Source organism: Daphnia pulicaria, chromosome 2 (assembly GCF_021234035.1).
Source record: "Daphnia pulicaria isolate SC F1-1A chromosome 2, SC_F0-13Bv2, whole genome shotgun sequence".
Classification (NCBI taxonomy): Eukaryota; Metazoa; Arthropoda; class Branchiopoda; order Diplostraca; family Daphniidae; genus Daphnia; species Daphnia pulicaria.
The window spans coordinates 5,732,076-5,871,894 of record NC_060914.1 but is presented as its reverse complement, the minus strand read 5'-3'; the positions used below and the strand labels follow the sequence as shown (position 1 = coordinate 5,871,894).

Sequence of the window (139,819 nt, the reverse complement as noted above, 5' to 3'; positions counted from 1 at the left end):
GCTGCTGTGAGGTCCGCCATGATGTTCATTGGGCTGGTGATGAAAGCTTTGTATCCTGGGTTTGTAGACGATTGATATCTGTAGCTATTCTCGTCGATATAACGAAAGGAGATGGGCCAGTGTTGTTCCATTTGAATGATAGTGGCTTCCGCCAATTTCCAGGTGTCGTTGCGATACACATAATGTTTACCGTTGAAATTGACGTTATGGTCTGACCAGTAGCACGCTTGGTAAGTCGTGAGCTCCCGTCCATTTTAGGATATCGTAAAATTTTCATACTTGGGCTGAGGGTCGCAAGTAGTTGTTTCGGTCGTGAAAGTGATCTGTTCAGCGCGGCATTCTTTCATTAGCACAGTCATACCTTTGGCCTGGATGGTAAAACAGGTAGGTAATCCAAGAATACTGGCAGCTAACCAGCCGTCGTATTGTGCTGCTGCTATTGCCAACGAATGTTTAATCCGTGTGATTTGACAATTCATGTCATGGGCAGCGCGAAGGATCTCATTTTCGTGGTCGATCGTTTTATCTTTAAGGTACTGGACATGAGATTGAAGTAGCTTAAGGAGAGTTGTTCTTTTGGCTTCATTATAGCTGTAATAGTCGTCCCGGATTTTGATGTATTCGAGCTCTTCCTTTGTCGGTGTTGTTGCTGTCCGGTTGAGGATAAGGTCTGATGTTTTTTTCCGTCGCTTCCAAGCTTTAGAATGACGATGAACAAATGTTTATCACCAGCTACTGCAAAAGTATTGTTTGTAGAATCGCAAGACAGTGTTATACAGCGGTCGGTGTGCGTGATGTGATACGCTAACTGGTTAGAATCATCTTCCAGTTTGAAGGCTGTCGTCTTAGATGTCTGAGTGATCGTAGCTTTCCCCTGAATGAGGAGCCTTGGTGTATGTGCAATGCGATCAGCATCGCCCACATCCCAAATCAAAGTCATGTGGTTGTGTGTGTGGACACCATCTGTGATGTTAGCCTGCCCTAATGGGGTGTCGATCAGGTCTTTTTCTTCTTGGATAAGGACAATTTCTTCCACAATGCAGTTCAGCACTAGTGTCGAGATTGTGCGCATCCATGCGCCGTCCTGTGATGGCTCAGGTACATATAGCCTTTTGCCGTCGGCAAATTTCATCGGGATTTCTTCGCACCGTTTTCTCTGAGCCATGATTTTGCATTCCGCTTTTGATGTGTTGACAGCACGTTTGTCGGGAACGACAATTTGTTGTAGAAAGAGAGTTGTAGATGTATGGTTGATTTTTTCCCACCGTCTGCATACATAGCCGCGCACTTTTAATCCGTCTTTTCTATCAGTCCAGATAGCGTAATCGGCGTTGCATTGTGTAGGTCGTCGAATTGGTTGACAATGGTCATCGTCGATGCGTAGATGTTCTTGCCGGATTGGATTTTTACAGTTACAAACTGTAGTCTCGAAGGCAGACGCGCACACGGAAAGCAGTAGTAGAATATAGATAGTCATCTTTACTTTAATTTCTGTACAGAAAGAATCGGTAGAAATAAATTTACTGGGGAAAAATGAAAAGGTTTTGTTGTGGAGAAAGTCAGAAGTGACTACACGTTTGATGGTAGAAGATGGCGCTGTTTAATTGGTGGGGGTTGGCCCCGCCAGAACGACGCGTCTCTTCAATCTTGAGATGTGGTAGCCTTTTTTTTATATTGATTTTATAGTTTATAATGGAGTCTTCTCAGCAGCACGCTCTAGAGCTCGCTCTGAAGTTTTTCTATATCCCGGACGACATTCATCTTAGCCTAAACGATAGGCTTCGATTTAATTGGCTGCCTCAATAACCGTTGGGCAGCTGGCAGTTTCTTGTGTTGACGGAGTATAGGCCTTGAGAAGGCGGTTTTGTTTCTCCAACTTTAAGTGAGCGTTTAATGTGTAAGTGCTCCTCTTTTTTATTTAATTTTTTTATGTTAAATTTAAACGGCTGTATGGTTATAATTTGTTAGGCAGTACCCTGGTTACGCGAGGTATCATGATGTTTTCGATATTCCGTCGGCTCGCTTTTTGTGGTATTGCGAGTCAGGAATAGATGTTTTCTTTCCTGAGGGCATTTCTTTCGACGTTGAGGAACTGGAGTTTCCCGATATGGGTCGACTCCACATTGGTGATTGAAGGCCGTCGAACGAAATCTGGCGTTAATTTTGTTTTATGTTGTATTATGGTGGTTGTTTGAATACAATGCCTTTTTCCATTTTTGTTTCGTTGTATCAAATACGAAAAAGCCGTGTACATTACTACTTCTTGGCAGAGAGTAGTAGTAGCTGAAGAAAAAGCTAAGCCTGAATGGGCGTGGTTTTCATTTGGAGCCAAAAAAAATTGTCTGCCGCGGGGTAGAAAGGCGATTATAGAAAGGAATTTTCGAGGCTGTTGTTTCAGTGTCTGCAAGTGACACAGTAGCACAGAGGGAGAATTAGCCATAGGCCATGTTGGAAAATGAAAGTATTTTTGGATGTTTTGAAAACAATCTGTGAACGTTTGCTTGTACAGTACCCATCAAACTATTAGGTACACCCTCCTATTTTCAGTGCATTCTTATGGCACTACGTGTCCTAGAAAAAATGCAATAACTCTTGAACCGCTTGGGCTAGATTTTTTTTCTTTTGACCCTGAGTAGATCTAATGATGATCTACATTTTTTCTACACATGAAGTTGTCTTAGGATTAACCCCCACGGCGCTACGGTATCGTTCAGTTTATTAGGTACACCCGTTTTCCCCCCATATGCGCCGTGTTAAATACGGCGTTTTCAAAAATTTACAAAAAATACTAAAAATCAAGCTAAAATCTTTTTCTTTGTGCCAAAAGATGCAGAATTCTTCACTCTATACGAATATAAAGAATGATTTACAATAAAACCAACTCAGAGAACCCTTCCCTATACCTCAAAGTTTTCCACTTCAAAATTTGTCGAAATTTCTAATGCCTATGGGGGCGACAGTGCAAGTGTGTAGTGAAAAGTACAAATTTTGAAGTGGAAAACTTTAGGGTATAGGGAAGGGTTCTCTGAGTTGGTTTTATTGTAATACATAAAAAATTTCAGACACAGCCTTATCTTAAGTCGCAGAGCATGTTGAGGGTTGCACATTTTGAGAATATTTTTTCTTTTTATCTTAGCATTTCTTTAAAAAACTTAAACCTTAGCGTAAAGCAATTATCAAGTTTACTTCAAGATTTGAAAAAAACATTTTTTGAAAATTCTTCCCATTTTCATTGTTGGAGCTTGGATACGTTGCTTAAAAAGTCGGTAAATTTTTAATGTGTAGATATTCACAAATGGCCTCCGGCGGTAAAATTTGCAGGGTAGAGGTTTTGTTATATTGACTCCGGCGGTAAATTTGCAGGATAGAGGATATTAACGCTTTGCCTCCGGCGGTAAATTAGTAGTGTAGAATTTTTCACGCATTGCTTCCGACTGTTTTTTTTTCAATATGTATATTCTTTAATTTTACTGTTAAGTTTTGTGTAAAAATTTCAGTCATGGCTAACAAAAGCATCCGTAAAAAAAAATTTATCCTTATAAAAAGTAAGACTATAACTGAAATTGAACCATGGATCTCTTTATTACGAAGCCAGTGCTATAACCATTATGCTATTACAGATTACAATTTTTATCATTTAAAAAATATATATATTGTTTTGCGTCAACGCCGTGTTTTTTACGTGAAAAATTTTCTATCACGATATATCGTCGGTTCCGCATCTTGGCTGCGCGTACCCATCCCCTGAAACGCCGTTATTCACGATTAACGATGTAGGCGGAAGTGGGCTTGAACCACCATACTTGACATCTTATAGCCAGAGCCATAGCCACTACACCGTCAGCTGCTAAAATTGTGTAACCTTTGCTAGATTCAATTGGCCTCCGGCGGTAAATTTGTAGGGTAGAGATGTTCACGCATTGCCTGACATAGGATATTCACGCACGATTGAATTAAACGGACGCGACAACGAATACGATTGCGGTCACGGGGCAGACGAGTAGCGCACGATCGTTCATTATTTTAGTGCTTATTGCGGGTCCGTCCGTTATTTTAGCGCTAAGCGAAATCCGTCATCTGTTTTAAGCGGCTCGCACAGCAATAAACAGTTTCGTTGAATATTTTGTGCTAGATCTAGCACTAATCTAAGCGTGCGTGGCGATAATGATTGAATTTTGTTTAACTTTTGTGAATTGCGCTAGACGTAGCGCAATTAAGTTCATTGATAGCATTTACGGAACGAGGAGAACCAGCTAAAATAAATATTTTCAGCGAAAAATCGATAAGTCAAATATTTCGTGCTAGATCTAGCGCTATGTAAGCGCGCTTGTCGAAAATGATTTAATTGAGATTAACGCACGCGCGATGCGCTAAATTCTGTGCAATACATTTCACATATAATTTACGAAACGCTTAGCCCCACTTAACGCACATCGCATTTAAGTAAAATGAACGGGCGCACTTCTCGTAAATTTTGGCTTGAAATTAATGGCGCTAAATTTTGCGCATCTTGCAGACGCATACACATAGGCTAAAAGAGCGCCTGTAATTTGATCTATTGGCCTGTATAGAAATGTACAGTCACGCGCATGTCTATTTTTAGCGATTATTGCGGGCCGGTTCGCCATTTTAGCGCTAAGTACCGCCTGTCTACTGTTTTGGGCGGCTCGCTCTAAACAAATAATTAATTTAATAATATCGCGCTAGATCTATAGCGCTACTAAGCGCGCATTGCGCTAATTTTTTTCTTCTTAATAACTTACGTGCGATTAAAAAAATTTTGTGCGCTACTTAACGTGCATCACACTAAACGAGCTCTCTCATCAATTTTCATATGAAATTTATCCCGCTAATATTTTAACCATAAAATTCACTTGCTGGCGACGACACGTACACAGATTAGTCCGATTATGGGTTTCACGACGGTCGATCTGTCCCGGTTGATCGGCTACCCGTCGTTGACGGCTTTTCTTTACGGCCGAGAGACCTCGCTACTCAATAAATAAAACAAATTATAATTTAAAACCAAAATTTGCGAGAAGCGCGCTTGTTGAATTTACTTAAATGCGATTTGCGTTAGCCTTAAGTAGCGCAGAATATTTAATTTAGCGCTTGCGCGTTTCGCTAATAAAATAATGAAAATAACCGCGCTAAATTTCGCTTATCGTGCACAAGTTTATCACAAGTAAATGACAAGCGCAATGCGAGCTTACATCGCGCAAGATCCAGTCTAGATCTAGCGCGAAATATTTGACTAATCTATATTTCGCGCTAAATATTTTTTTACCTGGATATCCGGGTTTCGTAAATTATATAATGAACTTGATAGCGCTACGTCTAGCGCATCCCGCAAAAGTTAAGCACAAATAAATCATTAGCGCCATGAGCGCTAAGAAAGATAGCCCTAATTCTTGCTCGAAATAATTGACTTCGTTATTTTTCGTGCAGTGAGCCGCCAAGAACGGGATGGGCGACGATTACGCTTAAATAACGGACGTTATGATGAATGCGTGTGCTACTCGTCTGACCGCTGTCGCCACAATCGTTTTCCTTGTCTCGTCTGTTTAATAAATTTTAGTGCGATGCGCGTTAGGTAGCTTAATAACATATTTATTTAATCGCTTTCGCGTTTCGTAATAAATCTGACGAAATGGATTTTCGATAAAGTATAGCGCATCCGGCATCGCGTGCTATAGTGAAGCGCAAGTAAATTATTAGAAGCCTACTACGCGTTTAAAAGTGTATGCTGTTATTTCCGCTTTGCCAGCAGCCTGAAATAGCGGACAGGCGACACACGAATTATTTGACTTTTTTAGCGCTAATGTCCGTTTCTGAGCGAAGAACCACCTGTCTATACTGTTTTAGGCGGCTCACTTCGCGCAAATAATTAATTCAAGAATATCGTGCTAGATCTAGCTCATAAGCGCGCATTGCAGTAATGATCTGGATAACTTGCTTGGAATAAGCTAAATAGCGCACGATAAATATCATCATAAAATTTAAGAAACGAGCAAGTGCTAAAAATAATATTTTACCCTTAAATTCCGTGCTGGCCAGACTAGTGAGACTACCGCTTGCTTGCAACGACACACATGTGGTTCATGTAGTCGCAAAGGGGCAGTACTGCAATCCCGGAATTAAACGGCGAAATATTACCGCAATAAATTTCAGCCCAAACTTTGCGGGATGTGCTTCCGTTGTATTTACTTTAATTCGATGCGCGTTAAGTAGCTATATGAATTAATTTTTTTAATAGAATTGAATTTTTTCTTTAATATTATGATAAAATTCATGGCGAAGAATAATAAATAACAATAAATAGCAAATTGTGCGTAAGTTAATCTTAATTAAATCATAAGCGTCATGCACGCTTATTAGCGAGAAATCTAGCGCGAAATATTTAACGTAATTATTTTCATGGAGCGAGCTTCTGAAACAGTGGACAGGCGACGCTTAGCGATAAAGTAACGTGTGATGCTCAAAATTTGGCGGAATTTATTTCAGCCGGAAATTTGCCAGAAGTGCGACAGTTAAATTTAGCTTACTTGATTATGATGCGCGGTAAGCAGCGTTAAATATTTATTTCAGTGCTTGCGCGTTTCATAAATAATAGGATGAAATAAATTAGAATAAATTTTGCGCAACGTGCGCAAGTTAATCAAAAAAACATTAGCACAATTCGCGCTTACATAGCACTAGATCTAGCATGAATTAGCCTATTTGTTTTCGTAATTTTTCGAGCTAAAGATTTATTATAGCGGTTTATCTTCGTTTCATAAATTATACTATATTAAACTTGATTGCGATTAATTTATCGCATCCCTCAAAAGTTAAGGAAAAATTAATCGTTATTAGCGCCATGCTCGCTTAGATAGCAATATAGATCTAGCGCGAAATATTTGACTTTGTTTTTTTTTGTTCACTGAGCAGACGGGCGGCACTTAGCGCTAAAATAATGGATGGCCGGATCCGTGATAAGCACTAAAATAATGGACAAGCGTTCGGTACTCGTCCGACAAGTCACCGCAATCGTTTTTCTTGTCGCGCCCATAATAATATTTGATACAATGCGCGTTTATTAGCGCAAACTATTTATTTCAGCGCTTGTGCGTTTCGTAAATTTACGAATTTAGCGCTTCGTTCGCAAGTTAAGTACAAATAAATTATTAGAGCAATTGACTTGATTGCGATGCGCGTTATGTTTGTATGATATGTAGCGCTAAATATTTATTTTAGCGCTTATAACGCTCTTTTATAATATGATGGAATTAATTGCGCGTAATTTAGATCATCGCGCGAAAGATAATTTCAATTTATTTTTTAGCGCCATGCGCGCTTAATGTATAGCGCTAGATCTAAAACGAATATATATATCTAAAACAACTTTCAGCATTCATAAATTTTCTCATAAATAAAATATATCTAAAATAAATCTGGCTGGATATAAAATATATCGCACATATGTAATCTTCGCGTTTACCTTTCGCTTAGTAGCGCTATATATAATAGTCCCTTGTCTATAAAGCGCAAAGGGCTAAAATGGGGAGGAGTTTGTTTGTGTTTCTGTCTGTTTGTTTGTCTGTAGGTGTGAGCGCACGCTGTGATTGGCCGAGCTTACCACCGGAGGCAATACGTCATCACATTTATCTTACAAGGATACCGCCGGAGGCTATGTCGCTCTACACTGCGAATTTACCGCCGGAGGTCGTGCGGGATTTCTCTACCCTACAAATTTACCGCCGGAGGCCAAGCGTGAATATCCTATGTCAGGCAATGCGTGAACATCTCTACCCTACAAATTTACCGCCGGAGGCCAATTGGATCTAGCAAAGGTTACACAATTTTAGCAGCTGACGGTGTAGTGGCTATGGCTCTGGCTATAAGATGTCAAGTATGGTGGTTCAAGCCCACTCCCGTTTACATCGTTTATCGTGAATAACGGCGTGTCAGGGGATGGATACGTGCAGCCAAGGTGCGGTCCCGACGATATATCGTGATAGAAAATTTTTCACGCAAAAAACACGGCGTTGACGCAAAACAATATATATATTTTTCAAATAGTCCAATTTAATCTGAAATAACATAATGGTTACAGCACTGGCGTGGTAATGAAGAGATTCATGGTTCGATTGATATGATAGCCTTTTTTTTATAAGGATAAATTTTTTTTACGGATGCTTTTGTTAGCCAAGACTCAGACAAGTCAAAATTTGGCGAAAAAAAAAAATTTTACACAAAACTAAACAGTAAAATTAAAGAATATACATATTGAAAAAAAAAAAACAGCCGGAAGCAATGCGTGAAAAATTCTACACTATTAATTTACCGCCGGAGGCAAAACGTTAATATCCTCTATCCTGCAAATTTACCGCCGGAGTCAATATAACACAACCTCTACCCTGCAAATTTACCACCGGAGGCCATGTGTGAATATCTACACATTGAAAATTTACCGACTTTTTAAGCAGCGTATCCAAACTCCTACAATAAAAATGGGAAGAATTTTCAAAAAATGTTTTTTTCAAATCTTGAAGTAAACTTGATAATTGCTTACTTTAAGGTTTAAGTTTTTTAAAGAAATGCTAAGATAAAAAGAAAAAAATTCTCAAAATGTGCAACCCTCAACATATGCACTGCGACTTAAGATAAGGCTGTGTCTGAAATTTTTTATGTCACCCATACCATTAAAACAGAAATTTTTTTAGAAAATTATGAAAGGGAATATAAACGTTTGGACGTTTATGCTGTGAATTGAAAAGGGATAAAATAAATGTATAACAAATATAAGGAGGCAATGTAATAAAAATAAGGAAAACTTAAGACATGTCTTTGTCTGAAATTTTTTATGTCACCCATACCATTAAAACAGAATTTTTTTTATAAAATTATGAAAGGGAATATAAACGTTTGGACGTTTATGCTGTGAATTGAAAAGGGATAAAATAAATGTATAACAAATATAAGGAGGCAATGTAATAAAAATAAGGAAAACTTAAGACATGTCTTTGTCTGTTACATGAAAAAGTTTCAGACAAAGCCTTGTCTTAAGTTGGAGAGGACATGTTGGCCTATTTGACCAAAAGGTCAAGAAGAAAAAGGTTTTCACTTTCCCCTTTTCTCTATTGGCTTCTCCTTCCTTCTCTCAATGACATCTCCTCCTTCATTTGCAATTTCCTTTTTTCCTTATCGCCTTCTTGTTCATTCTTTGGAGGCTTTTACCGCTTTGTACTTTCCCTTTCTTTCACTGGCGTTTCTCCATTCTTTACTGGAGGTTTTACTTTTTTTAATTGATTTATTATTTTTATAATTTTATAATTTTTATATGTTGTTTTCTATTTATTTTCTCTATTTGTTTATTTATTTTTATGTTTATTTTTATGTATTTTTTAAAATTTTATTTCTTCATGGGTTTTGTTTTTAAGAGAAAAGAGGAAATTAAGTTATAACGAAGAATTTAAGGTGAAAAAATTACAGTGTTAACGTTACAACTGTTGGGACGATAAAATAAATGGGACGAAAATTAAGTAGACGAAGACGAGACAAATAAAATACTTGCGTTTTAAATTAAGACAAGAAACAAAAATTAAACGGAGACGAGAAAAATTTTGACGCAAAAGACAAAACGAGACAATAAAAAAGTATAACTGAAAAAGATTTTTAACTAAGACGAAAAAGTTATTTAAAAAAATAAATAAAGACAAGAAAATGCTTCGCAAGATTTAAAGACGAGAAAAAAAATGTATCGAAGACGAGAAAATTAATGGGAGACGAAAAAAAGAAAATTGCAATGAATATAAGAATCACACAACATTGAGAACGGATTTCAAAATGAACCTGTCATTCAATCCCCCAAAAAATTGGGCCCAGAGTAGATGACGTTACTCTGTGTAAGGCAGGCTAAAATCAAGTGGAGGGGTGGGTGGTTCGGTGGTGACGTAAAACTCTTCGATGTAAATGTAAAGTAACACACACAATAATGTCATTAAACAATCCCCACCCCACCTTTAAAAGCAATTCTTCCAGGGTGGTCTGTATGCCACGTCGGACATACTGGGTTGTGGAGCGGGCCAGTGGTGGCTGTCTGATCGAGTGCGAAATGATTTGAAAGTCCGTCTCAGGCTCTTCCATAACTCTCATTAAACTGAGTGCCAACAAAAAGGGTGAGTCGGGTCTTCTCTCCTGCACACGGCCCATTTCCAGTTCAACTGTCGCACTTCCCGATGAACGACCGCTGAAACGACTTTCTGGGTCGTCGTCGTCGGTTCGCTCGTCTCCCAAGTTATTTGAAGCCCAGTAAAACGATGAATCTCGCGTACCTGGCCCTTCTGTTTCACTTGTTTCTTGGCAGTCAGTGTCTGAACTGTCATATTGCGGAACTAGAGAATCACTTTAACTAGAGTGGTTGTTAGTACTGTCCGATCCCGTTGTCTTCGGCGACTCGTTCTGCTTCCGTACAATCGCCCACATGTAATGTGGCGAATTTAGCAATTTTCTGACATCTTGTCTAAAGTAAACAAAACTCGGGTTGGAATTGATGTGTCCATCCATTTTTGCGAGTCACGCATGGAGCACACCACTTCTTCCCACATCCCATGAAATGGGGTGTTAGACCGCATACGTCTGTCGAACTCACGTTGTGCTTGTGGTGAAGACATTTCACGAAAATTAATTGAACTTTTTCGTTTACTCTGTCCTGCTGGACGTAAGAAAAAGGATTGGGCTGTTAGCTAAAAACGTTTGCTCTTTTAAGCTTTTTTACCAACGCGGATCGAAATGGGAAATGGTGTATGTTGACCCCCTAATTTTTCTCAAAAATTGTTGTCTAGATCTGCTTCCCACCCGTGGGACAAAACTCAAATCAAGATTTGTTTTCTTTTTCCTTTTTGTTTTTACGAGTTTGCGAGTCTGTGTTTTTTCCGATATCCTGCATTTCCAAATTTATGTATTTTATTTGTTTATTTTATTTTTGTAATTTTTTGTTTTATCTATTTTTTTTTGAACACGGTTGTGTTGTGTAAGAAAAAGTTGACAAGGCTGCAAGGCTGACAGAAGTGTCATGACCAGTATTGCAGTTGGCAAAAAAAAAGGATAAGAATTAAATCTTCCTATTTTTCATCTATCAACCTTTTTGGGACCTTTGTAACCCTTCTATTTCTTTCTATTCCGAGCTGGGGTAGCGGGGGAGGCTCCTAACTAACTTCTTTGTCTAGCGGAAGGCTGTTCACAGCTGGTGGTTAATCACTATCAATTTGATCCCATCCATGAAATGGAACAAGAAGCTCCGCGTCTTCGTCGACAGTTGCAGGGTTGTTATTTCCCGCTTCTGGTGTTGCCGGTCTGTTATCGGCTTCTTGCACAACCCCATCAGCTTGTTCTTCCCTTTTGGATGGAGCTGGTGACGTTGGGAAAACAGTGGCGTCTTCGAGCTCAGGACAAAATTCGTCCCGCCATATCATGGAGTCGTTAAGCGGCCGAGACTGTTTACATGGACTTTTTTTGGAGACAAAAGAGTTTTTCGTTATGTCTACTGTTTCGTTATTGTATACTTTAGACACTCTGAATGGTCCACGATATTTAGAAATGAATTTCTTATTTTCTTCCTTCGTACGGACTTTTAAATCGAGTAGGACTCTGTCGCCCACCTGATAACGCAACGCCGTCGCGCGTTAATTGTATTGCTCCCTTTGTTGTTCTCTAGATTTCGAATTTTCTTCCTTAGTACGTTGGAAAGCGATACTAAGAGATTTCATCCGAAGACTGACAAAGTCTGAAGCAGGAAATTTAGATCGAGGGATTACGCCTAGTAAATTATGGATCGGAACGTTGGGATCGCGACCGTATAGTAAAAAGAAAGGAGTATCTTGAGTTGATGAGTGAACGGACGAATGATATGCGAAACAAACGTCGCCCAACATATCTTCCCAGTCTCCGTATGGCTGTCGATCAGCTCCTTTCGTAATAGCATCGTAAGTGTTCTATTGAATTGTTCTGTTTCCCCATTTGTAGCTGGATGATAGGACGTTGCTAGCTTTTGTTTTATTCCCAACGATTTGCATAACCGTTGGAAAATTCTTGATGTGAAATTTACCCCTCTGTCCGACACGATGGCTTTTGGTGTTCCATGTCGTCGCACGATCATTTCAATAAATGCATCGGCCGTTGTGATAGCTGTTTGATCCGGAAGGGCTCTAACTTCTACGTATTTTGAAAAATAATCTGTCACGACCATAATGTATTTGTTTCCGTGGCTGGATGGTGGTTTAACTGGCCCCATAAAATCCATTCCGACTACATCAAAAGTCGCTTTAGCTAACTCCAGGGGGTGTAAAAAGGCTCGAAAGGTCGATTTTGTGTTTTTAAAACACCTTTGGCACACCCTACAGTATTCTTTAATGTCTTCTCTCATAGTAGGCCAGTAGTAGTTATATCTTACTCGCAGATACGTCCTATAGTACGCGAGATGGCCAGACATAGGGTCATCATGTAGGTGCTTCATAACTAAGGGGCGGAGGGCGATCGGTAGGACTACCTGTATTAGGATTCGATGCTGCCTCCTTTTCTTTGTTGGGATTTCTTTTCGGCATAGTACCCCTTCTATAACCGCGTAAAGTGTAATTTCTTTGGCCCAAACGGGATATTCTTTTGTGTTTTGTTCGGTGAGTACTCCTTAGTCTAGAAAATTTCTAATGTGTATACATAAAGAGTCTTGAGCCTGCTGTACGCATATTTCTTTCAGTTCGTCGCTTGCGTGGACTGTAGCGATTTTAAGACGTGAAAGGCAGTCTGTATTTTGATGAATTCTTCTTGGTTTGTACTGAATATTATAATTAAGGCTACCAAGTTCAACTGCCCATCTTGCATGTCTACTATTTGTATCTTTAAAGGTTTTGAGCCACTGTAAAGGGGCATGGTCGCTAAGCACTGTAAAAGGACGGTCAAGCAAGTAGTATTTGAAATGTTTATTAGCCTCTACTACCGCCAGAGCTTCTTTTTCGATGGTAGGATAATTCATTTCTGATTTGTGAAGCTGTCTACTGAAATAGGAAATTACGACTTCCTTTCCTTCATGGACCTGTGATAAAACAGCCCCAATGCCATAGTTACAGGCATCTGTAAATAAAAGAAAATGTTTGTGAAAATATGGATAAGCCAAAATTGGTTTTGAAATTAAACAAGTCCTGAGGTATTCAAACGCAACTTGGTCTTCCTGTGCCCAGATAAAAGCTGCTTGCATAGCAACCTTTTGTGTTTTGCCTGTCAGGGGCTTTGCTACCTTGCCGAAATTTTGAATAAATCTTCGGTAATACCCCGCTAGACCGAGAAAAGATCTGACTTCATCGACCAATTTTGGGACTGGATAATCTTTGATCTTCTCTATTTTAGCTGGGTCTGGTGCTATTCCTTCCGATGTAATAATATGCCATAAATAGTTTACTTCCATTTGGAAGAACTGGCATTTTTTAAATTTTAGTTTTAGTTGTGCTTTCTGTATCAATGTAAAAACTTCCGCGATATCTTTCAGATTATCTTCAACCGTTTTCGAGTAAATAATTACGTCATCCAAATAAACCAACGCTTTCTTCCCCAAGACGTCTCTTAGGACCAAATTCATGGTCCGTTGGAATATGGCGGGAGCATTGCAAAGTTCCATAGCCATTCGTTTAAACTGATCTAAGTTATTTTCTACTATAAAAGCTGTTTTTTCTTTTGATTCCTCATCTAGTTCGAACTGCTAGTATCCTGACTCCATATCTAAGGTCGTAAAGTATTTCGCGCCACATAATTTATCTAGAGTTTCATCAATCCGTGGTAATGGATAAGAATCGTTTAACGTTATATCATTCAATCTTCTAAAATCAATACAGAGTCTTAATGTTCCGTCTTTCTTTAATACTAATACGACTGGGGCCGCCCAAGGAGACGTAGAGTATTCTATAATACCCTGCTCCAGCAATGACTGGAGTTGGCGTTATAATTCCTCCTCGTACTTCCTCGCCGTGCGAAAGGGTCGTAGTCTGATAGGGCCTTTTCCCTGAGTGTTTATATGATGTTTGATAACACTCGTGCAACCTAGTCGGTCGCCTTTTAAAAACAGTTGTGAGTGCTCAGTAAGCAGTTTCTCATCCCTGGACGAAACCGTTCGTCAATTGATGCAACAGCGAGTTCGATTGAAGCCTCACCTAGGGTCAAGACAGTCTCCTTCACCGGTGTCTAGATCTTGGGCTATTTCTTCCCTGACCGCGCCAACTATCTGGCAACCCATCTTGATTGTACCTAAGGTACAACCTTTTTGTAATACGATCTCTCTTTTGCTAGCATTCTTCACGAGTACATGATAAATTCCGTCGCCACGCGTTACATTATAACTTTCTTCAATAACTAATTAATTCGGCAGATTTCCCTGTCTCCGGGCATCTAAAATTACCGAGTTCGGCGATACTCTCGCCGGACTAAAAATGAACGGAAATACCGCAAGAAGGGAATACCCGGCTCCACTTATGGTAGTTTCAACAAAACGAGCAGTGAAAGGGGGAATAGACTCCCTCCCTACAACCTTCATTTCCTTGTCTCCCTGATAAGATGGCTGCGTAGTCCCTTCTTGACCAGCAATAAAAATCGCCTTTGTTTTACCGCATAAAACAAATGCGTGCTTTAGAATAGCGTCTATCCCAAATATGCACATTTCCGTTATACCATTTGTAACAATAAATTCGTGTTCCAAAACTTTATTTCCGTATGTAATCCGTTACGTGACTTTCCCTAAATTACCTAACCTTTTATTCTGAACATAAAATAACGCTACTGAGGGCTCTGCGCTGGCCAGCTGCATATTCGGTGGTAGTGACCTATACACATTCTCGTGTAGTAGACTTCTCACTGCACCCGTATCAAACAGTGCTTCCGTTTCTTTCCCATTTATCCGTATCATTACTCGTGCGGCTGTGCTATTTTCAACATGTCCTCTCCGACTTAAGACAAGTCTTTGTCTAAAACTTTTTCATGTAACAGACAAAGACATGTCTTAAGTTTTCCTTATTTTTATTACATTGCCTCCTTATATTTGTTATACATTTATTTTATCCCTTTTCAATTCACAGCATAAACGTCCAAACGTTTATATTCCCTTTCATAATTTTCTAAAAAAAAAAACCTTCGAGTCATCACACTCAAGTGGAACAGGCTACGGCCATCCTACTACGGTTCTGTTTTAATGGTATGGGTGCCATAAAAAATTTCAGACAAAGACATGTCTTAAGTTTTCCTTATTTTTATTACATTGCCTCCTTATATTTGTTATACATTTATTTTATCCCTTTTCAATTCACAGCATAAACGTCCAAACGTTTATATTCCCTTTCATAATTTTCTAAAAAAATTTCTGTTTTAATGGTATGGGTGACATAAAAATTTCAGACAAAGACATGTCTTAAGTTTTCCTTATTTTTATTACATTGCCTCCTTATATTTGTTATACATTTATTTTATCCCTTTTCAATTCACAGCATAAACGTCCAAACGTTTATATTTCCTTTCATAATTTTCTAAAAAATGTTATGTTTTAATGGTATGGGTGACATAAAAAATTTCAGACACAGCCTTATCTTAAGTCGCAGAGCATATGTTGAGGGTTGAACATTTTGAGAATTTTTTTTCTTTTTAACTTAGCATTTCTTTAAAAAAATTAAACCTTAGCGTAAAGCAATTATCAAGTTTACTTCAAATCCAAGAATCTTTCATTTAAAAAATACTTCAGACAAAGCAACGTCTTAAGATTTTATCTATTTTTACGAAAGCGCTATTACCATGTAATTTTGGGGATTATGCAAATTTTTAATAACTTAGAATTTTTAATTAAATGCGATTCCTTATGAAGATTTGCATTTAATTTAAAAAAATCTAAATTAATTCAAAATAGTAAGGAAGTAGAAAAAATAATGTGGCTTAACAAGGAAAATCTTTGTTTATTTGTAATTTAAGTTTTATTTAATAAAGAATAACACAACTTATTTCTTTTTTAGTAAAGCAATCTTTATTGTTGATTTTTTTAAAGCCAAAAAAGAAATTTAAAAAATTCAGACAAAGCATTTTTAGAAGAATTAACATATACCCTTCCCCCACACACAGATGATCACGAAAAACGATATTGTTGAAAGTTGGACTTGAACCACTTTCCTTTTAGTCACATAGCCAGAGCTATAGCCATTATACCGACAGCAGTTACCCTAGTGCAACCTTTTCATAATTGCAATGTCCTCCGGCGGTAAATTTGGTTTTCACGCATAGCCTCCGGCGGTTTGCACGACAGAGGTTCACGCATGGCCTCCGGCGGTATATTTGCAGGATAGAGAAATCCCGTACACACCTTTAAATGACCTTGACATGGCAAGTCTCTGTAAAAATCAAAACGAGGGAAGCTATTGTGGAAAGTGGAATTTAGACCTAAGGTGGAAAAGTTGTAGTCACAACCGCCAGATGTCACCAGTCGTTAAGCAATTATTTTAGCAGTTTTTCATTTTTTACGGGAGTACTAATTAAGTAAATGTTTTTTTTTTTCTGGTCGCACCGCATATTTTTAGTCTAATTGTTAAGACGAAAAAGTCCGAAATCTGTCGTAAAACGCCCGAGTTATGGAGTGTTACAGACAGACAGACAGACAAAGTGACATGGTTTTATTTTGCCCTTCAGGCTCGCAAAAAAAACGAGCCGGAGGCCATGCCGGAGGCCATGCGTGAACCTCTGTCGTGCAAACCGCCGGAGGCTATGCGTGAAAACCAAATTTACCGCCGGAGGACATTGCAATTATGAAAAGGTTGCACTAGGGTAACTGCTGTCGGTATAATGGCTATAGTTCTGGCTATGTGACTAAAAGGAAAGTGGTTCAAGTCCAACTTTCAACAATATCGTTTTTCGTGATCATCTGTGTGTGGGGGAAGGGTATATGTTAATTCTTCTAAAAATGCTTTGTCTGAATTTTTTAAATTTCTTTTTTGGCTTTAAAAAAATCAACAATAAAGATTGCTTTACTAAAAAAGAAATAAGTTGTGTTATTCTTTATTAAATAAAACTTAAATTACAAATAAACAAAGATTTTCCTTGTTAAGCCACATTATTTTTTCTACTTCCTTACTATTTTGAATTAATTTAGATTTTTTTAAATTAAATGCAAATCTTCATAAGGAATCGCATTTAATTAAAAATTCTAAGTTATTAAAAATTTGCATAATCCCCAAAATTACATGGTAATAGCGCTTTCGTAAAAATAGATAAAATCTTAAGACGTTGCTTTGTCTGAAGTATTTTTTAAATGAAAGATTCTTGGATTTGAAGTAAACTTGATAATTGCTTTACGCTAAGGTTTAATTTTTTTAAAGAAATGCTAAGTTAAAAAGAAAAAAAATTCTCAAAATGTTCAACCCTCAACATATGCTCTGCGACTTAAGATAAGGCTGTGTCTGAAATTTTTTATGTCACCCATACCATTAAAACATAACATTTTTTAGAAAATTATGAAAGGAAATATAAACGTTTGGACGTTTATGCTGTGAATTGAAAAGGGATAAAATAAATGTATAACAAATATAAGGAGGCAATGTAATAAAAATAAGGAAAACTTAAGACATGTCTTTGTCTGAAATTTTTATGTCACCCATACCATTAAAACAGAAATTTTTTTAGAAAATTATGAAAGGGAATATAAACGTTTGGACGTTTATGCTGTGAATTGAAAAGGGATAAAATAAATGTATAACAAATATAAGGAGGCAATGTAATAAAAATAAGAAAAACTTAAGACATGTCTTTGTCTGAAATTTTTTATGTCACCCATACCATTAAAACAGAACCGTAGTAGGATGGCCGTAGCCTGTTCCACTTGAGTGTGATGACTCGAAGGTTTTTTTTTTAGAAAATTATGAAAGGGAATATAAACGTTTGGACGTTTATGCTGTGAATTGAAAAGGGATAAAATAAATGTATAACAAATATAAGGAGGCAATGTAATAAAAATAAGGAAAACTTAAGACATGTCTTTGTCTGAAATTTTTATGTCACCCATACCATTAAAACAGAAATTTTTTTAGAAAATTATGAAAGGGAATATAAACGTTTGGACGTTTATGCTGTGAATTGAAAAGGGATAAAATAAATGTATAACAAATATAAGGAGGCAATGTAATAAAAATAAGGAAAACTTAAGACATGTCTTTGTCTGAAATTTTTTATGTCACCCATACCATTAAAACAGAATTTTTTTTAGAAAATTATGAAAGGGAATATAAACGTTTGGACGTTTATGCTGTGAATTGAAAAGGGATAAAATAAATGTATAACAAATATAAGGAGGCAATGTAATAAAAATAAGGAAAACTTAAGACATGTCTTTGTCTGAAATTTTTATGTCACCCATACCATTAAAACAGAAATTTTTTTAGAAAATTATGAAAGGGAATATAAACGTTTGGACGTTTATGCTGTGAATTGAAAAGGGATAAAATAAATGTATAACAAATATAAGGAGGCAATGTAATAAAAATAAGGAAAACTTAAGACATGTCTTTGTCTGAAATTTTTTATGTCACACATACCATTAAAACAGAATTTTTTTTAGAAAATTATGAAAGGGAATATAAACTTTTGGACGTTTATGCTGTGAATTGAAAAGGGATAAAATAAATGTATAACAAATATAAGGAGGCAATGTAATAAAAATAAGGAAAACTTAAGACATGTCTTTGTCTGTTACATGAAAAAGTTTCAGACAAAGACTTGTCTTAAGTCGGAGAGGACATGTTGGCTATTTTTCAACTGCGTCACATAAGCTACTTGCTGGGGTTTTAATATTTCTGAGGCATCCCTACCAACTGACCCAAAGCCGCAGTTGGTGTCTAAGCGTTTCCCTGCCTCAAACCAGGGCCAGATATATTAGCCCCTTTATTTGGACAGGTAGTCGAGCGGTGACCGGCCGTTCCACAGGTATAAAAAGTCAACATTCTTTGTCTTTCATCTGCAACGGCAGGCACCTGAGGATGTACTACTTCGCGTTGCCAACATTCACTCTGATAATGTCCCTTGTAACCACATAGATAACAAGTTATTGATTAAAGTGGAGGCCTAGGCTGAGAACGGTAGTCCTGTGTCGATTGAATCGGGCGTAGTTGAGCTGGGGGCCTGAACTGATTTTGGAACGCCGGATAAGCTTGTCTTGGTTGATAATAGGGCCCTGATTGCCGTGGCTGATAAAATGGACCTTGTGGCCGTTGCTGGTAAAAGGTATTTTGTGGCCGTTGTTGATAAACAGCAGGCTAGAGCTAAGTCGACTGCTCTATGGTAGGCGCTAACTGTGCTCTTGTATTTCACTGTAATGGCGGTAGCTGTGCTGTTCTTAAAAGATTTGATAGAGCGACGGGTACTTGTTGGTTGATATCACCTACAACTACCGGCGGGCCAATGATTTCAGTTGTTTGTAAGTTCATACGAGACCCTGTTGTGATTGCCTTGATAGTCTCGTTTTGTTTTTCGATGGCTGTCCAAATGAGTTGCGAATCAGACGACGCTTTCGCCGATGTGATTGCATTAACAAATTCTTTCTTGCTACCTTCCTCTTTTCTGCTTCCAATCGGTATATTTGTCCGTTTCCCGCACAAGCTCTTTGTTATCTTTAAATTCCTTATAACGTACTTTATTCTTAAGTTTGAGATCGAGTCCCGACAGAAATTTTTGTCTCAACATTTGCTTCTTCTGCTTTCGTTGGCTGTTTATTCTTGGGATACCTGTGCTCGAAAATATTTTTCAATCTGAATCCATATGCTATTATATTTTCTCCTGGCTGACGTTTTATCTCTTCTAATTGAGCCTGAAAATAATCCTGATTCTCGTTCCCGTGTAATCTTTCATGCAATAATTTTTTAATCTCCTGATTCTCCTTTGTTACTCTATCTAGAATATTCTGCAGCATGTCATGAGCTGGTCCCGTCAGCTTAGTTATCAACATGTTCACTGTTTCGTCATTGGTCCAATTAGACATGGCTACGATGTTATCAAATAACTTAATCCATCTATGAAAACGAAGAGTAGTCGGCCCACCAATAAAACTAGGTAGTTGTAAAAGCATCGTGAGTGCACGATTTCCTTTCTGCAAATCGTGTAAATCACCCAGAGCCATTACATTAGCGATGGTCGACAAATTGAGAGGGGAATCCATGGCTACTGAACTAGATCCTGGGATAGGGCTTGAGCAAGTTGATCTAATGACACTTGTAGGCGTCTTAGGCTCGCTTCAATTCTGATCAATTCTTGCCTTTGCACGCAACGTTTTTCCTGGACTCGCTTCTCCTGATTGTTTATTGTTCCAACCTGATGCTGAAATAGAGTCCCAGCGATTGACAAGGGCAACGATCGAGGTATTGAGGGGAGGAGGTCCTCTAGGTTGCGACGGGTTGTCCCGAAGCTGTTAAGAAAGAGGGCTGGGGTTCCCCGTGAGGTAGTCGCCCCTTTCGTAACCTTTTCTTGTATATCTGCCAATTCCTTTCTATTTCCGGATTTCCTTCCCAGCGTATACGGTCTATTGATATCTGGGCTATCGGCCGGTTCGTTTCGGACGCTTGGACCGGATTGGGCGTCGGTGTTGACACGGATTCTTCCGGAAATATTTGTCGTACGAGACGGTAATTCGGTGGAGATGGGAATGTAAACGGAGTTACTTTCCGTGCCGGGAGTACCAGAATCGTTACCGGAATCGGCAACTGAGGTCGAGGGATGTCTATGGGCGGGGATGGCGGTGGTGAAGTCAATACCAACGGTAACGGGGGCGGCTCTATCGCTAATAGTCTGTGCGCAATGAGACGTAGGTCTATTAAGCAAGAGGTATCTCCACCGAAATGGGCGCTGGAAGGTCCGGGTTCTTCTCGGTGCACCTCAGTAGACGGAGGGTGAGCGAATGTACAGCCACTGATACCCCTCCAAGCGTCAACAGTTCGCGAATAAAGACGATTGTCTTTGGAATCCGGATTGTAAATTGCTTTCCGTGATTCTTATAGAGGCTCTGTGTCAGCTCGATGGAGAGTTGGTGGAGGAGCCCGAGAAGTGTTTTCTCGCGGGAAAATGTGTCGTTGAAGCTGATAAAATGGAATTCCGCCTTCCTGTTGTTCACAAATTGGACAAACGATTCGCTTCCGCCAGGTAAAATATTATCGCAATGTCCTCCTAAATCTTGTTGCTTGTATAAAAAATTCAAATTTGCTAGGAACCGCTTCAGTAGCTCTTGCGTACTGGGCGTTAATAAAGTCTTGTCGTAATATGGAAACGTAGTGATAGCTAGGGTTTTCCCCGTTGCCAGACGGACACGGCTGGGAATTATAGGGTATAATTGGGATAGTAGAAAGGGAGATGCGAGTACCAGCTTCATCTGAGCTACCAACGATTTGTACTCCGGATGCTGTGTTTCCTTCTTTGTTATTTGATAACTCGCTAACCGCAATTTTCAATTCCCACAAGATTGTCCGGAATGCTGTCGTCGGAGACAATTTGTATTCGCGTGGATGTTCTAGAACGGAAGCTCCGACCTCCTCGCACGCCTGGCTCAGTAAATAATTGATTCTCTGTTTTCTTGGTCGATTCATCTGGTTTGTTTAAGATTGAGACGACTTCTTTTCCAAGTTTTGTGTCTGATTCGTAACTATCGGAATTGGAAGAAGTTTCTGTCAAACACTCTTCTCCCCGAGCAAAAATCAGAGAAAGGGGCGGTCGATCAGCAGGGCTGGTTGTTAAATAGTGATGGGTCGAGACCGGTAGGAAGTTATGCAACAGGATTTTCAGTTAAAACTTTGGGAGAATCTGCCTCAGAGGATGCAGGTGACGAAGGGGTGCGTTGGAGAATACTAAGAGTCTTTGCAAGAAGAGAGGGACTTCTATAAATAACCGCCTTTGCGCGTTCCCACCTCGAAGGTTTCTTAATGCTAGGAGAAGATTTGGGGATCCCAATATCAAGTAACTTTCTATTTTGAACGAAGGAACGAACGAGTAGAATAACGATGGGGGATAACCTTACGCAAAAGAGACAATTTAGATTTACGAACAGGAAATGGGGGAAACTTTCCCTTTTTTTGAAATATCGGAGTTAGAATTACACCAAACTGGCAAAGATTTTTCTAAATCAACTGTTTTAAGACTAATACTTTTATTCATTAACATTGTGAGTGCATTCCAACGCCGCTGCCACCAGATGTAAGAGACTACACGGCGTGTGTATCTTGTCTCTTACGGGAATGAATATTCGAGATAATGCGTTTGCTCACAATGTAACGTTTTATTGTGTATAGTCGGAAACTACAATTGATAGGAAAGGATATGAAGGAGAAGAATAATAAACGAGGAGACAATACCTTTACTCGGATGTAGTTAGTTGGAATCGGCGTTACGGCACAATACAACACAGCTTAAATACGAATACAAGATAGTTTTCAATACCAAATACAACTAGAGCCGGGTCGCTTTAGGAACACCCGGTCACTTGAACTAAGAAGAGGATCTGGCCCTGAGAGAAGAATATCGCACCCTTTTATATGAAAAGAGTTAGGTTGCGACACGAATAGAAAACGATAACAAAAGTATTCCATGGAAAACCCACCCCCAGGTCAGTTGACAGGTGTGCGATGCGTCACTATAGCCGTAGGCCTAGTGACGCACACGCAGTTCTGTTACAATAATCTAATGAAATCGATAAAGATTTAAGTTTAGGTTAATTTTGGAATTAAAGTTTTGTAATAGAAATAATAATTGGAACAAAACTCACCCACTGTCGTCTTTTTCAATTTTCAAAATAACATTTTCAACATACATGCGCCTCTCACTTAACTCGTTAAGCAAAATTTTAGCAGGTTCATATTTATCCAATTTCGATGGACACATTGGACAAATAGAACTGCAGCAATGCTTTTGTCAATTTCATCAATTATGAACTTTCTATCCTATAATTGCAATACATAAATAAATATTGTAATCATTTTAAAACAACAATTTAAAGGAATAAAAATTTGTGCATTACTAGCTCTGTAGAGATGTTATCACTAATGCCATTGTGTAACCTGGAATACAAAGCATCGTAGAGCTCCAACTTTTTCATCAGACTTCTTTGTGTCTGCAATAGATATAAAAAGATCAATGTTACACCACACGTCAAACACAACACTTTAGTGTAAATAAACGTAAACATTCAAGAAAATTCCAGAATCGACACAATGTCAATTTTAAACCAAAAAATTGACATTGACCGGACAAGTTTCGTTAAACAACCTGATAAGACAGTGGTGAAATTTCTAAATCATCTGCTTCCATGTTTGTGTTTGCGGACACCAAAAAAATAATCTCTTTCACAAAATGTTGCGTGTAAAGTAAAAAAAAAAGAGTCAAACTTTTCACTCAGGCTGCACAAAGCTTTCGAATATCAAAAACCCGTCACAACAACAGAAGACTATTAAAAGTGTAACGATGCCAAATGGAATAAAACAAATCTGTGATGTTCCTAGAACTTATATCGAGGAACTTTTCACTGCACAAAAATACTAATTACAAATATTGAACTTGAGAAAATACTGATAAGAGTACATTTATTTATTTTCCAAAACTGATACACTCGTCGTAACTAAGAAAATAAATGAAGAACAGAGAAAGGAAATGAATGAAACTTTTTCTTGGTTGAGATTTGTTTATGATATTAATTGCCAATCCTTTTCGAAACTTTATCGAAAGCAACCATTTCCGCCTATTTGAAAAAGTATAATTTGAATTATTTCACCACGTAACAATTAAAATTATATCACCTTTGCATCATTAGTTTTCTTGTGAATGGTAGTGAAATGAGACATTAGCATCACACAACTAGTATTGTTGATTCGACAGCCTTTAGCCCATATCTTTATGAAAGCTTCAGCAACCGATCGTTTTACGCCAAGCTCCATAAACACAGTTTTGTTTCTCTTTTTGGTTACTTCACTTTGGATGTGATTACTGAACCGCATTGTGAGCAGAAGTCACCTAAAACTGGAAAAACTTGGCCTTGTCACTGACACTGTAGAATCTTAAGACGCAAGTCGGCGTCTTAGACCAAATTATAATTAATTAATAAGATAACTATAATTTGAATATTTCACAATATTACTGGTGAATTTGCGACATTTCCGTTTTGACGTGAAGAAACAACAACAGACTGATGCGTTGCATTAGAGGAGAGATTTAGATTTGTTGCCTTTGACGATGACTAGACGGCAACGTACTTGTAGACTTAGAAGATACAGCATGGAAAACGGGAATCACCTATAAATTGAAGGACCATTTCAATTATTACATCATTTAATTTAAATGTTTTATGAAAAAAACTTACTGGCGCAAAAGTGTTTTGATAGGGCATTGTTACGCACGCAGAAACTTTTCCAGGACATTTCTTGGAGGTTTTAAGAATGGCGAGAATGATATTACGTCGTTTTTCTAACGACCCAACAAAAGTTCCATTGACCAAGAGGATGTCAGATTCTGCAAACTGGTGTTTGTTGCAGCATCTAGCGCTGACCGCTAGATGTCGTGCCACCTAGAGTGGGCATATCCCCGCTATGCAGAGCCCCAATACAGCAGTCTTAGACACGCACTTGTCTTTATAACAGTGTTCACTCTGCTCATTGATGTAGCTCAATAGCTTCTTCAGATCTTGATGAAGAGCAATTTTGACACGCTCATGTCCGGAAACGTCAAGCTCAAACCACTTGACTTCCCTTCCATCAATAAAGGCAGCCAATCTAATTTGAAAAAATATGATAATTTGCTTGCTTTCAATCCATGATGCATCATCAATTTGTGATATTCAATACTTTCTTCCCTTTCGATAACAAAATTACATTTTTCACATGAATACTTTTTGGGTGAATGTTGAATTTTTTCATGACTCGATCTCGATGCAGTGGTCGCTAACTTTGAGTTGCACCTAGGATATCTACACATTAGTTGAGCAACTTTTGTTTCCGGTATTGAAAAGTGAACAATTTCTTTGTCCATCCAAATAACTCTATTACTGAAGCCAGCGTCCTGTTTTCAGAAATCGACTTTTCTTCATAAAAGGAAATACAGGCTTCAACTGACAGTAAATCATCTTCGTCTTCGTTAAAAGATAATACTGATGAATTATCTCCTTCCATAAAAACTCTAAATTATAAAAAGTAAACATTACAATGTATTTTTATTAACAAAATATATTGCTTGATGGAATTGAAATGAAAAAAAAGATTTTACCCACTATCTTCCTTTCCGTCTGCAGAAATGATTTTGGTTGAATTAAGTGAGATTCTCTTTTCAAGAAGCTTATTCAACAACAATGATGCCGGAACATGTTTCAGTAATTTTCGAGGAAACATTGGATAAGCTAGAAGATTTACTGTTACAATATGCTTGTCTAATTCAATCATGTACATTTCTTTATCCTATAATTGAAATAAAACATAAGAAATATAAATGATTAAGTAATTAATATTTTAATTTGTCAATAGTTATGCTTAACCTGTTCTGTGGCGAAATTGTCATTTTTCTCAGCTTTAAACCAAGCATGGACCAAGGAGAACTTATCCAACTTTTTTACAGTAGTTCCCTGAGACTAACACACGGTCTTCCGTTAATTTTGCAGCAACCTTCCCATTTCTTTACGAAGGCTTCGCTAACTTTTCGATGAACAGCCAACTCGACAAATGTGGTATCTTGTTTCCTTTGAATGTGCAGCACGGGTCCACATTGACTACAAAAATCAGCAAGATGAGTAAATGTGACAGTATAGCTGAGACTGTACAATCGTATGACAGAAGTCACAGTCTAAAATCAAAATTATAATAAGATTAAGTGTTAATTATAATTTTTCAATTTCTACATTACAGCAATGTTAGGAACAATCCTGTTTTGCTGTTGAAGTGGCGTCTGTGAAACTTTAACGGGTATTTTCTTGTTGATAACACCAAAACGGTTATTGGGATCCGCTAACGGTGATTTCACATTTTCAACTTGACGAACTGTAGACTGTACTGCCTACAAATTTAAAGAGTGCAACCTTTAAGGGATACTTTGAGGAATCTCGTTCCATTGCTTGAACTATGTTAGCCCGCTTTTCTATGGGTCCAAAAACAACTCCGTTGGCAGCTATAATGTCGCTTTCTTCGAATTGATGGACACTAACTGCATTGACAAAACTTAAAAGCTTTGTCATGTCTCTATGAATTGCAATGAGACAACGCTCATGACCATCAATGTCGAGAACAACTTCCCTCAGTTCTCTTTCGTCAATTAGAGCAACCATACTGTGATGGAAATATTTGTTAAAGTCGAACAATTAATAAATATTGAAAACCAAATACCGTTCTTTGCTTGATAATTTTGGAATACTCGATCTGTTTAATGTTCGGCGACTTTTTTGAGGTCAAATGGACAGTTTTCATCAATGCAAATTGCTTCATTAGTAATGGAACTTGGGAAAAATGAAATATTTATATTTCTATGAAAAAATAAATATAAAAAATTCAATTACGTTTCTTTTAAGTTGTGAGTCGAGGACAATTGGTCATGTAAAGTGTTTTCAAGATATCCCGAGTTATCTAAAAAAGATTGATCATCAGAACCCAAAAAAGGTTGCCAATCGTCCCAATCGGTGATGCTGTTGGGAAAAAATTGATTACTTTAAGAAAACAATTAACAGGTGAATAACACTAGTCTTTGTTGGTTGCATTTAATGTAGAAACGTCAAACACAGAATCGTTATTTGGTAAAGAACATTCAACGACATCGTCAGTCACGACACTAAATACAAAATCTTTACTATTTGGAATAAAATAGCAAATAAAATATTTGTAATACCCAGCATCGTTAGTTGTCGAAATTGAATCAATGATTCCAATGTTGGATTCGTCATTATGTGTGATCTTAGTTTCAGATTTCAACACTTCAACATCTCTGTGAAATGAAAATGTTTGTTATTTAACGAAAAATAGCAAATAACATAAATAACAAATAACCGTGATAATGTGTTGGCTTTCAATCCATGATGCATCCGCAACTTGCGGCTTTCAATACTTTCTTTCCTTTCGGCAACAAAATTACATTTTCCACATGTAAATGTTTTTTGTGAATGTTGATTTCTTTCATGACTCAATCTTGATGAAATGTTCGCTAACTTTAAGTTGCACCTAGGATGTCTACAAATAAGTTGAGTAACTTTTGTTTCCGCGATTGAAAAGTGAACAATTTCTTCGTTTCCTTCTAATTCCATTGATTGAAAGGCAATGGAATTATCCATTATTGTTTTTTTTAAATAAAAGATATTTTCTGAATTGGCCATTTTTGTCGAGCTCAATTTATTTGCAAATCATTGTGAGCTTTAGAATAAAACAATTGCTTAATCTCTAAAGAAGTTTCCTAAAGTAAAAAAATAATAGTTAAATCATTAGTTTTGTTAATGACGATTAATACAGAATTAGAATTACAAGTAATTCGAATCATACCTGCCATTTTTTCCCAATGAAATCATTTAGTTCTTTAAAATTTGTGTTTGTAGTATCAAGCGCCATAAATATATTTTTTAGTAAACAAAGCGATTGGTAGACCAGCTAAGGTTTCCATATCTTTCAATTGTTGGTTCAACTCATGTAGCTTTACAAATTCACTTTTCCAACCATCAATATCCAACTTCACAATACCAGACTTGTTAATTTAAAAAATGAAACATGGAAACTAATTAGAATTACACGTATTTGAATTAACAAATAGAATAGGCACACATACTTTGCCACTTTTGCTTTAAAAAAAACCATTTAGCTTGCGTTTAAGCTCAATAACACAAGTAGAATAATATTTTGAGTGCTTCTCCTAGCACAAAAATTTAATGCAACTTCACAATGGTGAATTATCTTAAGTTTACCTGTTAGCAGCTTTTCGTGACTTAGAACAACCACAAAATCCACTATGATGTCTATATATGTCTGTATCAATTGTTAATCGTTGTCACCAGTTCAATGGTCACGGGGTAGAATTTAAGTAACTAAAATCTTTCCTTTGACATCAGTTGTTTTACAAAATGGCGAAACCAGTCGAAACCAAAAAGAAAAAGGGAACTACAGTACTTGAAAAATTAAAGGATGAAGTAATTTACAATGAGATTCTCAACGTGATGAAGGGTAATAATTGGCATTGAAATGTGTTGAATTAAGATAACATTTGATTAATTTAACATTACATTAAACAACTTAAAATGTAAACGTGAATTATTTTTCTCTTCAAATGACTTATCAATATATGAACTCCAACCGCTTCCTAACGATCTGCACTTTGGCACTGCTATGGTAGAAACCATGAGATATTTTATGGAGGCTGATTTCTATGATTTACCAGCAGGCTTGAAGTGCTCAAATTGCTATGGTTCTTGTTCAAGAACAATAAACCTGAACGGGAATTATCCGGAAACTTCATATTGACTGTTCAACGTCAATCACAAAGCACAAAAATGTCTGCAGAAGCCTTGCAACTACTACATGAATTCATCAAAACAACAGAGTAAGAAATATATTTAATAATTAAATTTAGCAGTAATGTAATAATTCAATTTCCTATGCTAGAATTTTAAAATTTTAATAATCTTTATTCTTATTAAAATTTTTAAAACATTTTCGGTTAACCAAATGTAGAACAATGCCTAATTCAGTGGGATATGTGAAATTCGTCATGCTCCTATTCGTTCAATTGGTAGCGGCCTAGCAAGTTATCGCGATATGATTGGAACATTAACGGACCAAAATGGAACACAATATTCGGCATTTAGCGACATTATCTACATGGTAAATGCTGTGATTCGGAACAATTTCGATAAGATTACAATTGTAGCATCGAAAATGTCTTCGATCACTTGTAAACCAGCTAATTTGGTAATCATTTAAAGTTAGAATTATATTTCCCAGAATTAATTTTAAATTTTAAAAAATCTAGATTGAATTACTAGAAGACTTAAAAAAAGATTCAACATACCCTCCACTGATATTTCTTTCAACATATGTAGTTTCGAAACTAAAGATGGATAGAATTCTTACACACCTTACTCCATCTCCGGAGAAGACATGTTGAAAGTTTTTTAAACCAAGCAGGTTATAATTAATAAAAATTTTAATTAGTTGCTAATTAAAATTTGTTATACATTTAATAGAATTTGCAGTGGATTTCCGAGCTCAAATGAACTGCTTTGCGAGGACATTTGTTTATGGTTTGGAAGTTGGGAGAAATTGCACAAAAATATTGGAGCAATTTCTAACAACAGAAGAAGTAATTGGAATCCAGAAAAAGATTTTAATTATTAATCAAGATGACGAGGTGGAGGAACTCAACGATGAAGACTGAAGACTATATGAAATAATCGTTACAGTTTTCATTTTTCGCTTAACATAGCAACAATACATGTCCCCGATATTACTGGGCTTTCCAATATATTCTGCCATTATTATTATTTTTTATACTTATAAGTCTCATTTTACAAAACAAGTACGCGTTTTCCAGACATCATGGAAATGATTCATTGTCATGATTTTTCTGCCCACAGAACGACCTATTTTAAGGCTGGATGCTGAAGATGTCAAAGAGATAGAAAAGCTCAAAAAGAGTGATTGAAATAATGATGACGAATATCTAGATGAGGTCTGAAATGCTATTTTTCTGCCTACAGAACGACCTATTTTAAGGCTGGATGCTGAAGATGTCAAAGAGATAGAAAAGCTAAAAAAGGATGATTGAAATAATGATGACGAATATCGGGTGTGAATTTCTATTTTGTTTTTAATGCTTCCTTTCGTGAAGCTTCCTTTCGTGAATTGCTATTTTGTTTTTTTTTCGCTTCGTGAAGTGGCATGAAGCCCCAGCAATCCGTCGCGTTCATTTCCGTGTTGATCGAATAAGCAGGGCGGCAACGTCCAGGTGTCTGTACAACAAAGCATTATGCAAAGGGATGAGTCCGCCTTTATCATCAACTACGGGATCATATAGTCTTGTTCGTCATCATATCTGCAATAATCAAATCAAATAAAAACTTTCTTTCCTTTTTGTTTACTCTCAATATTCGTTTGGTCAAAATTCATCATTAAACATCCATCTCATTTCAATCATTATTCCACATCATCATCACTCAAATCGGTTTAAAATCGAATCAATTTATCATGTTCCAGTTTTTCCTTTGAACCAACTATTTTCTTCCGCACATCAAATCTAAAAAAAAAAATATTAACTTAAGAAATCTTCTTTGTCATTAAAATTTGTCTTACTGATTATCGATGATTGGTTCATGAACCAAAAGCTTGCATAGGCTTTCCAATTGGGGTGATAACTATCTATGGCTGATGGAAGTTCATTCCACAAAACTAGGAAATCAGTTATCAGACGGACAGTAACCCAATAGGTTGTTGTATGGAATTGGTTGTTGAATTCAATTTAAGTAAGTCTGAGACATTCTCGAATTTCTGATCTGACATTGAAATAACATTAGTCGTAATAAATATCATTATAAAAATTATTCTCTTACTTGGGCAACGTAATTGGTTATAACCAGAAGCTGTGATTCCACTTCAAAAGACGAAATGGATGCACCAAAATATGTGCAGCAACAAGAGATGGACGAAATATTGCAAATTCGAAAATTGAAAAGAGAAATTGAAAAAATCAACAAGAGACAATGAGAAAAATGGTTTGTCAGAAATCTTAGGTGGAACAGAAAAAGGATCCCTAACTCTCTCCCAAACTATAAGTTAACTCAGCTAGTAAAAATCATGTCATCTCAACACCGTAAAATTTGCGTTCATTTTAAAAACCCGCTCAACGGTGAACAACAGAGTAGGACCATGATTTTGCCCACATTGACCAACGAGCTAGATTTAGAGTTTTTAAATAATGTAATGCTGAAATATTTCAATAGTGAGGGGGTCACAAACTTAATTTTTGAGGACTTTAGTGTTTATATCGTTGATCCTTATATCCCTTCTTTAGTGCTTTGGCTGACAAAAGAAGACGTGTTCAATCACCTTGACGTTTTTACTGTTGTAGTGAAAAAGTCTGGTAAGTTCTAAGGTGCCCCTGTTAGTTGTCTTATCTAGCTTATACAGTGTAACTAAGTCATTAATATTCCTATATACAAGATATTGTGAACACTGTGCTGCCCGCCACGACGGCCACGGAAGGGTTGAATAATCCGTCCCCCATTGAAACGGTGACAACCGTGACGTCAGCCCAAATTTGGCTTATCCTAATTTTACACTTTTACCACCATGTAGGTTTCTAATTTTCATTGCTCCGACAACTTACTTATTGAGATTTAATTGTTATTGTGTCTCTCTTCTAGCTACAGCTGAAGAAGAATCGAACGTCGTAACACAATTGAGAAATCGAATTCACGTGACGACTTGGTTGTCACTCTCCCAAATTTAGTCTACAATTGTCAAGAGACGAAAAATGGCTAAGGAGTGGCTCCGTTTATCACGAGTTTGTGAGACTTCACGCGGTAACTTACAATTTCTTAGCAAGTGATGGCCTTGGTAAAGGCGAAAAAAGAAGGTCTTAGATTGTTATATCAAAATGATTGTCACTGAGTATCTTCAAATCAAGGAGGATATTACAGCTGAAAACCCGAGTGGTTATGTAAGTTTTATTTTATTTCATTTGTAATGCGTTGCTTATACTAAATTAAATGTATGTTTTCAGAGATGCCTCAAGGATAAAATTTACAATTTTGCAAGAAACATGCGTAGTTACTGAAGTAGAAAAGAAAAGCGGTTCGAGAATACCATAGTGCCGACGGCTGGTTCTCCTCGGCAAAGTGTGAAAAGACGAAGAGAGTGTAGCAGTTCAAGGCCGGTTAGTGATGCTGATTTTGAAAAGAGAAGATTTATAGTTCAGGCGAATCTCACATCATTAATGAATAGGATCGTGTTTCTTATTCCTCATTACGCAACTTTCGATTTGGTAAGAAAGGTCTATTTAATTTAAAATTATGTGCTGTTTTGAAAACTAATGAAACCGTTTCGCCATCAGGTTGTTGCCGAGTTTTTGATGATGCCAGTAATGAAAAACTATGATTAAGGTGGCTTTAGCACGCTCTTTAACAAGCTGGTGATTACTTTCAAGAAATACTTGAACAAAACTCATTCGACTGTACCCCACTACACGGAACAATTTTCAACCCTTGATGTCTTAAAAGCTATAAACAAAGAGGCTTCCACAGGCAGCCCAAGTACAACTCGCTCTTTACAAAAAACAGGTTACACATTTTGTTTCTCTACACTCACAACTTAATTTTTACACTTTTATTGTGACGACATAAATGTGCACTGAGTTGCTGGTTGTCATATGTACTGTAACAGTTATGTTCCTTTATAGGTGGGCGATATTATAGAAAGTGCAGGGCCTGAACCAGTTAAGGCAGACATTCCGCAATCCCCGAGGTGTGACGTTTTTTTCTCTTAAAATGAAAAACTGCATTCCATTCTCATATATGGAAGTGGTGGTTACAAATTTGCTGTTAAGAACGTGGACAAGGAGTCCAAGATATTTTTCTCTATACTTGCAGTTCACTATGTTTTTGATTTGATTTACCCGATCCCTTACGGTTTGCTGCAAGTGTTGGATACGTACCTACTTCGACGGTTTGATCCACGAGCACCGATGGACAACGTCAGCAATCAGCCGCTTAAGAAAAAAACAGCAATCCCCGGTAAAAAGGGGAATAAGACAACGTCTACGGTTGGGAGATTCATTGACAAGTTTAACATGCATTTAAAACCTAGTGAAATTCATTTGGACTCCACTGACTCTGTAAACGATGCTACTACTGACGATTTAATTGTGTATACTTTAGTGTTTTGCTGTTTTCTGTGTGCACAATAAATAAATGCAACACAAACAAATTTACGGTTAACTGAATTCAGTTTTTTATTAAGTGAAATAATTTCTCGGTACGCTACGGTGCGTACTGAAATGTAAATATGCGTTTCAATGGTTAAAGCATTCGATGGGTACTGAAAATTAAAGACTGTACACTATAGTTATTTAAGTACCCAATTGTCACTGAAAAATAAATATGGATAATGAACAATTTTTTTTAACTAAGCATGCAATGCGTACTGGAAATCAAATAGGGAATTTTAGTTTAAAGTCCAATATTTTTAAGCACCGACAAAATGTTAAGTATGCATAGCATGCTGAATAACTTTTGGAAAGTACTTTTATTTTAAGCATGCAAAATACGATAAGCACCCAGTTTTTCAAGCACTCATTTTTATTTTAAGCACCTTGTTACTTTTAAGCATTCTTTGCCGTGTGAATTTTCAGTAACTTTACGCCGCTGTGTGACGATTAGCCATGATATAATACGAAAAGAAAAAAAAAATAATAGTATACTGGAGTCCATAAGGACTGCAGTATATTTTATAATTGTGTAATCTACAAAGATTTCCGAAATAAAGCTAATGGTTAGTCAAAACTGTCTAATACAAAAGATCTTTCCCAGAGAATTCGTAAAACTGTTGATCATCGGACGTCAGCACCTCATATAGTTGTTCCCCTTTTTCAAGCATGCATTCAAAAACGGAATACCATTCGTCTGTACCAGATTGGCAATTTTCGGTGATAATTCGAAAAGCTGATTTTTCATTTTCGCTGATGGTCTGAGGTGCGGTAATAACTGTGAAGCAGGAACGCACACTTCTGTTTTCATCAGAAGATGACAAAAATTGGTTTACAGCATGATTAAGTAGGGTAGATTTACCGTTCCGTCGTGTTTGCAGTTGAAAAATATTTCCGAAATAGCAATTCAAACTTTCTTTCTCCATTTCACTTTGGTCACAGAACTCAAACTGTCTCTCCACAAACAAATGCAGATATTTGAAGAATTGGTTCCAGGATTCTTCTCCTTTGATTCGTGGAATAACAGGTGAAAGGAAAAAAATATTGGAAACTCCTAAAGAGACTATGATAACCGCCAAGAGATTCATGGACCTGTTAACTTTAGCTTTGTTACTTAACACGTCAAACACCAGTTGGAGAGTTTTCATGAAGTAGTAAATGCCTTCTGGCGAAGAATTCATTGTGTAATTTTTACAATGTTCCAAAATGAAAAGTGAAGTGTCGATTTCCCGAATTCGCTTTGTTTCTTGATCCGAGGGATTTTCTTCCTGTGTCAAACACTTATATGTATGTATGTCGTATTTCAGAAGATTTTTTAAATGGAACCTGTATAGTTCGTGGGGTTCAGGAATTATTTGCTCAAAGATTCGCATACATTAAAGTAAAGCTTGAACTACCAGGCAGTGATATCCGTTCAGTAATAAGTCAACTTCCATTTCGTTCAATTCATCGAGCGTGTTCACTTCAGTGGCATCTCCAATGGCGTGTCTTGCAGCTTTAGACAGAATTAATGGAATTTTAGGAATTGTGGGAATATCAGCTGCTGCTTGAGAGGAGAGGAGTCTCAAAGCTACTCTCCAGTACTGCAATCCGCGTCTTCCTTCGCAATACGAAGCTCTTGCAAATAAAAGTGGATTCGGTGTTCGTGATCCTTTAAAGATGAAGGCGGCACCCATCAGTTCATTTTCCACGAATCATTCATCATTCACTCATTTTGCTATTAGACATTATTGAATGCAGAATAAAATCTAACCACGATTGATTGTCATATTCCACATCAACGAAGTAATCTATGAGCTTGTAAATTGAAATGTGATTGACTAAATCACTGATGATTGACATTGACTCTTCTTCAAGAAGTTGCGAAACAGCAAGCCTTATTTTCTCCGAATATTCTTCCGCTGGGTCGTCTGCAGAGCACTCAGCATACATTTGATTTAATTCTTTAAATTGTTTCGTAATTAACGTTTTAGTCATCGCTACAAAATCCCTTGCCACAAGAAAACTCTTTTTTTTGTAAAGCGACTAGTAGAGGTGTTTGGTTTTGCTGGTTCCATGTGCTTAAATCGCCAGTCGCTGCGCTGATGGCATTTTCTTGTAAATTTCTTCGATGTCATTGACGGAGCCTCCACAAATTTTGTCCAAACTATTCTGTTGATTGCTATTAGTTGAAGACATCCTTCATAAAAAAGGAACGAATGATCTATGTGTGAGAAAAAAAAACTGTCGTTAGCATTGATCATCAATTTTGTTTAGGCCTATTATGCGCAATTTACAATATGCGACTATTTATATACAGTATATTGAAAAATGATCGAGTTCGCTGAAAATAAAAGAGGCCTAGTTAAAAGTTAAATTCAATGTAATTGCTCCACGTTAGACAAAAAATTTGCCAAAAACTATATTGATTACAAATTTTGAAACTCAATAATAAATATGACCGAAATGATTGTTTCATTTGCCGGAGGTTATATGAGAGCTGCTAAATTACCAGAATCCCACAATTGTTAAAGATACGAAAGGGATAATTTATTTTCGTAAAATATTAGCCTATATAGCGCTTAATATAATTGAAAATAATATATATGAGTGATAAAACGGATGGTCTAAAGATAGCGATAAGATAAATATTTCATCTCTCGGCTCACACACACACACACATTTCCGCCTGAACGGTAATTTTTTTTGATACGGTGTCAAAAAGTGAAAAGACGCGCACCATTTTCTTTTCAATAGGTTACATATTGAATAAATTAAGAAAGTGAAACAATCATTGTTGGCGAAAGCAATCGTTATCGTCACAAGAATCGTCACAAGAGTGTGTGTGTGTCGCCTATAGGCGACATCACATAGCCTACCAAGATAGCCTACATGCCAACCCCCCCCCCCCCCAAAAAAAAGGCCGACAGCAGAAAGAAATGCCGACAAAAAAAATGAACAACAGATCCTAAAGTAAACGAAAATAACATGGATCCAAATGATGGGATTTTTACGCCTTTAGCCTACCGAGCTAAATACGATACACCTTGATATTACCTATCTATTAGGCCCCACCGCTTATTTTAGTTCGAGATTTTACGGATTACGCCACTATTTATTGCTGGTTTATAATTATGTCATGTAATCTTTTACTTTATTTCAACAACACTTTTCTCGCAGCCGTTTTGCACGATCTCTTACGCATATCGACAAAACTAAATTACATGAAGCTCATAACAAGTGTTGAATTGTTACGACAAGGGAGAATTGTATTGCATTTTATTGTTTTGATTGTAAAAGGGCAGAAGATCTCGGAAACCGAGTGAGGCGCAGTGTATTAACGAGTATTAGATGTGAGGATGAGAGTTTGACGTTGGTAGAAAATTGATACAGTGACATTACAAAATATTTACAGATGATGGGGAAACTGGGCCTTGTTGACTAAGCTGGTTCAGGCGGATTATAAACCTAGAGATCCTGAGCACTGTTTGGTGGTTGCACCTGGCCGGCATGGTTGAACCTTCTAGATCATCAGTCGATGATCTCCGGTAAAGCTGCGACCATATTCAGGGACTAGGGTGCAGTCCCCAGTTCAGTCCATATTAGCTAAAAAGGGGAAGAGAACGGAATTTGAAGGAGACGATTGTTCAAGGGGGTTGCGAGGCAGTTTTTTCTTCTCAACGACTACTGCTCTGATCTGTACTCGCGAGTAGAGGTGTGGCGCGCCAATTTACAGCTGGCCCATGACTGACAGGTCTCTGAGACCATACATCACAGCATCGCGAGCTGGTGCTTTATACTCTAGTGGTGGAGTTCTCTAGTGGTAGGGGGGGATTTAAGACGATTGGTTCTTTTAAGAAAAATGACTAGTGTGTTCCAAAGGAGTGCATGTTTAGGAAAGTCGGACAGGGGTGGGGGCCAAGTTATTTTTAGGTCTTCAGCAGCATTTATGAGAGGACGTCTGTAAAAAGAGTGGACAGGGCAGAAGAGAATATAGTGGGACACTGATTCGACTAGGGAACCGCAACTGCATGCCGGAGAAGGCAAAAAACCAAAGCGATGTTGGTGCTGATTGAGAAGGCAGTGCCCTGTGATAATTTGTGTGGTGAGCGCATTTGACTTGAGTTTGAGCAGGGCGTGGGAAGAGTGAACGTTTGGGAAAAATTCACGAGTTGACACGCCCGTTTTGAAGTTAGCCCATTCCCTGTTCCAGTTGGCTACAAGGTGGGATTTTATCAGGCCTTTTGGATGCAGTGGAGATTTCTTGGAGAAATCGGACACATTACTTGATGACTTAGACCAAAAGAGAGCCAGCAAGATGGTTGGTGATGCTGGGTTGGCAGCAAGAAAAAAAATAGATCTTAGAGCCCACTGTGGCGATTCTGGCAAAGTTGTCAAGTTCGGCTTCAGTGAGTCTTGAGCCTGAGGCATATGTGAAGAAACAATTTGTTAGGTAGATTTCAAAAGAACTGAAAAGCGAAGTAGTTCGTTCGACTATCTCAAGGGCCTTTGAGAGTGGAAAGCAGGCTTTCTGGCGATGAGAGGCCGCGGAGGAGAGGGAAGAGCTGACGATTTCTCTTATGCCAGAGTGGTCGAGGGTGACAACCCCAAAACCAGCGGAAGTGGTGGGCCTGCATGAAAAGTTTCAGAGTTCCTTGACAGCAAGGATCCAGTGATAACAGGGTTGGAGGAAGGACTGTGACACGAGATGATAACATCCAGGGAGAATGCAGGGCTAGTCGGGCACGAGAGACAGGTTCAAATTTTTGTGAATAGTTGAGAAAGGGAAAGTAATGAGGCTATAGCTGCGCGGGATGACGGAGCGAATGAGAGATCGATTGAACTAGATAGGAGGCGATGAGCAGCAATCTCTATTACGCGAAGATCCAGCGGGAGAAGGTTAGAGATGTTAATAATTGATCTGTGGGAGCGGTTTTGAAAGCACAGGAAATCATACGTGCGACTGAGCGTTGAAGTGATCTTAATTTTTTTGTCCAGCTTTCTTTTTGACGATGGAAATCCTAACAGAGCAGCCGTATGTGACTATAGGTTCAACAACGGAAGAGTATAAGAAGCGCAGCCGACTAGGGTCCTTCTTAAAGCACTGACGCACGCAGCCATTGATTGCTCAGAGAGCACGTCTGGCCGACACACACTTTGCGTCCAGATGGCCACGCCAATTTAGTTTGGCGTCCAGCAAGAAGCCGAGGAATGATACTTCCAGCGAGGGGATGATTTTGACTCCATTAATGACGAGAAAAATGTGGTTAAGAGGAGAGAGCTTGCGTGTGAAAAGGAAAAAGACCGTTTTGATAGCATTGAGGAAGAGTTTCCTGCATTTAACCATGTTTCGACGACGTTGCATACGAGCTAAAGATTACGGGTAGTGATGGCCGGATCTTTATGTGAACTTGTCACGGTAGTTTCGTCGGCATATGCCACGAATATGACTGGAAACGGGAAAACTGTTCTAAGTAGGTCGTTAACCAACAAGTTCTATAAAAAAGGGGAAAGGACTCCTCCCTGTGGGAATCCTATACGAACCGTTTTCACGTAGGGCTCATTTCCTATAGAGAAGACAGCTTTTCTGTTCGAGAGGAAGCTGGACACAATTTTCGTTAGGTAGGCTGGGCATGATCGTTTGCTTAGGGCTGCTATGATTGCCGGATGCCAGGCTGAATCGGAGGCACTCTTAATGTCGAGGAAAGCTTTTTTTCCAAAAAGGCAGATTCGATGAAAGATGTAAAAGAGTGAGTGGCCGTTTCAGTTGAGTGGCTCTCCCTGAACCCGTGTTGGTTCTGACTGAGCCATTCTAAATTCTAAGTGGATAGAGCGGGAGATTAAGGTGTGAGAGGGCCAAGGTTCGATGCTGGAAAAAGTCGAATCTTTTTTCGCTCGTTTATATTTTCTTTGTTTCATCATCCATTTGACGTTCATTTTCGGACGCCAAACGGAGTACCAGTTTGAACTTCCTTTGTCGATTGGAGAGGAAATTTTGACGTCCAAAACAATAAAAAATGACGTCTGGCTTGGATGTCCAGCCCAAACGAAGCGGACGACTTTGAAACGTCCTATGGACGTACGTGTGCTAGTAGGGTCAAATTCCCAATCTGATATCACGGGTGTTAGCACAGAATCAACAAATTATGTTGCCGATTTCGCCTGCTCTTCAATAAAATTGTGCAATTCATCGGAAGGCGGTTCAGTTGGAAAGAAGTGGTTCTCGCAAGCTTCCAAGATGGTCCCTGGATCGGATGTGAGAGCCCCGTTGATCGATAGACTGTGTGGCAGTGAAATGGATTTGGATTTGCCAGTGAAGGACTCTAGGGCCTTAAACGAATCGCCCGTTGTCACCTTGGCTCGAAAAGTAGCCCACGATTTGCATTTGGCAGCACGGAGAGCACGCTGGTAAGTGAATTTGCTGCGCTTGTATAACAGCGCGCTTTGTGCAGTTTGTTATTTGAACCACGCCTTGTAGTAGGAGCGGGTTTTGGAGCGTAAGGAGCGGAGTTCTTCGGACCATCAAGACATCTTTTTGACAGTACATGGGCGAGGGAGATTTGTTTTAGACGCATGGGTGCAATTGGCAAGATGGCGGAGGAGATGGTCGCGATGAGTTCTTCTACAGCAGAGGTTTTGAGAAGGGGAGAGCGAGGAAGAAGACATAGTGAATGATAGAGTTTGGCTCTATGTTGAACAGAGAAATCGCGCGCTTATGAGGAGGCTACAACCCGGCGTGGGTGGATTGAGGGGGGGGGGAAGAACGGGCCAAAAAATTAATTCAGTTTTCAATCCCCTAATGCGAAGCTCAATATGACGCATGAAAATGAAGACTGTTGTTCAGCTTGTGAAGCTCTTCATTTCAGAGTTTTCTGCGTCTTCCTAGCTTAACCCGTTCTCTAGTTATCCTCCTTCAAAGTACCCTACTTTGCATGGAGCACTATAGAGTGTTCCCAAACTTAGATATCCATTTTAAACCTACCCTCCCCTTGATAGGAAAAATCTGAAAAAATCAGCTTAATGCTACTCATTATGGCTACGGCCAAAAAAAATTTCGTTGCGACCCGACAAAAATTGGATTTTTGTGAACGGCAACAAAAAACGCATTTCCTCATAAGATTCTCTTGCGCGCGCTCACGCGTTACCAAACTTCGGGTAGGTACTGTACTATAAATTGTTTCTCCATCTGGAGTAGCTTGATTGAGTTGAGCTCCCGAATCAATCATTGCCTGTAAAATAGTACTCGTTTCATACACAGAAGAGTTATCCCATTCGCTCTTTTCGGCAAAAATGTGGAGTGCAGTTTTTCCATTAATGTCAATGATGGTAGGATCAGCTCCGTATTCAAGAAACTGATTGATAGTTGTTATGCGGCTTCTTTCTGATGCATGAAATTTATCTCCTTTCAACAGCCACATGAAACAGACTAGTATAACTATTGGAATTATTGAGGTGTAAATAAGGTGAAAGAGTTTTCATTAGAAAAGCTTCTAGCTCAGCACTGTCTTGTTAGTTGCTCCTCTCGTCTGGTTCGTTAAAGACGAATATGCAGCGCACAACTTGTTCCATGATATTTAATTGCCAGAATTGTGAAAGGCAAGTTATTGGTGGTACTATTAACAGGTTAGTTAAGACTTTTATACTCAATTTGAGAAATAGTAGAATATTGGCTGGTGACAATCTGTCTCTATTTGGCCAGTTTCGTACAACGTAATTGAATCTTAGGAATTTTTGTCGCAAAAGAGAATTTGACATCCAACTAAGTGTTTTTGCAATAGTTTGAATGCAGTTTGGAGAGAAATTTGAATTAAAACCGCTTGATTGTTCCAGGATCAGTTGGTAAATGTTGAACTCGCGATCATTTTCGCCGTATGCAGCATATATATTCCAGCATGATTCTACACCATAATGTTGCAAAGCTTTCAGATAAAAAGAATTGGAACCAGTGTTTGATTGGCTGTAGATGCGTTGGCTAACAAGAAGGGCCTGAGTCACGATGGGTTCATATAGGTGAGAAAATTCCTCGGTAGTTCTAGGTTCCGCTCTATGCTGCCAAAACTGAATCTACAATTGCTCCAATTCTTCTGCCGTCATAAACTCAAAGGGGTCTCCAAAAGCGACGCGAGAAATTTCTGGTAGAATATTGCAAGGGATCTTGGGAATTACTGGATAGCCATCGGCTGAAAAGCAGCGCAGAACCATGGCTTGGTTCCAAGAATGTAAGCCTCGCAATATGTTTTTCTTCTCTTAACTTCCTGGCAGGAGCCGGAGCCTCATATAAAGATTCATTGGTGATTGATTACAAATAATCAAAACGCTCATTAATTCGAATACAAGTATCTTCTCTTGTCGGCTGATCGAGCTTGCGATCATTGAATCTAAAACAAACTCCAAAAATAAGAACTCGTCTTTGTCATATTCAATCAGGTATTCAATCAGTTTGATCATTGGAATTTGGCCGCAAAGGTCACAAATGTTAACCGCTTCAGCTGAAGGCAACAATGTCTTCGTCGGTTCAAGTATTTCGTTGAAATTTAAGTTTGACCACGAAAATGAGCAGGCACTTTCCAAATGTTTCTGCTGCTATTGTGGATAAATTTGACGCTTCAACTCTTCAACTATGAATTCAGCAACGTCAAAGTGTTCACGTTTGATGGCAATTTTTAGAAGTGTGTCTCCTTCCAGATTGTGGTGATTGACTAAAAAACTGAGCGGTACAGTTTTCCCAGAATCACTTTTGCGCATTTCACTTAGTTGAGTTACTGGACCATTTGTTACTGCTTGACAAAAAAGGTGAAACACATTTGATGAAGCCATACTAACTAAATTGCGATTCGTTACTGTGATAGTCTGGAGATTAGTTGACAGCCTTCGCTTGTGTGAGCAAAAATTTAAACTATCGTCTGAGATCACTACTGAACCAGCCATTTAATCGACAACCACAATAAATAAATTCGCCTCAAGGTGTAAAATGGGCGTTGTAAAAACATGAAACACCTACTCAAAGAGGGGCTAGAAGTTGATTGGTCCTCACTCCTCAGCTAGGAAAAATGGACTTCTTCTATCAGGTAAAGAGGGTGAGGGTGAACGAACAAGATGTAGTATTAATTCATCAGACAAGCGACCCTCATTAGTATTTCCTAATTAGTATCCCCCACCCCCAAGGTTAGCGAAAAAGTTGCGAAGAAGGTCGAAAGTTTTCAAGGGCGAAAAGAAGAAAATGCGCAAGAGAAAAAAGAGTTATATGCCATTTACATCTCAAAAAGAAAAAAGGGATTGAATGAAGCAGGTCCATCCCGACATATCAATAACTTTCATCGACCTTTTCAAGTGCATCGCTGGAGAGTCCCGTCTTGACCACTGGAACAAGAGTGGTTAACCATCACGAACCGGGAAATGCATACTGCCATTCGCCTTCCTCTACCGGTTAGTTGGCCAAGCACGCTGTGCTTAAACAACGGAGATGATAACTTGTAGATTAATAAAAGAATTAAGATATTTTTTCCATAATTATCTATTAATTTGCATATCTTTTGGTTGCGAAGAAAATTGGTTGCCATACTCGAACACCGTCGAATACTAATAAAATAAGCGCATATTGATGTTTAAAAATTGGTGTACTGACAGTAGTGTGTTAAAATAAAGTGAGATTAATGAAAATTCCCTGTTATTATTGAAACATCTACAGTAGTACAGTCGTAGTAGTTTACGTTTTTCTGCCCTTTCTGTGCGGTTCTGTGTACCATAATAGAATTTTAATGAGATAATTACATTGACTTGAAAACCATTCAAGGTTAATAACTGTTGTAGTACATCTCTTTCAATATACACGTATGGGTTTTGTCATCAAAATTATTCTTACACCAAAACAAAATAGCGCGCGTACTCCGGCGGGAATATAGCGAAATATTGGCACAACAGAAATTTGCACCAATATCTATTTCTCTCTCTTCCCCCCCCCCTTTTAATTGAGAAAATTGTCGAATAATAAAATTCTTATGATATCATCTATTCTGGCGGTTTGACGTTTTTATTAGCACAACTAGGTTAGAGACCAAAGGCGAGTTACACCACTGTGATGATGCCTGTCTGTAATTCTGCATTGGCGATAATTAATTTATACACCCTTATAAGTCTTCCGAGATAGAGCCCTATCCCCTTCTTTTTTTCCGGGGAATCCATTTATCTGTGCACTGACTTGTTTTCGTTTGTATTTTTTCTCTTTTTTAATCACGTCGCAGCTCATATTTTTCTCCCTTATTCCGCCATCACCAAGGCTCGCGAAGCCATTAAACAACATTTGTGTTATTCTTACTTCTCTAGATAATTACACAAGACACTTCGTACTGTGGCGAAATATTTCAGCGTGCGTGATTTTTTTCCGGTCGGAAAGAATCGTCTGGCCCTTGTCTTTCATTCTGTGAAAATGAATGGCTTTAGAAAGTTAATGTTAAGTGTTAACATATCTATAACATTTTTAATTTTAATAAAAACATTTATTTACACATAAAGACCAGCATTTTAGCAATCCCTAGAATCATTGTTAAAGAAGTATCAGGAAATAAGTTTTGCGTTTTGACTGGGAACTTCTTGTCTTGAATGAAATTTCTTGCCTTGAATTAAAATGATTTTTTAAAATTTATCGCAGGATTTCACAGACCCGCCACGCATCACATTTCAGCTAACAACAAGTGCACAAGTTTGCCACCACAGGTCATCCTGTGACATAAAGTGAGTATGCCACCTCTTTATTTTTGGCTTAGCTTGTTGAGCTGTTAGACTGCTCGATTAGGTGGTTATTTGTGATGAAGTGGTTGCTGAAAACGGGGCGAAACAAATCGACTTAAACTTGCTAGATTAAATAATCGTCAAGAATAATGGAAACTAATTCAACCGACGTAAACTTTTGAATTGTGAATGGCTTTCAGAAAATAATATCGTCTTTAAGTTTCTTAAACAGGATAACATCAGGAGCTGTTGGAGTTGACAATAACCGTAATCCCTGTCGTAACTTGGTTTTCCACCCGATCCTTATCCCTTTGGCTGGGACTCTCTCACAGCTGATTTTACAAAGGAAAAATGACAATTCAAAATGGTTGCCTTTTTTCGTTGGACCCGGTATGGCGCTATGTTCTTTCTTTTTCCTTTTTCAAATGATTTCGTCGCTTCACATTTCGTCTCCTTTTGATTCTTTTGTAAAAGAGGAATAGGTCATCAAAAAGGAAATTGGCGCCTATCCCTCCCAGTTGCTTTTCTATTATGTCATACACAAAAGTATTACTTCAAGGTATTCACTTCATTTTTTTCTGTAGGTCTGTGGGCTGAAGAATTTAGTTTGATTGATGCTGTTGTCATGGTAGGATGTCAAACTGCTATAGAATTTCTAGGGGTTTGGCGTCGTGTACGTGTTTTAATCTGCGTTTCTTTGATTGACAACTTCAACAGTTCAGCAATCTTTAATAGAACAACTACAGCACGTTTACTTGCAGTTCACTGTGTCCTATCGTCTCGTGTAAACTAATTCTGACCGGATTCATCTCACATGGCTGCCACGAAGGCCTAGGCAGCTGTTGACGTGTTGCTAGGTGCCAACTCAAAAGGATTTCATCGTGGGTACTCCGCCGTAGAAAAGCGCATGCAAATCCACTGGGGACTGGAAACGGAGGTAAGACGACACCAACTTGATTTAAATATGCGTTCGACCGAACGAAAATTATAAACGCCACATGTCTCTTTCTGTTGAACGCGTTCACTCCGTCTACGTTTGAAATTGACTGCGTTTATTTTGGCTTACCAACATTTTCCTTTCTTTTCACTGGTCATCAATCTGAACGTCTCTTTTTACAGAAGTCTTTGATTGATATTTCGCTACATCCATTGGCCGTCCTCTTTTTTTGCGTAACAATTCCTCCTTGAATGAATCACACTTTTTTTTGAAAAGCTTGCTGTAAATCATTTTCTTTAAGAAGAACTAGATCCATTTCTGGCATTCTACCTTCAGATGTAGGCTAGTGTGGTTGTGTATTAGTATTTTAGCTGTATTATTGAACAGACAAGGTTTCTGTGCATTCTTATCCACTTAACTACTTTAGTTAATGAATTATTGTAGCGTGGTTGATTAGGACACATTTGTAAGCTTTCTCTACTTTTTTTAAATGGTCTTTTTTTACGTCACTTCTTACGGTATTGCTGACGTAAAAAGAATTCGTCAAACTTGGATCAAATGGGCAGACAAGCGGATGGGCAGTTTTCACCGTTTTATCCTTAAATATTTTAAATACGTGCGTGAACCGGTTTTGCTGTCGGGACAAGACGTCAAGACGAGATTCCTGTTTTAAGCAGTTCGGCAGGACAGGAAATATGATCTGAATTATTATTATTATTTTTTTATCTGATCACTTTCCTCTTTGAAAGAAAATTTGTCCTTTTGCTTCATGCATGGAAAAATTATTTTCTCAGTACCACCAGCAACGAGAGCGACGTTTGTGCTTTTCTTTTCTGTCCTGTGCTTTTTTGATCAAATTTGCACAGGGCCGTTCCTTCTACTGGAAGATAAGAGCATACGGATTAGGGCTTTGTAATAAATAAGGAACTTAGCGAAACATTGCTTTATTTTGTAATCAATCCCAATTCAATTTGAACACAATATTCACCTTGCGCCAATAACATAAAGTCCTCTTCCGTACTCCGATATTGTTTCGCCGGTATTGTTTCTCAAGAAAAAGTGTAAAAATTGGGATGTCTTTTCAAAGTTTTTAATTCTTCGGTTCTTGTTTCGTTTTTTACAAACTATGGAAAGATGTCTTCCTCTAGTAGCTGGCCAATAAAATTGGTATAATGATTTCCGTTATCAAGAATTGCTCCTCCCAGGGACATCAGTCTAATTTGGTCTCCTTTTGCAAGTTCCAAATTGGCTTGCAGTGAAAATGTCTGATGCGTTATTCCTCCATACGCTTGCCCTATCCTTGACCAATCTATTGTTGTATTTTTCAATTGCATCTCGACTCTTTCAACTACATTTATCTCGCCAATACCCGAATAAATGAACATGTATTTGCCGGTTTAGGAGTGACGAATATTCCGGAAGTGCTCATGGCATTTACCAAGTTCAATCTCAACAAATCGAATGGAACAACGGTATTAAGGGTGGTGTAGGTATGAACAGACGATGTTTTAATGTCGACGTGGCCAATCACTTTTAGAAAACCTAACCACAGAAATTTACACTCAATCATAAAACTGGCGACGACTGACGGAAAACTGAGCAAAATGGTCGCCCTTTATATAGCGGATTTTACATTGCTGTGTGGTTGCCTTTGGGGTAGTTTGCTATTTAATCGGTAAATTAGATATAAAAGTGAAGAAGTTTGCGTTTTCACTCGTACTCTTTCAACTCATTTGCAAAATAAAATGGATAAACTGATTTACTGATGTCCTTGTGCATCTAATAATTGTTAAGATTGACCACACCCATTTTTTTTTAAATTCAATTCGATTGTTCCTTTGAAGGGGGAATGAAGTTGGGTCCTGATCGATACATTTCTGGTGTCATCTACATTTTTTGGTTCTGTGTATCGCCATCAATTTGATTTTTTGAAAGCCTTGACGAAACAATTTTGTTTAAAATATAACCTGCTGAGTGGTGAGTCACGAAATTCATTTGCTACTGAATCAGTAGCCGGGTAACGCCAATAAAAATTAGAGTAGTTTTCTATGATAGATTCCAATTTTTTGCTTAAAGCATTAAAGAAAATTTTTGAAATGTACGCTACGCTGAGAAAATGAGGATAAGATGTGAAATAATTTTACTTTACATTTTCGTATTGAGAACTAGTAATCATGTATAAAGGGATTCAGATTTAAGCGGACCGATAAATTCGTTTATCGTTTCGCGCATTGTAGTTTCTTCCACACTGTATGTTACTGTAATCCACACTTGATAACGTACACTCACGTCATACCGTCCTACTGTCTGTCAATTCATTCATTCATCGCATTGCAACTTGTTCTTTACGAATGTTTAATAAATATGCGAATCCGTTGCTGTGGAACGTGAACTTACCCAGATATATAAATGAGGATTTTCAACTGAGATTTCCAGAGATAATTTAAAATCTTGATTAATCTTTTGTTATTTTATTATCTTTATTTACTAGCCATAACTAGTTACTTCACTTCATTATTATTTTTTATTTTACGAAATTGCCGCTTAAACATACGCCCGATAACGACATCTATCGATGGTGTTTACAAACGTTTAATCTTGTCTGCAGAAACGTTAATTGTTAACGTAAGGCTTCATTTGCAACTTGCAAGCATCTTACATCTCCATCATCTTAGTGCTGAGGTAAAGATATGCCCTACCAACCTACTAGATTTTCAGTAATTTCTTCAGCGCGAATTATCAGGACAGGTTTGTAAGCTTCATTTATCGGGCCTTTTTCCCCCTCACTTCTCACTGAATCGCTGAAGTAGAAAAGCCCAAACATTTTTTAAAATCAATAAGTAACAACAGCGACACCTTTTCTCAACTTGCTTTTATTTCTAGTCCAGATTTAATATCACCTCCACCATTTGTAGAAAAAAAATTGTGTCACCAAAGAATAGGTTGGCATGGAAATCGGAAACCAATTCTTGCTTCGATTCTGGGGCAACTCAATGAAGGATTTCTTCCTCGAGTAGCTGGCCAACAAAATGTGTATAAATTCGGTTTTTGTCATCATGAATTGCTCCTTCTAGAAGCATGATTCTAATTTGGTTGCCTTTGGCAAGTTCTAAAGTGGATTGTAGTGAAAATGTTTGATGTCCGAGGGCACTCCACGCAGCTCCTATCCTTGACCAATCCGCTGTTGCAGTTTTAACTTGCAGCTCTACTCTTGCAACTGCATTGCCCTCACTAATACCCGAAAAAGAGAAAAAATATTTGCCAGGTTTAGGAGCCACAAAGATTCCAGAAAGGCTAATTGCATTGCCCACGTTAAGTCTCAACAATTCGAATGGAATAACCGTGTTAAGATTCCTATAAGATGAGATTCTTTGTACGTAAAAATGAACGGGGGATGTTTTGACGTCGAAGAAGCCGATCATTTTTTGAAAATCTATCCATTACAATTTCGTGTTAATAGAGTTAATCAGTTTTCATTTCTTCAATTTAATCTTTACCTGCATCGTTGGTTGGCTTCGTGAAATCACAGTAGACGTTGTCAACCGTTTTGTTGCCCATTACGGAGAACAATCCGCTTTTCCGGTGACCAATTTTATGCAGATCGTCACAAGAGTTTGGCATTCGACCGATACTGGATGGAGCGCTCTCTGTGTAATAAATTAAAATTTAGTTAATTTTTTCCCCAATCACGATGGATTTTTAAGAGAGCTTTTGAACTTACCAATTGTAATTTTTTGAATATTTTCAATTGTAGTCATTACATTTGCTAATTCTTTTTTTACGCTTTCGACGCGCGATGTGTGTGTTTCGTCCAATCGCTGCGTTGTCTGTGCTAAATCCGCTTTAGTGATCAAACCGGTCATCTCTTTTTTCATATTCTCGACCGTGGCCATAACGTTTGCCAAAAGTTGAGTTGACGTCGAGGTAAATTGGGAATTCTCTGGTAAATCAATGGGGTTATTTCAAATTTTCAGTTATTCTTTTTTGTAAATGAAAATACGAAGAAATCACCTTTCAACTCTTTCAACTCTTTCTTTACATTTTCAACCTCGGAATGCGTGTGCACCAAATCAGCTTTCGTGGCTGAAAATAGTTTATAAACGTAACTTATCCGAATTACTATTATAAACTATTTTTTTTTGTTATTGAACTTACTTTTCAAATCCCTTATACATGTTGTTAGCAGTACGATATGAGATCCTAGCGTGTTTTGCATACTGTGATCGTTGTAATTAATACTTTTGAATAGCTGCTGCTGATTTCCTGCTTTTTCATCGGCCGATAACTTCTGGGTAGGCAGGTCCAGCGGGGTGTTGTAATGGTAGTAAAAGTAAGGGTTGGTCCAGGTGGTTGGTTGCTGGGCTGAGGACGTTGAACCGTAGGCCGTCAATGAGACAAAGAGCATAAAAATCTAAATAGGTGAATTCAGTGAGTGATTGAAACAATGGCATTCACGAATAGAACCAACATTACTTAATCAGCATAATAAACAAGCAATGTGTTTTTTTTAATTACCGTTTGCTTCTTCATGGTTTGATGGTTTTGACAGTGCGATGCTTGTCGTGGATCGGATATCTCTCCACAAATGATGGAAAACCGAGGAAATTGTCGTCCTTTATATAGTGCGGATTTTGCATTGCCATGTAGTTGCCTAAGGTTATTTGCTATTTAATCGGAAATTGTTACTATTCATTCGGTTAATCAGATAGACTGAAGGTGAAGAAGTTCTCGTTTTCGCTCGTACTCATTCAACTCATTTGAAAAATAAAATGGATAAACTGATTTACTGATGCCCTTGTGAATTCATTAATTCTTGAATGTGTCCACACCCATTTTTTTATATACAGTGGGTACCTAAAGTATCCGTACGGCTGAGAGGAGCAGTACGGAAAACGCGTTTTTCAAAACGCTCCCATAAATTGAATTCTCGTTGGAATGCAATAAATTTTTTTTGTAAGGTTAAGATTAGGGTGGGGTTTCATCTGATTTTTTTTGGGAATTTTTCAACAAAGCGATATGTGGTTTTTATCGCGTTGCGAAAGTATCCGTACGGCCGAGAGGCCTAGTAGGGAAATGGGCTTACTTTGGAGGCCTCTTATTCGGTAAATAAGTAACATTAAAGGGTGGGAAAGTTCTTAAAAAAAAGAGCTGCATTAGCTCTATATGTGGTCATAAGATCACATTTTTTAAGTTTCATTTATAGTAATGAAATCAAAAATGAAAACACGAATTATAAGTTTTCCGTTTTCTTCTCCTCGATTCCCCATCACCAGTGTTGCCATATAAAAAAATATTTACCCTTTCTCTTTCTCCCTCTTCCGTCCAAGGGAAGAAAGAGATTTTGGGATATGGCAACACTGGTGATGGGGAATCGAGGAGAAGAAAACGGAAAACTTATAATTCGTGTTTTCATTTTTGATTTCATTACTATAAATGAAACTTAAAAAATGTGATCTTATGACCACATATAGAGCTAATGCAGCTCTTTTTTTTAAGAACTTTCCCACCCTATAATGTTACTTATTTACCGAATAAGAGGCCTCCAAAGTAAGCCCATTCCCCTACTGGGCCTCTCGGCCGTACGGATACTTACGCAACGCGATAAAAACCACCTATCACGTTGTTGAAAAATTCCCAAAAAAAATCACATGATACCCCGTCTTAATGTTAACCTTCGAAAAAAAATTTATTGAATTCCACCGAGAATTCTATTTTTGGGAGCGTTTTGAAAAACGCGTTTTCCCTACTGATCCTCTCAGCCGTACGGATACTTTAGATACCCACTGTAGATGGGACATTTCTTTTAGCCTTTTACGAAGAAAACTATTTCTTTTACGGAAAACCTCTTGAAAGTCACGAAATTGAAACGCTTCTGCATCATTAGCAGGTGAGCGCCAGTAAAAATGAGAGTAGTTTTCAAGTTCGTGTTATGATAGCTTCCAATTTGTTGCTCTTCATTAAGGGCGATTATTGAAGTATACGCTGAAGAAATGAGTGTAAAATGTGAAAAAATTAAGTTAGTAAAAACATGCCAATCGAAGCATTACGGTTTTTTCAATAATGATGGAGGAAAGCAAGTAAAATTGAAAGGGAAGAGATTTTCTTGAGTTAATCTGTTGATTCGGGGCAAATATTGAAGCCGTAAAAGATGTGTTGGCCACTTTTTTTTGTTGGGTTTGCCTATTTCATAAGAAACTTTTGAAATGATAAGATTGAGTGTAGAATCCATAAGTGTAAAAGAATCAGGAATTCACATTTAAACTAAATTGACAAGGGCGTTTGTAAATGAATTAGATGAATACATTTGTCGATTGGAAATTTCAACGACATTGGACTGTACAAGTTTACACTTCCATATTGAGAGAACTAAAATGATCGCGTGTGAAGTTGGAGGAGACTGGTGACTGTTGAAATATGCCGAACCGTGTTAGGTTATCTTGAGTGGGAACTAATTCCAGTGAATTCAAAATCTGAATATTGTAGAGTGCCAGGCGATTATGTCGAATTTAGGTTTTCGCTGAATTGATTAAAACGCATAACATATGTTTTTATAGTCAACGTATTTAATATCGCTCCGATAAATGCATCAACATTATTAATTTTTCTTCTGTTATGATCACTCCAACCGTCTACCACTATATACATTTCCATCTTGTGAATCTTCCCTTGATTCAAAATTTGAATTTCAAAGCAATGTCCATTGCTTTTCGCATAGCCTATAGGCTCTCAGACATCAACAATAAGTGATTTTTAATTAACTCTTCTCTAAATAGAATAAAATAATAATAAATAGTTGCTTAAAGTGGTACATAAAGTGAATCAGATTTGAGTGGATTGATCGAGCAATTTATCTTTAAATTCATTAAATAGTTTATGGTAGTAAAGTTTCTTTCATACTGTCCGTTACTGCAATCCACACTTGATAAAGTACACTCTCTTGGCACCGCCCTATTGTCTTCTTCTAAATTAGATAAAGAACTGGTTCACTTTCGCTTTTAAAACCCCGTCTCTTCGCTTTTCCTTACTCTACCATTAAAATCTTCTATAAGGAGGCAGCCGCTAAATACTGAATGGAACAGAGATAAGGAGATAGGCCACTCTGTGCAAATTCAAGCAGTCGACTTTTTCCCCCTCCTCCTCTTTTTCGACTGCCCTGCTCCTTTCGGCGAGCTCCGGAAGCATTTCCAAGTAGTTCTCTCCCTTCAGGACCGCCCCTACCACCAAGTAAGGTAAAGCTTCCGAAGCTCGCCGAAAGGAGCAGGGCAGTCGAAAAAGAGGAGGAGGGGGGGGGAAGTCGACTGCTGGACTTTACACAGAGTGGCCCATCTCCTTATCTCTGGAATGGAATTATTTCTTGGCCCGATCTGATGACTAGTCGAAACTATTCAAAACTGTTTCGGGGCGACGATTATTAATGATTTGTTAAATAAGAAAAGCCTAAGCAAAAAGCTGAATCCAACTAGTAAAACTAATAATTCACCAATCAAATTTTTGAATAGAGGATTTTATAACTATTTACTCTATTATTAATTTTGTATTTTGTGAAATTGCCGCTTAAACAGAAAAGAACACACCCGATACCGACATCTATCGATGGTGATTAAAAACGCATAATCTCGTCTGCAACACACGTTGAAAACTTGAACCATGTTAAACCAAACGTGTTAACGCAAGGCTGCATTAGCAACTTGCAAGCATGCTGCAAGTTTGAAGTGAATATACATTTAAATTTAATACGAAAATCTGTAAGGGCTGGCAGGGTCATTTCACGCGAAATCTGCCGATCGATGGCGCCGTCAAAATTGGGATTCCGTTCATTTTTCGGGGTTGGGTAAAGATGGGCCAAAAAAAATGGTCCTGAAATTTTCAGAATTACGCTTTAAAGGTTCGGGTGAAATTTTAATTTTTGTTTTGTTTTTTGTTTTTTTATTTTGCCGTGAACTAAAAAAATACATATTTCGTTTGTTCTTTAATTTCGACTTTATTTGTCATTAGAATTTTATGAAACCTAAGCCAATCGACGTAAAATTAAATTTTACGTCGATATAACATATTTTATTTATTTTTTAGAAATATTTTTTATTGCAATTTGAAAAATAGAAATCTAAAATGGTTACACTTAAAAAAATCATATTAAATCAGTCGGATTATTTGAAAACAGCGAATAATTTACCGAGAAACAAGAGATATGTTTACATAACATATAAAAAAATTGGGAGGGTGTTTTTTGTTAATCTTGAGATATATTGCAGTTTATAATCATAAATTCTTGTGTGTTGTGCTTGTTTTTTCATCCCACGAGCTATTTCGCTCCCTTTCGGTCGGTCATTTTAGAAGGGGGAATTCTAAAAGGGAAAAGCCCCCCCCCCCTTCATTTTGGAAGAGGGAGCCCTCTTCAAAAATGGCGGACCGAAAGGGAGCGAAATACATACAAGTTATAAAATTGTTTGAAATTGACAAATGCATACAAGCGGAAGGAAAATTTTCATCGTTTTATTCCACGTTAAAGATTTTAATTGCGTTAATTTAAACCGTACTAAACTCCGTGAACCGGTTTTTCTGTCCGCTCAAGACGAAAAGATGAAGAGAAGAACGTTCTGCCTTTCTAGTGTTGTTGAAAGTTAGGCGTATGGATGAACCATTCCCTTATTAGATTGTCGGAAAATGTGTCCTGCCCGCCATGCATGTATGTGTAGCCCTAAATGATGCCTCACTAACCTGGCATGCGGTTGGTTTCCGACTTAGCAAGTTAGTATAGCAAGTTGCAAGATTTTTTAACCAATTCAACCGTTTTATATGATTCCACGAGGCCGTTGGGTTTTATTAAAATTTGGACAAGCTCCTATAGTAATCAGAAAATTTTTTCTTCAAAATAGGCAGGGATCTGTAATAAATAATAAACAAATCGACACCATTTCTTTATTTGTAAATATTCCCAGTCCAATTAAAATAGTACATTCACCATTTTCCAATTGCAATTTGTCTTCTAAGGGCAAACATAAGTAAACTAGGCATGTATTGTTAGAAATTGTTTCCGTAATCGAAATCGGTTCTTTCAAAATTGGCGATTGCATGCCGTTTAATGAAGGATGTCTTCCTCGAGTAGCTGGCCAACAAAATTGGTGTAATGGTGGGCGTGATCGTGAAGTATTCCATCTATTAATATGAGTCTAATTTGGTCGCCCTTAGCAAGTTGCAAGGTGGATTGCAGCGAACATGTTTGATATTCGCCAGTTCCGATCCCTTGCGTTATCCTTGACCAATCTACGGTTGCTGTCTTCAATTGCAGATCAAGACGCACGTTGCTACGATCACTAACACCCGAAAAAGTGAAAAAGTATTTGCCCGATGTAGGTGCGACGAATACTCCGTTAGTGTTCATGGCATTCCCCACGTTTAATCTCAGCAAATCAAATGGAACAACGGTGTTGGGAGTCTTGAAATCTGATGATCTTTGGGCGTAAAAATAAATGGGCGTTGCTTTAACGTCGACGTGACCGATCAATTTTTGAAAGCCTATCCAACCACCGAAATTCAAAATTTTAACTTGGGAGTGATAAAGGATAGCAAAAAGTCTGTACCTGCATCGTTGATTGGTTTCGTAAAATCACAGTAGACGTTGTCAACCGTTTTGTTGCCCATAACTGAAAACAATCCGCTTTTCCGGTGGCCAATTTTCTGCAGATCGTCACAAGTTTGGGGAATACGACCGATGCTGGAAGCAGCGCCGCTCGCTGACGAGCAAAATTAAGTTTAAATTTCTTTCTATTCATCGGAAATACAAAGAAAAACTTTTGTACAAATTAAACTTCAAACATACCACTCGTGTCTTTTTTCATGTTTTCTACGGTAGTCATTACATTGGCCAACTCTTTTTTAACGATTTGGACATCGTCCTTGTGGACCATACCAGTCATTTCTTTTTTCATATTTTCGACCGTTGCCATAACATTGGCCATCAGTTGAGTTGACGTCGAATTAAACTGGGGATTCTCTAAAGATTTTTTTGGGTTATTTCAATACTTATGGTTATTCTTCGTTTTGTAAATCAAAAAGTTGAAAAATCACCTTTCAGCTTATTCAGTTCCTTTTTAACATTTTCGACCTCGGAATGTGTGTGTACCAGATCGGCTTTCGTAGCTAAATATAGTTTTTTACATAATTTATCCGAATTCCCTTTAGAAACTATTTTGTTTTTTCTTAACTTACATTTCAGATCCCTCAGGCATGTTGTTAGCAGTACGACATGAGATCCTAGCGTGTTTTGCATACTGTGATCGTTGTAATTAGTAAATAGCTGCTGCTGATTTCCTGCTTTTCCATCGGCCGAGACCTTCTGGGTAGGTAGGTCCAGTTGGGCGTTGTAATGGTAGTAAAAGTAAGGGTTGGTCCAGCCTGTGGGTTGCTGAGCAGAGTCAGAGGATGACAAACCGTAGGCCGTCAAGCAGACAAATACCATAATAATCTAAAAGGTGATTTGAGTGAGCAATTTAAACAACGGCATGTACGAATAGAACTAGCATACTATAAAAAATCGATGATTAATTTTTAAATTACCGTTTGCTTCATAGCTGCTAGTAGTGGAGTATAGTATAGTAGTGGATCGTAGATTTGATGGCGACGAAAGATGGAAAACTAACCGAAAACTAAGTAAACGGTCGTCTTTTATATAGTGCGGATTTTGCATTGCCGTGTGGTTGCCTTGGGGTAATTTGTTATTTAATCGGGAAATGAGATCAACTGAAGGTGAAAAAGTCTGCGTTTTCGCTCGTAATCATTCAACTCATTTGCAAAATAAAATGGATAAACTGATTTACTGATGCCCTTGTGCATATAATAACTCTTGAATACGTCAACACCCAATTTATTTTAAATCAAACAAAAATTATTCAAATTTAACTGAATGGATCGGTCCTTTTAAGGGACGCATGGAGTTTTGTACTGGTCGATACATCTTCTTTTTTCATCTGCAGTCTTCATTCTGACCAGTCTGATCTTCGTGTTTTGGTTCGTATATCGTCGTCGCTATCATTTGTTGATAGCCTTGACGAATCAACTTTTTCTTTTTCGGATAACCTGCTGAATGTCGCGAGATTTATTACCTTCTATATATTCTATATAGCAGGTGAGCGCCCATTTAGATGAGGATTAAAATTTCTTTGAATTCGTATCATGATTATAGATTCACTTTGATAGAAAATATTGTGTGACTTGTACGAATAGTTTCGATAACGATGGATCAATAAGAAGAAGGCCAGAAAAATTGAGAGGGAAGAGTTTTCGTTTTGGTTAATCTATTTGCAGAGGGAGTCGTTTTGTTGAGTTTTGCCTATTTAGAAGATATTTAGTTGTATCAGTAGAATCAATAAGTGTTAAAGAAACAAGAAATACCCTTATTTCCTGATTTTTAATGGCGTCGGTAAATGAATAACTATAATGGTATCTTTCTCGATAAGAGATATGAATGACATTGGTGTACACTTCCATATTGAGATCTAGTGATCGCGGGTGGATTTGATGGAGACGAGCGACTGTTGAAACATTTCCAACCATTTTGGGTTATCTCTACCGGGAACTCATTCCCCGTGTGAGAGGGAGCTAATGATTGTTGAGTGTAGGTGGTTGAGTTTGTTGATTTCAGGTTTTTCCCAAATCAATTAAAACCAGAAAAAGATGTTTTTAGAGTCATTGAATTCAATATCGCGCTGATTAACCCAATGTCATTCACGTACAACTTTTCCTTTTCGTTCTCCTTATACGGTATAGTCATTCCATCTTCCTTCCCTCTACTAACTCATTTCCATCTTTGTGCTTTTTTCAAATCGAAATCCTTATTTGAAATCGATGTCTAATGTTTTTCACAAAGCCAAAGTGGCCTCTAAATCCACTTTCTGCATTATCTGTATGAAAATAAGTTTTTTATAATGAAGTCATTTACCGTTAAATTTATTCGTTCCTGGCATTGTAGTTTCTTTCACAATGTCCGTTATTGCCATCTACATTTTGATAATTTAGCCTATTTTCTTGTCGCTCCGTCCTATTGTTTTCTTCAAATAGGAGAATGAACCGGTTCACTTTTAAACCACATCTCGATGAATTTGACGGCGTATTCATGAGACTTTTTTGACTTGTTATTTTCGTGTGCCGGTAGTTTTCTTTGTCATTCGCTCAACACTTGTTTTATTTCTTGACAAAAATGTATTCACGAGGACCTCGTTCCGTTACCCTTTCACATCTAAAATCACAACAGAACAATTAATTGAGTCTTTTTGTTGACATTATCTTGACATCTGTGTAAAAGTGCTCGAACGACCACTTCAGATTTTGCTTTTATATAGTTATCAAATATTTGTTTGTTTTCACTCCTACAATATTCTTGAGGAAATGCAGCTAATAAAATGGCTTTCCTTTTTATTATTTATCGTAGGATATCACTGGCCCGCCTCACATCACCTTTTTAGTCATCAAGCACACAACTTCCCAGATCATCCCAAAGTGAGTCTTACACTTCGTTCTATATTTACTGACACGGGATTGGTTAAGCGTATAAGCCTTCCTCTCTTTTATTGGTTCAAGGTCGTTTGGGATTGTGTCGTGACTCTTGCAACACACAACTTTGATTCTCCTTTGGTTTCGCCTCTGATCGTAAGGATCCAAAATAGGCGTACTCGGAACTTCGCGTTTCGCGTTTCGATTTTATCATTTTCTTTTTTAAGCCGTGTGCGTTTTGGCAAGAAATCGCTGCCACAATTTGTTTTTGATTGATTGAGCGATAAAATGTATCAAAAATGTGCTGGGGTAGTAAAATCGAGTGTAGGTACACGTACAAATAGGTACTCGACACAATCGACACAAGGTCGTCGGGTAATAGAAATTTCTGACTAGAACTTTTTGAATCAAACTTTTTGCTGGAGCGTTTCTTCTAACGGTAGATTGTTATATCTGGCGTTCTGTTATCAATGAGTAACAATAGTGAAATACTTTTGCAATTTTTTTATAATTCTGAATCCAAGAACTTTTATTAAACTTGCATATAGTGTTAGGTGCTTAGGAAAGTTAGACTACAGTAGCTAGATATTAAAGTCAATACAAAATTACCCCCAGGTTTTTTTTAGTGGGAAAACACTAAACAGTGGGTGTGGGTTGTCTTGCAATATCAAAACCCATTCTATTTATGATAACTCTGAACTTATTGTTCGATATCTTCTGCGAGTAGCTTGCCAACAAAATGAGTATAGAGCAAATAATTATCATAAAGTACTCCTTCTAGTAATAGAAGTCGAATTTGATTGCCTTTGACAAGCTCCAGAGTGGATTGCAGCAAAAATGTTTGATAAAGTGTGACTTCTGCGAACGCTGTTCCAGCCTTTGTCCAATCCGCTGGTCTTGAGTTGCAATTGGATTCGGGCTAGGGCATTTCCTTCACTAATACCAGATAGAGCGAATGAGTATTTTCCGGATTTAGGAGCGACAAATATTCCGGAAGTACTCATTGCATTTCCCAAGTTCAGTTTCAGTATTTTGAATGGAATAGCGGTATTAACAGCCCCGTAGGATGTCCGTCATTGAGCGTAAAAATGAATGGGTGACGTTTTCAGTTTTAACGTCAAAGTAGCCAATCATTTTTTGAAAACCTAACTGACATAAAAAAATCAAACAACCTTTTTACAAATTTTTACGTGGGAATAAAAAATTAAATTTTTAGTCTATACCTGCATCGGTGGTTGGCATCGTAAAATCACAGTAGACGTTGTCGACTGTTTTGTTGCCCATGACTGAGAACAATCCGCTTTTACGGTGTCCAATTTTATGAAAATCGTCACAAGATTTTGGCATTCGACCGATTTTTGAAGCAGCGCTCACAGGAAGCAGTCTGTCGATGGAAATCAAATAGTAGCCTAATTTTAAAAATGTATCTTCCTGAAACGACATTTTCAACTAAAATTATGAATCGTACTGTCCATCTCTTTTTTCAATGTTTCGAATGTGGCCATAACAGTAGCAAGAAGTTGGGAATTTCCTGAGAAATCGATCGAATTATGACGAGAGTTGCGTTGTCTTTATTTTTAAATGTATGCAATATGGTATTTTACCTTTCAACTCATTTTTTAAACCTTCGACAGTAGCATGCGTTTCATCCAAGCGTTGCATAGTGTGTGTTAAATCAGTTTTCGTATCTGTAAATCGATTCAAAGCGGATACAAAAATCGAAAGATGTAGTCGTATTTTCTCTCATTCATTAATTTGCAGAAGTAAAAATTACTTTTCAATTCCTTCTTTGCGCTTTCGACGGTAGTGTGCGTTTCAGCCAAATCGGATTTTGTAGCTGAAAATTAAAACTTTAAATTTGATTTCCTTCCCACTTAAAATGTACAACTTACTTTTGAGATCCCTCAGGACTGTTGTTAAGAGTACGACGTGAGAGCTTAATGTGTTTTGGGTACTGTGATCGTCGTAATTAGTGAATGTCTTCGAATTGATTTCCGTTTCGTCGGCCGAGATCTTTTGGGGAGCCACGATTGGTGGAGTGTTGATGTTGGAGTAGAAATAATAAGGGTTGGTCGTTTGGTCCAGGTGGTGGGTAGCTGAGCAGAGGCCATTAAAACATAGGCCATCAAAGATACAAAGACTATAGCAATCTAAACATACGATTTAATGAGTAATACGAATATCGAAATTTAAGTGTATAAGAAATTTTGACTCACCGCGATTTTAATGGTGATTTGAGATGCTTGTGTGGGGATTGAAGAATAAGCGATGAATGCTTGATAATCAAAGAGATGGGTCGTCTTTTATATATAATTTTATATTAATTTATATATAATTCTTTATAATAATTTTTATAAGTAATTTTGTTGTTCAAATTGAAAATAAAAATCAACTGAAAGTCTTCTATCCGAATTGGATGAAGGACACGTATTTTATTTCATGGATGACCGTGAAGATTCGTGTCAAAGGTCACTCGTAATGGAATCATTTTATTTGGTTTCACTGATGGCATTGTGCTCATGAACGCCCACGAACTGATCCACACCCAATTTGCAAAATACGTTAGGAAGGAAATTGTTGTTGGTCTAATTTTCTGATAAGCTAGTGCCCAAGTTTTGCTTAAGAACGTCTTCAGTAGTTGAAAGTAGTTAGATTTTGCTGTTTTTTTATTGATCGAAGCCGGTTCTCATATCTGATTGTATTATTTGTTCCAAGGTGTCGCCAAACTTATTTAATTATTCGTCAACGGTCTAGACAAAACACCTCATTCCCATTTTGGACATTTTGTTGAAATTCACGAAATCCAATCAAGCTGCTGAATCAGCAAACAAGTGAATGCAGAAGCGATGTAAAACTTGACGACTTCTGTTATAAGCTGTTTTTTTTAACTTGATTATGAGAAAGTGAATCATTAAAGAATGTATTCGTTTTATTGATCGAAGATTATACAGATGATGGTTACTAATCTGTAAGTTAAAAAATCGTGCTGATGGGAGATTAAGGGCAGTTGACCGATAAAATCAATCAATTACGTTTAAAGTTGCTAGCTGTCAGATGAAAGTGTAGTGAAACCTGTCTGATGAAAGGGATTTTGAATTACTTTTAAAGTTAATTTTCACGGACTTTGGTTGGTGGAGTCGTTTAAATTTTGTTTTTTTTTTGTAATTAGGAAGTCAATTATATTAATTGAAGTGTTCGTTCCCACAAATGGAACCTATTGTGCGTGCAGCTGGAAAATCTTGATACTGTATCCTTCATATGATTGAGTGTTTTCAAAGTCAGGTTTCACTTAATCAGATTCTTGCTGAATAAAATAAAGTTTCAAAAATGTATAGGGTCAACGAGTTCGTTTCCCAAAACTTGTCTGAAAAAAAATCAAAGCTATTCTTTCACTTTGATTTATTTCTTTATTTTTAAAATGAAATAATCAACCACCTTTCGTTTCATTATGTATGCGAGAAATGTCCATTTTGGTAATATTCCGACCTCCATGTTTGGTGTGCTACTACATTACTGGTACATTACTGTTTATTATGTTGTGTTACTGTTTATTACTGTTATTACTGCTACTACATTACTAGTAGAATTTTGATATGGTATTCAATCAAAAGAAAAAAATGTAGTTTTGTATCGTTGGTTGGATTAATAATCCTTGTTTTTGTTAAAATCAGAACTCTTCATTATGTCAAATGTTGACTGAAATTGTTTTCTTTTTTATTGTTTTTTCTTCAGATTCAAACGGTAGTGAAATCAATCCACCTACCTCCTTGACTGCGGTGGTCTGATGGAGGACGGGCGAAACCTCAACGGAAGTGCGTGACACTGGCTATCACCAGAAACAAGGTCAGTGGCAAACCAAATCTGAAATTCGACTTGGTTGTTAAGAATCGTGATCGATTGGAGTAAGCATCAGGAAAACAAATGGCAATTTATTTTCAAATGGCAATTCTGATTTTTATTTTTTGTTTTAATATTTTTCTCACGTCCATCTTTTAGTTTTCAATTGTCAAAAATCGCAAACCTTCTCACTTTTATTTGTTGTAAGACTTGACGAACAGAGCAAAAACTTTCACAGACTGTACCAAGTGTACACCCCATATTGAGAGCTGCTGAATCGCATGTGAAGTTGGAGGAGACGGTTGACTGTTAAAATACTCCCAACCATGTTAGGTTATCTTGAGCGGGAACTGATTCCAGTGAATGCAGAATCTGATGATTTTAGAGTGCAGGTAATTAGGTTGAATTCAGGTTTTCCGAAAGCTGAATTGATTAGAACCCCCCCCCCCCCCCCAAAAAAAGTATTTTGAGAATAAATGAATTTAATTCCGCGCTGATATACCCATCAAGGTTATTCCCTTTTGCGATTTTTCAAACTTCCGTGTTTCGAATTAATGTCCATTGTTTTTTGTATAGTCTCAGACATTATCCATCATTTACAAAGTGATTTTCGTTTAACTCGTTCTCTAATGAAAAGTATTGTTTTTTAAAAGTGGGCCGTGCAAAAAGCGATTCAGATTTGAGCAAACTGATTATATTTATATTATCAATTTGTCATTAAATTCGTTAAATCATTCCAGTCATTGCAGATTTTTCTAATTGTCCGTTAGTGCAATTTACACTTTATAGCGTAGCCTATACGTTCTCTTCGTACCCTCAAAATAACAGTAATCCAAACCCGTTTTGCTTTTCTCCAAATAGGAGAAAGAACCGGTTCACTTTCAAACAGTCTCGATGCATTTGACGGCATAATAATGGGGGCTTCTTTGACTTTTCATGCCAATGAGCTAATTGTTTCTTTCGCTTTTTCTATTAAACTACTTGTTTTTTCTATAGTACTACTTGAAAATTGTGATGAAGGGCGACAACCGTGTAAAAGATGATGGGTTTGTTTTTTGGTTGGATCTGACCAGGAAAAAACTATTAAATAATCGTCTGTCCTACTAGTACACCAAATACGAATTGTTTTTCGTAACCGCATGATTAAAAAGTTGGTTACATAAATTTTTGCATTTTACGAAATTGTCGCTCACATTTCTGCTTGCACGTCCAATGGCCAACAACGCCATCTGTCTAAGATGATTAAAAACCTCAATTTTGTCTGCAGAGCACGTTTCAATAATATGAAGTGTGTAAAAGAAACTAAAATGTAAATGGAAGGATGAAAGCAGTGTTCGAAAGATCAATTAAATATTTAACTTAAATCAAAATCAATCAATCAATTATTTTTAAAAATATTTTTAAATCAAAATCAATCAATCACTGAAAAAAGTTAAAAAATCAATCAATCAATCATGATTTTTATTTTTGTTTTAAATCGCAATTTAAATTTAAAAAAATCGTGATTTTTCTAAAGAAATTCATTTTCGAACTTCTTCTTACGAATCTGATTAAATTAAAAATTACTTAGCATGAATCAACAGAAGAAATTCACTTTCTCGGACTTTCTTACATAAAAAAAGTGATTCTCGGATCAGAAATTTGAATCCAGATAAAAAATGTTACTCATTGAACACTGTTTTCTTAAAAATTTGCTTTGTGATTTTGATGTTTTTTAAGTGATTTAAAATCGAAAAATCACCGAAAAAAATCATCGAAAGAAAAATGATTTAGATCAAAATAAAAATTACCGATAAGTTGATTGAAATCGCGATTGAAATCATTTCAGATTTAAATCGCCTACTGATCTTCCGAACACTGGATGAAAGTATGGTGCCAGTATGGTTGTAAGCATCGTGTTTGTTCATGAGAGCTGACTGCTGATGATATATGGCGTCAATGATTAAACTTCTTAAAATGGAAAAATAGCAAAAAACCAAAATCAGGTACTAGCCCTCAAGAGTTCCTACAAACCAAACAGCAGATAATTTGAATAGTAATAGAACTGTTGCTCAGATTCTCACCAGAATGGATTGTTAAAACCTTTTTGTGCATGCTGTTATCCTAAATAAGCCAAACACAACAAACATTTTCGGAAAATAGATATTAGCAGCAGAGAAAAAAGAATGGTTACTTCGAATGATTGGTGTTACCCCTTGTCCTTGACACCTCAACTGTTTGAGCAAACATATTTGAATTATCATCTGAGGTAACGGTGATAGCTGTAAACAGGTAGACAGACACTTGAGTAACATTTGTGTCTTGTGTGTTATCAGTGTTTTGGCATATTTTCGAACTTCAATTTTGTCATCTTTGTCTTGCATGTTACACAGATTTTAAAAAAAAATCAGTTAAATTATCCTAACAAAGGTGTGCAGTTTTCTATGGTCAGCCAATCGTTGTAGCAATATTGTCAACATCCAAGCAATTAGATAATTGAATTTATCCCCACAGTACAGTACCAATAGACAATTGTTGTTGGTTGGACATTATTGCATAATGTGCAAGCTCTTTCTAAGATCTGGAATCCTTTGTTTTGTTGAAGCTTAATGAAGTTGTCTTATTTGGTTTTCTTTGACTCATTTCCTCTTCAACCCAGAGATGAAATCAGTGTTTATAATTTTCTTGCTTCTGCTTGATTCCCAGAATTAAAACATAGACATTGGACATTTTCGTTAGTTGGAGCGCATATCCGATTTGTGACGCTAAATGCTTGGTTAGTCTGACAATCTTTTGCAGAACCCATGCCATCAGTCGTTAAGATCTGTATAACATAGATAAGGTTAATTTTCACCTTGGAAAACAAACATATATTTTTTGTGTCAGTAGTCTCCTCCCCTTTTCCTGTGTCCTTGTGTACATTCATGTGAAGGTGAATGTATTCACGAGAACGCTCAGTCTTTCTCCTCTCACCTGAAATCACATCGCCAACCATTGGAATCGTTCGTCCAGTTTTATCTTGATGTCTATGCGAAGGTGCTCAACCGACCATATTTGATTTTCCTTTGATTTATCAAGTTGATTGTCACACTTGTTCGTGAAGAAATTGGCATGGCGGAATTTATTCGAGGCGTTTTTTTTATGCTCCTGAATTTCAACAAAAAAATGCAGCAGTCAAATCAAACCAGTTAGCTTTCCCTCATTGTGGTGATAATCTTGAGACACTGTATTTGGACTTTTTAAAAATAAAAATCAGCTTCATTTTTCTTTCTTGGTTCTGGTTCTGTGCTCAGAATTTCGATGGGTATTATATTCTCCCCCCTCAAGAATTTAGCCTCTATAACCTGAGACCAAATATTAATTCTGGGATGATATTAAATTAGTTAATTAATAGGGGTTTAGCACTATTGTTTTTGTTAAACAATTCACATGGAAATCAATTAATCAAGCTATGTGTTTTGAATGGAAGCTGAAAATTTTCGTGCTTTAACTTTTTTCTACAGAAACTGCAACTAAAATGTTTTTCTCTTTTGATTTGTCGCAGGATTTTCACTGGCCCACCATCACATTCCAGGCATCGTTCACATTCCAGTCATCGCAGATCACGTGATCGCACCATCATCCCATGTAAGTGTTCCACCTCTTTTTTAATACTTGTGGAGTCTGATTTGGTTTAGCGTAGGACTTGCCCACCCTTTTATGGTTTCAAATTTACTGAAGGTTGCATATATTATTTTATGGGTCACCGTGAAGATACGTGTTTAAGTTGACTCCTCTTCTTATTTTTTGCAAAATGGACGTGGAGACATTTTATTTGATTGATATCTGATGGCCTTGTGCTCATGAACGCCCATGAACTGATCCACACCCAATTTGTAAAATATGGTAGGAATTCATTGCTTTAGAACTTGCAGACTTTTCTTTCAAGGGACTGCCAAAATTGTGCTTAAAAATATCTTCAAAATTGAATAAGCAAATTTGGCTTTTTTTTATTGATCAAAGCCGGTTCTCATAATCAGATAATGTTTTTCGACGTGTCGCCAAATATTATTATTCGTCGTCGGTCTAGACAAAACACCTCATTTCCATTTTTGATATCCTTTTGAAATTCATGAAATCGAGCTGCTGAATCAGCAAACAATTGAACGCTAATGCAGAAGCGACGTATAACTCGACGACTTCTGTTTTGAGTGCTTCTTAATTTCAAATTTGATTTTTAGAAAATAAACTCTGAGAAATCAATAGAGTTATTTCAAATTTTCAGTTATTCTTCGTTTGTAAACGAAAATAATAAAAAATCACTTTTCAGCTTATTCAGTTCCTTTTTAACATTTTCGACCTCGAAATGTGTGTGAACCAAATCGGCTTTCGTAGCTGTAAATAGTTTTTCACGTAATTTATAAGAATTTCCACTACAAACTATTTTGTTTTGTCGTAACTTACTTTTCAGATCCCTCTCGCATCTTGTTAGCAGTACAACATGAGATCCTAGCGTGTTTTGCATACTGTGATGGTGAATAGCTGCTGCTGATTTCCTGCGTTTTCGTCGGCCGAAACTTTCTGGGTAGGCAGGGCAAGTGTGGGGTGTTGTAATGGTAGTAAAAGTATGGGTTGGTCCAGTTTGCCGGTTGCTGTTCATTGACCATTACAATGTAGGCCGCCAAGGAAACAAAGACCGTGACAATCTAGACCTGATTCAGCAAGTAGCGCAAACAACAGAATTCAAGGATTGTACGATTACGTTTTAGCCTTTTGCGATAATTAACCACAGAGTAAATGAAGTAATCGAATTTTGAATTACCGAGTGCTGCATAGTGGCGATGCTTGGAGGATTGGATTGAATAATTAGCGATGACTGCTTGAAAATCGAAGTGACAGCCAACATTTTATACAGTGCGGATTTTTGTTTCGTTGTAAGATTGCGCACAAGTTATTTCGCTGTTGGAATGGAAAATTTAAAATCAGCTGTAGGTCCATTTACCCAATCAAAGTCCTCCACCTATTCAAGGTCGTGTGAAACGTGTATTATTTGTTAGGTGACCGAGATGCGAATTTAAGTCGACATCCCTGTCGTTTTTGGCGAAATATAGGTATTGGAAAATGTTTGATTGAACTGATGACCTTGCGCGTTCACCAATTTATCTTGTCCACACCTTGTTTAAAAGTAGAAAATTGACGACGATTAAATTTTTTGTAATTAAATTTGCTCAATCCTTTTTAAAGTACACTCATTAGTAAATGTTTAGTCGCTGGAAACTTTTTTTTTGCTGTTTTTATTGGATAGGATTTTCGTAGATTAATTTCCGTACTTTTGCGTAACTTATCATTTGTAGTCAATCTTGATTCTTGACTAAGTTTACGTTATTTAACACTGTTGAAATTTACGAAAACTCATTTCTGCCCAATGGAGCAGTTGAGCGTAAATAAAGACGAGATGAAAAATCTTTTCTTTTTCGGTTCCGTGGTAGTTGTTTGGTTTGAATTTTCTTCTTTCTTGCACATTTTAGTTGATGTGAGAGGTGTGGTTGTTTTAAATGGATGGTAATTAAATTGCTAAATATGGGATATGATGGCCGGATATCAGTTGGTTCTATCAGACTTGGAAATTAGCATCTAGCATTTTTTGCATGGACTGGTGGTCGTTTGGTACGTGTGGATCAAATAAGGAGGTATCGTTCTTTCTTTGTCGGGAGTACAACAAGTTGGTGGAACGTGCAGTTCTATAGGGAGAACTTTCATTTCCATAAAAGCTTAAGCTTACTCGTAACACCTTTTGATTTGATATAATTTCAGCTCTATCGTATATCTATTGGCATTATTCCAAAATTGAAATTCTGGAGAATTTTCCGACTTCATTTTTTAGTTGACTACGGTTGACTAGTTTGTTGCGAATCTTTATATGGCACACGCGATGTTGCAGTAGCGCAAGGTACTGAATAACCGAAAAAGTGAAACACAAGATAATGAGGGAAAATGTCTCTTTTGTTCAATATAGACGTATTTTCTTAAACAATGGATCAAACTTTTTTAGTTTCTTCTCCACAATTTTTGTTTTTATTAAATAAAACGAACTGTTACACTGTTAGGCTGTGTGCGATAAAAGTCGTAAGCGGTCGTAATTAGTTATTCAAAATAATGTTTTGGGATGTCTTTTCCTCGGACTTATAGGGCACACAGAACACAGGACTTATACGGGAACCACATCAGAAGAAAATAAAACCATCGCACATATAGTGGGAAAATCCAAAAGTCCTCGCCCTACAACCATTTCGGTTAATCTGATGAGGAACTAGTCTCTCTGAGTAGACAGGACCGAATGTGTAATCACGAACATGTGATCATTTATTTCGTGTTTCGTGTAAATTGACAGCTACTGATTGCTGACTTTAGTTAGCCAAAAGATGTCAACGGTCATCGAGTACTATTCCCAAAACTCGCTGATAAGCTAGTCTCGTATTTCTCTGGCAAGTTTGTTGTTTACTATAATTTATTCTCAGTTACACTTTTGAAAGGTAAAATTTTGCATGCTTAGCGCAATATTTTCAGTGCGGCACAAAATGCTACTTTACCTTGTTACTTTTCAAAAATTGACCCAATTTTAACGAAGTTCAACTTAGCGGATTGCATTGTCCGTCTGCTGTCCTCTGTTTGCGTAGGGTCTCAATGTGGCGTCAAAACTGGTTCGAACGTGTTGGAGCCTTTCTTTTTTTCCGTTCAACTTTGAAGATTACAAATTTAGTGCACCGGTCTTGACTGAAGACTGGTCCTCTTTTGTGTGTTATTCCATACACGGCCCTGAAAAATATAATAAATAACTGGACGAGATATTAACTACTCATTGGTTTGTTAACACTGACATATAGTTTGATTCAGCTCTGTTTCAAAGTTGATTTGTCCTTATGCTTTGATTTTCTGAGCCAGTTGCTTTTCTTATCTATTTGAAAGTGACTAGCATAATAGGCCTACAGTACATGTCTTGCTACCGTGACATCCGGTTGTTTTCACATTATCTGACGGTAAGCTGTAATTTATATATAAAGACAAGCTTTATTGTTCTATCGACAAGATTTCCGGGTCTCATGAAATAACTAAATAAGTCAATTTGATTCCACAAGGTTGTTTGGTAAATGACCAATTTTCGCTTTTTTATCGAATTTGAAACTGGGTTGTTTTTTCTATGGTATAATTAGACCAAAGTCGAAGCGCAGTTTGGTTCTTAAATAAAAGAGAAATGTGGCAACACAACTTTTTTTTTTATTTGTAATTATTCCCAGACCATACTCGATATCTTAACATACTCGACATCTTAACATTGTGACAATAATAGCTAAGGTAATTTTAAAAAAGCTATGCTGGTTGTTTTACAAGGAATTTTTAGAAGAATGCAAATTCTTTCGAAATAAAAATCCGTTTCGCTTGGTTTGTTTTAAATTTACTAAATGATGTCTTCCTCTAGTAACTGGCCGATAAAATTGGTAAAATGTGATGCGTGGTCACGTATTGCACCTTCTAATAACATAAGTCTAATTTGATTGCCTTTTGCAAGTTCTAAAGTGGTTTGCAGTGAAAATGTTTGAGCATGGTGTTCACCCCCACGCCTGTCCTACTCTTGATCAATCCTTTGTATCAGTCTTCAATTGCAATTCAACTCTTGCATTTGCATTGTACTCACTAAATCCAGAATAAGCGAAAAGGTATTTGCCGGGTTTAGGAGCGACGAATATTCCGTTAGTGTTCATGGCATTCCCCAAGTTTAATCTACCGTACCCCCGATATTTTACGCCCTTTTCTCTTTTTCTTTATATTCTTCTCTTCCTTTACCTACGAAAGAAAATGAGAAAAAGGCGCAAAATACCGGGGGTACGGTAGGCACCGTAGTATCCCTTCCGTCAAATTAAACTTAAAATATAGAGAGCCATTTGCCTGTTCAAGAAACTTTCACGGATGACTGTATAATTGTAGTATATAATATATGATATAATAATTAATAGTACGTATAATTTTTCTTTTCAATTTCTTTTGAGATCCCTCAGGCATGTTGTTATCAGTACGACATGAGATCCTAATGTGTTTTGCATACTGTGATCGTCGTAATCAGTGAATACTTTCTGATTTCCTGTTTTTCATCGGCCGAGATATTTTGGGGAGCCACGATTGGTGGAGTGTTGATATTCAAGAAGAAATAGTAAGGGTTGGCCCAACTGGTCGATGGCTGGGCAAAGGCCATCAAAACGTAGGTCGCCAAAGAGACAATAAAGACCATATAGCAATCTGCACATACGATTTAATGAGTAATATATATATAATATCGAAATTTAAGTGTATAAGCAAGAATATCGTGTAACTGGCATAATACGAAAGTAAAGAAATTTTGACTTACCGCGCCTTTAAGATGGGTCGTCTTTTATATTGTGCGGATTTCGCTCCGTTCAACGAATGCTTATAAGTAATTTTGTTGTTCAAATTGAAAATGAAAATCAACTGAAAGTCTTCTATCCGAATTGGATGATGGATTTTATTTCATGGATGACCGTGAAGATTCGTGTCGAAGTTGACTCGTAATGTTTTATTTGGTTTCACTGATGGCCTTGTGCTCATGAACGCCCGTGAACTGATCCACACCCAATTTACAAAATACTTTAGGAAAGAAATTGTTGTTGTTCTAATTTTCTGGTAAGCTAGTGCCCAAGATTTTCTTAAGAACGTCTTCAGTAGTTGAAAGTAGTTAGATTTTACTGTTTTTTTATTGATCGAAGCCGGTTCTCATATCTGATTGTATTATTTTTTCCAAAGTGTCGCCAAACTTATTTAATTATTCGTCGTCGGTCAAGAGAAAAAACCTCATTCCCATTTTGGACATTTTGTTGAAATTCACGAAATCCAATCAAGCTGCTGAATCAGCAAACAAGTGAATACAGAAGCGATGTAAAACTTGACGACTTCTGTTATAAGCTCTTTTTTTTACTTGATTATGAGAAAGTGGATTATTAAAGAAATCATTTCGATTTATTTATCAAAGATTAAGGATGATGGTATATTAATCTGTAAGGTAAAAATTCGTGCTTATTGAAGATTAAACACAGTTGACAGAAATCAAGCAAATTAACAATTGCTAGCTGTCACATAAAAGTGTAGGTGGAAATGGACCTGTGCGATGAAAGGGAACAGGAATTACTTTTAAAGTTTATTTGCATGCGCGTTGGTTAGTGGACTCAAATGAATTTTGTCTTCTCTAATAGGAAATCAACTGTTTGAATTCAATTCGTTTCCAAAGATGGAACTTAGCCTATTGTGCATGCAGCTGGAAAATCTTGATAGCTACTGTATTCTTCATATGATGGAGTATTTCAAAGTCATGTTGTATCGATCAGATTCTTACTGAATTAAATTATGTTATCAACAATGTATAGGGTAAACGAGTTCGTTTCCCAAAACTTGTTTGAAAAAAAAAGCATATTCTTTCCTTTTTATTTATTTCTTTTTTTTTAATTTGATAATCAATCACCATCCGTTACATTAAGTATGGAAGAAATTCCCATTTTGGTAATATTTCAACCTCCATATTTGGTTCCTTGGTAGAATTTTGATATGGTTTTTAATCAAAAGAAATAAATGTTCGATTTGTATCTTTCGTTGAGTTTATGATCCTTGTTTTTGTTAAAAGCAGAGTTCTTATTCATTATGTCGAATGTTGACTGAAATTGTTTTCTTTTTTTCTTCAGATGCAAACGGCAGTAAAGTCAGTCCACTTACCTCCCGGACTGCGGATGAACAACTGAGGGAACACAGAGGTCTGACGGAGGACGAGCGAAACCTCAACGGAAGTTTGGTGAGCATGACGCCGACTACCACCAGTAACAAGGTTAGTGTCCAAACCAAACCTTGAAAGTGTAACAACTTTTCCCATAGACTTTACCAAGTGTACAATCCCATATTGAGAACTGCTGATCGCGTGTGAAGTTGGAGGAGACGAGTTACTGTTAAAATATTCACAACTGTTTTGGGTTATCCAGACTGGGAACTCATTTCCCTTGTGTGCAGGTGAGCTAGTGATTGTTTAATGTAGGTTGTTGAGTTTGTCGAATTCAGGTTTTTCGCCGAATTGATTAAACCCTGTCTGTCCTACTGGTACACCAAATACGAATTGTTTTTCATAACCGCGCTATTTAAAAAAGTTAGTTACATAAATTTTTGTATTTTACGAACGAAATTGGTGCTCACGTTTCTGTATAGGGCTCTTCGGGATCTGTTTTATTTAGCCGTTTTATCTGGCAAAGCAGCATGGCTCTAGACTTTTTTAGCCCAAGAACGGGGAGAAGAGGGAGAATGGGAGGAATGGGAGGGAGGAGGGCGTACGAAAAAAAAGTGGACCCACGTTTCCTCTTCTCCCCCATTCGTCCCATTCTTCCTCTTCTCCCCTTTCTCGCGCTAAAAAAGGTGGTAGTCGGCGTCATGCTCACCAAACTTCCGTTGAGGTTTCGCTCGTCCTCCGTCAGACCTCTGTGTTCCCTCAGTTGTTCATCCGCAGTCCGGGAGGTAAGTGGACTGACTTTACTGCCGTTTGCATCTGAAAAAGTGGACCCACGTTTCCTCTTCTCCCCCATTCGTCCCATTCTTCCTCTTCTCCCCTTTCTCGCGCTAAAAAAGTTTTATTAATGAGCACTATTTCTACTTACTTTTTAAGTAAGTGTGTAAAAAAATTCAAAGATCGTACGTAGGGATCACATATAAATTTTCAATTAAAAATTAGAAAATAAGAAATGGGAGTTGTGTGTTGTAAAAGCAACTTGAATTTTTCGGAATTTGGAAAAACCTAAGAAAGGGTAGTTTTTTTTGTAATGTGAATAACTTTTCTACTGTGCTATATTCATAAGATATAATTAATACAAAGTAAACTAGGTTATATTGGCTACAAAACTAGACTATTTGGGGATTTTTAGGTTATTTAGTTTTTATGTAGCATCAATTTTAACAAGACGCGTAGCGCCATAAGCGCCGTGTTAAACACGGCGAAAAAATTTCGACGCGGAAATCAATTTCAGTAACTTTAAAATTAAAAAAAAATAGTAAATCTACACAAAAAACATTTAAATTAGAAACACACGTTTATTAACACATAAAGTTTGATTACCTGTAATAAAAACAAAAAAATATTTAAAATTAGACCCCCATTTCTTATTTTCTAATTTTTAATTGAAAATTTATATGTGATCCCTACGTACGATCTTTGAATTTTTTTACACACTTAATTATAAAGTATGAAGAAATAGTGCTCATTAAAAAAAGTTCTAATTACTAATTGTTTGAGGTACACCCCCCTTTTTCGGCTAAAATGACTATACTAATAGGTGATTCTTTGAGTAGACTACTCCACATTACACAGCAGTAATTGCTAGTTCATGATTGCCAATCTGTGCATAATGAAAATGGTAACCTCAACTTCAGTCTTGTTTGAATCCGACCCCTCGCTTCGCTCGCGAGTTTCCCTCTAGGTCTGACCTTTTTCAATTTTTTTTTTACTTTACGTCATATATTTTTACGTTTTTCTTTCCCTCTCTATTTTTTTAACTAGTTAGTTATAAGTTATTTCAGTAGCAAGGCTATCAAATAATATCTATGGCTAGGCTATCAACTCGGCTATCAACTCGGCTATCAAATCGGCTATTTCAAATAGATTCTGGGGATGTTACAAAACTTAAATGCAAAGAAAAAACACGTTTGCTGACTGTTGTAGCCTGTAGGGGATTTTTTCATAGTTTTTTAGTACAAAAACTCGCTGTTATAAAATTTAAAATATTTCCTAAACAAAAAATAACACTACTCCAATAATTTTTTGTGATAAACTAGATATAAAAAGCTTTCTTTCCTGAAAAAATGAAAAAATTTCGTTTGGTCGATAATTCCGATTTTTTTAGTTGAAAAACGTCAATTTTGACGAAAATCGCATTTTTCGTACTTTTAAAATTAAATAATAATATTTTCAACTTAAGCTACGAGTTTGAAATTTTGAACACACATTACTAATAGCCTCGTTGACATTTTTATTAATTTTTATGAACCTGCGTCAATTTTAACTTTACTTATATCAAATCAAATTTTATCATTTTTAAACTTTTTAAATTTCGCGCCACCGGGTGGTGCAACCTTGGATTTTGTCGCGCTTGGTCTTAAAAAATAGTTTATCCAAATGACAACATGTTCTGATGAATAAATCAGCCAAACAACGCATTTCAATGTACTTAAAAACATTAAAATGATTATACGGTCAAGCGGACTTTTAAACAATTCAAACCTTCGTGCCAGGTGAACGCACCATTTTTTTTCAAAATCCTTCGAGGAAATTTTTTTTTATTGTTATGAATCGAAAAAGCCTAGTGGCGATCAAATCCGTGAGATGGTCGCCACAGGTTATGGTCGTTTTCATATGGAATCACCCAGCAAACAATCTTTAAAAATTTACACAACCTATCATATTTTCCAACTTCAAATTTAGAAAATAATTTAAAAATATTTTAAAATTCTTACGGTTTATTAATACGTTTTTGATTTCCTCTCTATTTTTAGCTAGTTAGTTATATCAGTAGCAAGTTTTAGCTTTGCAATTATCATCCTTCTTTCTTTGCATTTTCCGTAAAACACAATCAAGATTAACGCCTATATGTTACACAAATGTTGTCTACCTAACTTGAGATTCACAAGAAAGTTCGGCTTATTAAGTGCAGTGGGGGTTTGGGCATGGGTTATTTAGTTATAACGGTGTTTTTTTTTATCACAATTTAAAATATTTATTAATTGATTAACTAATTAGTTATATCAGTAGCAAGTAGCGTCTTAGGTGCACCCCACTTCGCTTTGCAATTACTATCTTTCTTGGCACTTTTCGTTAAATTACAAATTACCGTCAATTAAAGGCTATCAAATAATATCTATGGCTAGGCTAGCAAAACTCGGTTATCAACTCGGCTATCAACTCGGCTATCAACTCGGCTATCAAATAATATCTATACTATAGCTAGGCTATCAAATAATATCTATAGTTAAGTCTTTTACAAAAACTATGTTTCTTGTTGATACTCGTTCAACAAGTAACCAATAATCCAAATTTAATACCGTCCATTAAGAAACCTTCTGTATCTGTATCTCTGTACGGCAACGGCCTCACACATATATTGATATATAGCTAGTTACTATTTTACGGCCTTAAAAAAACAAGTTTGTAGAACAAGCATAAGAGCCATCTGGCGGAAAAAAAAATTATTACTGAAACTAATTTTTCTCGTATTACACACTTCCATCAATTAACCTAAATTAATGGCTACTCAAATCTTACTGGCACTATAACGTTGCCATCCGTCGTCATCTCCTCTACAACCTAGAATTAATTGTTTTTGTTTTAATTAAACGATGAAAAAACCTATAAATTAACAACGAACCCCCCCTCATTCGCCCTCGTTCACCCCATACCTCTGAGAGGAACAGCGCCATCTTATCGGATGTCGACTGGTGGGTTTGAACTTTTCAGAGGTCGTCTGTCATATCATCGTCATCGAGTTGAGATAGAATCCCTATCGGGAAATTTATCTATGATTAAACTCATTTTCTTTTTTTCTATGGGTAATCAATGTAGAGGAGATAGAGCCAAACCACGGATTAGCTTTGGATATTGAGGACTCACCACCACTCAGCCAAAATTGTTAGTTGAGGATTTCAAAACCACAGTGTAATGGGTAAAGGTGAGTTTGAAATTAGCTACAGGAACATCATTTACTGAAGTAATTTTTATCACCTCAAATTTTTCACCATTCAAACAGGGGATTTAAAAAGTCTAATAGCCTATAAGGGAGGCGTCGTTTTCTTCGTTCCCCCCGACTTGCAGCTCGTCGATAATGATTTTCGCTTCTTGAATGGATTACGGTGTGAAGCAAAGGTCAAATATTCGTTGGACCTATACGTTGGACTCTGCACTGACAGCCAGACACTCGTCGAGCATACTATGTGCGTGATAATTACCTGCCTTGAAAACTGAGCGGATGACTCTAGCTCTTTCATATTTTATTCTTGCGTTACTAACTTTGATAAAAGAAAATTGAAAAAAATTGAAAAGCTGTCTACATAAATTCATTGGTAACAAAATATAAAAGGTGAATGTATGAGTTTATCTAGCATTTATAAGTTTAAAAAATACATTATAAACAGTTAAATCAAGGGTAACTGGAATAATTCGAGGATATTATAGAGAATTGAAATAGTGCTCAGGCTCTCCAAAGTGAAGGCGGTACATTTTTTCTTTGATGTTAGGCCCTACGATGTAGAAGGTTTTCAATGTCAGTGTTTTTTTTTTTTGGGGGGGGGGGGATCTTCACCGATGCATTCAACGAGACCAACTACATTGTGTTTTAAAATTCTCGGTCAAAGTAAGTCTTTATAAGCAAGTCTTTATGAAGTCCTTGTTGGAAATGGAACTCTTGTTGGCGGTGTCGGACCGTTCAACTTCCAAGAATGAGATAAGAGATGACACCTTTTTGTTGTTGCTAGTTGACCCTTATATTTCACACTGACGTATAATACATCATTTTGGTATTTCAATAGTTAGTTTAGGCTTGAGTAGGGTAGGGAACAGTAGATTGAGTGGGAAGAGAGGGTAAAATTGGGGCCCTCATTTGAGGTCAAAAACTTACATTTGGACAAAGTTTCAAATTTTTCTAATGATGCGCTGATTTTTGCCGAATTTTTAAAGAAAACATGCCGATTAATTTTGGTTGTTTAGGGACGAAATCCTAGCCCGGGGGGAGAATAGAGGGAAGAGAATAGGGGAGAACAAAGGGGTCCGGCGGTTTTCCCTCTTCTATTCTTCCCCCGGGGCAGGATACGCTCCACGCGACGTGAGAAGAAAAATCAACATTTAATAAAAAATCGGCAAAAATCAGCGCATCATTAGAAAAATTTAAAACTTTGTCAAAATGTACACGACTATGTCGTCTACCGTTGGTGCAGGTTTCAAGTAATAATTGATATATTTGAATTTTTTATAATTTTTAAGTAGCATACACTTTAGCTTGGAAACAAATGGCGAGCGCGCCGATGTTTCCAAACTTCATATCTAGCACTTTGGGGATAAACTTCAATTCACTAAAATCTGCAAAAAATCATGGTGAAAGGAAATTCTTTCATCACCAAGATGATTTTTAAAAATTTGCTTTGCGATAACTCAAACGTGAGTTATCACGTAAAAAAGATAGACACTTTGGCCCGTAAGCCGCCGTGTTAGAAGCGCGGAAACACTCGCCGTGTTTCCAAACTTCATGAGGGTACTGTAGATCTAGCGGTAATGCATGAAACCCCCACCGCAGATTTTATTATAGACCTTATTAAGATCCAAAGGTATGGGTCAAGCCGACCCCTTTGCGTCGCGTTGCAGTGTGAAGGGGTGCCGTGAACAGAAGATTTTTATTTGGCTCGCCCCGCAGTACATGGATATTAGGCTTGTCGGGTTAATCGTGCCCGAGGGAAGGAAAGGGAGGAAAGGAAAGAATGAAAAAAAGAGGGGACCAGACTTTCCTTTCCTCCCTATTCTTCCCTCGGGCACGATTAACCCGACAAGCCTAATATCCATGTACTGCGGGGCGAGCCAAATAAAAATCTTCTGTTCACGGCACCCCTTCACACTGCAACGCGACGCAAAGGGGTCGGCTTGACCCATACCTTTGGATCTTAATAAGGTCTATAACCGTTCTATTGTCGCAATAGTTTTTCCCGTTCTAGTTTCGTCGCTTAAATATGGACGTTCTAGTGTCGGGTGGGCGTTCTAGTGACGCATTCAAAATACATCTAGAGGCAAAGAATCATTCCTTAAGTTCTAATGTCGTAAAAACCGTTCTACTGTCGCAGAGGTTTCCGTCCTATTGTCGTTACTTAAACGTGGACGTTCTAGTGCCGCAGCGGAATTTAGAGGTTTTTCCGTCCTAATGTCGTGGCTAAAATATGGACGTTCTAGTGTCGCGTTCTAGTGACGCATTCGATAAGTTCTTGTGGTTATCCGTCCCAATGTCTACATGCCCAACAGACGCCATCTGTCATTTTGAAACCCAACTACGTTGAAGAACCAATTGAGTAAAAATTGGAAGATGTCTGTAGGAAAAAACACAACAAGGGCGGTTTAGTGACCCCAACTATTAATTATTAATTTAATTTAAAAGTTTGATCACGTTTTCCAGAATGTCAAGTGATTCAGAAGAATTTTATGACCTCGATGAACAAGACGTTACCGTCGTTGCCGAGGAAAAGTATAAATTGTTTGTTATTTAGTGCAGCCTCTGTTTAGTTTGAGACTAAAAACCACAAAATATATTATTTAGAATTTTTAGAGAAAATAATCGTCTTCACTTTCTCTCAGGTCAGATATGGAAGTGACTACATTTATCTTACCAACTGTGACGAGCAAAACTCCTGATGAAGAAGTAAAAACTTCTAACAGTAATTCTCTCCAGCAAGTTCATCCAATATTAGATTTCTCAGCTGAGAAAGAAAAAGAAATTACTAAAGAAACAAGTGTATGTCAAAGACCAGTAGCATTGGAAGGCTTAGATTCTCCTGTAAGTTTCACAATTTGCATGTTTTATATGTGGTACTAATTGAACATTTAAATCTGAGTATAGTCTGGTTTTGGGGCTATTGAGAAACGAAGAAAAAAGCTGGAAGAATTGAGAAAACGAATGCTGACAGATGATGATGAAGGCAATCCCAATGCATCTCCACCAGGCAGCCATCCATCATCAGTTGAAGGACTCTATGCAGTTAGTAAACCATCACACCCATTCAAGTAAGCATGCATCAAAGGAAAATGAGGTTCTCATTTTTCACTAAATCCCTCCTCCATCTTTTACAGATTCATTGATCATGAGACCATGAGCATGCAGAGCACAGTATCTCTTGGTCGAGTTGGTCGTGTTTTAGGTGGGGAAATCAAACTGGCTTCCAGATCCGGAAGCAAGGAAAATATTAGTCGTGCCACTACTCCTGAGGTAAGGACACCAACTTCGACGGCAGAAACTCCGATGACTCCTTTGCCCGTTGTTGTTAATTGCCATGAGCCAGACGTTGTCGCTAGCGCCAAAGCTTCCATTCAGACGGACGTACCTCCTTTTGCTTCTTCGACTAGTGAAGTAGGTGGAACACCGCGGGTTCTTTTTGAACCAGTCGCTCCTCCACGACGGAGGCGGAATAAAATTCAAGCCCCTACTCCTCCTCCTCCAGCAATACCTTCGGTGCTTCCAACTCTGCAAGACCCTGCTCCTTCTCTAACGCCAAAAGCTCCTATTCCCGTGGCTATTCCCGCTTCCGTATCAGCTCCAATGTTGTCGTCATCTGCCCCACCTCCCATTGTACTGGAACCAAGCAAAAAAACTCCACACCACCCGTTTTCAAAAGGATTTGAGTTTTCTCTTGATTTAATGTCAGCCACCAAGGGGAATTATGTTATCAAGCCTCAGGTAATAAAAATTTACGTCAATCCGCCGTCAAGCCCATCCTTCAATCTGAAATTCTTTGAACTGTTAGGACGAGGAATGCACCAGAGCCGAAAGGCGGAGTTCCATGACCGACACAATGAGTAAAACCCCTGAGAGAAGTTTAACAGGGGACGATGATGTCAAAGTAGAGAAAGTTAGTGCTGATCCCAATTGTGAGGATGAAGCAAGTGGAATTCAAACGCTCAATATGTTCGTCCGAACCCGAACGGACTCGGGTAAACCTCTTAGTGACATGGAAATTCTAGAACAGGTGACGGTTCTAAACCTCGATACTGGAGAGCAGATTCCTTTGAGTATTGCCGAAGACAAGTTGCCCCAGTGCCTCAACCCGCTGTCATTACATATCATGAGGTTAACCTCGGAGTACATCAGGTACATTAATAATTATCATCTATATCCCAATTAAATTTACATTATAAATTATTTTGAAGCAATTCGAGTCTTGAAAAAGATAAAGAATCCGACAACGAAAGTGTTGACTCAAAGAAAACGTATAACACTCAACTGGACAATGTCTCCGACGGGGATTCGGTTTCTCTTCGCAAAAAGACGTAACTATTTGTAAGAATTCCTTCACCTCTCAGTTTTTTCATGGGTACTTTTTTGTTTTTATAGATCACAGCTAAAGAAATTTTTGGGATCTAAAGTTCGCCGTACAGTAGGAAGAGCAAAAATGATGGCTCAAGAAGTGTCTTTGCCCGGACGCCAAAAAGAGGAGATGATAGACATCCCTGACGAATTAACTGGTGGAGAACAGCATGTCAAAGTAAACTACATTTTGCTTTACGGCATGGGAACCATTTTGTGATGTGTTTTTCATTCATTCATTTCGTCTTTATTTTTATAGATGAAAGCTTCTTCCAGTCACAAGGGGCCTTATGAATTTGACACCCTACAGTGCGTCCAAGAAATGCATGGCGAACATTTGGGTCCCATCTGGTGCATGAAGTTCTCACCCTGTGGACGCCTGTTGGCTACAGCCGGCCAAGACCGTATTCTCCGGATCTGGGTACTAAAGACAGCCTTCAATCATTTCCAGGACATGCGATCTCGCTGTAATGCCGACAGTAAATCGTCACCGACTCCATCCCAAGAGTCTTTGGTGTCACAGCATTCAGTTGAAGATCCGGTTGCTGCCATAATAGCAGAAAAGGAGTCAGATCCACGTTCACCTTTCGTTGAGCGGCCTTTCTGCACTTACGTTGCTCACACTTCTGATCTCCTTGACGTTTCATGGTCCAAGGTAGCGTCGATAACGTTTGTACATTTATTATCTACAATTACGCAACTAATTTTTTCCGAATTTCTGAAGAATTATTTCATTTTGTCGTCGTCGATGGATAAGACAGTTCGACTTTGGCACATATCTCGAAAAGAGTGCCTATGCTGCTTCCAACATATCGATTTTGTTACAGCGATCGCCTTTCATCCGAGAGTAAAATTTTACTTAAGATTTGTTGAAAGGTACAATGTTAATTATTCCTATTGCTACCGTTTACAGGATGACCGCTATTTTCTAAGTGGTTCTTTGGATGGTAAACTTCGCTTGTGGAATATTCCAGACAAAAAAGTGGCCCTATGGAATGAGTTGGATGGACAGCACAAACTAATAACTGCCGCTAATTTTTGCCAGGTCCCATATCATGTTTTTCTTTTTCTACTTTTTTGTTCATTTATTTTGGTTACTATTTTGTTTTAATACTTTTTTGTAATTTATCTCATGTATTTTACAGAACGGCAAATTCGCAGTTGTTGGCTCGTACGACGGTCGATGCGTTTTCTACACCACAGAACACCTGAAGTACTATACGCAAATCCACGTCAGGTCGACCCGCGGACGCAATTCCAAAGGGCGTAAAATTACTGGCATTGAATCTCTACCCAACGAAGATAAGGTAACTTGGAGTGCTTATCACTTGATTACCTCTTGTTGACTCATCGTTATCTCCACATTCTCGTAGATTCTAGTGACTTCTAACGACAGTCGCATCCGACTCTACGACCTCCGTGATTTAAATCTCTCGTGCAAATACAAGGGATACGTGAATAATTCAAGTCAAATCCGCGCCTGCTTTAGGTAAGACATTCTTTATCATTCATTTTCGTTTCGGGGCAAAGGTAAAATCATTATCAAGAGTTAAATGCCATGGCTTTAATGTCGATGCGGCAATGTTCGAAAGCGTCGGAATCCATAATCTGTTGTACGTTCCACTGGCAGGGTAGCGTGAAGAACAATTCGGGTTTTTCCACACCAACCAATGTCAACCACTCGTCCATCTGGGGTAGTACTTGGCGGCTTTTAAAATCATATTTCGCCAGTAAAGGAAATTGGTTTTCCAAGTCGAGATAGCGTTTGAGCAAGCTGGATTGGCGCATCTCTTTGAGATTGAGAAGCATCAACTCTGTGTTGAAACCTGGCCAGCCGCGTGGTGGTGAGAGTCCCAAATTCGAATTGGTTTGCAGGTGTCGATGAACAGAAAAAGCCGCTGCGAATTTTGCTCCTTGAACCAACGTCAATCCAATCGCTTGTTGTGCCTCAAACCGGTCAAAGTATTCGTACAACTCGACAATATCGTTTCGAAACTTGATGTGGTTGCTGACGAATATTAAGCGATTGAGGTGGTGGTAGTGCCATGGCAAAATCAGAGGCAACATCTGGGTCACTATGTGGTCCTTCACCATGTCGAATTTGAGGTGTGGAACATTGGTTTTTAAATGGTCCAGCAACTGATCGAACACGTTATCCACTGTTTCCACGGTGTAAGCAAAGCGAGAACGGGCTTGATGTTCTACACGCGACATGATAGTGTCCACCATATCGATGCTACTGCTATCGCTCAAAATGTGGAAATGGACTGGAGCAGAACTGTAAATCAGTAGCCACATGATCGTGTCTTTGGCACTAGCGAATAAAAGAAAACGACCTTAAAAGTAAAGAAAAATTGATTTTTATTAAAATTCGTAATGGGAACTTACTTTGCCGAAGCGTGAGGGTCATTACCGATGAACAAGAGTATCATGCCAACGTGGATAGTAATCCCGGCCTTAAGCGAAACCAATTGACGAGAAAATGGTTCTTTAATAGTGTTGATCTGTTGATAGATAAGGTCGTCTTCGATCTGCAAACAAATATGATTTTGTTAATCTTTCTACCGGTAATAGTTAAGTTAACATCAGAATTTTCTTACGTTCAAGTCAACTGTGTCAAATCTCTCCGAGCGGCTGAATAACATTATGAAGAAACCCGTCATTAGAATAGCAGAAGTGTAACGTTTCCATTTTCGTGGAAAAGAAAAAGACACACAACAAAAAGCGAAGAACAAATTCACCAGCCGAGTGAGACTTTGTAACATGATAGTTTAGCCAACTGATTAAAACAAACGTTGCGCTAAAATAAAGATATGCACCCGTGTGAAATTTTCGATTCTCTGCGATAGATTTCACGTGTACGACATTCGCTAGTCAACGTCAAACTGCTTCTTTCTTTCGGATTTCGTTAAAGATGATGAGTTAGTAAGGAATAAAACAGAAAAAAAAATCCTGTTATTCGATTTTGGGTGCGGCGAGTGTTTCAACCGGGACTTCAAAATTGCTATGTCCGACATTCACACGAGGAAAACTGTATAAGACAACGAGGAGAAAAAGGCAGGCTTATTTTTTAGGAAGGAATTATATTTTGCTTGGAAGTGAATTCCTCCTTCAGCCCCGTTGCATATGCGGGCCAAACATCTGCTGTTTCTTTTTTTCTCCGGAATTATGGTTTATTAGTTTACAGCTACTGTATAGAAGGCTTCGTATGTGTCTTCTTTTGTCATTTTGTAATCAGCTTGGAAGCCGGTATAACATTTAAGGCAAAATATAATCTCCGTGTACTTTATGTCAATGGAAAAGCTACATATAATTATAAAATTTTGCACCCATGGGTTCATAATAGTCTTGATAATAGTTATGATTCGTCATCCGCCGAATTTATATCAAAACATAATTTTATTTTTTTCCTGGCATTTTTGGTTTCACCGCTAGCCGATTGGTGTGAATTATTGATCATCGTAGGAGTTTCCTATTTGTTAGTCACCAGTTGAATGATAAATTAACGTTCGCGAATTTCATGTAATTTGATTCTAGTTTTTTACCTACCTTTTGTGGAGTGCCCTCGTATTTCTTCAGTGGAGTACGAGGTGTTCCTCCAAAATCTTCCGCAAAACCAAAATATTGCGCTGCGCGTTTTAAACCATCTACAATGGCATTCTACTCGAAAGAAACCCAAATCTTTACTTTCTTCTTAATATGTTACATTTAAACGAAAAAGTGAACATTACTTCTTTGGCTTGGATTTTTAGAATGGTAGCCATAGATGATAGACCTTCTGCATAGCCAGTTCCAATGTCTTCATGATAGGTACCATCTTTCAATTCCATCCGAATAATGGAATTAGCGATTGCGGAATAATAACCGTTCGCCGTTTCTTGGGCAGAGTCTTTCAAAGACATACGTAGTAGATTGTATTGCGAATAAAATTGAGAGATTTGTCGGAATTTACCTATTTCCAATTCTTTGATAGAATGCTTCCATCCATCTTTCCCGTGCATCTGATTGAGTTTAGCCATAATCCGCCCTCGTTCGTCAATAAATCCAAATGTGTACCACGTATCAGGCCCTTGTAGGAGAATGTCTTCTTCCAATTTCCACACATCCCGACCTCGTTGTTCGGTGTCTTTGAGAAATTTGACGTTTGATCTCAGACGATCTGTATCAAACTTTAAATAACATTCAATGCGTATGGCCTCCGGATGCAACTCCAAAAATATCTCGCTAAAATTTGATCGGCCGCCTTTGTTGTTCCACCAAATACGATTTCGACCAGACTCCGGTGCCAGTGAAGTCAAATAAACACCCGATCCGTTAACATAAGCCGTTTTGGCATTGGACTGTATAACTTTGCCGTCCTTGAGAATTTTCCTGAGGTTTTCGTAGTTTGTGTAGTGGTACAAATACTGAGGCGGAGATTCCACGCTCGGCGTGGAAGTACTTGGTCCAGATGGCTCCTATTGTTGAAAGATTGATCTAAATTTTAATTAATTACCAAGACTTGAATAAATGAGCTTACCATTTGCACAATTTAAAGAAACTCATCTATTCCGCAGTTCTCATTTTCAATCGCTGTAGCTTATCTTCGCTAGTTTTCTTATCAAACAGTCGTGACACGGAACGCTGAAATATGTGTCAACGTTGCCAAATTCTTTCATTTGAATTCGTACCGCTAAGTTCGTTTCTCCAGGGGTATGGACTATGGAGTCTCTCCATACCCATGGTCTCTCTAAGCCCATGGTTTAAGCCGGACGACACGCTAATGATAAATTATTTTCAGCGGATTTTACTTTCTCTAGAATGTTACATTACACCGTAGGTCTATCCGTCTATGGACTATGATTGTATAACATTCTTTGGTATGCATCCCTATTGACTAGTGCGTATGACGTCATAAATCGTCAATTCGAAGGGGGATTCCGTCCGTAAAGATTTTTAATAAATTATGACATCCTAGACACACTGGACAAAATGAGCCCTAAATTACGCTTCAGTTTCTTTTCTTTTCTTTTTATTTTCCGAAATGAAATGAAGTTAATCATTTTCTATTTTGTAATTGAATTTTAGTCACGATGGCAAGTACATCATTAGCGGTTCAGAGAATCAGTACATTTACATGTGGAAGACACATCATGATTACGCCAAATTCTCTTCGGCTCGTCGAGATCGCAACGATTATTGGGAAGCCATCAAAGGTACTATTACCTAATCACTACCATTTTCTTGTAAATTAATTCTCTTTCAAATTGAATAATCGACTTTTCTGCATCTATTTACGACAGCGCACAATGCAGTGGTGACATCGGCCGTTTTCGCACCTGATTCGCATTCACTGATTGAGCAAATGGAGCGACATCGAAGAGAGAAGGAAGAGGAAAAGGCTTCCTCGTTATCAGGAGATGCGTTGATGGGTCGGCGATTAGCGGGATCGGCGACAGCCGATGGAGCGAAACCAAACTCAAATGTGGAAGGAGGAGCCTCTTCCGGCAACGGCTACGTTCTTGTCAGCGCGGATTTCAACGGCTGCATTAAAGTGTTCGTCAATCGAGTCAAACCGAAGCATAGTTCTTTGCCCGTTTCTGCAATGTCCTAAAAAGAGAAAAATAGTCGAACGGCTTGGAAAATTTCAATCGACAATGTAGTCGTTCTTCTCAGTCGACGTGACGACAACAGATAAATATGGTTCAGTTTGGAAATTATGAAATTATCGCGCAACCCAAAGAATCTATATAATAATTTAGCATGCCCATTCATTTATGGCAAGGAATACACGCCTCCGATTATCGAGTGCGTGATTATTTAATTCAGAAAACTCTTCCTGTTTGAACCGCTCTTCATTTTTGACGCTAGATGGTAGAGGCATTCAATGTTGTCCTTTCTGGCAGATTGCCATTGGGCAGCGCAACAGAATTCCCGTCACAAGGATTTTTTTTTTTTTAGGTGAAAAGTAAATCGACGGAAAACGTGTTTTGTTGGTCACACAATAGAATATCCAATCCACCTACCTTAGGGTTTGGAACCCCTAAGGCGATGTACAAATAGAAAAGAAAATGGGGAGGAAATGACCAGCTGTCTTTGCTTGTGAATCGAATAGAACTGAAAATTCCGGTGGTACATATGACACTTACACTTCGCTTTATGAGGTTGATGAAGGTCAACGTACACAATAAACCATAAAAGAGGGGACGAAACTTTCTTTGATTTTGACCTATTTTTGGAATGATATTGCTGTTGCGCTTTGATTAATTCAACATGCGAAAAACCATTAAAGCCTTTACTCGATCGTCGTTCGATTTGATGAGCGTAATGGAAATACAGTTAAACAAACTTTTTTGTTTGACCTTCAAGACAGTTTTTGACCAATATGTTGCTAGAAATCTAGGATCCAAGTGCCCATCAGTACATTTCTCAGTTAGAAGCGTTAGAAGAGAAAAAATCACACATGAAGTAGTAATGAGGCTAGAAAAAACCTAAACGATCGAATCCATTCGTATACGATGGTAAATGTAGGAGTACTTAGAAAACCTGATTCCTTACTCATTGGTTAACACCTTTAAGTGTTTGAATAATGCTTATTTATAAAATTAAATAAAGGCAGTGTAGACAAGTCATTTTTCATTTATTCGAGTAATTAAACACGAATTGGATTTTTTTATTCAAAACGCCAAACTTTGGGCAGTAAGAGGTTCAGTTATTCTTTAGCATCATCACCAGTCCCAAGTCATACAAACATACAGAGGGAAATTTTAAGTTATACAAATCTATTTCGCAAGTAGCAGTCAGACCGGACGATTAACCATTTGTTGGTTTTCGGTTGAACGTGAAAACACAACCACACGAAACTTGAATTATAACACACTACAATAATCTGACACACACCAGGGACCATGAAAAAAAAAAAAATAAATAAATGAAGAATGGGAAAATACGGGAATGTTTTAAGTCAGAGCGGTATTCCCAACGCAACCTTTGTACACTGAATTTTGGGATTCTTTTACAACAACATCCTTTCTTGGTTGGCAAAACGCATTTGCCTGTAGAAATTGATTCACACAAAGAAATTTTCTTTTTAGGAGAGGGGGACAGGCGACAGTTAGCCATCCAAGGGAGGACCCAGGTAGACCATTGAGACTTCTGTGTGCCCATAGACTGCCGACACCGAAGGGTATAAGAGCTTCTCTGGTAAGCCCCTAAACGCCACTCCGAGGAATTCATAGTTTCTTTCGAAAGCTAATGTATTGTCATCACAGTCAAGAATGACTCGTATCCGCTCCCCAACCTGCAACAAAACTTTAGGTTAGGTTGATTTAACTCATTCATTGGTTAGACTCAATCACTTGGTATTTAGGTGCATTGTTCAGCATTGGGTAATTGCCTTGGGAATCTCCATTATGAAGTAAATGATTATCAACCAAATTCCAACCCCAACTTTGGTCATCTGATCCTAGTAAAGCTATGTATCCATGTGTCTGTGAACATGGATTTTGACAATTATTTTTAGATAAAATATTCAAATTTTAACACAATTATACCTGGAGAGTTGCTTCTTTAGTTGCAATTCCAACAACTGCAACTGTTCCAAGAGGGCCTTCCCACATCACTTCCCAGGCATGCCTACCTTGACTGAATCCTGCACAAACATTAGTTGAATGGATTAATATGTACACTTGCAACAGGCATCTACAATATTTAGTACTCACCAATTTTACCTCTCACAGCATCTGTACTCTGTGCAACAGGGTTTCTGTGTATGGTAAAACCATTGGGTTTGATATAAATGTTTCTAGAGCAGTCTTCTGGGTTCCAAGCATGGTGAAATGCTTTTAATTTTGTTTTGTAGGTAGGAGCGGAAGACAGGAGGTCTGAGCTCAGGACTTCTTCTGCCAGTTTTCGTATGCAGTGCAGTCTCCAGACATCATTGTCCTCATCATTCAGTATACTGATTCAAATAATAATGTGCAAGGAGAACATAAGTTTCAAACAATCGCTGGTTTTGTTAGCAACGGTAGATCACTAGCGAATAGTCACAAACTGGTGTTGATTTCAAGAAAACTTGTACCTGTACCACCGTTTGCACACCAACGAACTGCTTCTTAAATCCTGCAGCGGCAAATATGAGAAAATATTTCCTAGTATAATATCTGGTAGTATATCCACGTGCATTCTAAACGCCGGCTCGCAAACACTTCAACATTCATTTAGGAAATTCTTTCGATTTTTTCTGCAATTGACAATACTTCTATGGCAGAACCGGTGTTGCCACATTGCCATAGCAATTGATCTGAAATAAGAAAACCGAACAAAAATTATGAGAATCTAAACAACTTGATAAAACACTGAATTACACCTGTGAAAAAACGATATATTAATATCAAACTACTTTTTTACTAGTTTTTAAGATAAAATAATATTTTAGTTTATTTTTGAAATGGTTCCCGCGTATCCGGAAAAGCAGACGACGTTTGATTTTACTTAGCCTTCTGATTTATGATTTCATTCATATTCATGCTCGATTTCAATAAAAATTAAACGCTTTTCCCATGAAATTAATCAAATTAGCACTTAGTTATTACGATAAATTTATTACGATAACTGTATTAACAGCCGAATTAAAAAATATACCAATTTAAAAGAGCGAAATAAAAAAAATATATTTCAGAAATTAATAAAATAAAATAAACGAAATCGCTGAACACTTGCCTGCGCTTAATTAATTTCCTCTTTCTCCTTCATGTTTTAGCGCTACTTAGTATTTTACATGAATATTTGAAAAAGAGAAAAGGAGGAATTATAATTAAACGAGCAAGGAAAATCGAAAATCATTTGTTCATATTTTTGTTCTCACCCAACGACCCAAGGTCACGAGTTTGTTTGAATTTCGAATTTCTGCCCGTTGAAAGTATCGATTTTTTTTTCATTGCAAATTGCGATAGATAGAAAACGAACTCATGGAGAAGTTAGAATTGAATTGAATCCCAGTCTCATATGACGTACATATAAGACGCTCACACAGTAAACCCCCCGGACGAAAAAATAAAGAAAAAAAAAATATAATAAAAACTAAGCCGTTGGCCTGCTGTGCCATCATCACCCCCTCGTGCATTTTTGCCTAGCTGCCTGCTGATGCTACAGCAGTGTGTGTCTAGTGACGATCGTATAAAGTTGGCCCAGAACCTTAGGTAAACCCTATTGTCTCTTTTGTTTTGGATTGAGGGGATTTTTATTTTTTATTCATAAAGTGAATTAGATAATAAAGGAGGATACTATTTGTCATTGAGCTTGGAAAGTTTAAGTGAAGATGTCTGCAAAAATCTTAAAATAAGGGGGAAAACTTACCGGTGTGGGGTATCGACTGGTGATGGCGTTTTGGGCGCCATTTCGCTCATCGTGTTCTGAAATCATTTGGAGGAAAAAATACGGGGAATTTCCATTTTAGTCTATTTAGATTCTATCATAGTTCTATATGAAATTTGATGATATCTGTAATTTGACAGGAAGTTCGAATTATAACGGCGCTCAGTTGATCATACTTTTGGTCCCACCCACCAAAGATGCTTGTTTGACAAAACATTGTCAGCACATTGGATCTTCCTTGATCTCTTCTCTTTACAGTTAAATAATATAAATAAATTTACAATAGGTTAAGGAGATGGCACAGTCAACCCCAACTGGAAACATCACCAACATTTGGATCCAAGATGCAAATGGTATGTCAAAGTCTAGACTAAGAAATTATCTCATTCTTTTCAACAAGATAATAAAATGATGGTTGTTTGCATTTCAGGTCAGCCACAAATGATAAAAGTGGTGCATGCCACTGCTGGAAAAGGTGTTCCAGTGTCCATGGCTTCTGGAGCAGTTAGAGCTGTTCTGCGATCTAATGTAAGTCAAGGATGTGCTTGAATAAAATGTAAAAGATGTTAACAATGTTGGCTGAAAATTTGTTTAGGGAACCGTTTTGGCTGCCACACCTCAGATGTTGCAGTCACTTGGCAGAGTGACAAGAGCACCTGGACCTCGTGGACAAGTGGCAGCTGGACAGATACTAGCCATACCATTATCATCAGGAAATGGATCTACTCCGAGTAACAAAAACACTGCTGTACAGTTACCAGTAGTGCCTGTTGTGTTGAGCACTCCTCAACGCTTAAATCAGCAACAACAACAGGGCAAAAACTTCATTTCCCCAATTCTTGATCACAGTGGTTCACGAAAAAGGCAAGATCCTGACCATGAACATGGTTCTGAGAGGTAACTTTTCATTTTATTTTTCAAATGAGTAGTTTTATGAGTAAACACATTTTTAATAGTAAACGGCGTAAGGTAGACAAAGGAGGCAAAGGATTACGTCATTTCTCGATGAAGGTGTGTGAAAAGGTTCAGAAGAAGGGTACTACAACATACAATGAGGTTGCTGATGAACTTGTAGCTGAATTCACTGATCCATCTCGTTGCACTTCACCTGCTGACCAAGTTAGTATCGTATTAGAAATTCATCTTTTTATCAGTGAAATAATGTTAATTTATTGACAGTATGACCAAAAAAATATTCGGCGTCGGGTTTACGATGCACTGAATGTGCTCATGGCCATGAACATCATATCGAAAGAGAAAAAAGAGATCAAGTGGCTTGGTTTACCTACAAATTCGTTGCAAGAATTCCAGGCACTGGAAGCGGAGAAGCAACGTCGGCTAGAAAGAATTAAGCAAAAGACGCAACAATTGCAAGAATTGGTCCTTCAGCAGATCGCCTTCAAGAGCTTGGTTGTTAATGTTTTTTCTAGTAAAACAGAAACATTTTACTGACACGTCTTGTTTACCTTTAGGTTCAAAGAAACAAGCAAAATGAGCGTCTTCACGGTGGCCCTGCCAGTAATTCTACCATACAGCTACCATTTTTGGTCGTAAATACTAGCAAGAAAACAGTGATTGACTGCTCCATATCTAGCGATAAGATGGAGTATCTCTTCACCTTTGATGATACTTTCGAAATTCATGATGATATTGAAGTCCTTAAGCGAATGGGCATGGCCCTTGGGCTTAACGAGGCCACTTGTACTGAAGAGAATCTCGCCAAGGTATTTTTGTTCTTTTATTTTTAAAGTTTATCTTAATTTTTAAATTTTTCTCGTTTTAGGCCAAGTCTTATGTTCCAAAAGCGTTGGAACATTATGTAGATCAGTTGGCTAGCGGTCAGGCCGAGCCACAGTGGCCAGAGGACGTCAATCCTGTGGTTAAGGAAACCTCAGATCACTTTGGAAATCAAGGTGTTCGAGCAGTTACACCTACAGCGTCGGTCTCAACAGGTTTCTCAGACTCCGAGGATGACGATGTGGATGACGATGAAGACAACTCCGACGTGGAAATCAATTAAAGGGTGTTGTTCTACTGATGCGTTGTCTCATTGCGTCCATTTCTACTGCCGCTTTACATGCGGCTGTCCTCGCTGATTGGATGCATTTCTCTTCGCTTGTTCTCGGTTCAGTGTTTACCCTTTCCTTAGAACCTCCTTTTCAATGTCGCCAATTTAAGCCAAGTGAGAGTATCCATCGATGATTTTCGTGGGAATCTGAACCACGTGTGTGTGTCTATTAAGATGACGGAGTGAGCTCTTGTCGGTATAGGAGACCGCATCGACAACTGGAAACATTGAAAACTCAGGTGATGAATATTTGCAAAAGTGCCTGTCGATGTATTTTCGAGTAGAAGTGAGGTTTCATTGTCGATAACAGTTTTCTTCGTTCATTTTTGTTTACCGTCGTACAAAAACAATGTCGTTCGTTATTTTCGTCTCTTAGTGTTCATATCTTGTTCATCCATCTCGTTGACACGAGCATGTCCGGGTGCATCAATAGTCTTTGCTGGCTATAAACTATTCCATTTCACTTTGCCCTATGATGGGTATTTATTGCAAACTTCACAACTGTATTACCTTACATTTCATGAGTACACATTACAAAAAAAGAATAAGAATTGTAGCAGTTAAGTTGTTATTCATTCTTACAAGAGATCATCATCATCACACAAGTCTACAAATCCTATGAAAAGAAAAATTTTCTTATTACTGAATACTTTGTAAACATGAGATTTTATCAAACCATTGTAAAAATCACCATGGACAGCCTTCTCATTTGATGTCAAATCAACAATCATTCCAGAGGGACCAGCAGATTGCTAAATTAACATTGATATAAACTTATTAGATATCTTAAAATGGCAAGTAACAGCTAAATTAGAATATAAAAGGAAAAAAGTTGGTATTATTAACATCGTGTTCAATTAATTGCTGTTTTTCCAAAAAAATTTGTATCTTTGTCTAGGATCTTTGTAATGCTATCAAATGATTTTCAGATGACATGTTTTAATATATTTTGGAATTGTAATATTTAACAAATGATTTGAATGGGAAATCAGTTTACTATACATCTAGACTAGATTTTTAAAATCAATTGATTAATGCTTACCTCATCTAGGTCCATGTAGCTGCCAGCACCTATGTATGTAAAAAAAATCCATAAAAATATTGGCTGTGGTAATCATCATGTTAATCACAATGGTGAATGGTGGACTACTAACCTTCAGGAAACATTTCATCAACAACTACATTTGGCTTCATTTTAATCACCGTGAAGTATAAACTTTAACTGACTGTAGTCAATTAACAAATGAGCCTTATTTGAAAACACTATTGGTGTTTCCTCAACAATTCTTAAGACTCTTGAGTTGGAGAAAGAATCCAAGAGCGACAGGGGACAGGACAATAATGTTGAAAAACGTATTTTCGTCTGTTAACTCATGGTGTATTAGTATGGTGGGGGAACTTATGGTTGGAATCGGCTATCTCGGCTGAAGCCAGTGGTCACCTATGATCAGCGCTGCCTGGTGGACAATTGGGTGAACTATGAGCTATAAACGGTTTGAAAATTTTCTAAGTCCGATTGCACTTTGCTTATGTACTTATAAAGCTATAAAATCGTAAAAAAGGAGTCAATAACAGTAATTAAGTATTATTTTTCCAGCTTAAATTATTTCAAAATTAATAGACAACAAATATGAAAAAAAAGAAATGATATAATTGGGATGCGAACCATTCTATCCAGGATTTGTAGCTCGTGACGCTAACCACTACGACAACCGGTTAATATATCTACCTGATAATGTTAAATGCATATACTATTTTACAGACGAATTATTTTACAAAAGATTAGTATTTTGGTTCATAGAGGGCACCGACAATAGGTGACCAGCCCTGCAATTGGCTGTTAAGAATTTTTACTTTTCACTAAGCTCCGCCTCTTGTCCGGAAACTGGCTTCATTCGAGATAGCCGATTCCAACCAAAGTTCCCCCACCATACTAATACACCATGGTTAACTGCTAAGAAAAGATGGAACAACATTGCCAAATCAAACGGTACCGATTTATAGCCTCGGGCATTTGGTATCTCCCCGTGGGCCCGTTTTGTTTCTCTTTATGTGTTCGGTGTTCCTAGTGAAATGTAATATTTTAATTTTTGTTTTCTACGTCTTTATGAGTATGTTGGAAAAAGTTGTAAAATATACTAGCTGAATCAATCATAGTAATTTTACCTGAACAGCAAAAAAACTACATTCATCCTCCAAATTGCAAATTGTCTAAATGAATAATAATTGATTATACAAAACATACAATTATTGAAGCTGTTGACTCTTTTATTTGAACAAATGTTACTAAAGTTAGATTATTTACAATGAAATCTATAGTTCTCCCCTGCACAAAAGATGTTTTATTTCAAATTATCCATGAAATCTTTAGCTTCATTTATCTTAGCTGCTAAATATGGTGAGCCACCTCTATCTGGGTGATTTGCAAGCATTATTCTTTTATGGGCTTCTTTCACTCTGATTTTGTTGGCTGTTGGTGATACACCAAGTATTAAAGATGCTTCTCTTTTGGACATTTTGGCATCAAAACCACCTTTGTAGTACTTGCTTCCAAGAAGAGACTACAAAAAATATTTGAAAAAATTATAATAAGAACATTACCATAAGTAGAAAAATATCAACATTTCCAATTAATTCTAATACTAATCCTTTAATCTAATACCTCAGTATCCATAGGAAACTGCTTGAGTATTTCGTTAAACTTCGTCGTCATTGTGGGAGCAGATCGAAGCAGTGTGCGACCAGCAAATCCGACAGCAGCCAGTCCAAGACCAACAACTATCGCTGTCGACTGAATTACATAGTAGACATTAATAGCAAAACTTTAGTTTCACTATACACAATAAAATTTACTTTGAAATATTACCATTTTTTCGTTCGGAGGACAAGAGGTTTCGTCACGTTTTTGTAATGTTGTCTGCTCTGTTACTCAATATCTACCCACGAGCTTGAAATTCTAAACAACAGATGGCTTTGTTTGTCACGTAATGTCTTCTGATTGGTCCACATATGTAGTCATATTTGCAGAAAAATCGAAGTGGTGATGATGTGTGTTTGTATCACTTATCAGTCTGAAGTGATCCTTGTGGCTTCTTAAAGCTCTTAAGTTTAAAAAATAGAATGATAACTTTAAAAATGGCTGATTGGGGCCCACATTCAAGACAAATGTATTCAATCTTAATTTGTCTCGTTAGCATCGGAATCATCGAAGGTACAAGCCGGTTTCTTCAACTCATGTAAATTGTCCTTGTTGATTCAAACGTCTTATGTATTTATTTTTCATTATACAGTTCACGGAAACGCCAATCCCTCGGAAATTGAAAAGCATTTAGAGCTTGGTAAATTAATGATGGCTAAGGGCCAACTCCAAGATGCACTCACCCATTTCCATGCAGCTCTAGAAGGAGATCCTTCTAACTACTTAACATTATACAGAAGAGCTACTGTATATCTTGCCCAGGGAAGAGCAAGAGCTGCATTAGAAGATTTGAATCGTGTTCTTGAAATCCAACCAGATTTCATTCAAGCCAGAGCTCAGAAGGGAAATATCCTAATGAAGCTTGGGCGTTTGCATGAGGCACATATTGAGTTGGAAAAAGTTGTAAGTATACATGTTATGGTCAAGTTAATTAAAAAATATTTCCTATATGTCTATCTTTCACAGCTCAAAAAGGAACCAACAAATAGTGAAGTCAACAAAAATTACATAGCAATTGAATCATTGAAGAAGAGTTACATGCAAGCTCAAATGTTTTTCAGTGACAAGGATTACCACCATGCCATTGATCTCTTAACCCAAGTTATTGATGTATGTTTTTATAAACTTTCTTGCAAATGATTTCTTGCTACTATGCTAACATTTTCTTTCTTTAGATTTGCCCTTGGGATATTGGTTTGCGAGAGATGCGCTCAGAGTGTTATCTAGCTATTGGAGAGGCATCAAAGGCTATTTCAGATTTAAAAGCAGCTACCAAATTGATGTCCGATAATACCGGCGCTTTCATGAAGCTTTCTAAACTGTATTATGGCTTAGGAGAACCAGAAGAGTCTCTAAAGTAATTATTCTTGTGTTTTTTGTTTTGTTCTGCATAATATTGTTAATATGATACAAGTTGCTTACCTTAAATTATTTTTTCTACAGCCAAGTCAGGGAATGTTTGAAACTTGATCCTGAACACAAGGAGTGCTTTCCTCATTACAAGAAAGTCAAGAAAGTGGCAAAGCTTGTGCAGGATCTGCAAACTAACTCTAATGACAACAACTACCAAGGATGCATCACTTCAGCTAAAAAAGTATTTTACTTTGAATTATTAAATTCCACAATAAATAACAATGTAACCATTTATATAGGTCCTGAAAGTGGATCCCACCGTATCAGAATTATTATTTTTGGCTGAAGATAAACTATGCCATTGCCATCTTCAACTAGGTGAACACTCGGAAAGTCTCGAGTTCTGCTCTTCAGCTTTAGCTCGGCACACAGAGCCGAGGATATTGTGCGACAGAGCTGAAGATTACATTGCTCTTGATATGCTCGACGAGGCTCAACAAGATTATGCTAAGGTAAATTATTAATTAACATATTGATATATTGATGTCTTGGATTAATCATCAAGCAACTTATCTTTAGGCATTAGAAATCGAAGAATCATTCAATAGAGCAAAGGAAGGAATGCAAAAAGTTCAGAAACTTCAAAAACAAGCAAAGAAACGTGATTATTATAAAATACTCGGTGTGAAAAAGAACGCCAACAAACGAGAAATTGTTAAAGCCTACAGGTAATGAGCTACATTTCATGCTGGAAAGAAAGTTTTCTTATTGTGTTTGTTTTTAGAAAACAAGCGCAACAGTGGCATCCAGACAACTTCCAGAATGACGAAGAATCTAGGAAAAAGGCAGAAAAGAAATTCATTGATATTGCCGCAGCTAAAGAGGTTTTGACCGATCCAGGTATAAATTGCAGTACATATCCCCCATTATTTATTAAATCTAAATTCACGATTTTCGTTAACAGAGAAGCGACAAAAGTATGATAATGGCGAGGACCCATTAGATCCTGAATCCCAACAAGGCCAAGGTTTCAATCCTTTCCAACAGGGGGGTTTCCATAATTTCCATGGCGGCCAATTCAAGTTCCACTTTAATTAAATTAAAAACAAAATAACATGGTTCGTTGTTTCAAATTAACTTTTTTTTGTCTCAAAAGATCGTTTAAAGTCTCGTCATGAATGGGTCACTGACATTTATCTTTTTTTCCTCTTTTTTATTTCAACAATTTTCATCGATTTGGCCTTCCTGTGAATTTTGTACATAGAATATTACCGGTATCTGATTAAATAATGGTACAGGTCACAAATACTTGCCGAATATGGCTCAATCTGAGGTGCTAATATTTACAAACGTTTCCTCGACGTCAGTCATGTGTTTGTACATCAAAACGTATGTTTAATGTCCAAAATGACCTATTGATGTCTTTTTCGCCAAGATAACTCAACGGATAGAATAAGATGAAATGCTTAAACTTTTCAAGAGTTGTTGTGCTTACTCAGGTGCCACTATGTCATTTCGAAATTAAGTATTTTATCTTTCACCTTCAGAATTACCAACCCGTTTTTTTTTTTAAATAATTGACCCTCAACCCGACTAGATTGAAAACGAACAAGAAGGAAAAAGATGAACTAGCATTTCTGTTACAGCAATTTTGTGTTAATTTCGAAATAGTTGAAAGTTTTAGGATAGTTTGAAAACACAATCCCTAAGTAAAATGCCTACTTCAATATTCATGCTTGTGGGTATTGAAGGTTTGATTTCCCATGCATGCCGCTCTTCCTCCTATCTTTTAGAATTTAGAGGCATATACAGGCCCCGAGGCCCGAGTAGGCAGCTTGCGTCTACTTTATTCACAAATTCTGTTTTAAGTTGCATTTGAAATAGAATGTAGGAGATTTGACCCCCGTCCCCACCCTTGCTTTTGCTGCTGAGATTTGCCACAGTCTGGTAGCGCTATCTTTTGCATCCGTAAAGACTCGAATTCAAAATTGTTTGGCGCCAAGTTCCGCCAAGTAATTTCCCTTAATAATATGAGAATAATAAGATGACATAAAAATATAAAAAAGGCATTCTCTTCTCGAAGGGAAATATCACGTACGTATTTTAAAATTTTATAGTAATTGACATTTCCTAGCTTTTTCTTTCCGAAACGTGAAATAGCATAGGGAAATCAGATATTATATTTTTCTTTTCTACAGGAAGACATCCGTTCCTAAAACCAGTTTTCTTCTCGAGGGATTGTCTTGAGACGAAATAGCATGACAGCAAATCTAGCCTGCAGCCATTCTAGCGCGGTCACTTCAAACGTTATTCGTAAAGTCGTCGAAGAAAAACTATTTCCGAATAGCCACTTAAATTTTTATCCTCCCATCGTATTAACTTTGAATTGACTTCTACAAAAAATACACCCCTTATTAAAAGTACTCAACTTCCTTAAAAAACACAAACAATATCCATGACAGCGTATCGTATGAACCGTATGAACTATGAAGTATGAACTGATGGGCTGTAAGATACGTGCATGGGAAATCACGCCCCATTTCATACAAATGAATAAAATAAAAAGTTAAGGTTTAGTTAAAATGAATATGCTTACTTATTTATTTAAGTAAATCGCCTGTGGTAAGACTAAACAAAAAAGGAAAAACCCGTTTATAATTGCTTTCGAGCAGAAAATTTTTACAATTTTGATAACTGGTGCTGGTACTTGCTGAGATTGCATTAAAAGCTCACGCCATATTCCCGTAGGTTTTTGCAGTTTCACCATTTCACCCACTGGCAATTAATACTGTTGTTTCAAGCGTGCCGTCTATTTCGGGTTCGTGGCCGGAAAAAAAAATTTTCAGGCCAATGGCAAACGGCCAAGGCCAAGGTTATGTACCATTGGCAAAGTGAATTGTTAACTACAAAAATTTCTTAAAAAATTAACCTTCTTTTCAAGTTCTTCCTTTAACAGTTTCACTTCCTAAATTTAGATCTCTGGAACTTAGGTCGTCTGCTGCTCGTACGAAAAAACCTCAAATGTCATTTTTGTTTTAGTCTGCTCTGGAACTCCCCATCAGTCTCTACTATATCCCGTGCTTGTTGCTATGTCCATTGTGTCTCAATTTCTTCTCGTAAGTTTCGAAACATACAGCCTCCCCCATATCTTCTCCGGAACTGGAGTAGAATCCAGTTGAAAATTGATTAATTGTTTTTTTTTTCCCCTTGTCATCCCTAGTTCTGTTAACTTTCCATGGATAGAGTCAACTAAACAACTAACAATGCTGTCACTGAGGCATTTCTCCCTCACATTCTGCAAAGAAAAAAGATCTAGCTGTGTAAGGCATTTGACTCATTTTGCTTCATCACAATCCAACAATGTGGGAAATGACAGCAAAGCTCTCCCACAGAGTAATCCTAGTGTCAGTTCCTATTACAAAGTTAACAACCAAAGTGCCATAGACACTGCTGCTGGAAAAGTAATGCAATATTTAATAAACATTACTTGTAATTCACAATCATTATCTGATTTTTATTTAGCCTTCTGTAAGATTGACACCATATATGATCCTATACTCTGGAAAAAGTCATGATGGCAGTCATTTATTGGTAGGTGTAAGAATTTCTCTTTTCAAACATGTTAAACATTTTAATAAATTTCCATAGAAAAGTGCCCAGTATTTATGGAAGGAACTTCCAGTTAGAATTGCACATCGTATCCACGAATTTAGATCTCTACCCTTCATCATAGGTTGCAACCCAACTATACTTGAAGTGGTAATTATCTTTGTAAAAACTGTTTTGTTGTTGTCATTGTTTCTCAAAATTCTTAAACATTAGCATGAACTTTACATTCGAGCATTTAACATCTTGAACAATCATCCTGTGATACGTACTCCTGAAGATGAAGCTGCATACAGCCGCTTACTAAGGAATCTCCTTGATGATCACACACATGTGGTCACTCAACTTGCTGCTGGCTTTAAGGAGTGTCGTAAACATATTCAGGTAAAATCTTCATTTTTTAAAAAAGTTAGTTGAATAGTTGAAATAATTATTTCTGAATTCCCCTTTTGAAGAACGAAGATCTAGTCCGTCAGTTCTGCGATCGAACTTTGACGTCTCGTTTGGGAATTCGTCTATTGGTTACCCATCATTTGTCGCTACGCGAAGAGAAGGTTTTTTCTCTTTCAGGCGGATTAAACTTTAGAAAAAATTGCATTAACTAAAAATCATTTACAGCCTCATCACGTAGGCATCATCAATAAATCTCTGCGGTTAAAGGATCTCGTCGAGAAATGGGCCGAATTTACCAGACGTTTAGCTTTCCACCGTTACGGGAAGTCTCCTGATATTCGTTTGAGCGGACACGTCGGTTCAAGTTTTCCTTACATAACCCTCCCGCTAGGTCCCGCAATTATAACTGTAAATCTTTTAAAAGATGAGCCCCCAACTCTGTTTTCTTTGTTTAGACTACGTATTACCGGAAATATTTAAAAATGCTGTACGTGCAACAATTGAATCTCATCCTGACGCCTCAGAGTCGTCCCTGCCATCCATTCATGTCACAATTGCAAATAACGAAGTGGATTTTATCCTAAGGCAAATCACATTTATAGACTGTTCATTTCCCTTAATACTGTGTTGCTAAAATGTCAACAAATTGTAGAATTTCAGATAGAGGAGGTGGTATTCCGCACGCCGTCCTGCCAAAAGTCATGTACTATAACTATACTACAGCGGAAGAGAGCACGGAGCAGCGACTTGCGGTTGATCCACTAGGCAATATCATTGACGCCAGCAACCCAGGTGCTGGTTCTGTGTCTCCGATGCATGGATTCGGGTTCGGTTTGCCAACATCTAGAGCCTACGCTGAATATCTAGGAGGATCATTGACCATTCAGTCTCTTCAAGGTAAAACTATTTTCCAGATTGTTGCGTTGCAACGGATGCCTCATCATCTGCCTTTGTCTTTGACAGGCTTGGGAACGGATGTTTATTTGCGATTGAAGCATATCGACTCGAAACATGACGCCTTCCGAATTTAGGCCGTTTCTCTCTCTCTCTCTCTCTCCAGCCCTAGTTTTTCTCATTCGATAATATCGAAAAAACAAACAAGAAAATCAAGCATATTTTCCTTTATGCTATCAGTTTTGACAAGTCTCTCAACGTAATTCTTAATTATTAGTAGTATAACGTCGCCCAACTGCCGTTCAACGCGTTTTAAGTGCATTGTTTTTCAATCTCGCTGGAAGAGAATGGTTGCTCGGAATTGTTCTATTTACCTTACTTTTTTTAAGGATTTCTCCCTAAGACTCTTCAGTATTGCTTTTTACAAAATTATACCACTTCCTATAATCGAACAGCACTGATGTGATGCACTTTCTTGTGGACGAAGAAAATTCGTGAGTACGAAGTTATAATACGAAAGTAGATGAACACAAAGTCGAAATTTGTTTGGCGGTAGAAAATGGAATTTGATATATTTCATAAATTTTGTAGAAACGTTTAAAAAGAAAAAAAAAACATCAAAGTGTTGATAAAAAGAAGAAATAGAAATTCGACGTCTGCATCACTGTACGAGAAAAAGTTAAAAAAAAATCATGTTTGCTCGATTGAAATAATGTTATATAAATGTTGAAAAAGAGTGCCAACAGCAATGAAATTGTGAACGACAAGACAACATGAATATTTGTGCTCTTGATTTGCTCGCATGGCAGGAAGTGAGAGGACACCAGGAGGGGATTTAAGTGCATAATGCTGCGCTTTGTGATATTCGATATAAAATCACACGATCGGTCGTATTAGGGATACGATTAAAAAAAAAAACGTATGCGAAAATGATATACTTAAAATGCTCTCGAAGAGTCGATTGTGATATTTGAGTGCTTCAAGGAAAATAGGGAAAAACGACGAAGTATTGGATGTCCTTCATCGATTGGAAACTGGCCAAAGCGCGTGCTGAAATCGATAATCAGTTAGGCGGCGCAGTTACTGGAACGATGCCCAAGCACCACGTGTTTATAGCTACTAGGAGGTCGTATCTGTTGCTGCCTCACGAAGTACCGGCAAGTCTAATGAAATTCCTCTGTAACGAAAAGAAATAATTCAGCCAAATGAAAATGAAAAGATATTCCACGACCACGTTAAATACCTTTCGAAGAAAACACTATAGGAATCCGGAGCCGAGTTGGACCTCCCACCTGATTGAAAACGCAATTGCTTACCGACGGCCTCCGATTGTCCTGCTTTGACTAAAGATGGATTGGAATTTACTGGAAACAAAAACGAAAAAAAAAGCTATAGTCAGATTAATGGGCGTTACTGAGGCATATTGGATATAGGCGAGGGAGACTACTTGCCTTTGAATGGATGCTGGAATGAATGTTTGCGTAACATGGCTTTAACGAGAATGAGCGAAGCGAGATGTGGAATGGAGCGAACCGAGTGAGCCAAATCCTCGGCAGTAATCTCAAGGGGTCCGCTATTGCAGTTTTCTTCTTCGGCTGGAAGCGGCCAGAAACCGTCACACGTCACCCACGAGTGCACTTTAATCTCTGGAACAGTGATGCGTTGACTTGGGTCTTTGCACAGCATACGGATCAGCAAGTCCTTTAATTTGGCGGAGGTGGATGGCCTGGCCGGAAACCGTAATCCTTGGTGTTGGATCAAACCGTAGAGAGCTACGATGTTTGTGTCGTAAAAGGGAAGAACGCCGTAGACGAAAGCATAGAGAGTGATTCCCATCGACCAAACGTCTGCCGCCTTGCCAGCAAACTTGCCGACCAAAGCTTCCGGGGCCAGAAAAGCCGGAGTTCCAACCGTATTGTCCAGCCAAACGTCCTCTGCTCCGTGAAATTCGTTACAGACACCAAAATCGGCGATGCGCAATAGACCGTCGTCACCCAGGAGCAAATTCGCTGGTTTGATGTCGCGGTGGATGACGTGGTTGTGATGTACTGAAATTTTAATTTGGCTCATATTATAAAACAAAACACGAAAAATCAATTTTTGAACGAGCTATTTCTCCTACGATATTCAATTCCCAGCAGCAAGTCACGAAAGCGAACCCTAGCTTGTTCTTCTTCCATGGGATTATCGTTTGGCACTTCCACTACTGGTCCCAATTCCAATAATTCAAACACTGTGGCGCAGCGAAAAGAATAAAGCGAATTGATTGTTGGGTTCTTGATTATTCAACTGTTGGCGACCATTACCCAAGTAGAGATTATCTTGAGCTGGATCGTCTAAAACTTCCACCAGTTTGACAACATTGGGATGATTCAATTTCTTCAGAACAGCTATTTCGCGATGGACTCGGTCGAGCGGGTGTGTGATGGTCCCAGTGCTGCTGCCTTTAGTACCGGATTTATTTCTTTGCGGAGCTAGCCGGCCATAGACACCTGCTTTTTGAAGTAGTTTTTTCTTCGAAAGGATTTTCATGGCCTTGAAAAGCACAAATTTATGTTAATCGATATGCAGCAGGAAAAATTCCAAGAGGGATCACACTTACATAGTGAAGGTCATCAGCTTCATTGTAAGCCAATTTGACGATTCCATACGATCCCTGAACATTAAAACATGCGTTGGATCACGTAAACAGCGTCACGTACGTATGATAAAAGAAGGAAATTTACCTGGCCGATCGGTTCTTTCAGTAGGTACTGGTTCAGTTGGATGTATTGGCCAGTCTTCTCTATGCTAACGTGACGGCTCTGTTTGAGAGGACAGCGGCGGCGGACATTGGAGGGTGAGCTCATGGGTGAGTAAGGCAAATTGGGGAAGATAGGACGCTTAAAGTGCAGCGAAATTCCACTCGGGATGGCAATAGGATGACTGGAGGAACGACTACTCTCGCCGCTACCGCTACCGTTGAGGTCCATATTTTGAATTTGGTTGGAGATGACATTCACAAGGCCTAAATGGTAAAATCATTTCAATTTTAATTCATGTGCTGAAAACGGAACGAAAATGTGATCAACAGGATCGAATTGCAATTTACCTGAATGACTAAGGCAGGGGCGTGGGAGAGTGGAGGGTGAAGGCACTGAGCTGCTAAAGACGATTTCATGTTGAATTTCTACACCAATAGGCGATTTGGCGCTATTGTTACTCCTCCTGGATGATGAAAGGAGATCACTGGATGTGCTAGCTGTCTTCTCTTTTTCGGGATGCATTGTCTGTAAGCTGCTATAAATTCTGGGTCCAAATACTACATCGAACTATCAACCACCACCACGCTCAATGCCCTATAAAATGAACAAAAAGAAATCAGAAATTGAAACTAAAATATACCTTCAGGGACTAGTCAATGGTTGGGCCGTAGCGCATGTCCACGGCAACCACACGAAAAGCCCACAACCGGTTTCGAACCTAGCCGCAATTTTTTTGAGTAATGTGATATCGTTACGAATCCCAAGAGAAACGTTATTAGCTTCATTTTTTTTTTTTTTTTACTGAGTCACACAATGTACTATATTTTCTCCTTACTAGCCACTATCCAAGTCAAGGTTAACCATGTTCCATGTCTACAGCAAAGGTATTTAATTATTTTTTTTATTCATGGAAATCTCAATTTAGAATTTACATGATTTGCCTGGATGATTTTACCAAACCAGATAACAAACTTATATTTTTAGAATTCAATTTGAAATGCTTGCAAAACACCTAAAGAGAAAGTATCAAGCATCAATTGCATTCACAATGAGGCCATAATAAACCATAATAAATAAATAAATAAAAAAGTTGTATTTACTTTTTACAATTCAATAGTTATTTCTAAGTAAGATCAGATGCAGTCTTTTAATTCTGTATTTACAAATTTTTAAAGTTCAGGTAGGAATTTTCTTATTATTTTGCTTTTTGATCATATTGATAATAACTTTGAATATTATTCAGTAATCACTTAATGCACTTTTTTTAGTAACAAATGGTTTTCCTCAGGCCATTCTGGAAACGAATTATCAAGAACAAGGTTCCCATCATTATATCTGGCGAACTAAAAAAAAAATGCCAGCGGTTGAACGTGAAGTCAGGTACACCAGAATCGAGGTCCCTACACATATATAGCACTATTCATGAAACTGGGTCGAAGTATAGGTAGGCATCAGTCTCATTAAAATAAGGGCGTACTACGTTGCAAACCATTTCCCACGTACGTTCACCAACACTCACACAACACGGGACTGTTTCACAGCTTAATACTTACATTTCGAGAGGATATTGTGAAAATAAACATTCACCCACCGAGGATGAGCGACACTTAAAATGTCAAAGAGATTTTTGCGAGACCTTTCTGTTGTTGTGAGTGTAAAACGCCACCTATTTACAATATTTTCAACTACAATATTTCTTCCTTGTTTGGCGGGCAAATTCTAATAAACTCCAAACAACGAAACCGTTGGCAGTTGTATGACGGTTACATTATTCTATCTTATCGATTACTCAATATTCTTTTCTCTTTCTGCCGATCCTTTACTGAACAAAGAAAATGTGCGGCAACTGTGATTGTAAAAATGCCAACTAACAATATGATTGCTTTCAACATCATTAATTTACAGGACGTATGAACTCCATATTTTATCAATAGTTTGTTACTTTAAAGACCTTTGATCGTATTCGATCTTTTCTATCCACATCTCAATACATATAAATACAGAGTAGCATATGAAATTTATACGTCTATTTTATTTTCCTATGTCGAAAGATCACACAGATTAGAAATTTGATAAAATTATGATACAACAGGGAATATAATGAAGAAATCTACTACATGATAGGACAGCAGAAGAATAAAATCAAATAAACTGCATTCAATTAATAAATAATTACACTTCGGATTGAATTGGGTCTTGTAACTGGAAGTAAGGCAATCTAAAAATATATATTGAATTTATAAAAGAAAGACACATGCTATTAGACAAATTGCCTTACTTTGAGCGAACTTCCGATGTCAAATGCTGCTGCACCCATTCATGATGAAGAATGCTCTTCAAATCCAGGCGATCCTCGGGTTGATATTTCAGCAATTTACTGATGATGTCACGGGCGCCATTTGTCACATGCTGAGGAAATCGCAAATCCACGCTAAAATAATTCAAGCTGTTATTGAATTACTGCATTCAATGTGGCTTATCAAGTCATAACTTGCCTGCATATTCTTTTGTAAGTCAAATCGGTTTTCTCCTCCTCAAAGGGTGGCTTTCCCACAAGAAACTCGTAGCACAAGATCCCCAAAGTCCACAAATCAACTCTTTCGTCATGAGATCTGCCTTCAACCATTTCCGGGGCCAAGTAGTCAAGTGTTCCGCACATAGTAGTGCGTCTGTTGAGAAAGAGAAATTTTTAGAAACTGAAGTAAAGCCATTTCCTACAAACTACAATCTAATACCGTGAAGATGGAGCATGAACAGACCAACCAAAGTCTGCAATTTTTACATCTCCGTTTGCTCCTATCAGGAGGTTCTCAGGTTTAATATCGCGATGGATTACTTTTCGTGCATGACAGTACATCAAAGCATCAGCCAACTGAGCCATGTAGTTTGCCACACTAATTATTGAAAATCACTTTATGATACTGCAAGAAAACCCATTAAAAGTTGAGCTTACCTTGGTTCTTCAAAGCGCTGCAAAGGCTGGGCCATCAAAAATTTATACATTTCACCCTTTGATGCATATTCTAAAATCAAATAGACTCTGGTTTCATCAAAAAAGTAACCATACATCCTTAAAATGTTGGGATGCCTGTGAATGAAACAATGTGTTATGAGAACTGCAATGCAATGTAGAATTGTTTTACCTCAAATGTGATTGAATCTCAATTTCTCTCCGAAGCTGATGTTCAAGGTGACTCTTTTGGAGCTGTGACTTGAATAGGACTTTAAGGGCTACCACAAATTTTGATTTTCTCTCTCTAGCTAGATAAACATTTCCAAATTTTCCCTTTCCCAATGGACGGCCAATCTCAAAATTTTCCAATGTCCACCTGTGTTTATCAAAGATTGGAGAATACACCAATGTGCAACTGTTAAGATCCACATCTTAATGGTCTAACAAGAGAAGAATGACAAGCATACTTAGGTTTTGATCTTTCATTTTCAAGCTTAACATCCGGTTTTGCTAAGGGAGCAGTGGTCATAGGTTTAGTCACGTTTTGCAAGTCCCTCAACGGTTGCTTGGTCTCCATTTATAACGTGAACTATTACATCAAAATACCCAACAATTTCTTAAATATTTGGAAAGCCAGTACTAATCATTAGATAATAAAAGTTATACTTATTTGCAGCGAAGTATTCGAGTAAGGTCTCTTTGTAACTAAAGTCAACTAGAAGTCTGGAACTAACGTTACTTCTTTAAAAGTCGGAGAAGATTTGTCTACCCTGTCTGGTTTGAAATTTGAACATTGACGCTAGGGGGCCGATGGGGTTTTAAACGGTAAACCCATCCTCTTGAAGTCTGATTGGTCAAGGACTCAAGGTCGCAGAGAACGATCAATATCAATTAAATTTAAAACATTTTAAAATAATATTTTAACTAATTGTTTTAACATTCCTAAAAATTTTATGAAAGTAAAAGATTAAATAAAATCGATGGGTTATATTTGTTTTATCATTGAAAAGTTGGCAACATCATAATGAGGGGGCTGGGGAACTGAGTTTTTAGGTAACCTTGATAAAATTGCGTGGTAGCATACCTTTTTTTATTAACCCTACCTGAAAACTGAAAACTTATGCAATATATTATGACCCAAGGGCACGAAGAGCCCTGCTTAGTAAGTGTAATTCTAAAATGAAATTCACGTAGCCCCGTATGGCCCATCAAGGGTTTTGTCATAAAAGAAAACGTCTGTCATATTGTATCACGTAATTTGTCATGCAAATATTGAGAACATATTGCCGTTATTGGATTATAGTTGCCAACAGCAATTTCCTGTCAAAAATGAAATATGTGTTACGATGCGGACACAAGATTATTAGCCTGGTCTGGCCTGGGTTGTAGTGGAAATTGATCGTATAAAACACGCAACTGCTAAACAGCAGTTGGTTCCTGGTTCGTTCTTTCATATTTTGTAAACAAAAGGCTATCATTAGAGTACATGTCATTTCATGATACTAGAATCGATCGAGGATTCAATTCTAAATTTCGTAGCATGGTAAACAACTTAATAATTAAAATTAAATGCATTATTTTACCTAGTGACCAAGCTAGAATGTATAATTATTTGCATAATACCTATATTATAGGTGGATGAAGAAACTTTGGTTGAACAGCAATCTACTTTGTGGGTCGAGGTTTTCGTCGAATATTCCGTTAACTTAATTTATCTTCTAATCAGTTTTGTCATTGACTTTGTTGAAGTGTTACCAGGGCACTGTGAAAGTTTATTTAAATCTATTCTCTTAAAGTTGATTGATTTCTCAGAAATATTAGTGAACTTTTATGATTCAGCTTTTTCTGATTTCCAAATTAAATTATTACAAGTTTTCTTTTGCATACTGACTGTCCATGTATTAGCTATTTGTGTTGCGTGGAAAATTTACAGCGAAAGAATAACACAGAGATTTCTGAAGCCAAGTCAATACGAAATTTCAAGTGAACAGCTGAAGACTGCAGTTTCTGAGTTAAAGCTACCAAGTGAGCATACACCACGGTGGTAAGGCGTAGGATTCAAAATGGATAAAATTAAAAAGTTTTTTGAAAAGAAGAAAGCTGATACAAAATTTAAATTGGCTGGTAATAACATAATAATTAATATGGGTTTGTTAAAAGAGTAATGAAAACTTGTAATTTTTTAGGAGAAGGACATAAACTTAATGAAACTGTTCAACAACCAAAACTAAGCAAAAATTTGGCTCCTACTCAAGCTCGTTCTGAAGCTTCAACTAGTGCAGCACAACAACAAGCTGCAGCTGCTGCATTAGCCAGATTTGAAAAGAAAAAAGACCCTACTCCCCAACAGCGATCAGCTGCAATAATAAGAGCCCAGGCATTAAAGGAATTGGAGCTAGAGAAACAGGATACTTCAATTCAAAAGTTAACTCTGTCTGAGAAAACCCAACAACTTCCATCCTCAAATGAACTTGCTGTTAGTGGAGTTTACTACAAGTGCCCACTGATAGGTAGTATGTGTATCCTCTGTGATAGTAAATTAAATTAATGCAATTATTTGTAGGACCTGAAGTACTGCCTAAAAAAGAAATTGAAAAATTGATTAAGGAGTTTCTTTATCAGCAATTAGAAGATGAGGAAGCAGGACTTACTGCTTGTCTAGTTATACACACATTAAATAAGCCTCAAGAAAAGGTTATTTTTTATCATTTTCAAATAAAGAAATCTATTTCACATTTTTTCTCTCTCGATTAATCGACGATATAGGTTCAGCAATGTGTTGAAACATTGTTTCGCTATTTGGATAACATAGTACAGAACCCAGCTGAGGAAAAGTATCATAAAATTCGTATAAATAACAAAGTGTACCAAGAACGAGTAGGTCGGCTGGAAGGAGTACAACAATTTTTGCAAGCAGCTGGTTTCCAGTTAAAGTCTATACAAAATGCTCAGCAGGAGCCGGAGGACTTCTGGGTTTTATTAAACACACAACCAGAACACATCGAATATATTAGTGTAAAAATTTCATTTTATTCCTGAATACGGTTCAACTATAGATTGCCTATTATTGCAGAATTTACGTGATGGCTTGATAAGCGCGGAAGCGATTCGGCCAGATTTGGATAGAGGAATACAAATTTTGATGCCATCGCAAGCTGCCCAACGGGTGGAATTGCCTTCGGACTTTTTTTGGCTTACAACCGAAGAAATCAAACGAGAACAACAATTGAAAACCGAGGCGGCTGAGAAAGGCTTGATGCTTCGTACTCGGGCTATGAGGGAACGAGATGAGAAGGCTGCATCACGAAAATACCGATTTACCCTGATCCGCATAAAGTTTCCGGATGGTCCCGTGCTCCAAGGAACGTTCAAAGTCAATGAGACTATGCAAGACGTTCGCTTGTTTGTTTGCGATGCACTCGAAGAACCCTTCATAGAGTTCAATTTAGTATCTCCGGCTGGTGTGGTTAACCAACCGGACATTCAAGATTCAACTCTACTTGATCTTCAACTCTGTCCATCAGCAATTTTTCATTTCACTCCAGCCGTTGCATCCTCTTCTGGTTACTTGAAAGACGAGTTAATGATCCTTATGCAATCCATGTGATTGCTTATTATTATTCACTACATCCATGAAATATTTGAACCCTTTTCCAGATAAAATTCTGCATTAGTCACATATTGTTTTCATTTGGTTGTTCTTTTTTTTGGCATTTTTATTTTGCGAAGTGATAAACAAAAATTCCTTTAGGTGTTAAACAGCGACAACGGATGTATTCTGTTTTGTTGGTATTAATGAAGTCCGTTGAGAAGTATGACTAGTTCCGATACACAATGGATCATTCGACACAACCTGAATCGACGCATACCTTCAATTAGTCTAAAATACAGTATATAAGTTTACGGTGACTGGGGTATAAGTTTCTGCTGGCAGATATGAATTATTGTGGAATAAGCCTGAAACAATTTTTTTTTCTAAATCAGTGCTGTAGAGTATTTGTTGATCACTTCTAGAAGCAGACATTTAAAGAAACACGCAACACATTTAAATTAAGTAAAATTTTTGCCATGAAAGAAAAACAAACAAACTTCCGGTTGATACTTTTGAAGAGTTTGCAGGAATGAATACTGTTAATCTTCACTGGAGTCGCAGGCAGTCAACCACTTACTTGTTATTTTGCCGTGCGGGGAGGGACAGGTGGAAGATTCCTGGCTGGGATGGGTGGAGGAGCCCTTACTACGTTAAACGACTGTGGGGGTTGAGAAGCCGTTGAAATTCCGTTGGAGGGCTGAGCTTCTCGTACTGGTACGACAGGAGGAGCTGACGGAACAGCTGAAGCTTGAACTGTAGAACGGGCGGGAACAGGAGGGAGAGGGCGGGAGACAGGTGGAGGAGCTTGAACTGGAGGAGCTTGAACTGGAGGAGCTGGTGGTGGAGGTTCAACTGGCGGTGGTGCGCTATTACCAACGTTCCAATCTTTAGCTTGCTGCTGTTGTTGCTGCTGTTGTAGGGCTAAACTGTTGGGCGGTGGTGGACGTGGCATCATGGGTGATCGTGAAGATTGTGCCACTGGTGCTGATTTGAATACACCTGATTTAAAAATAGTTATGCAGTTGATGGGATAGTGAAGAAGGACATAATGTTTGTCTATTTTACCTTCGCTCATTTGTATTTGATTGGCCAATAGTGCCAATACACGAATATCTTCGTCCACAGTACGACTTTCCAAAGGAACTACAGAACCGTCGGGTATGAAGAGGGGCACAGTGTTGGCAGCAGCTAAAAGGAAATCCCTAGCTACAGCAGCTGGCCAGTCGGTAGTTTTCAGCTTCAATCCTAGGCGGAGGTGGTTTATCTGTTCGAATAGGGGCATTATTAGTCAAGTGCATTCAAATGTATTAAGATGAAGTGACACACCTGCAAAGGAGAAAGCGCTACGGCAGCCAGAGCCGCCACTCCATCACGAAATGTCAGAAGAAGACCTTCGTGTGCGAAACGAATCAGTAAAACATCGCCGGCTGCTTGATTGACTCGCGTAAGCATGCCGGTCAAAACCATTTCATCGTCGGCCCAACTGGTCTGATCTTCATCCTCTTCTGATTTACCTAGAACTTGAACGACAACAGTGGCATCCGATGGGCCTAATCTCCCAACCACATCTTCCAAGACCGATCGGGCTCTATCAATGCGGGTCGCTAGGATGTCTATATCTATGAAAGCCATTACAGGCCTGTGGTCGCTCTGTTTTAACTCCGCTCGGCCATAATAAGCAACTCTGCCTGGATTGTGACCATGATCACGTCGCTTACGGAACAATACGCGATCCGTCCAGGCTGGAGCTCGGCATTTCTCGCTCGTATCGTAATCATCGGAGAATAGATCGTATTTATACGTTGGTGGAAAGCTGATCTCGCCTTCAACGTAATTTACGAACGTATTGCCTTGGGCTTGTTGAATTTTCAATTGGTCGTACTGCAGAAGAGAAGACCATTCTCGTAGACTGACGTATTCTTTAACCTATTGAAATTCAATTCGAAGTAACAATTACGTCTTTACTTATTACAGCATTTTGAAGCATTATAATAGATTTTACCTCATCTCGATCGAGATCAATGCGATAGTTGAAATCGCCACACCAGAAGACGAAATCATGCTGCTCCACCTTACGTCCGTGAGGAAAACAGATACGTCGAGTGATTTCTGCGTAGTCAGCATTTCGCTCAGCCCATTGTGATTGGCCAGCGGCAAAATGACTGCAGACAAAACACAACGAAGTATTGCCTAGCAAAAACCGCACTGCCACACCACCTTTATTTCCCGTGGCACCACCCAGACCCGTTTTCACCGAGTCTGTGGCCACGTCGCGCACGTCAGCCGCTAATTCCGGCCGAATGAAAACGTACAGACATACTCCAACTAACTGAACGTAAGTCAGAAGCGCAAATGGACGATCCCGCGACAGCACCTTGAAAACATATTACATATTCATTGATTATTTCAAATAAGCGGTTTTTCACAGACACTCACCTTTTGTAATTCAGTTGCCCAAGCTTTGGCGTTTTCGCTACTAGCTGCCATGATGTTGGAAGCGTTCAAGTCTACGATTTCCTCAAAACCAACAGCGTAGATGTCCGCTGTTCGCCAACCTTGTTCCTCGCTTAGACACACCAATGATCTATTCCCCAAAATACCACAAAAATTGCCATTAATAACGGATTTGGACGCAAGGAAAAGCGAAGAAACAAAAACAAAAAACAAAATAAAAAATAAACAAGTCAAAAGAATTTAAAGAAAATCCGTTAACTAGAATCTAAAGTAAAATACACAATTACACATGCTCCGATTATTTCCAAATTGGGATGCTCTCTAATCATGCTAACATATATTAGTTAACTCACCCATCCCAATTCCACGAAATAAATTTTTTTAAAGGGTAAGTAAAAATGGGAGAAAATTACATTTGGCTTTTCAGTAAATTAAGGAGTAAGTTTTACCTAGCGGCAGCTGAATCTTGATGTGGACTATCAAGCAACCAGTCGGCCAATGTAGAGTCTTTGTAAACGACACTACGGAAATGATGACCACCATTGACGTTGTATGTTCCAACTGCCACGCGAATAGGTTGCGGCTCCGTGAATTCAGAATAGCGAGAACACATGCCATGCAATATATCGGCAGGCAGGACACTCCAGTGCGGTGGTAAAAGACTGCGAGCCAGATCAAAGATGAAATCATTCCCCGTACCTCCATGGATCAGCAAATCGAATGCTTCCTATTTTAAAAGGACCGAGTTATATTTCCAATTTCAAGCTTACAATTTAATTTCGAATTTTACCTGTTTACTACTGTCCAATAAATTATTCTTAAAAAAATAAAAAAAATATAAATGTTATTTTAACCTTTCAAATTATACATTAAGTGGAAATTTTTTTAAAAACACCGGGCATAGGTTACGCATAGCCTACTTGAATAGTACGAGCAGCCGAACGCGCGCCATCCATTATCTTTGATCCACCCTATTAGAAAAACACGTTCTTAATTAATTCAGAAAAAAAGAGAGAAGAAAAAAAAAAAAAAAAAAAAAACAGCTCAAAATAAAATTTTTAATCAAATCAATCACTTGTATAGCGCCAGTTCCAGCGTAGATTTTGCTGATTTCATTTCCATTGTTAACCCACATCGCCCGGAAAACTTCCTCAAACCTTGTCCACGTCTGTGGTTTCGTCTGGGGTTCTAGCGCCTCCAATTGTAGTGCTAACATCTCTAAACCGATGAATGTCTGCACACTTTTTTGGTAACAAAATATGCAACTATAAGTCACCAATCCACAAAAACAACCTAAATAATTAATCATACCAATTAGTTCGGTCAAGGCAGTCAAGACAGTTGGTACGAACAACTCCTTTTTGCTGTGAAACTACTCGCTGATTCTTGAGTAGGAAGAAGGAATGGCGATCTAGGATCGGCTTCAGACTTTGTTTCAATTTGCTGAGATTTTGGAGATTACCACCTTTACATTCTTGGTGGTAGTCGAACATTATGTGAGGCATTGCTTCGTAGTAGCGCTTCTGATCAGCCTGGAAGAGTTGACTAAGAGAAGCCTCGCCTTCTTTCGCACCCACCATGTTGAGACCGAGTAGATTTACAATAGCTGTGTCATGATATCTTTGCTGCATTAGTTTCAAGTGGCGTTCCAAAGCTTGCGAAGAAGCTTCAGGGCCACGAGAAAATCTGACTTTATGCGAGCCTACTTGAACACCTGGCTGTTCCCAGAAGAGTGGGACAGATCCACGAGTTTGAAGAAAAGCTGAAGCATCTCCTTGGTCACCATATATGAGTTGCTCCGTTTCAACGAAATTAGCTACATGGCCTTCGTCGTTAACGCCGCGTACATTAAATCGCGTACCAGCCCGTTCACAGCTAAGACGAGAAAAAATTGCTGCTTTGAACTGACGATGTCCTGCATAAACAGTGCGAATTTCAACGCTGCCACATGTTATCCGTAGAAGCCAGTGGGAACAGTCAATTCCATAATGTTGCAATGGTAGATGCAACAGCCTAAAAAATAAAAAATTAAGTTAAGACTTAACCCACAACACTTCCTTACTTATATAAAAATCTGGTCTATTTTGTTTGTAATTGCAAACCTATTCCAGAAAAATCTGTTGTCTGTCCCAGGATTCTGTTGGAGCTTCTGAGTACATAATGTAGCATCAATCGAGTCTTCACTTGATGACCAGAGAAAATAAAATGTGCCAGAGTTGAATAGTTTCCTCAGTTCAGTGACTCTCTCTTCTTCCACTGTTTGGGGTCCCCTCAGTGGAAAAAAACTTGTTTGATTGATTCTAAACACTTCTGACTCCCCAATCTTTCCAACTGACACACAACCTGTAACCATGACTAGATATTGTAAGGGTCCATCTCCTACAACCCAATATAAAAAAACTTAAATTAGATTCTAAAAATATGAAAAACTTAAATTATTTAACAAACCTGTACTGACTAACAGTACTCCAAGGCATCCATAAGCATCAGAGAGTTTTGTGTATGATTTTTTCACAACTTCAACCTCAGCAGATCCTAGTTTAAATGGTATACATTTTGGTTATTTGTATGTGTGAATAAAAAGAACTTTGCTTCGATTACCCAAGGCAGCAATTACTAGAGATTCAAATAAGAGAGCTTCGTCTCGGTTTCGTTGTTCGAGTAAAACACTGTACGGTCCCTGTCCATTGACTTTATGCCATATTTTATAACTTTTTCCCATAGCCATTTTTGATGGCTCACTTTAACAATACAACTTTTAAAAATAAAATGTGCGCTCACATTAGCTTTTACGTGACTTAGAATGGAATTGATACGTTCGGCTCGTTCTCGCACATTCGTCTGTCAAAAAGACAAAAATCAGAATGTCAAAGTAGCACAGTCGGGATCAGCTGTGCAATGTGCTGAATCATAGAGGATAGGAAACTAGCTATCAAACTAGGAAAATATCGAAAATATGATGAAAGCGCTCGCCGCGCCCCCATGCTGCAGTGTTCGGAAGATCAATTGGGAATTTAAATTGGAAATGATTAAATCGCGATTTAAATCAACTTTTGGGTGATTTTGATTTTGATCTTAAATCATTTTGTCTTTTATGATTTTTTTGGTGATTTTTCGATTTTAAATCACATTTTTATAAATCAAAATCAGAAAGCAAATTTTTCCCCAAAACTATGTTCAATGATCCAAATTTCTAATTCGTATTCGTACAAACATTCGTACAAAAAACCACCTTGGTGGGGTTGGGGTGTGCAAATGAGCGTGAATGCCAGTGCCCGTAAAACATGTTTTAAAGTTTTGAGTTTTACGGGGCTGACACGCTGCCCAAGCCGGCCTAAAGGGGGGGGGGGTGGGGTGGGGGGTCGAGCGGGGGAATTACGCACATCCCTGGGAGAGGGTAAGGGGGTTATATATATGGTATATGTTTACATTTACAAAACTTACTCAAATATAAACGAAAAAACGAGGTCTTTGCATGAATAAGGGATCGGGTGGAAATTAATATGATTCGAATCAGTTTTTCACGCTGATTCTCACAGTATGTTTATTTTATTATCAAAATTATAATTTCCCCACGTATCTTATCTAAGTTGAGATAAGCTCCCCCCCACTTTAAAACGGACCCCACGCAATTTTTGGAGGGCGGTTCTTTTAATGTGGTGAAATTGCAGAAGACCTTCATCCAAATCACCGTTTTCATGCTGCCTACAACCCTCTTTTGCCTAAAGGCCAAATACAGAAAAGGTGGTGTTTTGCTCCACATCGCTGGCTCCTGCACCGGCGGTGCACCGGCGGTGGGGATTCAAGCAGTCAATTTTTTTGTGGAGACCAAAGCAGTTTGAACATCTTTTTTGGTTTGTGATGATCGTCTTCTTTTCCTCCAGCTCCATTGTGCAGTTTACATGCAGAAAACGCAGGGCAGCGTTTGTTTTTTGGGGGTTGGAGCTGCTGCTTCTCTCCTTGGAGGTGGCGCCTTGTTTTTCCTGGGTCTGTTAAGAGATTTGGATTGGGTAGTCGGCTTACTGCTTACTCCGAGCTGCTTTTGGTGTTATTGCTGCTTTGACTAGTTGTGGAATTTGTACCGGCTTTGGGTTCTGTACCCTCAAACGACTGAGTCGCTCTGCAGCTTCTATCCGATCTTTAAAAATTTTTAGAATTGGATCAATGTCTGTCATCTAATTTGCTTCTGATTTTGTCAACTCGGCTTGAAGTTTAACGGAGATTGAGCGATGTGCACAAGGGGCTCCCTCAATGAGTGAGCTTCCCTCGATGACTTGTTCTTCACCATAACCTCTGTGTTTGTTGAAACGAAAATTTTGCTAATCGCATCGAGAGCGTGGTTGGTCATCACTTTAGCTTCGTCCGTCGATGATGATTGTGGCTTCCCTTATCAATTTTGCCGAGTAGCTGTATTCATCTATTTTTGATCTTGTTGTTTCTGTGATAGGAGGATAAATTTTAAATTGAGAGTGGTATGTGGCTTCATTGATCAACAATGTGGCGATTCCAGTTGAAGCGACAGCAATAATCTTTTCCCCTTCACCCTCTAGAACGTGGATTAGAATATTATTGATAAATGTTTTCCCCGTTCCACCAGACTATCTAAGAAGAATTAACGTGATTGAAGACAGTTTTTATCATTGATTGCTGCCATAATCTGATCGAATACCGCTCGTTGACCAACATTTAATTTAGCCATCATCATTTCGCCTCTCAATTTCTTTTTTTTTCAGACATTCTAATAATTTTCTTAAATTTCAGCGGCAATTAGTCTACCAATCAGTTTAAAATCAGGTATGGGTAGTTCGAAATCTTCATAGTAGATTGTTATTAAAAAGAAGTTGCGCGTTCCTCGGACGACAGCGGCAACATATTTCGACGAAAAGTTGTCTTAACTGGAGTTGCATTTCAAAAGCAGCGGCTTCTCCCATAAACTTTTCGCAAACACTGTCATCAGCGAGAAGATTTCTTGTCATGGCCGCTTCCTTGAATGTGGAATACAAAATGTTGTCAACTGTTCGAAGATAATCAAAACTTGTTGCTCCATTTACCTCAAGCAAAAGCAAGCGAAGACTGTGTCTTTCTTCTTGTTTCACCCCAAAAGAATAAATTCTGGCGATAAAATTTCTTCTTTTCTTTCTTGGTTCCCATCTAAGTTGGTTGTTATCGAAGCAGAAATGCTTCAGAATTTCACGATAGTAGTACTGTCTTGCCGATTCGTGTTCCTGGTTTAATTAAACCAAGCTGTCAAAATCGTTAATTTTGAAGCTGCGTTTGACACTATGATGCTACTTCATAGCTCTCAATGCTCTCCGTAATCTCTTGCCACTTTGGATAACAGGTAAATGTGAGGAAATAAGTCGGCTTTCCAAATCTTCCGCAAATAGCCATTTCATCACGACATCCTTGTTTCATCGTTCTCGGACTATAAAAGACGAAGGTAAAATCACAGGCGTTCTTACAGTAATGTTTTCTCTTTCAGCTCGCGTCGTAATATAGTCCGTAAGACCGTTATACTGTGCGAAGTAAATGTACTTTTGATGAGTTTGAAGATAATGAATCCTGTTTGCATCAATTTTCACATACGAATCAACAATACATGTTTGAGTCAGCGGTCCTCCGTATAAAGCAGCAGTTTAAAAAATCTCTTTGCGAATTGAAAGTTGACTACTATAAAACTCGCACTGAGTTATTCTGGAACGTGGCCCTCTTCGATTGACGTCATTGTTTCGTACTGGAACATCAGGATTCAGGATCAATATCGACTTCTGTTTCAAATTCTGGTTCCGGTACAATTTCAGTTCGCATTGGGTCTTCTTCATCGTTTAAGTCTGCGATTCTAGATTCCTCATTCAAGATTCTCGCTCTTCTTGATTAGCATGGACAACATAATCTTGGTCATCTTTAGATTTCTTCGTTTTGAATTTTGATCCCATCCATTTTCACCATTTGGAAAAAAAACAATGGGTGCGTCATGGGATCACACACGGGTTTTTGAGTATCAATCCAAATGAAACCTTTTCCTCTCTGTGGAATCAATAGATGCCCTCAGATATCCCTGTTTTCAGGGGTGCTCCATCAATGAGTTTAAACACAACGGCAATTTCTCCTCCTGTGGGGCGTATATTCTTATATCCTTTCATCAACAACTAACGGAGCCTTACCTTCAACTGCTGCTTGTCGGTCCTCTTCCATAGCCACTTGACGCATGTTTTCTTCTACGCGTCATCTCGCAAGATCAGCTACGACTTCTTCTGTTGCACGTCGAATTCGGTGGTACCCTTAATCAATTCTGCGTCTTTATTGTCTACTCGCGGGCATTTCCTGTTGACGTAATTTACGTATACATTTAGACCTTGCGGTTTTTTCTTCTTGTTTTTTTTTTTTTTACGTTTCCTCTCGGCGTAACGTTCCCTGACAGCACGCAATCTCAATTCCTTCGCTTCCGGTGTTTCTACATTTCTTTTTGCTTTTAGTTAATAATTTTTTTTGCTTTCTCTTGATCAGTTCCCTCATAATCCGTCCTGATAATCCGGGATGTAATGGTAGACCTCATGGCGAAGAGGCGAATCGTTTGAGAAGCGTCCTTCAAAGGAAGTCTGATTGTAAAACTAATGGCACTTTGGTTTTGAATCCGGTAAAAGTTTTTCTAAATAAAAATGTCCATTATTAATGACTTGTAATATTTAATACCTAATTGAAGTATAAACCAACAACAGTTATTGACACCCAAGGATAAATACCAACAACAGTTATTGACACCCAAGGAAATGAGTAGGGTAAAACACTCATTTCCTTAGGTGTCTCAAATTTTGAAAAAGACTCAAATGTATGAAAGCGTAAACCCCTTTAAATGAAATCATTAAAAGGATTGCAATCTAAAAAAAAATTATGGGAACATACTGTTTTCAAAATTATGAGATACAAAATTGTGGAAGGACTGCGAAGAAGATGTTATTAAGGACAATGTTGAAGTTTCCTATGATTTATTTTCTTAAAATTTTATAAAAATTTTCAGTTTCATTCAATGTCTTCTTCGCAGTCCTTCCACTGACAATTGGGTAACTCTAAATGTTGAAAACAGAACGTTCCCAGAAACTTCATTTGGAATGTAGTCCTTTTAATGATTTCATTAAAAAAGTTAGAGGCTTTCATAAATTCAGATAACTTTTCAAAATCTGAGACACCTTAAGGAAATGAGTGTTTGTATCTTATTCTTTTAATATTCATTATTCCTTTGGGCTGCACTTGCTCACTGAATATGACTATACACATTTCAAAAATTATGGGGAAAGAGTTAAAGGAATTTTTAAAGAAAAACTACTTTTCTATTTGCTGGGAATTACACTGCCAAAACACAATAGCATTTAAAAATACTGTTTCAAATTGACAATGAATTGATCAATGAATTAGCTGAGCAAATGAAAACTGTATCTTCTGTCTTTCAACATCAGGGGAGGAATTCTTTGTTCGTTAAGTGAATTCGTCACTTAAAGTAGAAGTACGTCCTTATAGTACGAAGATTTTTGCTTATTTTAACTTATATTTCGAATTATATTTCATTTTTTTTTTGTATTTTCGGGCATATAAGTAAACTTATATGTTAGCAAAATTTGGCTGTTTTTAAAGCCAACAACTTGTTGGCTTAAACGCGTAATAGTATGCTTAAACGCACAATAGTATGCTTAAACGCACATGTTGATAAATGTTTTCGGTTATAAGGTTTCTCTATTGGACAAATACTAGTGTTTCTTAACATTTTTCTAAATAATGAATGGTGGTAGATGGTTCAATGAAGAGCTTAGAAATAACGTAGACGAAAGGAATAACGATTTAAAAAGTGACTCACGATGTTGACAAATTCGGCTTGAAAGTATCTACAAGAAAAATGGTTCCATTTTATTGAAATCGAGATACAAAATTGAATACCCTCCTCCTTACTCAAGTAAAACAAATGTTGTTGCCTAATGCAAGTAAAGTTGAAAGTCGTACTTTCATACTACCAGAGTATAAATCTCTTTTGCTGTCATGGCTTGTCATATTATATGTGACATCTATTGAGCAGTTTGTGATTCCGTAACGACAAAAAGTGTTGGTCGAGTTCGGGATCTGATTCTATTCCGAAATTTCTTATTCGACAGTTAACTGCACCAGAGCCATCCGGATTTACGCTCTCCTCAACCTCATTGTGTCCTTTGACAGTCCCCTCGCACAGTAGCAAAAAATCTCATCTCTTAAACTCGCAATTCTTGAATGGAATCATCCAGATCCCCAATTCGACCAAAGCATGTCGAAATTGCATTTTGAGAATACAAAAGTGATAGATATGAACTAGGAGAAGAATCGAGTGAAGAAATAATTGAAATTTAAAAGGGAGGAGGGGAAGAAAGGGTTAGGAAGCATAGATGAAAAAAGTGATAATTTAGAAAAAGGAAATGGAGAAAAGAGAAATGAAAAGTTAAGCAAGTAAAAGGAAAAAGTTTTAAATTAAGAAAGGAAATTGAAGAAGCTAAGAAAAGTCTTAGAAATGCTGAAGGAGACGTATGGGTGAAGACAGAGAGATATTTTGATGATAAGCGTAAAGAACAGTAGTGCAAAAGAAAGTGCAAAGAAAAGCGAAGAAGAAATAAGATTGATTGAAAAATTGAAAGGATGTAAAAGAAAGTGAAATAAGGAGAATATGGAAGAGGAGACAAAGATTGTAAAAGATTTATTCAAAATTCGTGAACAAAAAAGAGAGGCTGCCAGAGAAGAGCAACTGAAAAGGAAGAAAAAAAGAAGATGAAAGACAAAAGAAATTCAAACTCAAAGAAAAAGCTCACCAAGCATATCAAGAAGTGAATCGCATGGTCGAATAATCTGAACGTCTCGTTAATAGTAGATTTTTATGTTACCCCTACTATTTGTTTGTTAGACGTATAAAGAACAGTTAAACAAAACTTCCTTACAATGACCTTTGCCCATTAAGCTTCATTTTTTCTTCGCAGTCCAACTAAATAAAATTAACAACAAAAGTGGAAGGACTTCGAAGTTGAAATTAATGGAAATTAATGGGTTTCCTTGAACTTCATCTTCGCAGTCTTTCCAATTACAATTTTAACAACTTGGACGGCGAGAAAAAATGAGGCTGGTCAGTGAAGGTCATTGCTAGGTTGTTTTGTAATGGATTTGTCTGTTTTACACAAACAAAGAAATTGAGAAATAACAAAAAATGAAACTTATCATTATGTCTGCTTTTTTATTTTTCTTATGACTTCCACTTCCCAGCATAACAAAAATTTAACTTCAATTGCTACCGTGCTCAAAAGGAGTGGAGTGATAAATCGAAAATCGGAAAGGATGAGGAAGGAGAATTCGGAAATGAATCTGACATCAAAAGTCAAAAACGAAGAAAAACAAATAGCATCGTTGAATAATGAATGGTCAAATTAGTTATTAATGTCTGGCTGAATACATTTTTTTCTTCAATAATTGCGGTATTTACTTATGAGAATTTACACCCAAAATGCATTTGAACTTAGGGCAATTTTAATTAGTTTATTTAACTGATAGATGGAAGAAATTTCGTTAATAATTTCGTTGGTAAATGACGGTCATATAAATTTGCGTTGAAGAATTCCCCCTTTCTTTTGCTTGATGATGAAAAAGAAGCCGCTGTCGGTTATAGACTCCTTTCAAGAGCAAAGTGTAAGTGACCAATCATCGACTCATTGACACACACACAAGCTCACCCCCCCCCCAAAGTTGTATTTTATCATAGCCTACTGTATTTAAGAAGCCGAAAGGTTTGTGCTTTTTTTAAAAGCAAATTTGTCTTCCTTTCCTCCAATGTTACCCAGTCTTCAAGTAGAGCCACGGGAGCCGTTGTATCGCCTAGTGGTGATACATAAAAATTTAACTTTTCTATCGATATGATCTAGTTCGAGAAGGAATAAATGAAGATTTCAATATGGTGGCCTTTGTTTGTGAGGCATGCCGTTCCGTGTAACATCGTCACTAATAGTCCTCGCGGCAAAATATTAGTGGGGCCTTCATAAATTACCGCTCATAAATTCGGGTGATTCCCAGAACTCAACCCAAACCCCCGGCATAATTTTGAACACCAGGTGGCTCCCGTGGCTCTACTTGGAGGAAGGGAAATTGTAGGAAAGGTGGACAAAATGTGCTTCAATTTTTCCACACTGGAGGGATAGCATTCCTTTCGGCTTCTTAAATACAGTAGGCTTTTCTGTTATGGAGTATGTAAAATGTAAAATGTAATGCATTCCATTATATGTAACATATATTTCTATAAATGAAATACTATTTAAATCAAGATTTAGATCACTAGAATTTTACCTTTTCTATCGCGTTCACCATAGATTTTTCATCTTCGTTTCAAATGAGTACATTTTTAGCTGTTTCCAATGAATTAATTTCTTCCTTCACCCTATATATCCCAGAAATATTCATGTAAAGACTGAAGTGATTTTGTATGGATAAAGCAGGCTAAAGAAATAGTTTCAAATTCTTCGGCCACTGCTAAATAAAAGCGGGGACAAAAGAAATGACACATATTAGGATCAAGCACCCCAATAATATTCAAAAATTAAAATTTTACATTACAGAGAAATAAGGGAAGAAAAAAGTCTTAATCAGAGTCGTCCAGATTCTCGGTTTTTTTAGTTCTCTTAATTCAGCCCTTTAGTTCTTTTTCGTCAGTTTTGCAAGCACCCCCAACAGATCTTTGGAAAGAGGATTATCTACCCGGTTAAAGGCATCCCAAAGTACCGTCAGGTGGTGCTGCTTCGACTCTGTATTCTTGTTCAACCTTCTCAGGGCCTGTTTTTTGGGAAAGGAACTTGGCCGTCATTGATATTTTCTCAGTCTCATCTTTCATCTTGTGGAGAAAAGTAACGAGACGATGAATACCCTAGAATAACAAAATATAATAAGAAAAAGGTTACAGATAATTAGATGAAAACATAAAGTTACCAGCAACAGCTTTCAGGTTGTTGTGAGTCCCCTCGACGTTATTGTTACAAATGTCGTTATTGTTATTGCCTACAAAAAACGACAGACGACGGCTATGATGGATCTGGGCGGTTACGTCATCATCTTGGTCGAGACCAGTGACCAGAAGATCTAGCCGGGAAAATGAAAAGAAGAAAATTGTGGCTCGGTTTAATACAGAAAGGACGGTCATTCGGCCAGTCATTTCATGAAATTGGCCGTCGTGAGCGGGGGGTAGCACTCAGTTTTTTTTTTAAAGTTGGACACAAACCTCCAAGGTGGTGGTGGAGCCATTCTCTCTCTCCTCCATTGGCCGCCGTTCCAAAACTACTCTGATGGTCGATAAGAAGAAACATTTTTGAGCCTTTCATCTGCGGCCGCCAGTAAATCTAAACTATAACAGTTTTTTGCACAGACAATATATACGACGCTAATGTGTCTAGACACTCCAGCCCCTGCTGACGGAGACTGGAATTCAATGAAATTGGCCGTTCGCTTTCCCCCTCCCCACAGTCCACCTCCCGAATAGATTATTTTTATTTCATTTTACATAGAAACATGTATCAAAGAGATGAGAGTGAATCAGATTAAGGGATGGAATGGAGTCTGTAAACCAATTTTTTGTTTCTTTTTTGTTTGTTTCGTTGTTGCATTATGTGCAGCTTATTGCTGGCGACTTTGCAAGAACGACAAAGACAAGGTTTTTACTTTATGACTGGAAACAATTAGACGTGAAGGATATAAATCTCTCTTTGTTGTTAGTTAAAAGAAAAACCACAAACTTGTGTCGCCCTACAACAATTTAGGAAATTTCATTCATCAGTATTGGATTTGTATTTTTTCATTGTGTTGGAATTTAAACAAATAAACATAATACATTTAAACAGAGGCTCTGTTTTTCTTTAGACAACATGATAAACATTCCATTAAAAATGGAGCTTCCGAATAATCAGGGTAATTCAAGGTGAATGTGTGGGTGATAAACACGTATAGCAATCATACCACTGATTGCTTATACAATTATGCACTTCAAGCAATTAGATGTCGTCACATACACAGAATGAAGAGCTTGTTACACACACATAATTACCAGGTACACGTGAATAATCAACACCTTTGATGAGACACAAAATATTGAAAGGATAAATCAAAGCGCAGTTGAGAGAATCTTTCTCTTAGTGTGGTCGGCAAAGAAGAAGGAGTGAGAGAGAACATGAGGCTAAACAGCAAGTTGATTGAAATGAAAAAAAGAAGCCGATGGTTAGATAGTCAACTTGCGCCGTCTACCACTAGTTCCTCTCACTGATAAAACAATGTATGCTCCAACAACTTAAAAATTAAATCGTGCGGCAATATCCTCTATGTTTTTGGATTGTTCACAAATGCAAATGGGGAACCTTTTCCGGTGCTCCACCCAGTCCTCACACGCATAGTTTGTTGCTTCCGCAATGCTGTGGCCAGAATTAACTACGAAATGCAGTCCTTCCGGAAGTGTGATAACGTAGTCCCCTGCTTGTTGTTTCAAGGTCCGGAAGGGAATGTTGGCCAGCAACAGTTCCTGTGGAAGCAATACCATGTTCTTGTGTCTGTAACGATGGATATTTTTATAGAATTGTTATATATATATATATATATATAAAACTACTTACAAGTATGCATTTGGACAATTTTTGTACAGTTCAGGGTATTTCTTTTCCGCGAGAGCCGTTACCTTCTTCAGGTGTTTGTAAGATACCCTGAAAAATAATTTTTTTTTATTAATAATTAAACTGTTGGTCCAATTCGTGATGCTACATGATACTTACTCGACCCACGTTTTCGGTTTGCCGGAAACATGAAAATTAACGCTACCCAAATTTAAGTCTTCAACATGCCAACCTGTCATGCTATCAGCCTCACCGATAAACAGCTCCACTGAGTCAATTCCGTCCATATTCAATTTCTTCTCCGGCTCCAACAAATACTTTGAATAAGATTTCGACAACGAGTGCAAACACCTGTGAAACAATATAAAAAGAATGTGGCTGTAATTAATTTTGAAATGGAAGTTAATTTTTATAAATATGTAAACAAATTTACCATTCACTCTCGTTTTCTTTTGGGAAAAAAGAAAAGCCCTTGTTGTTGACGTATCTTGGATAGTCTTCATCGTTGGCAATCTTCGTTAGGAATGGAATCATCGATGGCCAAAAAGAAGATCGACCACCGAGATCATATCCAGGTGAACGCTGGAAGTCTGCATCGGCAGCCTGTTTACGGAAGGCGTTGTAAGTCGTATGGCCTGCCTTTTTTTTCTTAGTTATTGTCTCGACTTGCTGGAATAGGGTGTAGACGCCTGCGGATTTCTTCGTCAACACTTCCGTGTAGGGAATAACATGTTTATGGCTGAGTTTTGTTGTATCCGCTATATAGTTGGCCTTTTTCGGACGAACGATAAAGGCTCCAACGTCGCGTTTTTGGTACACTTCGTGTACCACATCGTAAAAATTGTTGTTTTCTATGTCGATTTCCAGGATCAGACCGTTGTGATCGCTGATTTCTGTAATATTTAAATATGATTTTAAAAGTTACGTTACTTATATAGTTCGTTTCATTGTAGGCACTTGAAATCGTATGTTGTGGTGTTAGTCATAGTGACTGGCAGATTGGTCCATGAGGTCTTGGTCGTTGAGATCAAAGTAGGGTGGGTGTCCTGTGTAGGTGAGGGGGCCCCTTAGCATCTCGTCGTCGCGTCTGAGGAGCATGGCCTTGTCGGTGCTCTTGTAGCTGGTTCCTGTGGTTTGGCTAGGGCTAGGGGTCCCCTTTGACGTTATTGTCGCGCGTGAGTCCCCTTGACGTTATTCATGCTCCATGAACATCGACCAGTTCTCTGGTGGCCAAACGGTGCTGTTGATGTAGGTGGTTTAAATGTAATTACAGAATCTGAGACCATTTACTTCTTAGCGATCTTCTGAAATCTTTTGGAGATTTTCTGCGCCGGCAGCAGGTAGAGACTCAGTAATTTCCTGCAGGTTTTGCGAGTCTGACTTCTTTCCGATAAGATGGTCCCAGCCCTATTAACTTTATGTGCCAATAAAATGATGGCGGGTCAAATGGATGGAGCAGCCACTGGCTTTACCGTAGGTAAAACTTCCTTGCATGCTGCCTGTATAAGAAAAGTTGATTAGTAATGGAAATGGAATAGATTTGGGAATGTTATTTACCTTCCACATGGCCACCTCAAAATCCATCGTGAATTACTCGACTTTAGGCTAGTTGCCATCCTGGCTCAGAAGCTCCAGAATCCATCCATCCATCAAGAATGCAACTTCCAAATTGATCTGTTATCATTAAAAATCAAATAATTACGATTGCAAATGATGAAATCGATTAAATGAACACTTAACCTATTCGAAGTTAAGATCCATCGGGTTTTTGGGAAACTTCGATTGTTTCTTCCGTTGCATCACCCTAATAAGTTTGTTCTTCACCGGAAGATTGCGCGATGAATTTTTTGCGAACTCCACGACTATTTCTTTCTCTACTACTGCACTAGCACTGACCAGTGGATTGTTAATAGCCAGTGTCTTCGCTTTCATGAGAACCGAAGCATCACCACAGATGTCCACCAGAGATGCCCATACAGCTCTTATTTGAGTTATTGATTTCTTTCGCTAAATTAAAAAAAAAAATGTATTGGCGTCTGTCCATTCTGATTTCAGGTTAATCACACACTACTTATCATGGACAATGGACTTCCTCTTGCCGTGTTGGGGAAATTGCAGAAATCAAAACTTATTAATTATGTATTAGATATATAGATAAATTACAAGTGTAATTTAATAGGGATATGAGTCTCTTACCCGTAAACCAATTATGACTAATCGGTCCCTTGCCGAATCGGCATCGCAAATCGAAATTTTCTTCTTCCTTCCTTTTCTTTTTCCCCAGGCACAGTCAAGTCTGTTTGCAGCGGGGCTTGCCGCCGGCCACTGGCCTGAATGTCCAATTCTTTCAGGCTAGTGGCGCTAGTAGGCTTGTTTCCATTCCCTTCACTAGCGGCACCACGCTGAGGCCGGCAGGCTGCGGCAGTAAACAGTCTGACAGTCCGACAGTCCGACTGTGGCGTGTTGACGAAGTTGAAACGATATGCTGACGGTTGATTTTTTGTTTAACTTCCGGCGGAATTTTTGTGTGAATAAGTGCGCGTGTGTGAGTGTGATATTTTGTGTATTGGGTGTTCCGGCTGATATTTTTGGTGAATGGATATGGGTATGTCGAGTGATGGCGATTCCGTCGGAATTTTGTTTTTTGAATGGGCTGGTGTGTGCGTGAGTTTGGATTATATTGTACAACTCTTTTTTGAAAGTGTGGTACTTCTGGGTGGCACCTTTTTTTTAGATTTGAATCCAATAAACTCTCTTTTATATTGATTTGAATTCAAGCGTTTTCTCCCCAATTTTTTTTATTGAAGACCCCTGACATTTTTTTCTACCATGTTAATCTCGAGTGTAACTGGACATAAAATTTTGTAATTGAATTAGACATTACTTGCACGCGACGTAATAACACAGATAGATCGTTAGATTTTTTATTGAAACGTGTTATATTTTCAGAATTAAGGTGTTTTAAATATTTTTTTTTGCGAACAAAAAATTTTTGTTAGGTACATAAGTATTTTGAGGGCAGGAAATAGCGATGGAAAATTTAACAAAGGTTTTAATTAAGCCTAAAATTTTTGCCGCTCGTTTGGATGCAAATTGCACCTTATCGACTCTTTTCATTCACTGTATCGTGAAGTTTCAACCCACGCAGTAAAGCTTCGAACCTGGAGTTCTCTTGTTCTTTGGTTTTCAGATTTGCACGAAGGCTCTCGATTTTTTACTCGAGTTTCCGTTTCATCTTATGCGCTTTAACTATTGACCAACAATAAATCATGTGAATTAGATTTGTTGATAACTTGAAAACAAGAAACACGGTAGTACCTCCTCTAAAGTTGCCAAACTGGCAGACAAGGCGACGTTGAAACTTAAGGTATGTTCTGATAATTTAAGGTGACTCTCGTAGACAGAAATTTGAGCCTTGATAGGAGTTTGATCAAATTTTTTTATCATCGAAGCCCTCTCCGCTGCCACTTTCTTGGATACGACCTTCCTCTTTAATTCGCCAGCAGCATATTTATCACATGTCTTATATTTTTCCAGTCCACCGTACCTTTTGGCTGGGCAGGTATGAGGTATTGGTTTCGCATTGTGACACCCAAGAACAGCAGAAATTCGGGTTTGTGGGCTTATTACAGCACCACGATACTGATGGCTTGTTTGTCTTCTTCACGGGGTAGCTTTGACCAACCCCATCGAATAATGTCTTGTGCTCACTGAAAAATAAAACATGTTACTTGGGAAAATATACATAAAAAAATATCGCTGTGCATTAAGTTTAATAGTACGCTTTGATGAAACTATGTTAAGATGTTTCTACATTTCTGATGAATTTATTAAAAAAATGGTCGAGTACGTACTAATTCATTATTTCCTCAAAGTGCACATAAATTGCCGCTCCAGAAAAGCGGAGGCAAGGCGCTAAGCGCTAAAACAGTGGACGGTCGAGCGCATAGCGCTAGAAAAGTGGACGGGCTATGCTAAACACTAGAATAGCGTATCAGATATTACTAGAATTTCACTCATGAAATTAAAGTTAGTGGTAAATTATTTAATAACATATATTTGACTAAATTTGTACTCCTGTGCGCCTTAGTCAGTGAACACAGGTAAAACCGTCTCATGGTTACAAGGGTAAAAACCACGAGCCCTTAAACCATTTTGGCCATAGTTCAGTGACAAAATCTGTCATACACGATGCAGTAGGTGGGCCTCATATCTTATGGATACTTGATTTTGAAGTTTCTGGCTTGCCCATCACTCCTTAACTTTGGTTTGCCACATCCCTTCAAGTGGGTTTATCAAAGTTACATCTGATAGCTGCAATAAATGTGTAATATTCGGAGAGAAGCATACAAGGACAACATAATTTGTAGAGCAAATTTCAGAAATTTGTATATTGATGCTGCTGCTGCGAAGACCTTGAAGGTATAATAAAACGAAACAAAATTATATTATTCCGCTTCAGTTCTGGGATAAATTTGATAAATTTGATAAATTATTTGATTAAGCAGCCTAAAGAAAAATGATACAACGGCACCAGCAGAAGGTAGTGCATAAGTCCCTCCAGGCTATTAGCCGTAGCAATCAATGTCAATTACAACTGACGAAAAGCTTCTTGGTTCACTATATACGAAGGCCTGTATAAATTCAATGGTTCTAATGTGAAGGCCGATATATAAGACCTTCTGCTGGCTTGAACCATGAGCGCATCGGACCGTACGAAAAAATGGCTGCAAGGCAGGGAGGGAAACCAGCTAAATTATCGTTTCACTAAATTAGTCATATCTCAACCAATAAAATCGGGAAAGGAAATTCCTTTTGGATTTCGGTGGTTGAGATTGCAATAAACCTTTTAAAAAAATTAGTTTTTTCCCTAGCTCCCCCGCTTTTCCGAAAATTGATGTCAAAGCCCCCACTTTCTGACAAAATTAAAAAAAAACCAAACTTTAGAGCTAAATAACTCCTAAACGGGTGAGAATTTTGTCATTCTGCAAACGCAGGTAAATCCGGCGTGCGAAGACAAACATGGCTATATTTTTTAAATATTTTTAATGCCTTTTCCGGATTTAGATCTGGAAAGCCACTCCGGGATTTCGGTCTACTTGAGTCGTGGATCGCTAGTTAAATTCCTATTATGTGGTTTGACGTAAGAAACGTTTTCAAACGATTAATCGTGTTTCTTTCCATGTATAATACACGAATTGTCTCGCGCATAGCAGTTTAACTGCAGTTCCTTAATCCACAATAGGTTCTAGAAACGCAATACATAATTCTGATAGAATTTATCGCAGCGCCAATCCAACAGAACTATACACGGATATTAAAAGCAATACGAAAGAGATGGGTTTTCAATGCTTTCCGAAAACTTGACAGAGTAGACATGGCACGAATAGCAGCAGGAAATTTGTTCCACACAACAGGGGCATGGTTTGCGAAGGCTCTAAGCCAACGAGTTTTTACAAGGACAGATGGTGGGACTAGATCATGGTGGGCAGATGGCGCAATAGAAGACCGTAATATGCAGCCACCCGGGTTAGCAATGCTCGGACGACTTAACAGCCTAGACAAGTAAGAGAGGGCACAAACGTTCAAACATTGGAAGGTCAAAACCGTGATCTTGAAGTCGATCCTGTAGGAGATAGGCAGCCAATGGATGGTTTTAATAGTAATTAAAAGAATTTAACTGTTTTTTATTAAAGATTTTTTGCATTTCACTGTTATTTACCGAGTAAGGTAGGAAGAACATTTCGCCATCATAAATTTCGTGAAGTTGCCTGAAAACTGGACGTTAATTGGTCGTATTTTGAACTTTTTTATTTCATTTAATAGTCAAATCGATTATAAGAAAAAAAATATATTATTTGAAACTTATCGAAATCTTAAATTTTAGTTACCAAATTTGCTAGTTTACTTGTTATGACATTTGGAAGCCATCAGTGACTTTATCCATGATGATTGTCCGAATTGCACTGATTGCTCGATTTACTATATGACATATCGGCATGTTTTTTTGTTCTCCTCATGTTTTAATGGATGGTTAATGAAAGGTCCCTGTAGCTCACAATTTCACTCCCCATGGATTCAATTGGCGACATTACATTCTGAACATGAGTTATTGTAAGATTGTGTATGTTTTTTTTCTTTCTTACTTTTTTATACTTACTGATTTTTTTACATACTTGAGTGATTTGTAAAGAATTTCGTTAGTTGTTTTAAAGAACTCTATCTATGCTATGTTTTCATGATTGCCTTTGACGAACTAGCTGTGAGGTAGCTGGTGGAAATATGGAATAAGTAATTGGATTTTTCATTATCACTTTTGTTGACGGGGAGTTGTCCTTTAGCACAAGGACGACACAATCGTCCACGTAGTTTCCCAACTTTCTCATAACAAAGGAAACAAGAAATGCCTACTAGAAAATCATTAACAAGGCAATAATCCAAGAATTTATCAAAGGTGACTAAATTTGCTGTCCCAACATGTGAGTCAGTCGGAAAAGGGTAATGTTTCACGTGTGACAAGTTATCTGTGGTAGTAACTTTTTTAAATAAACGGCGAAAACAGTTGATTGAAATAAAAATAATTTCCTTTTGCGATGTTGATTGTTGATTGATTGATTTGAAATTCTCCTTTCGTCTTCTTCAATTCTTTTTAGCAAAAGTTGCTAATACGATCATTTTTGGCTGCTCGATGAGGTATATCTCAATTATCCTGAACGGCAACCACAATTGCTTAAAGTGACTAAAGAGAAGCACTTAAGGGTTTTAACATTTATTAACTTCAAAATCTGGGGAAATAGACAAACAAAAATAGTGATACGATCCCACGTTAGAATTCTGGTACCATCAGGGTAATTCCAACGATTGACTAGTCGTCTACGCCTTCATTTTCTTGCTTATTGTAGTATTTCAACATGGTCGTGCACATGTAGATGATAGTTTTGTCAAACTGTGCCGGTACTTTTCCAGTAAGAAAAATGACAATTATCGTCTAGCTGACAACTATCGTCTAGCTGACAATTATTAGTGAAGAGGCTATCCGCTATCGTAGTGGTCTCCAAGCAACAGTATCGGAAAAAAAATTGATTTAGAAAAATGATTTTGCAATACGAAAAAAAAATTGCATCAAATGTAAATTTCGACCCACCACAACTGGCACAAAATAATGCCAGACTAAAAGAAAATAATAGAAGAAAACTGATTAAAAAAGGATTTATTAATTATCAAATAAAAAAGCAAAACTACATAAAAGACATACAATATATCAGCATTTTCACAAATAAATCGAGGTTGAATCGTCTGTGGTTTATCGCAAGGCACTTTTCATACTGATATTTGATTATATATGGTAGTAAGTCTTTTTTTTATTCAAAATAAAGGCACACCAACTCGCAAGGAAGTTGGTTATATCTACGTAGATGCTGAACTCCTCATTTTTGGATCTAATGACACAGTAGGAACAGGAAGTTGTGGCATCTGGTCATTTGGTAAGACCACAGAGCTGTTAAAAAAGAAGTCAGATACATTGAATTTCTTCAAATATTGGGAAAAAGTGTTTTCCCTGATCGAAGGTAAGTGTGCTCTTTCCAATATCTAATGTATTTTAAAATTTACTCTGTTGTATTAACACCACTTTTTTTCTGTAGCCCAATGACAGAAAAGGGAGACTGTGGAAGTTGAGAAATGCCACCATGCAGCAACTTGCAAAGTTGGCTCATCTGTCGTAAACTCAGAAATGAATTTTGATGCTTCGCGTCGTGATTATAAACAAGCAAATGTGGAAAATGAATCTGAACATGCAGGTGTCGAAAAGGAACATGAAGCTCAGACTCAAATTGAGTATGTCACTCCATGAAATAACAATAACTCTATTGAAAGATTTGAATCCGTTGAAATTGATTCAGTTGAAACGATGGACGAATTGAAAAAATGGCTAGAGTCTAATGCTGAAGACTCAACTGACACCGAACTAAGTAATTTGTTTTTACCATTGTATGTTGTACTACTAGAGACTAATCGATACGAGGTTTAGTTTTTAATGTAGATCCGGAGAATTCGACAGTGTATTTTTCACCAGTTTCACTTGACGCTATCTGCGTCAGTAGTGTAACATTAGCCGCCAAAGTTCGGAAGATCGTGCGTAGTCGGCTGAAAATTCAAAAGGTACACCAACGTTTCTGCCAGCAACAAATTCACTATCTGCGGATTGGGAGTCAGAGCCATTGATTCCAAGTGTCACTTTGGCCGCCAAAGCTTCGGAACCCGCTTCGAAAAAAAACGCTAGCCAGAAAAGTTCTAGCTTCATCGTCACTGCCTCCAGTTTTTGGGCGTGCATCGTCGGCTGAAAAATATAAAGATACACCAACGCTCCTGCCCGCCAAAAATTCGTTATCTGTGGTTTGGGAGTCAGAGACATCGATTCCAAGTGTCATATTGGCTGCCAAAGCTTCGGAACCCCCTTCCGAGAAAACGTCAGCTACAAAAGTTCCGACTTCATCACCGCTGCCTCAAGTTTTTGGGCGTGCATCGTCGGCTGCAAAATCTAAAGATACACCAACGCTTCTGCCAGCCAAAAATTCGCTATCTGTGGATTGGGAGTCAGAGCCATTGATTCCAAGTGTCATATTGGCCGCCAAAGCTTCGGAACCCGCTTCAGTTCCGGCTTCATCTTCAATGCCTCCATTTTTTGGGCGTGCATCGTCGGCTGCTAAATCTAAACACACAGTGATTGCTAAACGGAATCAGCCACCGCAAAAAAAAAAAAAAAAAAAAAAAAAACGGAAATGAAACCTAGAAATAACAAAAAGACAAGCTGCAATGCGGATGTAAGGAGGTAAGGCAATATTTATACTTTCTAAGTTGTTGTCCTCATCAAAATTGTTCTCTTTATAATTTTGAACTTCTTGAATTTACAGCCAAAATTGAGTGATTGGGTTTGTTTGACGAAAAGTCTTGCGCTAGATGGTTTAATCAAAAGTAAATAAATTGTACGCCCCTAAAAGTATATTTTAAAATGTAACGATTTTTTTTTCATTTCAGGTGTTTGGGCTCTAAACCAGGCTAAGTTACCGACGAAACTCAATTTGTTTGCCCAAAATGCTGCTTGTAGCTCAAGTAGCCCCCGAATGGGCAAAATTAATTTTTATTTCTCGATGTTATCACTCTTGATTGTACGAAATAAATTGCGATTGCATACTTAGTTTCCTCTCGGGAAATTTCAGTTTGATGGAAACTTTATTTTTGCTTAATCAATCAATTAAGAATTTTTTCAAGTGAAAGATTAACTGAATAAGTTCGAATCAGGGTTGAACGACGCTAAAAAAGCTGAAAGCAGAATTTCAGAAACATCTTAGGCGTGACACATTTTATTGCGGGGAAAACTCATTTATTGTACTATAGGAAATAAGGAGATTGTCTCGGATATTTCATGATTGCGACCAATGGAATAGTTTGTCAGCTTAGAAATTATATGGAGTAGGTGGACAATTTTGTTGAAGAAAATTTTTGGTTTCTTCTCAAACATCAACTATTTATTATAAATTTTACTTATTATATTTTCAAAGTAAAATTTATACGTTTTTGCAAAAGTTTTTGATACGTTTCCCGCCAAAAAGTAGTTTTCCGTGTTTTTTATTTTTAGGGGGGATACGGATAAAGTAATGGGGATAACTCTGTTTGTATTTGTTTTTAAGTGTTTGGCGTCATAACTACTCGATTATAGCAGTATTCTGTTATTGCTCTTAAACGAAACCTTAATTCACTTTATCGGGGAAATTTTTAATGTGTACAGTAAATGAAATGCATACAATAGGTAAAAGATTCTAATTAAATTTTTGTATTTCATTTCAAAGCCGATACAAACGTGCTACTTCAAAAAATTAATGAGAACTCAACCTTACACATCTCCCCCGACTTCCTCGTCTTCTTCGTCATCTCACTTTCATCGTTTTTCACCTGCTCATTAAATTCTTCCTTATCATCATCCGAACTTTCACTATCACTTACATCATGCTCATCGCCAACTATACTTTAAGTCTTTAAGTCCTTTCGTTAAGTCGCTACTCCAGTGGTCGCAATCCTGCAATATGCGAGACAGTCCCCTTATTTCCTGTTTCATAACAAATGCTTTACCCCGCAATAAAACATTGTCACTCTTTATATGTTTCTCAAATTCTGCTTCCAGCTTTTGTTTAGAGTCGTTCAATCCAGATTCGAACTTAATCATTTCATCTTTCACTTGAGAAATGTCTTCTTTGCTTCGTTGAGCTAACATCCAAGCGTCGATCAAGCTGAAGTTTTGCTGAAAGGAGACTATAAAAGCAACGAAAAAGAATTGTTAGTGTACATTAACATTAGTCAACACGTGTTCCATACTTTCATATGCAGACTGCCATGGAAAAACGCCACGGTAATAGTCCTCCATTGAAACCACACATCCATTTAGTTGCGAATTTATAACGGCAATAAATTTCGTAGCCTTTTCTACATATTTGCCCATCTGCTTCTAAAGCTCTATTCGCTTTTTGGACGAAGAAAGAATTACGTGAAAAAATTAAATTATTTTTACCATATACAAACGTGAATACATTATTACCAATGCCCTTTGAAATCTTATTCTTGATGTATTTAATCATAAGATTGCCTTCCAAATTTTTTTGAGAAACTGATAGTAGGGTTTTCGCCGAAATTCTTTTGTCTGGTAAGTATCAAAATTTGTTAATAAAGAAGATGCTGCTTAAAGACATAAATAATGTACTTAGACATTTTCGTGCTTTGACTTTCAGTTGTTCGAGTATTTCCGGCAATTTCAGCATAATGTCTCCATCAAGATCGCTAATAGTTTTTTCTTCCCTTCTTTTAATTGATCTCTTACTAATTTTCCGTGTAAATTTAATTTATGACTATTAGACTCCCAATGTGACTAGAATATGTAATTCAAATTTATTGTTTAATTCGCCTCATTAAAAGATTCTTTCGATTTCTGGCTGCGGGCCAATGATTCTTGAGTCTGAGATCCGGATTTAGCAATTTTTTTTATCTGTTTTAAGCACTGAAGCATTTCTGCTTTGACCTAAGAATGAAGAAATTTTGAAATAACCGTACAAGAGCTGTAAACTTTAAGTAATATCTAACCTCTTTGTCGAGTTGCAGGTCTGGAGATTTCTCCTAGGGTCTCAATAAATTTTCTTTCTGAGGTTCCTGGCGTTTTGTGGGCAAAATGGTTCCACATAACAAGCACATTCATCGAGAATAAGTATGTTTTTGTTTTGGGAGACCCAGGCCACCACCCAGAGGCAAAGAAATCGGATTGTGTGGCTGATATGAATGCATTTGGACTTGGATGGGATTGACTTTTAAATTCGGTCCATGTCAAATTGAAACGCACAATACAAATTTTAATTAACAAGTTGTCACAACATACAGCGAACTTGATGATTACCTTCGTTTGTTATGACAGCAATTTTCCCAGGTTTACACTGTGAACGGAAAGTTTAATTTCCTGAACATGAAGAACATGTATTTGGAGCCAAACAAGGCACAAACACATCTAGATTAAAGAAAAAAAATAGGTAAAATCGCTTTAAAATAATTAAATGTCAATTACGTTGGTTGATCAATCCACCATTACAGGCAACAAACTTTTTTCGGTAAAAGAACTTTCGAATGCATTTCACTGAAGAAGGTACGTTGATAAAATGGAGAAGTTAAATGTTGTCTTTGGTAGCACTCATATCAATAACTGTCAAGGCAAGCACTGTATTTGATGTAGAATATTAATTCAACAAATAATTTGCTGCAAATGTTTTTAACAAAGGCATGAGACCTCACACATGACTGGTAAAAATCTTCTTTGCAATTATCCCAGTTGCACACTATTGCTCAGATATCCTCTGTCTTCAGGTCTTACGTGTTATTTCATTTTATTGCCTTTTACTGTTCAGGGTTGATGTATACACACTTCAAATTCTGCACTTAATAATTCCATCGCTTATACTTCGCTCTTCAACATGATATACTTCTTTCTAGGTTTATGTTTACGTCACTTGCACACAACAAAGCTTCACCAGTAAGTTATTTATCACCCACTTCCAAGATAACTTCAGCAGTTTCTTTATTTTGCTCGACGACTATTTCAGCAGATTCTTCTTTATTTTCAGCTTGCCCAATCTTAATTTGTTTGTTTCTTTTTTTGGCTTTAGTGGCATTGTCAACTTCTTTTTTTTTTTTAAATTTTGTTGTCACCTAATATCACCATTCCTGTTCCAGCGAAAGGCTGTTTCAATTTTTTTTTATTTAGCCGCTTCGTTCTCTCGTTTCCGACGAGCGTTGTATTTTGAAAGTGAATAACCACTCCGCATCTTGTTTACTGTTCTTCCCATTTGTAACTAATGGGACCTATAAAAAATGTAAACGTCAAACTGGCAACAATAAGCGTTTGCTAGACGATAGTTGTCAGCTACACGATAAGCGTCATTTTTCCAACTGGAAAAGTACCCGCACAGCTTGGCAATAACTATCACCTAGTTGTGCGCGACCAACCTGTAGTATTTAGCACTGAGCTGTTTTGAGGATGGAATTGATCGAGACGTAAGGGTGGCTACCCTCGCGGACAATAATAAAAAATCAGTGGTTACATTTTTTCGGGCCAAATAGGTGAAGGATATCACACGATCTGGATCTCACGTATGGTCGTATTTAGGTTTAGGGGGGTTGAAACTACAAAAATCTCTTAGCAGCTTGACCACCAAAGGCTGGCAACCAATCGGGTTTCCCGTCAACCGGGTCAAGAGTCGCCGGAAAAGTTGACCTAGTAACATTAATTGTGCTATAAGAATTACCATTTTTAAAAGATCCATGAGGAATGCTAAAATAATAGTTAAATTTTTTTACAGAGGATAGGTTTAAAGTTGAGAGCATCTATTTTCCCCACGCCCCACGCCCCACGCCTCTTGATATGCAGCGTTTGGTGTGGTCTAGCCACTTTCCAACAGCAGTTGAAAAACTTTCTCTGGTAAACCCTGGCTTGGCAGTCTTTTCCGGATAACTTCTACGCGGTAAACTGCAGATTATTGTTGGTCGCCAGTGGATGATATAGACCGTAAGCTGAGATAAGAATTTCGTCTTTAACCGGGAGGATGCGGGGCACGTTACACTTCAAATTTAAGATCACCATTCCTCGCGGAAAACACAGTCTGGCCTCTAAGGCCAGAGCGAAGCTCAGACGTAAACTATTCCGCCAAGCCCTTCTCCACCGGCAGCATATAATCGACAGAGAAGTCGGTTTTCTTGAACGGACAGAAGAGACTACTCGAAGAATTGTGGAACAAAGGGCAACAAGCTGCAAAAATTAATCCTGAGATGAATTGTATTTAATTTCCAAATTCAAAATTTTCGTGCGTTTATTTAAATTTCGTCTCCACTTATAAATAGCCTCCACCACTGGAACCTTCCGGAAAAGAAGTTAATATTCCAGTACCGATCCAATTGAACCTCAGCGGATTCGTTTGGATAACTTCCGAAATCCTTGAAGCCATGATCTTACTGGAAAACCGTCGCGATTGCAACGACCAGAACGAGCAAGTAAACCTGATAAACGTCCGCGTCCAGCTCAAGTTCGTCAGAGTTGCAAGAATTCCGGTGGTCAATAAGCAACCTCCATCTCGTTCGTCTCGTCCGGCCGTCGTGAAACCTGCCGACTTCATTCCGCCAACTGGCAAGGATCGTTTTTATCCTTCGTATAGTCCCAGGCATAAAATGTTGTACAGATAAATTTGAAACAAGTTTTGTTGGACAACTCTGCAATAATCGCTGCACTGAATTGTATTCATGGCCAAATGCAATAAATCATGAACAGTCACAGTCATAAGTCAATGTCTCAGTTAATGGATGGCGAGCTACCATACGGCTAATGCATATGCCGTATGGTTTATGAAAAATGTACAAGTCCCTATTTGGTCATTCCCGAGGGTAATATCTAAAGGTGCGTTCACACTGCCACTAACGCAGCGTTACGGAGCGTAGCGCCACTGGGTGTTACGGAAGAATTGGTACTGTAGCCCAGTGGCGCTACACTACGCTACGCTCCGTAACGCTGCGTTAGTGGCAAAAATGAAAACACGAATTATAAGTTTTCCGTTTTCTTCCCCTCGATTCCCCATCACCAGTGTTGCCATATCAAAAAATATTTACCCTTTCTCTTTCTCCCTCTTCCGTCCAAGGGAAGAAAGAGATTTTGGGATATGGCAACACTGGTGATGGGGAATCGAGGGGAAGAAAACGGAAAACTTATAATTCGTGTTTTCATTTTTGATTTCATTACTATAAATGAAACTTAAAAAATGTGATCTTATGACCACAAATAGAGCTAATGCAGCTCTTTTTTTGAAGAAATTTCCCACCCTATAATATTACGTAGTTACTGAATAACAGGCCTCCAAAGTAAGCCCATTCCCTACTGGGCCTCTCGGCCGTACGGATACTTACGCAACGCGATAAAAACCACCTATCGCGTTGTTGAAAAATTCCCAAAAAAAATCACATGATTACCCCCCCTTAATGTTAACCTTTGAAAAAATTTTATTGAATTCCACCGAGAATTCTATTTTTGGGAGCGTTTTGAAAAACGCGTTTTCCCTACCGATCCTCTCAGCCGTACGGATACTTTCGGTACCCACTGTATAAGTCATGATGGGTGAACTTCAGTTTACCGCAAGCCTCAACCTTCGATAGCCTGTCAATGGTTTAATCCAGTTCCTTCAAAGTTTAAAGAATTGAAAGGAGAAGAAATCTGAGCTAGTCGTAAAGTAGATAATTTGATTCGAAATTTTTTGGAAAATTCAATGTTGGAATCGGTGACTTCGTAGCTATTACAATTTTTAGATATTAATAAAAAATTGTCAGTCGGAAATCGTGCATATTTTCGAGTTGTTTACAGCAGTTTTCTTTCAAGGAAGACAATTTAAAAAAGTTTTAATGCAGATTCAGTCCCTTTCTTCAGTAGTCTAAAACTGATTATCCGACAAACAACAGCAGTTTTGCCAAAATATTAACGATTGAAATTTTAAGATAAAAATTTTTCCATTTTTTTGTGTTCAAGCTTCATCTGCCTAGCCACCTAGCGGTAGATGTGGAAAACGCGTCGACACCCCCCCTAAGAGCTGAAAAAAATTTTCTCAGAAAGATAGATGGGTAATCAAAAAGTTTAAGGGTAATCAATATGTTTTACTTATTAGATAACCCGAAAAGATCTCGCATTGTTTGTCCCTACCCATGGGCAGTGTTGCTGAGAGGGCAAAGGGTTCGCTCCGCTCGCGTTATAGCGGTTTTTTTTTAGCGAACGCTTAGCTTAAAAAAACTATGAGATAGTGGCTAGCGCCGCTTCCCGCTAATTTGACTCATCCGCCATCTCGTTAGATAGTTAAACGTTTAAAATTAAACGGTTAAAGTTAGACGGTTAATTTCTACGGTCAAAAACAAATGAATTCAGTTTTTACTCATAGATGACACTGTGGAGCGAAAAATTTAAGCGCAATAGAAGTAGCTTCTCTTTTTTCCGAAACCCCTCCCCTTTGTCCCCCAATTTCTAAGGCTATGCCGTGGGTAGGGATAGGGACAGACTTGGCCGTAGCCATAGAATATGGGATTGGCGAAAAAATGAGAAGAATCTGCTTCTCCTTTGTTCGACATCCATCCTCTTTTTCCTCCATTTTCTAAAGTTATGCCAGGGGTAGGAATTGACCATGCGAATATTTCACTTCTCCCATTGACAAACGCAATAAAGTAACACCTTTTTTATACAAAAGTCATTGATGTATCCTTATTATTTAAGAGGAAGGGACAACCCGGATTCCAACAAAATCAACGAGTCAACGAATCTAAATGTGACAATTTTGCTGATAATCGGGGAGGGTCGTGCACCAAAAAAAGTATGCAGTGAAATACTTTTTACAGTATATCAAGCAAAAGTAGTAACAACTGAGTTACAATTTCAACCACGATGTCCACTGCGTACACCAGTCACACACCCTCGTTTTTACGTAACCGTAGCAACTTCTCAAATGGCT

General features: G+C 37.8%; 13 protein-coding genes, 2 long non-coding RNA genes and 1 pseudogene across 21 annotated transcripts; 7 read left to right on the top strand and 9 right to left on the bottom strand.

Annotated features, from left to right (window-relative positions):
• Window positions 1-1,382: 1,382 nt before the first annotated feature.
• On the top strand, window positions 1,383-2,215 carry LOC124325998. The gene is made up of 2 exons (XR_006915489.1): window positions 1,383-1,897; window positions 1,969-2,215. It is a non-coding gene; the product is annotated as an uncharacterized LOC124325998 (long non-coding RNA).
• Window positions 2,216-47,422: 45,207 nt separating this feature from the next.
• LOC124327599 lies at window positions 47,423-58,896 on the bottom strand. Of its 2 annotated transcripts, XM_046786581.1 has the most exons (5): window positions 48,746-48,991; window positions 48,602-48,673; window positions 48,312-48,530; window positions 48,088-48,237; window positions 47,423-48,023 (listed from the first exon to the last, which is right to left on the bottom strand). In XM_046786581.1, exons 1-5 carry the CDS (start codon window positions 48,804-48,806, stop codon window positions 47,581-47,583), a joined length of 945 nt encoding a protein of 314 aa, XP_046642537.1. In that variant the 5' UTR covers window positions 48,807-48,991; the 3' UTR covers window positions 47,423-47,580. The 2 variants fall into 2 exon arrangements, 1 of the variants encoding a protein (XP_046642537.1); XR_006916185.1 differs by lacking the exons at window positions 47,423-48,023; window positions 48,088-48,237; window positions 48,312-48,530; window positions 48,602-48,673; window positions 48,746-48,991 and adding exons at window positions 58,559-58,610; window positions 58,684-58,767; window positions 58,854-58,896.
• Window positions 53,670-54,439, bottom strand: LOC124327660 (complement C1q tumor necrosis factor-related protein 3-like). Its single transcript, XM_046786655.1, has 3 exons — window positions 54,411-54,439; window positions 54,172-54,324; window positions 53,670-54,106 (listed from the first exon to the last, which is right to left on the bottom strand). The coding sequence occupies exons 1-3, from the start codon at window positions 54,427-54,429 to the stop codon at window positions 53,670-53,672; spliced, it is 609 nt and encodes a 202-aa protein (XP_046642611.1). The 5' UTR covers window positions 54,430-54,439.
• Window positions 57,780-58,442, bottom strand: LOC124327602 (annotated as a pseudogene).
• Window positions 58,897-72,077: 13,181 nt separating the features above from the next.
• On the top strand, window positions 72,078-75,012 carry LOC124327614. The gene is made up of 3 exons (XR_006916198.1): window positions 72,078-72,324; window positions 74,523-74,628; window positions 74,707-75,012. It is a non-coding gene; the product is annotated as an uncharacterized LOC124327614 (long non-coding RNA).
• A 1,987-nt stretch (window positions 75,013-76,999) lies between these two features.
• Window positions 77,000-84,798, top strand: LOC124327575 (WD repeat-containing protein 44-like). The gene is made up of 14 exons (XM_046786540.1): window positions 77,000-77,178; window positions 77,289-77,487; window positions 77,551-77,714; window positions 77,781-78,384; window positions 78,452-78,795; window positions 78,855-78,974; window positions 79,039-79,189; window positions 79,271-79,666; window positions 79,736-79,858; window positions 79,925-80,056; window positions 80,157-80,318; window positions 80,385-80,500; window positions 84,079-84,206; window positions 84,294-84,798. The coding sequence occupies exons 1-14, from the start codon at window positions 77,111-77,113 to the stop codon at window positions 84,602-84,604; spliced, it is 3,018 nt and encodes a 1,005-aa protein (XP_046642496.1). The 5' UTR covers window positions 77,000-77,110; the 3' UTR covers window positions 84,605-84,798.
• LOC124327593 lies at window positions 80,507-83,662 on the bottom strand. Of its 3 annotated transcripts, none has more exons than XM_046786574.1 (5): window positions 83,531-83,662; window positions 82,964-83,468; window positions 82,743-82,900; window positions 82,557-82,671; window positions 82,269-82,483 (listed from the first exon to the last, which is right to left on the bottom strand). In XM_046786574.1, exons 1-5 carry the CDS (start codon window positions 83,531-83,533, stop codon window positions 82,461-82,463), a joined length of 804 nt encoding a protein of 267 aa, XP_046642530.1. In that variant the 5' UTR covers window positions 83,534-83,662; the 3' UTR covers window positions 82,269-82,460. The 3 variants fall into 3 exon arrangements, with proteins under 3 accessions (XP_046642528.1, XP_046642530.1, XP_046642529.1); XM_046786573.1 differs by having other exon boundaries at window positions 82,561-82,671; XM_046786572.1 differs by lacking the exons at window positions 82,743-82,900; window positions 82,964-83,468; window positions 83,531-83,662 and adding exons at window positions 80,507-81,325; window positions 81,400-81,542 and having other exon boundaries at window positions 81,612-82,483.
• An 813-nt stretch (window positions 84,799-85,611) lies between the features above and the next one.
• Window positions 85,612-87,272, bottom strand: LOC124327600 (F-box/SPRY domain-containing protein 1-like). The gene is made up of 5 exons (XM_046786582.1): window positions 87,071-87,272; window positions 86,712-86,950; window positions 86,544-86,641; window positions 86,349-86,480; window positions 85,612-86,290 (listed from the first exon to the last, which is right to left on the bottom strand). Exons 1-5 carry the CDS (start codon window positions 87,172-87,174, stop codon window positions 86,105-86,107), a joined length of 759 nt encoding a protein of 252 aa, XP_046642538.1. The 5' UTR covers window positions 87,175-87,272; the 3' UTR covers window positions 85,612-86,104.
• Window positions 87,273-87,968: 696 nt separating this feature from the next.
• Window positions 87,969-90,984, top strand: LOC124327585 (transcription factor Dp-1-like). 2 transcript variants are annotated; one of them, XM_046786561.1, is made up of 8 exons: window positions 87,969-88,190; window positions 88,510-88,718; window positions 88,796-88,893; window positions 88,961-89,262; window positions 89,322-89,484; window positions 89,545-89,775; window positions 89,838-90,089; window positions 90,149-90,984. In XM_046786561.1, the coding sequence occupies exons 2-8, from the start codon at window positions 88,661-88,663 to the stop codon at window positions 90,383-90,385; spliced, it is 1,341 nt and encodes a 446-aa protein (XP_046642517.1). In that variant the 5' UTR covers window positions 87,969-88,190; window positions 88,510-88,660; the 3' UTR covers window positions 90,386-90,984. The 2 variants fall into 2 exon arrangements, with proteins under 2 accessions (XP_046642517.1, XP_046642516.1); XM_046786560.1 differs by having other exon boundaries at window positions 88,506-88,718.
• A 1,699-nt stretch (window positions 90,985-92,683) lies between these two features.
• On the bottom strand, window positions 92,684-93,399 carry LOC124327606 (mitochondrial import inner membrane translocase subunit TIM14-like). Its single transcript, XM_046786588.1, has 3 exons — window positions 93,300-93,399; window positions 93,096-93,224; window positions 92,684-92,994 (listed from the first exon to the last, which is right to left on the bottom strand). Exons 1-3 carry the CDS (start codon window positions 93,300-93,302, stop codon window positions 92,776-92,778), a joined length of 351 nt encoding a protein of 116 aa, XP_046642544.1. The 5' UTR covers window positions 93,303-93,399; the 3' UTR covers window positions 92,684-92,775.
• An 87-nt stretch (window positions 93,400-93,486) lies between these two features.
• On the top strand, window positions 93,487-95,790 carry LOC124327582 (dnaJ homolog subfamily C member 3-like). Its single transcript, XM_046786556.1, has 9 exons — window positions 93,487-93,644; window positions 93,724-94,034; window positions 94,098-94,241; window positions 94,307-94,488; window positions 94,575-94,725; window positions 94,784-94,996; window positions 95,064-95,212; window positions 95,269-95,384; window positions 95,449-95,790. Exons 1-9 carry the CDS (start codon window positions 93,554-93,556, stop codon window positions 95,580-95,582), a joined length of 1,491 nt encoding a protein of 496 aa, XP_046642512.1. The 5' UTR covers window positions 93,487-93,553; the 3' UTR covers window positions 95,583-95,790.
• A 1,664-nt stretch (window positions 95,791-97,454) lies between these two features.
• LOC124327589 (3-methyl-2-oxobutanoate dehydrogenase [lipoamide] kinase, mitochondrial-like) lies at window positions 97,455-99,738 on the top strand. Its single transcript, XM_046786564.1, has 10 exons — window positions 97,455-97,600; window positions 97,705-97,945; window positions 98,007-98,075; window positions 98,133-98,243; window positions 98,307-98,474; window positions 98,546-98,644; window positions 98,709-98,874; window positions 98,939-99,068; window positions 99,136-99,380; window positions 99,447-99,738. Exons 2-10 carry the CDS (start codon window positions 97,748-97,750, stop codon window positions 99,512-99,514), a joined length of 1,254 nt encoding a protein of 417 aa, XP_046642520.1. The 5' UTR covers window positions 97,455-97,600; window positions 97,705-97,747; the 3' UTR covers window positions 99,515-99,738.
• Window positions 99,739-99,918: 180 nt separating this feature from the next.
• LOC124327579 (calcium/calmodulin-dependent protein kinase kinase 1-like) lies at window positions 99,919-103,783 on the bottom strand. 2 transcript variants are annotated; one of them, XM_046786550.1, is made up of 9 exons: window positions 103,675-103,783; window positions 102,469-102,715; window positions 102,104-102,384; window positions 101,980-102,033; window positions 101,684-101,912; window positions 101,500-101,610; window positions 100,829-101,425; window positions 100,621-100,741; window positions 99,919-100,554 (listed from the first exon to the last, which is right to left on the bottom strand). In XM_046786550.1, exons 2-9 carry the CDS (start codon window positions 102,641-102,643, stop codon window positions 100,497-100,499), a joined length of 1,626 nt encoding a protein of 541 aa, XP_046642506.1. In that variant the 5' UTR covers window positions 102,644-102,715; window positions 103,675-103,783; the 3' UTR covers window positions 99,919-100,496. The 2 variants fall into 2 exon arrangements, with proteins under 2 accessions (XP_046642506.1, XP_046642507.1); XM_046786551.1 differs by lacking the exon at window positions 103,675-103,783 and adding an exon at window positions 103,222-103,663.
• Window positions 103,784-104,133: 350 nt separating this feature from the next.
• LOC124327598 (aurora kinase A-like) lies at window positions 104,134-105,901 on the bottom strand. The gene is made up of 8 exons (XM_046786580.1): window positions 105,741-105,901; window positions 105,542-105,663; window positions 105,265-105,450; window positions 105,075-105,209; window positions 104,857-105,015; window positions 104,617-104,790; window positions 104,400-104,552; window positions 104,134-104,339 (listed from the first exon to the last, which is right to left on the bottom strand). The coding sequence occupies exons 2-8, from the start codon at window positions 105,649-105,651 to the stop codon at window positions 104,294-104,296; spliced, it is 963 nt and encodes a 320-aa protein (XP_046642536.1). The 5' UTR covers window positions 105,652-105,663; window positions 105,741-105,901; the 3' UTR covers window positions 104,134-104,293.
• A 1,100-nt stretch (window positions 105,902-107,001) lies between these two features.
• LOC124327587 (UBX domain-containing protein 6-like) lies at window positions 107,002-108,753 on the top strand. The gene is made up of 5 exons (XM_046786562.1): window positions 107,002-107,198; window positions 107,261-107,584; window positions 107,638-107,768; window positions 107,841-108,089; window positions 108,148-108,753. Exons 1-5 carry the CDS (start codon window positions 107,138-107,140, stop codon window positions 108,679-108,681), a joined length of 1,299 nt encoding a protein of 432 aa, XP_046642518.1. The 5' UTR covers window positions 107,002-107,137; the 3' UTR covers window positions 108,682-108,753.
• A 75-nt stretch (window positions 108,754-108,828) lies between these two features.
• Window positions 108,829-114,021, bottom strand: LOC124327573 (synaptojanin-1-like). Of its 2 annotated transcripts, none has more exons than XM_046786537.1 (13): window positions 113,722-114,021; window positions 113,569-113,655; window positions 113,223-113,499; window positions 112,432-113,133; window positions 112,196-112,361; window positions 112,041-112,091; window positions 111,911-111,937; window positions 111,570-111,847; window positions 111,103-111,232; window positions 110,669-111,040; window positions 109,993-110,592; window positions 109,732-109,930; window positions 108,829-109,665 (listed from the first exon to the last, which is right to left on the bottom strand). In XM_046786537.1, the coding sequence occupies exons 1-13, from the start codon at window positions 113,846-113,848 to the stop codon at window positions 109,247-109,249; spliced, it is 3,435 nt and encodes a 1,144-aa protein (XP_046642493.1). In that variant the 5' UTR covers window positions 113,849-114,021; the 3' UTR covers window positions 108,829-109,246. The 2 variants fall into 2 exon arrangements, with proteins under 2 accessions (XP_046642493.1, XP_046642492.1); XM_046786536.1 differs by having other exon boundaries at window positions 111,103-111,250; window positions 113,722-114,020.
• Window positions 114,022-139,819: the final 25,798 nt, after the last annotated feature.

Coding starts and splice junctions, on each gene's coding strand:
- LOC124327599 (XM_046786581.1), bottom strand. CDS start 48,806: ATGCAAAACACGCTAGGATCTCATATCGTACTGCTAACAACATGTATA. Junction 48,674..48,745: donor ATGTATAAGGGATTTGAAAA/GTAAGTTCAATA, acceptor AACTATTTTCAG/CCACGAAAGCTGATTTGGTG. Junction 48,531..48,601: donor AGAGTTGAAAGAGTTGAAAG/GTGATTTCTTCG, acceptor TTGATTTACCAG/AGAATTCCCAATTTACCTCG.
- LOC124327660 (XM_046786655.1), bottom strand. Junction 54,107..54,171: donor GAAACCAATCAACGATGCAG/GTACAGACTTTT, acceptor GTGGTTGGATAG/GCTTTCAAAAATTGATCGGT.
- LOC124327575 (XM_046786540.1), top strand. CDS start 77,111: ATGTCAAGTGATTCAGAAGAATTTTATGACCTCGATGAACAAGACGTT. Junction 79,859..79,924: donor CGATCGCCTTTCATCCGAGA/GTAAAATTTTAC, acceptor TACCGTTTACAG/GATGACCGCTATTTTCTAAG. Junction 80,057..80,156: donor CTGCCGCTAATTTTTGCCAG/GTCCCATATCAT, acceptor TGTATTTTACAG/AACGGCAAATTCGCAGTTGT.
- LOC124327593 (XM_046786572.1), bottom strand. CDS start 81,776: ATGTTACAAAGTCTCACTCGGCTGGTGAATTTGTTCTTCGCTTTTTGT. Junction 81,543..81,611: donor TTGACACAGTTGACTTGAAC/GTAAGAAAATTC, acceptor ATTTGTTTGCAG/ATCGAAGACGACCTTATCTA. Junction 81,326..81,399: donor GACCCTCACGCTTCGGCAAA/GTAAGTTCCCAT, acceptor TTTATTCGCTAG/TGCCAAAGACACGATCATGT.
- LOC124327600 (XM_046786582.1), bottom strand. CDS start 87,174: ATGCACGTGGATATACTACCAGATATTATACTAGGAAATATTTTCTCA. Junction 86,642..86,711: donor TGCTGTGAGAGGTAAAATTG/GTGAGTACTAAA, acceptor ATGTTTGTGCAG/GATTCAGTCAAGGTAGGCAT. Junction 86,481..86,543: donor CTAAAGAAGCAACTCTCCAG/GTATAATTGTGT, acceptor CCATGTTCACAG/ACACATGGATACATAGCTTT.
- LOC124327585 (XM_046786561.1), top strand. CDS start 88,661: ATGGCACAGTCAACCCCAACTGGAAACATCACCAACATTTGGATCCAA. Junction 88,894..88,960: donor GAGCTGTTCTGCGATCTAAT/GTAAGTCAAGGA, acceptor AAATTTGTTTAG/GGAACCGTTTTGGCTGCCAC. Junction 89,485..89,544: donor GCACTTCACCTGCTGACCAA/GTTAGTATCGTA, acceptor ATTTATTGACAG/TATGACCAAAAAAATATTCG.
- LOC124327606 (XM_046786588.1), bottom strand. Junction 92,995..93,095: donor AGTTTCCTATGGATACTGAG/GTATTAGATTAA, acceptor TATTTTTTGTAG/TCTCTTCTTGGAAGCAAGTA.
- LOC124327582 (XM_046786556.1), top strand. CDS start 93,554: ATGATAACTTTAAAAATGGCTGATTGGGGCCCACATTCAAGACAAATG. Junction 93,645..93,723: donor TAGCATCGGAATCATCGAAG/GTACAAGCCGGT, acceptor TTCATTATACAG/TTCACGGAAACGCCAATCCC. Junction 94,726..94,783: donor GCATCACTTCAGCTAAAAAA/GTATTTTACTTT, acceptor CCATTTATATAG/GTCCTGAAAGTGGATCCCAC.
- LOC124327589 (XM_046786564.1), top strand. CDS start 97,748: ATGCTGTCACTGAGGCATTTCTCCCTCACATTCTGCAAAGAAAAAAGA. Junction 97,946..98,006: donor TAGACACTGCTGCTGGAAAA/GTAATGCAATAT, acceptor ATTTTTATTTAG/CCTTCTGTAAGATTGACACC. Junction 99,381..99,446: donor GACCATTCAGTCTCTTCAAG/GTAAAACTATTT, acceptor TGTCTTTGACAG/GCTTGGGAACGGATGTTTAT.
- LOC124327579 (XM_046786550.1), bottom strand. CDS start 102,643: ATGCATCCCGAAAAAGAGAAGACAGCTAGCACATCCAGTGATCTCCTT. Junction 100,742..100,828: donor ATTCCAGCATCCATTCAAAG/GCAAGTAGTCTC, acceptor TTTTGTTTCCAG/TAAATTCCAATCCATCTTTA. Junction 100,555..100,620: donor TATAGTGTTTTCTTCGAAAG/GTATTTAACGTG, acceptor TTTTCGTTACAG/AGGAATTTCATTAGACTTGC.
- LOC124327598 (XM_046786580.1), bottom strand. CDS start 105,651: ATGGAGACCAAGCAACCGTTGAGGGACTTGCAAAACGTGACTAAACCT. Junction 104,791..104,856: donor GTTCATGCTCCATCTTCACG/GTATTAGATTGT, acceptor CTTTCTCAACAG/ACGCACTACTATGTGCGGAA. Junction 104,340..104,399: donor ACATCGGAAGTTCGCTCAAA/GTAAGGCAATTT, acceptor ATATATTTTTAG/ATTGCCTTACTTCCAGTTAC.
- LOC124327587 (XM_046786562.1), top strand. CDS start 107,138: ATGGATAAAATTAAAAAGTTTTTTGAAAAGAAGAAAGCTGATACAAAA. Junction 107,199..107,260: donor TACAAAATTTAAATTGGCTG/GTAATAACATAA, acceptor GTAATTTTTTAG/GAGAAGGACATAAACTTAAT. Junction 108,090..108,147: donor AACACATCGAATATATTAGT/GTAAAAATTTCA, acceptor CTATTATTGCAG/AATTTACGTGATGGCTTGAT.
- LOC124327573 (XM_046786536.1), bottom strand. CDS start 113,848: ATGGCTATGGGAAAAAGTTATAAAATATGGCATAAAGTCAATGGACAG. Junction 113,656..113,721: donor TCTAGTAATTGCTGCCTTGG/GTAATCGAAGCA, acceptor CATTTAAACTAG/GATCTGCTGAGGTTGAAGTT. Junction 112,362..112,431: donor TGCCTTGACCGAACTAATTG/GTATGATTAATT, acceptor TTACCAAAAAAG/TGTGCAGACATTCATCGGTT.